Genomic DNA, 139425 nt, shown 5'->3' with positions numbered 1-139425 from the left:
TGGTTGTCATAGCCCCATAACGGTATCCACCATCATGTAGTTGGGTCCACTTGTCTAGATCCTCGTTCATTAGATATGTGTATGGCATGATGGATGAGTCGGGTTCACTTTCCTGCCGCTCGATTCTCCATTTCTTCCTAAGGGCCTCGATCTCAACTTCCTTGATAGGTTGCATGTACAACTCAAATTTAGATTCCTGAGTAGCATACCCCGCTTTCAAGGCTAATGACTTTAAAGTGGCGTCCTGAAAATGCGTGTTGAAATTGCTAGCAACATGTCGAAGGCAATATCTGTGAACTACTCGTTGTCGTCCATCATCATGTCTAGGCCAGTTTGCAATTGCACTTTGAATACCCTTATGTCGGTCAGAAATTATGCAGATGTCCTTATCTGCTATCACATCCCCTAGTGCATTCCTGAGGCGTTCTAAAAACCACCCCCAACTAGACCCTGACTCTTTGTCCACAACGGCAAAGGCAAGAGGCAAAACCTTGTTGTTGGCATCGGTGGCCATTGCAATCAACAACACCCCTCGATATTTACCATACAAATGGGTCCCATCAATACTGATCACTGGCTTACAATGTCTGAATCCTGCAATGCATGGAGCGAAAGTCCAAAATATATAGCGCAATATTGTATCACCGAACTCGTCCCTGGGTATGGTGTGAAACCAGAAACGGGTGCTAGGTTCTTGATCCTAGTATGCCAACAATAACTTTCTCAACCTTTGGTAAGACTCTTCCCAATCCCCAAATATCTTTGCAATAGCTCGTTGTTTCGCATCCCATATCTTATAGTAAGAAAGAATATGCCCATAATACTTCCCTTTAATGGAATGTCTGAGGTGATAAATTGTTGCCGGGTGTTTCTCTTTCAACAATGGAACAAATTCTTCTGCTAGAAAATTACAATCCATCATTCTACCATCAAGGGCCGTGGCAAGGGGCATACAACTATGAGGACCCCTATAAGATGTGACCATCCATAGTCCGAGTTCAGGCTTCACAACTGCCCCAACGTACCACATGAATGATTCATCGCTGCATTTCACAGACAGTCTACTTGTGGTCGACCTACTAGTTACAAAGTTTCTGTTATGTTTTGCGGCGTAAATTGTTAATGCACGTCTCACCGCCTCTTTATTAGCAAAAATCAACCCTTTCGCAAAATTCATGTCTGCATTCCAAGAAGAACCAAATGCTTGCTGAACAACTTCAGGATCAACCATATTTTCCCAAGTATTTTCATAAAATGATGAGGCAGGAGGTTCATAAACGAGGGTCGTATTTGTAACATGCTGAACTCTAGCATTAGAGTCCTCATCATCTTCATCACATTCAGCCATATCATCAACATGAGGAATGGGAGTAATTTCATGGTCATCAAGACCCCTGTCAAAGTCACCATCGTCAATCCTCTCTTCATACTCATCTCTATCCTCACCATCTTCCCTAGAACAGTCTTCGTCTTCATCTTCATCTTCAACTACTGGAACTGTAGAGGATTCACCTCGATGTGTACAAAATTGATCTTCATATCTATTTCCAGGTTCGCTCTCAATTGTTACTGGTGTCTCTTGAAAAGGGGGGTGTATAGCCTTCCAATGTGGTGCATCGATCATCTAGGACTGCAAACTGTAGAGATGTAGTTGTTTGTACAATTTCGTCCTCTACGCCGACTTCTGCACACGGCTCCAAAGTGACATACAACTCAAAATCTGCTGCTTGTTTCCATTTGTCCATCTTACTAAACATGAATTTCACATGTTTGTCCTCTGTTATTGCCATATATCTGTAATTAATGCATTAATTGAGGACTTCATATGGAGAATGGAAAGTAATATGTATGTCATGCAAAGCAGGGTTCACTTGCAACTCTTCCATAATTTTTACTTTCAGCTCATTCAGGGTCTTTAGCTTACGGCGTATCATCATATAGTAGCACTGGATACCCGGACCTTGAAATGAGACTCCATCATAAGGGTTGGCATTGCTAAGGGGTCCACCGTAGTATATATTTATATGGATCATTGTCAACCTATAGATCATTAAGTGCAATTGTGTTAGTGACAAATTTATAACGCTCAATCAACATCAATCACAAAACTTTGCGTATGAAATGCCAACAATACTAACCTCAACCAAATTTGCATATACTCACCTTTAGTAATCTTACAAAAATAGTCATTACCAATTTCATATTCTTTAAAAATTCTAAATCATTCTAGGGGCATGACTTTCAAAACCCATTCAAATAAGTTATGATGAACAAAAATATTATATACCAACCAGTTATCCATTGAAATCTCTGTTACAAATCTTAAACAAATATATCTTGAAATAATTTATGGTAAAAAGACTACTATCTTAGGTATCAAACTCATAATCCATTTCATATCCATGAGAAAGACCTAAAAGTACTAAATATTCCTAACAATTGATCACAATATTTAGTACTAAATATTCCCAATAATTAATCACAATATTAATTTTTTTTTAAACTTAGCATATTATCACAATATTTACACTAACAAACAAAACAAATATTCTCATATGTTGTAATAACATAATAATCACAATATTTGGTACTAAATATTCCCAATAATCACAATATTTGTAGTTATTTTCTAAAAAAATCCCCAATGACTCCATTCTTTTTGCCTTCTTCTAATCCCCTAAAATCCTAAAGGGCTATGGAAATGGACAGCGTTTGCTCTCTTTCTATTTTTAAAGTCTGCTCCTTTTTTCCTAACTTGGAATGTTACAAACGGTAACAACACCAAATATTTGTAAATTTTTCACAAACTATACGTGCTCGTGCTACACCATCCTTACACATTCATTCATGGTCATGGTCATGGTCATGACCATTTCATGTTACAATTTTACTGTTGCAACTTCCTTAAAAAAATAATAATAATTGGATTTATAAGATTTTGAGCTTTGAACCTTTAGCCAAAAAAGTTTTATATATTCTCTTAAATGAAAAAATAAAAATAAAAAGGAAAAAATTGCATATCTAGAGTACTCAAATTTTCACATAATAATCACAACATTTGGTACTAAATATTCCCAATAATCACAATATTAACTTTCTTAAAAAAAAACTTAGCAAATAATTTAATCACAATATTTACACTAACAAAAATAAAATTCCCCAATATGTTGTAATTTAATCACAATATTTACACTAACAAAAAAAAAAAATTCCCCAATATGTTGTAATTTAATCACAATTATTTACTAAATATTCCCAATAATTAATCATAATATTACTAGTCATTATAGATATTTTTTCTTAAGTAGATTCATGATCTTATACAAATGTGTCCTAATATTAATTTAAAAAAAATAAAAAAACTAGCAAATAATCACAATATACTAACAAATAAATTAATCACAATATTTTCACTAACAAATAAGAAAAACAAAACTTTTCCTAATATGTTCTAAATTTTTCTTACAAAAAAAAAAAACCTAGCAAATAATCACAATATACTAACAAATAAACTAATCACAATATTTACACTAACAAATATGAAAAACAAAACTTTTCCTAATATGTTTTAAATTTTTCTTAAAAAAAAAAAAAACCTAGCAAATAAACACAATATACTAACAAATAAATTAATCACAATATTTACACACTAACAAATAAGAAAAACAAAACTTTTCCTAATATGTTCTAAATTTTTCTTAAAAAAAAAACCTAGCAAATTATTCACAATATACTAACAAATAAATTAATCACAATATTGACACTAACAAATAAGAAAAACAAAAATTTTCCTAATGTGTTATAAATTTTTCTTTAAAAAAAAACCTAGCAAATAATCACAATATACTAACAAATAAATTAATCACAATAAGAAAAACAAAACTTTTCCTAATATCTTCTACATTTTTCTTTAAAAAAAAAATTAGCAAATAATCACAATATACTAACTGTAGGGGCACGATTTTGGGGCTCAGGCCCAACAGGCGGGTGATTCTGGCCCAAAAGTCCCTCAACAATGAATTTGTAGAGAGTAGGTTACAGAACTAGGTCTTTGACAGAGGAAACGCAGTTACGACCAAGCCATGCAACCAGTTGGACGTAAGGATATTCCTTCAAACTTTTGGAGTAATGGTCCCTGGGGCTGTTTCTTATACTTCTATCTCTTTTCTCTTTCTCTATCTTTTTCTTCCTTCTCTATCTTTTTCTTCCTTCTGCTTGCGATCCCCTTTCCATGGGGATTTCCTTCTCTTATATAGCATCCTTCCTAAGATCATGTCCCTACACTTGTCAACCACCTGACCCGCCACTTGAGTGCCTGTCCCATAGGTCATCCTTCCTCTTTTCTGTGAGTTGCACTGGCCAAGATGATTCTGCGTTCTTGTCCCTTCCACATTAATGCGGCTGGAAAAGTAGTTCCTTGGCATTTAATGCGGCAGTTGTGGTTGCCCCCCTTCCTAAACGTCACGCACTGTTCCTTCGTATTGGGTGACCTTTCGCCAGGTATGGAGTGCGAATTGGACACTTAATTGGCGAGTCCGAGGAGGTACTCCTCCTCGGACGCCCCTAAGCAGGCCCGGCCCATCATGGTTGGGATGGGATATCCTACGCCCATGCCTTTTCTTCTTATCGTGGCTGGGCTTGGTACATGAACTACGGCCCAACATCAGCTGACAGATTTTACCCCCCACAATAGCCCCTCAAAATGCCGGCCTTTTTCTAGGTCCGAGGAGAAAATGCGGGATTTTGATACTCACTAGACGGCTCGTGGTGAACCACTGCTTCACACGTGGAGGGAGGAAGGCACGCCTTTACATGCCTCATTAATGCTGTGGGCAGTTAATGACCCAGGGGAAAGTAACCGCAGCTTTCGAGATTTTACACTCGCTCAATCCAACGGTTGGAGGCAGGATCTACGGTGGACAACGCTTCACATGCCTTAGACGCGAGTGCGTCTGTTCAACTTCTACCGAGTATAATAGGCTTTGAGGGCGTTCGTCCCTCACTTTTGACGAGCCTTCCAATATTCAGAACTTCTCAGAGCTTATTCCTTCAGTCCGTTCTTACTTCCGCTGCCATTCTCTTGAAGACTCCTTCGAGCCTCTTACCCGTAAGTGCGCGCTTCTTCTCCATTATTCTTCATTAATCATACTGCCTTCAAGTTGTTTCTAGGATTAGAGGGGATGGGTAGGCTTGAGAAAATGGTAGATTCTCCGGCCGGTATGGCGGGCTTCAGGGCGAAGTATCGTATCCCACCGGAGGTAGGTTTAGAGTACTGTCATCTGGAGGACATTTTGCTCAAACGGAGAACAGGAGAAGTCGCAATTCCAATGATAGCCTTCGTGGAAGGAGGAATGACAATTCCAATGGGGAGAATAACTAGGGATTACCTGCGTGGTCATAGGTTGGCCCCCCATCAATGCACCGCTAATCTGTTCCGGATCCTGGGGTGTGTCGAAACCCTGAACGATCAGATGAACCTCGGCCTCTCATGGCACGACGTGGTTCATCTTTATGAATGCCATAAGCTCGGCGATACATACTATCTAAAGTCTAGGATTGACGAAGTGAGGTTGATATCCTGCCTTTCGAAGTCTAGCAAAGGCTTGAAGGACGACCATTTAATCGTCTCCGGGCCATGGTATGACGGCCCTCACTGTCCGACTAGGGCGGGGAAGCCAGGTGGGGTGTCGTAGAACTAGATGCCGTGGGGAGGACTTTGGTTTCAAGCTCCTCCACCTCTTTTCCTCTTTTATTTATTTATTTTAAACTTGTTGGCTTGGTTGCATGTCTCCTCGGACTAACATAAATCTTTTAACGGCCTTTGCAGACAAGGGACTAACAACTCCTCGGCTGAGCCTAGTCAATATCCCGGCCCTAAATTACCTCCTGAGGTCCGAGATTTTTGTTAGCGAGGACGGACAACTACGGTCGGCTCCTTTGATTTTGGATTACACTCCGCTCACTCGAGCCCAGGTAGAAGCTGGACAAGCTATAAGGGCCGAGAGTCCGAGATTAGCACGGATTGACGTGTCCATACCAAGGTTCCTCGCTGATACAGACTTGCCTCCTATTCAGTTACCTCCCCAACGCGTCTTTCCCCTAGTAGTTATCCCAGAGGAGGAGGCCGGCTCTTCACATTCATCCTTAGAGGATCAGATAGACCAGTTCCAATTTACTGAGGAAGGGGAGGCTTCGGTCAGAGTAGTAGAGATCTCTGACTCTGACGCTGATTTAGACCGTGCCTCAGCGGCTCCTGGTACTGGTTTGGTCATCGCACAACCTGATATCAGCGAGGACACAGAGGAAGAAGAAGGAATGGACCTCCAGCCGAGGACTGGCCTTAGGGGTCTTCTATCCAACAGGTCCAAAGGGCAGACCTCTAAGGAAATCTCGAAAGGACAGGTCGTCTCCAAAGCCCCCGCTCCTCCTCCCCCTCCCTCGTCGGGTGCGGCGCTGAAGCCTATGCCTAACCTAAGGCGAAAAAGGCCTGTAGAAGAGGCGGAGGAGGGAGAGGTTGCCCGTGAGCAAGCCGGGCCTAAAAAGAAGGGCAAGGAAACGAAAGAGCCCCGAGAAAAAAGAACCAGGTCCACTGAGAGCCGAGATGAGGCGGCCACTCAGAGGGTACCACGAACATGGTCTCCTCGGATAGAGCTAGATAGCGCTCAATCCTCTGGGATGCGACCCTATGGGAGTCCCAGCGTGAGCAAGCTTCGTTCATGGCTGAAGCGTTGCAGCAGCCTCTTCTCTTGCCCCGTGATATGGAAGGCCTCAGGAAGATTCGTCAGCTAGAGCTTTTCATGTCACTGAAGAGGGACATGGCTGTGGTAAGTGGAATCTTCTATCTTATCTTTGTGTTGAGAACCTTCTTATTGTCTTATCTTGGTATCGTCTTCATTTCCGTCTGAGTGCAGGTCACCCAACAAATTTATGTTGCTGAGGAGTGGGCCAAGAAAGCACGTGAGGATGCGCATAGGGAGGCTCAGTCCCGTGCTACAGCTGAGAGGGCCGCGAGCGATCTCAAACGAGATCTTGATCGTCAGGATTATGAGCTAAAAGAGGTGAAGAAGGCCAATGCGAGTGCAGAGGCTGGCCTGAAGAATGCTGAAAAGCAAGCCGAAGAGCTGCATAAGTAGCTCCGACACTCTAAGGAAAGACTGTCAGCGGAGCAACAGGCGGTTTCGGAGCTTAAGGCTGAGCTTGCAAGGGCCAAGGAGGAAGCTCGCTTGTCCAGGGAGGCTGCCGAGAAGGCTGTGGCGGCTTCGTATGAACGCGGGGTTCACGATACTGAGGATAGACTGTCCGAGGAAGTTGCCACCGTCTGCAGGGAATACGTCACCTCGACCTGGGGATTGGCCATGGATCGGGCAGCCGTCCCCGCAGATTCTGATCTCAGGAAAGCTGAGAACATCTTTTTCCCTGCAGAGATACGTGAGATTCCTGGTGAGGTCGCCTCTACTGAGCCTCTTCCAGCAGATTCCACCATTCCCGAGACTGGGGGCATGGAGCAAGCTACGCAGGGCCAGTCACCTGAGGACAGTCTTCGCATCAGCGAGATCCTTGCCCAGGCCCAGGAGATCGCCACGGAGAACCCAGCAGCGGATGATCAGCCTGCCCCAACTCAGGGCCCTTAGGGACGTAGAATAGGAATTCGTCTGTCCCGCTTTTGTACTTCGTTTTGTTTGATCCTTGCTAATATTTTTGAACCGAATTACTTTGAACATTATATGACAAAAGTTATTTCATTACATATATCGCTGCTTTATTCTATTTTGTTTTCATCATGAATGGATATCGGGTTTGCCCTTTTACTGCTGAAAGACAAACAATAATGAATGAATACGTTAGAATTGCGACATTTTGTAATTGGGCAAAAACGATTACAATGCTGTTTTCTCCCAAGTCTGTGGCTAAGAATCCGCGCGGGACTTGGGCTCCTTTTAACGCTTTTCGAGAATTATAAACGATTAACCCTTGCTGAAAGAATTGTGTGGTTAATTTCCCCCAAGTCTGTGGTCCGAGAAGCCATGCAGGACTTGGGTTCTGTTTAACACTTATTGAAAGTCGTTGCTTGGTTAATTTCCCCCAAGCCTGTGGTCCGAGGAGCCATGCAGGACTTGGGTTCTGTTTAACACTTATTGAGAATTGTTGCGTGGTTAATTTCCCCCAAGTCTGTGGTCCGAGGAGCCATGCAGGACTTGGGTTCTGTTTAACACTTATTGAGAATTGTTGCGTGGTTAATTTCCCCCAAGTCTGTGGTCCGAGGAGCCATGCAGGACTTGGGTTCTGTTTAACACTTACTGAGAATTGTTGCGTGGTTAATTTCCCCCAAGTCTGTGGTCCGAGGAGCCATGCAGGACTTGGGTTCTGTTTAACACTTACTGAGACTTGTTGCGTGGTTAATTTCCCCCAAGTCTGTGGTCCGAGGAGCCATGCAGGACTTGGGTTCTGTTTAACACTTATTGAGAATTGTTGCGTGGTTAATTTCCCCCAAGTCTGTGGTCCGAGGAGCCATGCAGGACTTGGGTTCTGTTTAACACTTACTGAGAATTGTTGCGTGGTTAATTTCCCCCAAGTCTGTGGTCCGAGGAGTCATGCAGGACTTGGGTTCTGTTTAACACTTACTGAGAATTGTTGCGTGGTTAATTTCCCCCAAGTCTGTGGTCCGAGGAGCCATGCAGGACTTGGGTTCTGTTTAACACTTACTGAGAATTGTTGCGTGGTTAATTTCCCCCAAGTCTGTGGTCCGAGGAGCCATGCAGGACTTGGGTTCTGTTTAACACTTACTGAGAATTGTTGCGTGGTTAATTTCCCCCAAGTCTGTGGTCCGAGGAGCCATGCAGGACTTGGGTTCTGCTTAACACTTATTGAGAATTGTTGCGTGGTTAATTTCCCCCAAGTCTGTGGTTCGAGGAGCCATGCAGGACTTGGGTTCTATTTAACACTTACTGAGAATTGTTGCGTGGTTAATTTCCCCCAAGTCTGTGGTCCGAGGAGCCATGCAGGACTTGGGTTCTGTTTAACACTTACTGAGAATTGTTGCGTGGTTAATTTCCCCCAAGTTTGTGGTCCGAGGAGCCATGCAGGACTTGGGTTCTGTTTAACACTTACTGAGAATTGTACAGTAGAACGACATCAAGTAAAATATTTTTCATTAATAAAAGTACCTTTTCAGGTTATTTACATTCCATGGACGTGGCACTACACGTTCGTCCAAGTCTTCCAAATAGTACGCTCCAATGCCAGCCACAGAGGTGATACGGTATTGACCCTCCCAGTTTGGCCCGAGCTTTCCCCATGCAGGGTTCCTCGCATTGCCCAGGACTTTCCTCAGCACCAGGTCCCCAAGCGTCAAGGGTCTCGACTTCACCTTGGCGTCATAGCCCCGCTTGAGCTTTTGTTGATACTGAGCTAGATGCACCATCGCGCAATCCCTTCTCTCTTCAAGGAGGTCCAAGCTTTTCTCTAGAAGCCCGTTGTTAACAATAGGGTCGAATGTAGCAGTCCTCTGGGAGGGAAAGTTTATCTCTAATGGGATGACGGCCTCGGCCCCGTAGGTCAACGAAAAGGGGGTTTCTCCCGTGGATCAGCGGGGCGTGGTGCGATACGTCCACAAAACATGGGCGAGCTCTTCAACCCACCTCCCTTTTGCGTCGTCCAACCACCTCTTCAGCCCATTCACTATGGTTTTGTTAATTGCCTCGGCTTGTCCGTTACTCTGCGGATAGGCTGGTGTAGAGTACCTGTTGACAATCCCCAATTCACTGCAATATTCCCTAAAGGCCTTGCTATCAAATTGCAGGCCATTGTCCGAGATTAGGGTGTGTGGGGTACCGAATCGGGTGACAATGTTTTTCCAGATAAACTTCTTGACATCAACATCCCTAATGTTTGCCAGCGCCTCAGCCTCGACCCATTTCGTAAAGTAATCGGTGCCGACGAGAAGAAACTTCTTGTTCCCGGCAGCTTTGGGGAACGGACCTAATATGTCTAGGCCCCATTGTGCAAATGGCCAAGGGCTGGACAATGGGTTAAGTACCCCACCCGGCTGATGTATATTCGGAGCGAACCGTTGGCATTGGTTACACTTCTTCACATATTCCAGAGCCTCCTTATGCATGCTCGGCCACCAGTAACCCAGCGTCATAGCCCTGTGGGAGAGGGACCGGCCCCCCGTATGGCTTCCACAAATCCCCTCATGCAACTCCTCCAGAATGAGTTCAGTAGCACCTGGGTGCACACACAGCAAGTATGGCCCCGAGAACGAACGTCTGTAGAGCTTGGAGTCCTCGGACAACCAGAATCGAGGAGCTCTCCTCCGGATTTTTTCGGCCTCGACTTTGTCGTCCGGTAAGGAATCGTTCTTCAAGAATCGGACAAGAGGGTCCATCCAGCTTGGTCCCTCACCGACGTTGTGTACCCGAATACCGTTAGCCTCCTCTTCCGTGGGGCGGCAGAGGTCCTCGACCAAAATAACCCGTGGAAGGGGCTGAGCCGAGGATGTGGCCAGTGTTGCCAGAGAATCGGCGTGGGTATTCCCGCTTCTGGGTATATGCGTTAAACTGAGGTCGTCGAAGTGGGCACGAAGGCGTTTAGCTCGGGCAAGATACCGTTGCATTCTTTCATCTTTCGCCTTCAATTCCCCGCTTACTTGCCCCACTATGAGTCTCGAATCCGAGAATATGCTCGCGCATTTCCCACCCAGCTTTCGGATCATGGACATCCCCTCCAGCAGTGCCTCATACTCAGCTTCGTTATTTGTTGCTGGGAATCCCAGTCTCAACGACTTCTCCAAGGTTATACCTTCGGGAGAGATTAGAACGAGTCCCACTTCGGAGCCCTTTTGGTTTGCTGCACCATCAATGTATACTTTCCACTTATCGTGTTCTTGCATAGAAATCGCGTTGACCAATCTCCTATCGTCGTTCGATGATTCCGGCACTTCTACCCCTTCCAAGGTTGGCTCCGCAAATTCAGCTACCAGATCGGCGAGGACTTGACCTTTTATGGCGGTGCGTGGCATATATCTGATGTCAAAGGCGCTCAAGATGGTTCCCCATTTAGCTATTCTCCCAGTGTAGTCGGCGCTACGGAGGACTGATTTCAATGGAAGTTGGGTTAGCACAACCATTGTATGTGCCTGAAAATAGTGGGGAAGCTTCTTTGTAGCTTGCACGACAGCCAATATTGCCTTTTCGAGGGGGAGGTACCGGGTCTCTGCCTCCTGTAGCGACTTGCTTACGTAATACACGGGCTGTTGCGTGCCGTTGTCCTCTCGGATCAGTACTAGGCTAACCGCATGATCGGCGACTGCGATGTATGCATAGAGCACCTCGTCGGCCTCGGGACTGGACATGATCGGAGGTCGGGCGAGGTATTCCTTGAGCTGTTGGAATGCTACGTCACACTCCTCAGTCCACTCGAAACCCTTCCACTTGTGCAATAGGAGGAAAAAAGGTCTGCATCTGTCCGCCGAGCGGGAGATGAAACGGTTCAAAGCTGCTATCATGCCGGTAAGCTTCTGGACTTCTTTGGGATTCCGAGGAGGTTGCATACTATGAATGGCCCTTATTTGGTCAGGGTTAACCTCAATCCCCCGATGGGTTACCATGTAGCCAAGGAATTTCCCCGATCCCACTCTAAATGAGCACTTGGATGCGTTCAGTCGTAGCTTGTACCTTCTCAGAATGTGAAACACCTCGTCAAGGTCCTTGATGTGGTCGGTCACCAATTTACTCTTTACTACCATATCGTCTATATACACCTCGACAGTTTTTCCCATCTGTTGTTCAAACATCCTAGTCATCATCCTTTGATAGGTCGAACCGGCATTCTTCAGGCCAAAAGGCATCACCTTGTAATGATAGTTGCCAATTGGGGTGACAAAGGCAGTTTTTTCCTGGTCTTCCGCGGCCAAGGATATCTGATGGTAGCCCTGGAAAGCGTCCAAGAAACTCATTCGGGGATGCCCGACAGTTGCGTCGACCAGTCGGTCTATCCGCGGCATTGGGAAAGGATCCTTCGGGCAGGCCTTGTTTAAGTCCGTGAAGTCCACACAGACTCGCCATTTCCCGCTCTTCTTCTTCACCACAACTGTGTTCGCCAATCATTCGGGGTAAAACACTTCCTTTATAGCCCCAGCTCTTTTCAATTTTGCCACTTCTTCCCTCACAGCGTCTGCATGCTCCCTTGACGGGCGCCGAGGGGGCTGCTTCTTTGGGGTAATGGCCGGATTTACGTTAAGGTGATGGCGTATTAGGTCTGAGTCAACCCCAGGGGCTTCGTAAGGATCCTAAGCGAATACGTCCTCATTTCGGCGCAGGAAATTAATTAGCGCCGACTTCTCCTGTGCTGGTAGCTCCGAGCCGATCTGGAAAAATCTCTCGGGGTCTGATCCGACGAGCACTTTCTCCAGCTCTTCACAGCTCACCTCCATGGCCGGTCCTTCATTACCTGTAGCTAGGACCGGGGTTCTTGATTGCTATAAGGTATTCCCGGTTGAAGTGGAGGGCCCATTGCTTAATTGTCGAGCAATTGCCGATACCATGCATCGCCTGGCCATTCCTTGATCCCCCACTATCTCTTTGATTCGGCCCTCTGACGGATATTTCACTTTCTGGTGCAGGGTAGACGACACAGCCTCTAGCGTATGAAGCCATGGCCGTGCCACAATAGCTGTGTAGGGTGAGTATGCGTCCACCACGATGAAGTCCACTTCCACTACTTCTATGTCTGTTTGCACAGGCAATCTGATCATGCCCTTCGGGATGACGATTTTTCCCTCAAAGCTAAGCAGGGGAGCATCGTATGGCGACAGGTCCTCCTGCTTTAAATTCAGCCCCTTATACAAGTCTGGGTACATCACCTCCACGGCGCTACCCTGATCAACTAACACCCTCTTCACGTCATAACCTCCTATTCTGAGCGTCACGACTAGGGCATCGTCATGGGGCTAAATAGTTCCCTCCTTGTCCTCCTCCGTGAACCCAATTAATGGCAGGGCCCTCCCTCTAGCACTCTTGGATCCCCTTTCGCCTGGCTCTGTCGGGAACCTACCCACTGACATTACTTTGAACGGGCCGGAACCGGTTCTCCCAGGTGCGGCAAGAATGACATTTATCGTGCCGATGGGTGGCCTCAAGGCGCTTTGCCTGGTATCGACATTTGACTGCTCAGGGCGTTGCAACAGATGCCTTAACTTTCCTTCTCGGACAAGTCGATCCAAATAGTTTTTCAGGTTCCTACATTCGTCAGTGACGTGACCAGGCTCTTGGTGATATGCACAATATAGGTTCTGATTGCGTTTTGAGGGGTCGTCTGCCATCCTATTTGGCCATTGAAAGAAGGGTTTGTGCTTTATTTTCTCCATGATCTCGTGTAATGGCTCTCGGAACACAGCGTGGACTACCTGAGCCCCTGTAGATCCCGATTGTTCCGTATAATCTCTTCTCGGCTTATTACTGCTACTGAAACGGTCCGACCTGAAGTCCCTTCTCTCCTGGGGGACAAACTTCGCCTTTCCCTTCCCGGTTTGCTGGTCCTCTTCGACCCTTTTATATTTGTCTATCCTGTCCATGAGTTGCCGCACGCTGGTGGCTGGCTTCCCTGTAAGAGACTTTCTTAAGCCATGCTCTGTCGGCAAGCCCCTTTTAAAGGCACTGATGGCGACGTCATCGTGATTCCCTTCTACCTCGTTGTGCATCTCCCAATATCTGTCCGAGTAGGCCTTCAGCGTTTCTCCTTCTCGCATGGACAGGGATAAAAGGGAATCGAGGGGCCGAGGGACTCTAGTGCTGGTGATAAAGCGGGAGCCAAAAGCCTGCGTCAACTGTTTAAAGGAGTCTATGGAGTTTGGTGGGAGGGCGTCAAACCATCTCATGGCCAGGGGCCCCAGGCTGGATGGAAACACTTTACACATTAACGCCTCGTCCCTGGAGTGGACGGCCATCCTTTGGTTGAACTGGCTCACGTGCTCTACTGGGTCAGTTCGACCATTGTACAGGGTAAACGTTGGCTGATTAAATCGCCGAGGGAGCACCGCCCGCTCTATTCTACAGGTAAATGGCGACTGGGAGATTCGATCCAGGGCCTTGCTCATGGCGTCATTGACCAAGCCTTGGTAAGGTGGGCTTTTGCGGCCGCGTTTGTGAGGCCTCTCTTCCTCATAGGAGAACGTCTCGCTCGAAGGGGTCCTCGTCCTTCGTCTGTATTCATCATCCTCACCACTGCTAGTATCCGAAATGGGTGAAGGACGTTTTTGCTGGGCTCGACGCAGTCTTTTCTTCAAATCCTCAATCTCTTACTGTAGAGCCTTCCGCTCGTTGTGCTGGTGGGACGCATGATCTTTCCCTTTCGAGCGACTTCTACTCGTGTGAGAGGTGTTCACACTGCCTTCTCGTTGATTATCTTGGTCCTTTGCTCGTTCAAGGTTTACAAAGTTGTCCTGTCGTTGAGATTCTGCACGTTCGGTTTGGCGCGGACCTGATCCTTCCATCCCTTGCTGTTTCACTTGTCGAGACACAAGTTCTTCCCACAGACGGCGCCAATTGTAGGGGCACGATTTTGGGGCTCAGGCCCAACAGGCGGGTGATTCTGACCCAAAAGTCCCTCAACAATGAATTTGTAGAGAGTAGGTTACAGAACTAGGTCTTTGACAGAGGAAACGCAGTTACGACCAAGCCATGCAACCAGTTGGACGTAAGGATATTCCTTCAAACTTTTGGAGTAATGGTCCCTGGGGCTGTTTCTTATACTTCTATCTCTTTTCTCTTTCTCTATCTTTTTCTTCCTTCTCTATCTTTTTCTTCCTTCTGCTTGCGATCCCCTTTCCATGGGGATTTCCTTCTCTTATATAGCATCCTTCCTAAGATCATGTCCCTACACTTGTCAACCACCTGACCCGCCACTTGAGTGCCTGTCCCATAGGTCATCCTTCCTCTTTTCTGTGAGTTGCACTGGCCAAGATGATTCTGCGTTCCTGTCCCTTCCACATTAATGCGGTTGGAAAAGTAGTTCCTTGGCATTTAATGCGGCAGTTGTGGTTGCCCCCCTTCCTGAACGTCACGCACTGTTCCTTCGTATTGGGTGACCTTTCGCCAGGTATGGAGTGCGAATTGGACACTTAATTGGCGAGTCCGAGGAGGTACTCCTCCTCGGACGCCCCTAAGCAGGCCCGACCCATCATGGTTGGGATGGGATATCCTACGCCCATGCCTTTTCTTCTTATCGTGGCTGGGCTTGGTACATGAACTACGGCCCAATATCAGCTGATAGATTTTACCCCCCACACTAACAAATAAATTAATCACAATATTTACACTAACAAATAAGAAAAACAAAACTTTTCCTAATATGTTCTAAATTTTTCTTACAAAAAAAAAACCTAGCAAATAATCACAATATACTAACAAATAAACTAATCACAATATTTACACTAACAAATATGAAAAACAAAACTTTTCCTAATATGTTTTAAATTTTTCTTAAAAAAAAAAAAAAAACCTAGCAAATAATCACAATATACTAACAAATAAATTAATCACAATATTTACACACTAACAAATAAGAAAAACAAAACTTTTCCTAATATGTTCTAAATTTTTCTTTAAAAAAAACCTAGCAAATTATTCACAATATACTAACAAATAAATTAATCACAATATTGACACTAACAAATAAGAAAAACAAAACTTTTCCTAATGTGTTATAAATTTTTCTTTAAAAAAAAACCTAGCAAATAATCACAATATACTAACAAATAAATTAATCACAATATTTACACACTAACAAATAAGAAAAACAAAACTTTTCCTAATATCTTCTACATTTTTCTTTTAAAAAAAATTTAGCAAATAATCACAATATACTAACAAATAAATTAATCACAATATTTACACTAACAAATAAGAAAAACAAAACTTTTCCTAATATGTTCTAAATTTTTCTTAAAAAAATAAACCTAGCAAATAATCACAATATACTAACAAATAGATTAATCTCAATATTTACACTAACAAATAAGAAAAACAAAACTTTTCCTAATATGTTCTAAATTTTTCTTAAAAAAAAAACCTAACAAATAATCACAATATTGTAAAAATATTACCTAAGAGTGTTGTGTGAGATGTCCAAGGTCTATGAGTGCAAGTGAGTTTAGAGAACTTGTTTCATAGAGGTAAGAGCTGAGTGAAGTTTGTGAATATAGAGGCTGTGTATCTGAATATGGAGAACATATTCACAATGCAGAGAAATTATGAGACCCCACGGCAAGGAAGGACAAGTCCAGCTGGGACCCACAGACACATGGAGGGTTGGGGACTGATGCTGCTGTGGGGGGACTGTTGTGCCCACGTGATGCTGCTGCTGTGGGGAGCTGATGCTGTGGGATGGGAGTGGTGACACAGGGAACTGATGGAACTGAAGCTGGCAGTGAGTGACACAAAGAAATCGAGTCCAAAGGACTTGGTTTCTAAGCTTAAAAAACGAGTTTACTGAACTTGTTTTCAAAGCCTTGAAACCAAGTTTATTGTACTCGGTTTCTAGGCTTTGAAACCGAGTTCAGTGAACTCGTTTTTCAAGCTTAATGGACTCGGTTAGGCTAATGCAGTACTGCACGTATCGTACATACATTAGAAAATAATCTGATTTCATTTTTTCTTCCCTGCACCTTCTGATTTCATTTTTTCTTGTTCTTGAGTCTTATGATCAATTGCAATTCATTTTTTCTTGTTCTTATTGAGTGTTGGAACGACTGGTTTTGTCAATTTTTCCCTGCACCTTCTGATTCTTGAGTCAGGAACGAGTGGTTTTGCAGACAAGTTCATTGAACTCGGTTTTCAAGCCTGGAAATCGAGTTCAACGCTGTCGGTTTCCAAGCCTGGAAACCGAGTTCATTAAACTCGTTTTCTAGGCTTGGAAACCGACAACGTTGAACTCGATTTCTACCTACGTGGCCACTCCGCCAACTGAGAGCTGCTGGTAAATGATAAAATAAAAAACCCAGAAATCGACCCTGCTTAACTCGAATTGCTAGAAACCAAAATAGTTTAAAACGTTTCCTAACTAATGATATTGTTTCGGTTTTGTTGTTATTTTCTAAAAAATCCCAAGAACAGAAAACCCAAACCACGAAGACAAAAAAAACAAACTAGAGAGATCAAACCCAGGCAGTGACAGTGAAGGCTCCAAGAGGCGGTGACGATTGAACCCAGGCGGTGAAGGCAGGTGATGGTGACGAGGTTTGATGTTTCCCTTTGGATCTTTGGGTGCGTTTCTTGACGTTTCTCTCTCTGGGTCTTTGGGTTTCTTGATTCTTGATGTTTCATTGGGTTTGTTTTTTTTTTTTTTTTTTTTTGATGGGAAAACATACTTCATTCAAACAGAAGAAAACTGAAATACATCATGGGCACACGCGTGCTCAATAAAGCTAGGACATTCCTCTAGCCATGCGAAATAGTCCACCACATGCAAAGCATGTTGGGCAAGTAAATGGGCAGGGGCATTCCCCTGCCTTTTAACATGTGACACTTTTACAGCTCTAAAAGTCTGAAGTTCCTGTGTAATGCCACAAACAATGTTTTGGATTGAGGAAGGAGCATCACCAACGCCTTGGACTGCTCCAGTCACAATGAGCGAGTCTCCTTCAAAAGTTGCTTCCCTTATCCCCACGTCCTTTGCAAACTGGACAGCCACTTCGATCGCCTTTTCCTCCGCTTCCACCGCTCCGGAAAGACCAATTCCTTTCTTGCTCAAAGCAGCAATGACCAGGCCAGCACAGTCACGGATGATCACGCCAAAACCCACCTCCTTGCTCCTGGTGAAGACCGCCGCATCGCAATTCACCTTGTATTGGCCATGTTTCGGAGCTATCCATCGCACCACCTCCCGAGTTTGAGCTTCCTGCCTACTCCATACCTCATTCGCCGTTTGGAACTCCTCCAGTAGATAATGTGAGCACTTTATCACAGCCTCACCAGTTTTTCGTTTCCCACCGTGCTTCACTTCATTTCTATTCCTCCAAATCCCCCAACATATCATTATGACCGTTTTCATTATATCCGGGTAGACATCCTTCCACTTCAGCAGCTGACCCATGACATCAATAAACTCCCATGACTGTGAAATGGTAAAAGGAAGGACTAGTTTGCTGTGAGACCATACTGCCTGCGCCTGTTTACAAAACCAGAAGAGATGGGTTGCCGATTCAGCCGTATCACCACACTCCTCGCATATTCCTTCTTGAGTGACCTTCCTTCTCCATAAATTTTCCTTTATGGCCAGAATGTTCCTACATGCCTTCCATGTGAAGTGCTTCACCTTGTTTGGTACCTTCATGCTTCATATACCTCTCCAAATTTTCCGAGCTACAGACTGATTCGAGCTTGTTGCTTGGCCACCTCTTTCCTGTATTGTTTGAGCTAGACGGTAAGCACTACGCATCGAGAACTTACCATTTCTTGAATCCGTCCATATGAGTCTATCCCGTGCTCCATGTGCACTCAGAGGTATACTAAGTATGGCTTCTACGTCTTGGGGAATGAAACACTGATTAATGAGGTCGACTTTCCACTCTTTGGTCGCACTATTAATAAGAGCAGACACTCTCGGCCCACATGGAAGATCCCACTTTGGGGAGATGACCATGTATGTGTATGGGCTGGGGATCCACTTGTCTCGCCAGATATTTATTTTCTCTCCATCTCCCACCTGCCACCTCACTCCCTTTTTTATCAAGTTTTGCGTAGCCATTATGCTTCTCCAGCCGTAAGATGCTTGTTTGCCCATTTTTGCATCGATAAAATCACACCCTGGAAAGTACTTTGCCTTATAGACTCTGTAGAAGAGAGAGGAAGAATTGGTCTGTAGTCGCCAACCCTGCTTCGCTAACAAAGCAAGGTTGAATTTCTCCAGGTCCTTAAATCCCAAACCACCTTGATCTTTCGGGAGGCACATCTTCTCCCAACTCATCCACGCCATTCTCCTTTCATCTTTCTTTTGACCCCACCAAAAATGCCTCACCATCCCTGTAAGCTCCTGACACAAAGCTTTAGGTAGCAGGAAGCAGCTCATAGTGTACGATGGCACAGCTTGCGCTACCGCTTTAATTAAAACCTCCTTCCCAGCATTAGAGAGTAACTTCTCCTTCCACCCAGCCAGCTTGTTGGCAACCCGTTCCTTCAGCTGAGCAAAAGAGTTTGTTTTTGATCTACCCACTAAAGAAGGAAGACCTAAATAAGACTCGTGAGGCTTAATAAGCTGGGCTCCAAACATGGTTTTGATTGCCCATTGGGTTTGTTGAGTGATCTGAGTGAGGGAGATTCTTAAAATCGAGTCTGTTACATTCGAAATATTAGTTTCCTAAATAGTTTTGAAAACGTGGTAATTAACAAAATTGATTGAAAATTTAATGTTATTTTGAAAAAAAAAAATCGGAGAAAACGTGGCAAAGATTTGACTTGACAGACGACAAGAAGTATTTGGAATTATGACCCACTTTGAAATTTGCAAGTGCGCGAACACAGCGGTTGGCGAGTTTTGGGTTTCTTTTGCTTGAAGCCGAAATCGAAGTCCGGGGGAATCTGAAAGTTGGAAATGACGGAGCAAACGAAGTTCAGCGTAGTGTGCAGCCTATTCACTTGGATGCAGCGGAGTAAGTCGTTGGCGAAGAAGCGCTCCAAGTTCCGCAAATTCCTGGACACCTTCTGCAATCCCCGCGATTACTTCACAGCAATCCGCCTCGTGCTCCCCAACCTGGACCGCGAGCGCGGTACCTATGGCCTCAAGGAGTCCGTTCTCGCCACCTGTCTCATCGACGCCCTCGGCATGTCTCGCGACTCTCAGGACGCCCTCCGCCTTCTCAATTGGCGCAAAGGAGGCGCCCAAACTGGTGCCAATGCCGGCAATTTTCCGCTCGTTGCTGCGGAGGTTTGCTGCCCTGTCCTAAATTTTATGGTTTGCTCTATTATTATTATTATTTTTTACTGACTGAGGCAGTCTCGTGCGTGCAAACAGGTTTTGCAGAGTAGACAAGGAATGGCGTCTGGTGGACTAACAATTAAGGATGTCAATGACTTGCTTGATCGTTTGTCTTCCAGTGAAAACAGGTACATTACATAAAAAGAACAAAGTTTGTTTAAAGAATTGCAATAAATCAATCAGATAGAATAACTAAGATAGTTTTCAAAATCACTAGTGGAATTACAATGCGTAATATAGTCTAAACATTATGTATTTTTATTATTATTGTTTTTTTCATGATGTCATTATGGACCTTCTTGCTCATTTTGTTTCTTTGTATGATATGCACTCATGGCTACAGGGCCGAGAAGACATCAGTTCTTTCTACTCTGATAAACAAGACAAATGCACAGGAAATGAAGTGGATTATTATGATTATTCTTAAAGGTGTTTGTTCATTGACATCCTCCATAGTTTGTTGAGCTCTTTCCTTCGTTTGTTATCTAACTTTTTATTTTTATGTTTTGAAGATCTAAAGCTGGGGATTAGTGAAAAAAGCGTTTTTCATGAATTCCATCCTGATGCTGAAGACTTGTTTAATGTTACCTGTGACTTAAAATTGGTTTGTGAAAAGCTGAGGGATAGAACTCAACGGCATAATCGACAGGTCTGTTACTAATTTTCAAGCATTTCTTTGATTCTGTTTTTCATAATTTATTTTCTTTTACCACTTTTTTTTTTCTCTTGTACTTTTGTAGGCATGTTATTTTTAAGCACTAGTTTATGACACAATGTTGTAATGAATACGAGTTGTCAAATGGAGCCAGTTATAATAGCATTTAGGGTTTGACTTAAAGTGCGTATAAAGAAACTCACTTGAAAAGCTCTCTTTACAACTGTTAGTGCTATGTTTGGAATCTAGACCATTTATGTCTGCCAAATCAATTCCTCTTGTTAGTACTATCTTTGATTTTCTTTTGTCTCTTAGAATAGTTTTATGATTCCTTTATTTCTCTTTGTTTCGGTTTTTTCCTTTGTTCACTATTGTGAACTCTATGTATTTTTTCTTCTATTCCTTTTTTAATTATATTACTTTCTTACCTATCAAAAAAAAAAAAAAACTCATTGGATGTACCCATTGAACCCAAGAAGACAAAGGTCCAAAATGCATATGCAATGTCACATTGTAACAGCAAATAATCCACAGTTTCGCGGCTTTTGCCATTGGTTTTCAACACTAATCTACTAGAGTGACCCAAGCTGTTGTCTGCACAAAGAATGCAGCCCTTTTGAGAGCCATAGCTTTTTTTATTTAATTTTTAATTATCAAATAGAGCCATATCTTTTCTAAGAGAAATGTGCATCATTGAACCTCTCAACGCCACAAATTTGCCATTCAACCTCCACATCATATGATTAGAGTATTCTCTCCTTGGAATGCTTGAGTACAAAATATCACAAAATGAATTTGCTGACTCTAGTTCTCAATCATTGAAATTTCTAATGAACATGACATTCCATTAGCGTGTACTCCCATCATTTTGATAAAGTAAGATTTAATTAAGGATCTTTATCATTAGCCATTGCATACAACTTGGGGTACATGTACATCTCCTTCAAAGATTGATTACCACATCCTGCAAAATCTTACCTTGTTGCCATTTCCTTCCCAAATTGTGCATGATCCATTGATTGCCCATGAATGCTTATATAGGGTTTGTTTGGGAACAGCTTATCTAAGCTTTTTGCTGAAAACTTTGTGCTGAAGGTGTGCTAAAGAATACTTGTACCTTGAAAAAATTTGAAAAATTGAGAAAAGTCGGGAAAAAGTGAGGTTTTAAAAAGCTATACATAAAAGCTAAAAGCTTAAAGCTAACGCCAAACTCACCCATAGTTGCCTCAGATTCAGCATACCACGTAGAAGTTAGATTTGGAGAAAGCATATGATCACGTGCATTTAAATTTCTTGTTGTATATGCTTAAAAGGTGTGGTTTTGGTCCTAGATGGAGGCAGTATATGCTCATACTCTCGTGTATTTCTGCGGTTCGATTCTCATTGCTTGTGAATGGTAGTCTAGGTGGTTTCTTCCACAGTTTTTTGGGGTTTTTTTTTTTTTTTTTTGGATAAGTAATAAAGATTTATTGATATAAAAAAGAGACACTTAAGTAGACAGGGAGTATACAGGGGTTTATAGATTAAATAAAAAAATTACTTAAATCAAGTCAATTTAAAATTAAAGAAAAGGGTTGGTTTCTCTGCACTGACAACCAGTCCAATAAGATTCTAACAAATAATAACTTGAGATCAGACATAGAATGCTCACTATCGTCAAATCACCTACTATTTCTTTCCTTCCAAATACACCACATCAAACAATAAGAAACAATGATCCATATATATCCGTTATGACGGCGACCAAATCGACCTTGCCAGCAAGCAAGAAGCTCAACAATAGACTTTGGCATAACCCAACAAACTCCAAATAAACCAAAATCCATAGCCCACAGATCCATAGCAACTAGATAATGAAGGAAGAGATGGTCAATAGTTTCACTATCATACTTGCACATATAACACCAATCCAAAATACATACCTTTCTTTTCCTTAAATTGTCAATTGTTAGACATTTCCCCAAGGCAGTAGTCCATACAAAGAAAGCCACTCTAGAAGGAATCCTTTGCTTCCAAATGCTCTTCCAAGGGAAAAATTGATCACCATGGCTAGCTAGAAGATAGTAATATGCACTAACCATAAACCTCTTACTCTTATTAGGTAACCGACACCTCTTATCCTCCCTAATCCCCTTACAGGATTGCTATAGATGGAATCCATGAAGCTCCAGAAAGCTTCCAATTCCCAATCATGCACATACCTAAAATAAATGTATACCCCATTGAAGGACTCCATTGGTGTACCTCATTAGATTAGCCAAACTTGCCTCCTTGGTTCGACAAATCCTAAATAATTCAGGATAGTAGTTAGCAAGAGAAGTCGTTCCACACCACCGGTCTAGCCAGAATTGCACTTTTGATCCATCTCCAACTTCATACGAGATAAACCGAGATGAAGAGGGCCACCCTCGTCTAATATTTTTCCACAAACTGACTCCATATGGACCAGAGATTGAACTAGAACACCAACCACACAATTCACATCCATACTTCACCTCTATCACTTGTTGCCAAAGAGCATCCCTTTCTTGCCCAAATTTCCACAACCACTTCCCTAATAAAATTACATTAAAAATTATCAGATTCCTAATCCCTAAACCACCTGAAGAAAGTGAGGCACAAACAATAGCCCATTTAACAAGATGAAATTTGGGTTCATCCCTTAGGCCAACCTAAAAAAAGTTTTGCTGAAGTCTTGCAATTTGGTTAGCCATTGAAGTAGGAATAGGAAATAAAGAAAGAAAATCAGTAGGAAGATTTGAGAGAGTGCTTTTAATAAAGTGACTTTACCTCCCTTGGATAAATAGAATTTTATCCAACCCGCTAATTTCCTTTCCACCTTCTCCAAAATTGGATTCCAGATTGTCTTGTCCTTGAATTTTTCACCTAAAGGAAGACCCAAATATTTCATTGGAAGAGACCCTTCCTCAAGAGTCTTTTTGAGTGGATAATTGCTTTTGGGCTTGCTTTCTTGTGCTTTTTTGCCTGATTTGCTTGCTCAAGGTACTTTCAGCATGTAATTTTGGTGTCTTTGTTGTACGCTTCCTGTGTACTTGGGTTAGGACTGTCCACCCAACCCGTATACCCGACCAACCCGCCCGAGCTTGAACCGAAAACCGCTCAAACCGACACTCCGACGGTCGGTGGCGGATCGCCGCCCACGAAACCCGACGCCTTCGGGTTGGTTGTCGGTTTTCCTCTCCCAAACCCGAGCAACCCGACCCGATCATAAACCCAGAAACTTCTGGCGATATTCGAAGGTTCTTCGACGAAAACATACAAAATCCGGCAATATTTGAAGCTATCTGGCGAAAATTTACTTGAAACCCATCAAATTGGACAAGATCCGACGAAATCTCGTCGAGATCTAGTCCAGATCCGACGAGATCCGGCGAGATCTTGTCGTGATCTGGCCAGATCTCAACGGATCCGGCCAAATATCGGCCAGATCTCGACGGATCCGGCCAAAATAACGGCATCGGAGATAAAAACCGAAACTGATTGATGAACCCGAAAACCCGACGCGACCTGAACCGGCCGATCTGACTAGCATTCCGGGTCGGTTTCGGGTTCTATTTTGACTCACCCGAAAGTTTCAGGTCAGGTCCGGTTCGGGCACAAACCCGACCCGTGGACACCCCTAACTTGGGTTATGCCCTTTCGGCTTTTTTAATGAAATTTTACTTATTATTATTGTTATATTTATTTATTTATTTTTTTAATAGACGGGCTAACTCCCATAGAATAACATATCATGTTGGTTGTAGAGATGTATGGTACAATATGTGAATAGGTAGTGGATTTGGATATCTGAGAACATATTCGTAGTTTCTACAGAACCCTTTACCAAGAGCCAAAGAGTGGATGCGTCGGAGTTCTCTTTAATTGATGAGCAGGAACAATAGTCACTAGAGTGGGAATTTGATAGGGAGAAGGTAGTTAAGGCATTGAAGGAGATAGATGGTGATAAAGCTGCAGGACCTGGTGGTTTCACTATGGCATTTTTTCAACACTGTTGGTGGGTTCTTGCAGGTGATGTTATGGCTTTTTTGCTTTAAACCTCAAAAGAGTATTGCCCTTAATATTAGGGATTTTTGACCTATTAGCTTGGTCAGAAGCATATATAAATTGGTAGCAAAAGCGTTGGCTAACCAGTTGAAAGTCGTGTTAGAGAAGTTAGTGTCTGATTCATAGAATGCCTTAGTAGGAGGAAGACAGATCTTGGACTTAGTCCTATTGCTAATGAATGTTTGGATGGCTGGATCAAGGGCAGCGTTCCAGGTCTAATTTGCAAATTAGACATTGAAAATGCCTATGATGATGTTAACTGGGGAACTTTGCTGTATCTGTAGGGGATAATGGGGTTTGGTGGAAGATGGAGGGGTTGGCTCTAGATGTGTGTATATTACTGTCCGGTTCTCTGTTATGGCAAAACAGTTCCCCTGTAGGCTTTTTAATAGCTTGAATGGTTGAAGGCAAGGTGACCCTCTCATGATCTCACATCTGCTGTTTATTGATGATTTGATTTTGTTTTGTGATGCAAAAAGGGAACAACTCCTTTTATGTTAAAATGGTGTTGAATTGGTTTAAGGTGGTAACAGGTTTGAAATTTAATTAGAATAAGAGTGAAGTAGTCTTGGTCTGAAATGTTGGGGGACTGGAGGAGTTGGTTTATATATATATATTTTTTGGATAATATGAGATAATATTACAAAAGAACTATCTCATGCATAAGATTTAAAAGTAACACCAGGCGTCCTAATATATATATATTTACATACTATATACATATAATTACAAGAAAAAGAAAGCGATTCAGTAAATTCTGTAATGGTACCACTATCACACCATGACAATTGACCATTCACAAAGAAGTTCAATATAGGAACTCTTCAGTTGAAACTCTAATGTTTCAATGTCTTCAAAAGTGTGGTAGTTTCACTCCCTCCACAATATCCACCTCAGACACAAAGGAGCTAAATTCCACACAACAGAATATTTACCAAACCAATTTTGCCAGCCAGAAAGTCAACCACTATCTACAGCATCTCTCAACGAACTCCAAACAGTCCAAAAAACATAGTTACACATCACATAAGAAAATTTACAATGAAGTAGTAAATGACCCACCATCACTCTACCTACATAAGCACCAAGCTGCCGATATGACGAAAAAAGAAACCTTTCAGAGCTTTGGCACACCAATTTTCTTTCCACGGAAAATAGATCTACCTTGGGGCACATAACACAGTGCTGTAAGATCTAGCATCAAGCACCCCAGTATCACGCAAGTGCCATCTCATCCTATTAGGACCTACACCCTTCATACAGTAAACCAAGTAGGGAAGCAATAGAATTAACTCGCAATCATTAAATGGTCTAATGATTGAACACTTCAATCCTTCTCATTTCCGCTGAAGCTAAATTCCAAATAAGTGGATTCAAATGCATCTGGATTGGCAACTAATGGGAACCAAGCTAGGTGCTGCTTCTTCAAGGGTTGATCCCCTCACCACCTATCATGCTAGAAACCCACCCTATCTCCAATCCCCACATCAAACAGTCCCACCCCACTTGAATATAAGCTACACCATGTGGCTATGCACTGACTTCTTTGTTGTAAAGTTGGGAATCTGCCAATAAACTATTTTGGTATGCTTTTTTTTTTTGATAGGTAAAAAAAAAAAAAATGGAGTGACAGAAGGTGGTATGGAAAAAGTTACATCTATCAAAGGGGGACGGTTAATCCTTCTTAACAGTACACTGTTGAGTCTTCAAGCCTTCTACCTCTCTTTGTTTGCCATCCTTTCTCATGTATCAAGTAGATTGGAGCAGTTGGAGAGAAATTTCTTATGGAGTAGACTAGGGGAGTAGTCCAAGTTTCACTTGGTGCATTGGAATATGGTGTGTTCTCCTATTGCTTGTGGTGGCTTGGGGGTGCGTATATTAGGTACATTTAATCACATCTCTTTTAGAGAAATGGTGACGCAGTTCATTTTTAAAGCTAGCTGTACTAGTGCTTATGTTGTATGATAAATAGCTCCTTGTACTTTTAATAGCCTTTATCACTTGTAATAGAAAGTTAGTTAGTTGATAGGTTGTTAGTGATAAGTACAATAGCCTATTAGTTAGTTAGAGAAGTTTGTTAGGCTTTGACCAATCACATGACAACCTCATGGTGGGTTCTTATAACTAACTCAATAGCTTGCTTATGTAACTATAAATAAGCAAGGTTGTTTGTAACTAGCTGAATTTGAATCCAAGAAATCTCTACCTATTAACCTATAAAAAAAAAAGAAACCTCTACCTATGAGGTATTATTCTTTTTTTGATAAGTAGTGTAAACATATTATTAATAAAAAAAAAAGTGCCAAATTGAGTACATTGGGGATGTACTATAGGGGCACCTATGAGGTATTATTCCAGTAGTGTGTCTCTTGAGGAGCTAGTTCGTTCTTTCTTTTCTCTAAGCAACTTAGCTTTCTAAAGTGGCATTCCTTTTTGCAATTTTGCTCCATCGTAATTTGGTATCAGAGCTTGAGATCCATTTGCGAATTCAAGTTCTTTATTGTCTTTTCTATTCTCTAGCATAGCCTATTCAAGATTCAATAGTGAGCTTAAGGATTTGTGTAGATGGCACTAGTAGTATACAATAGAAGGAACAAGAAAGCTTTTGCAGCTCATGAACCTGAGGTGCAGGTTCATCCCAGGCAGCAGCCGCAACCAAACCAAGAAGAACCCTAGGTGACATTGGAGTAGATTATGGAGCTGCTAAGGGGGCAGCTTGCTGCCTTGACTGAGGAAGTTAGAAGAAACCAGCATCATCATCCTAGAAATGATGATGAACTTGTTGAAGATGCTGAAACTGACAGTCATAGCAACTTCGGTAACCCAATTGGTCAGCTTGGAGGAGGTGTCCCAAGGCAAGTGTCTGGTCCTCCAAGGGGAGAACCAAAATGGGAATCCAAATTCAAGATTGAGTTACCTGAGTTTTATGGTAGCTTGAATCATGAAGAATTCGTGGATTGGCTTTCCATGAGGTACTAGATTCCAAGAGGAACAACTCCAAGTTTAGAGAGGAGGGGGGTAAAAGAAAGATCCAAGATTGGTCCAAGATGAAGCAGAAAATGAGAAATCAGTTTCTGACTTTCAATTATATGCAGTCAACAAACAACTGCATAATTTGAAGCAACATGGCGGAGTGGAAGAGTATACAAAGGCATTTAATCAATTGGTAGCTTGAGTAGACCTGAATGAGAGTGAAGAACAGATGGTTGCAAGTTTCTTGAGTGGTCCTAAACCACCAATTCAAAATGCCTTATCTTTGCACCAACTGTGGTCTGTTTCTGAAGTTGAAGCTTACAATAGAACCTTGATGTTTGAGAAGCAACTTGCAAGAAAAGCTTTTGTAAAGTTCCAAGCTTATGGTGGTAGCAGAAGTACCCAAGTTAGCATTCAAGGAAGGCCAACTACTAACGGTTCATAGTCTTTCAAGATTGACAGTGGAGGTTTGCCTTCAACTTTTGGTGCAGCCAAAGTAGTCCCTAAAGCAACAAAAAGTTTTACATTTAAGTGCTACAAGTGTGGAAAAGTTGGACACAAGGCCAAATATTGTAAGAAAGGGGGAGTTAATGCTCAAGGCAAGGTTAAAGCTTTGATGATTGAAGGTTGTGAAGACCAGGAAGATGAAGAATTTCCAATCTATGAAGAAGAAATTGTTATAAGGGACTCAAATGAGGAAGAAGGCTTGGCTTTGGTCATGAAGAAGACCTTGTTAGCATTAAAACAGGAGTAGGAGGATTGGTTGGGGAGCAACATTTTTCACAACCCTTGCAATATTGGTGGCAATATTTGTAGCTTGCTTATTGATGGGGGAAGCTGTGAAAATGTGGTCTTTGAAGAAGAAGTTGATAAACTTGGTTCAAAGACTGAAGATCATCCTTGCCCCTACAAATTGACATGGCTTAAGACAGGCAATGATATAAGCGTCTCCAAGAGATGCATGGTCTCATTTTCAATTAGAAAGAAGTTCCAAGATTTAGTTTGTTGTGATGTAGTGAAGATGGATGCATGCCATTTGCTGTTGGGAAGACCTTGGCAGTATGATAGGCACGCCAACCATGATGGAAGGAAGAACGCCTACTGCCTATACAAGGATGGACAAGGATGGACAGCAGTACACCTTACTGCCCATGAAAGAAAAGGTGATTCTTAGAACTCCTACTATGCAGCCTAGTTCTTTGCTTGTTGTTAAGAAATTTGGGTAGGCAACTCTAGCAACTGGTGTGGTTTACATGTTATTGATTGCATTAGAGTTAGATGCTATGGTAGTGCCTCGATCTATTAAGGAATTGATCTAGTGATTTGAGGATATCTTCCCTAATGAATTACATACTGAATTGCCTCCCATGAGAGACATTTAGCATACCATTGATTTCATTCCAGGTTCTGCATTACCTAACAGGGCTGCCTATAGCATGACTCCAATGGAAAAGGATTAACTTAATAGGCAAGTGCAAGAACTATTGGACAAGTGATACATTAGGCCAAGTATTAGTCTATGTGTTGTACCAACCTGTTTAACCCCTTAGAAGGATGGTAGTTGGAGGATGTGTGTTGAAAGTAGAGCCATTAACAAGATCACAGTCAAATCTAGGTTTCCTATACCTAGGCTAGACGATATGCTTGATTGTCTAGCTAGTTCTAAAATTTTTTCCAAGATAGATCTTAGAAGTGGCTATTATCAAATTAGGATTAAGCTAAGGGATGAGTGGATGACTGCCTTTAAGACTCATAGTGGGCTATATGAGTGGTTTGTCATGCCCTTTGGTCTTACTAATGCACCACTACTTTCATGAGGGTAATGACTCAAATGTTGCAGCCTTTGCTTGGTGTTTGTGTTGTAATTTACTTTGATGATATCTTGGTATATAGCAGGACTTTGAATCATCATGTAAATCATTTGCAATTTGTGTTTGAGTTACCAAGAAGGGATAAGTTCTATGCAAATAACAAGAAATATACCTTTGCAGTAAGGTAGGTTTTCTTGGGTATGTGGTGACTGATAAGGGAATTGCAATGGATGAGGGGAAGTTTAAGGCCATTCTATATTGGCCTGTTCCAACATCAGTGTATGAGGTAAGAAGCTTCCATGGGTTAGCAACATTTTACAGAAGATTTATTAAAGGTTTCAGCATGATTGCAGCACAACTTACTGATTGTCTCAAGCTGTCTACTATTGCATGGGATGAGGCCAAGCAGCATAGTTTTGAGGCCTTGAAAGCTGCCCTTACTATAACACTAGTATTGCAGGCTCTGGACTTTGAAAAGATATTGAATTGAATTGTGATGCTTCTGGAGTTGGCATTGGGGGTGTTCTCAGTCAAGAGGGCAAACCAGTGGCCTATTTCATTGAAAAACTCAACTCAACCAAGCTCAAATACTGCACCTTTGGTGAGTCAGCCTGGTACAACAGCTGTGAGGGGAGGGGAGGGGAGAGAGAGGAGCATTAATTTCGGTATTAATTCAAGAGAGAAATCACCGGTGCAAAATAAAAAAAGATCTCCATTAAGGTTCAGTTTGAATTCAAATAAAACTGAAATTGGAAAGGGGAGTGATTTGAGGGATTCACGTTGGACTGGGAGAGGATTAATTGTGGAGTTGGCTAAAAATGGGAAGCGATGGGTTTCTTGGGATAAATCCAACGGTGGAAATAGTTATTTTAAATGGGTAATATGGGCTTCCATAGAACATAAGGAGAAGGTGGGTATCGGTTTGGGCCCAAGGCAGTTAGAAGCCCATTCTGTTTATAAGTTAAACCCAATGACCACAAGCCTAGGAAACTCAGAGGCTGGAGAATGCTCCAACACTTATTTAGGCCCATTCTCTTCTACATCTAATCCCAACGGGTTTGGAGAGAATACCATGGTCTTTCCAAATTGTTTTGGGACAATGGTAGTGATGTCAAGGAGTGAGATTGAGGGGAGACTCAGTGTCTTAGAGGCTGTTTGGCCAACCAAATTTGATAACTCAATTCTCAGTTTCCATAACTCATAACTCAAAAATGGTGGGACCCATAGCAAAAAGGTTGTTTGGCCAAACGATAACTCTGTTTTCATAACTCTGTTTCCATCACTCAATTCTCTAATTTTTGAGTTATGAGTTATGGAAACTGAAAAAAGCCATGGAAACTGAAAATAACCAAAGGCTGTTTTCAATTTCTATAACTCATAACTCAATGGTATTTTCGTAAATAAACACACATAGAGGGACCCACAGCCACAACTTTTGACCACCTTTTGACTTTTTATTTTTATTTTTTTCACTTGTTCGGTCTTCAGTTCTGGTTCTTTTTTTTTATTTTTTATTTTTTATTTTTTTTTTTAGCTTCGGTGAGTTTGGGCACTGAAAACAACAAAAAAAAAAAAAAAAAGAGAGAGAAAAAGTTACACCGGCTGACAGGTATGGGCCCACAAATAGTGTGAAAAATATTGAGTGATGGAAATTGGGTGATGATGCCAAACGGGTGTGAAAAATTGAGTGATGAGTGATGAGTTATGAGTGATGAATGATGGAAATTGAGTGATGAAAAATGGTTGGCCAAACAGGCTCTTAGTCGCTAGAGGCTTCACCGGTAGGGGCTCTCCAGAATAGTGTAGATGGAGGTATGGTTTCTCGTCCATGGAGTGCGTCGTCGGTAGGAGTGTCGGGATGCACCGAGTATATTCAGGTGATGGTTTTCAGGTTTAGCTCTGACTGGAATAGTATTTTGGGCACCAATATGTTGTCGGGTGGGTTGGTTTTTGAGGTTACAAGGTCGGTCACTCTCGAATTTGTGCTGAGATTGATTGGACCATCTTTTCTCGATCTTTTTTTGGAGTTTTTACGAGCTGGGTCAGTGGGTTTTGGAGTATCAGGTCAGGAGGTTAATTCCTTTTCTAGTAAGGAGCTCTTGAACTATTTTGGGGAGGACATGCTTGTGGAGGATGTAGCTGATAGTCCTGTGGGCTTTGGTGAAACAGAATTGTCAGACTGTTTACCTTTGCAGATTATTGCTCCAAGTGCGTTGACAACTTTGGCAGAGTTGGAGGAGGTCACTGAGGTATTGAGTACTGAGGCGAAGTTAGATATTTCTAGGTGGGTGAAACACAGAATTCCCGGTTTCAGTAAATTGGTTGGGCTGTCAATGACTCGACATGAGAAGTTGTGCATCTTACAAAGGCTGGAAGTTGAGATGGAGGCAGCCAATGTGTTACACTGGAAAGTAATGGGTAGCCAAAAAGTGGCTAAGTCCAAAAACAAGGGACGTAGAGAGCTGCGAAACTTGATCTCTTCGGTGAATTATGATGGGAGATAAAGGGTTGATCTTGTGCTGGTGTCAGTAGGTGGGGATATTTTTGTGCTTATGAAGATAAGAATGATTTCGTGGAATGTTAGAGGTTTAAATGATCCTCAGAAATGATTTGTGGTGAAGAATTTGTTGCGGGAGTGGAAGTGTGATGTCGTGTGTTTACAAGAGACGAAAATTGCTAGCATGGATAGACAGTTGGTTTGTAGTTTGTGGAGCTATCCATATGTGGATTGGGCTGTTTTGGAGGCTGATCGGATTGTTGGTGGTATTCTGATTATGTGGGATAAGAGGGTTTTGGATAAGGTGGAGGTTATGGTTGGTACTTTCTTAGTTTCGGTAAAGTGGCAAGGGGTGGGGGACGGTTTTATATGGGCTTGTTCAGGGGTTTATGGCCCAAATGAGAATAATGAGAGAGGTCACATGTGGGATGAGTTGGTGGGTATTCGGCAGTATTGGAGGATACCATGGTGCTGCTTTGGGGATTTTAATATTGTTCGCTTTCCTAGTGAGCGTAGGGTTGAGACACGTTTGACCCTAGCTATGGAAAAATTCTTTGAATTTATTGAGGATCTTAACTTGATTGATTTGCCTTTGGAAGGAGGAAACTATACATGGTCAAGTGATACTGATCAACTAGCGATGTCTAGGATTGATAGAGCTTTGGTTACTCTAGATTGGGAGGAACATTTCCCAGATGTTATTCAAAGGATTTTACCCCGTCCTATCTCAGATCGTAGTCCAATTCTCTTGGAGGCAGGGGGAATGGCAAGGGGAAAAGTCCGTTCAGATTTGAAAATATGTGGTTGAAGACGGAGGGGTTTGTGGATAGAGTTCAATCCTGGTGGAATTGGCATTCTTTTGTAGGTACACCTAGTTTTGTGCCTGCCAAAAAAATAAAGGCTTTGAAAGAGGACATTGTGCAATGGAATTGTCGAGAGTTTGGTAATGTATTGCGTCAAAAGAAACAATTATTGGAGGAGTTGAAAAAATTAGATGCTAAGGAAGGGGAGTTTGGTCTCACTGATGGGGAGAAACGTCATAGGGCAGAGTTGAGGTCCCAGGTGGAGCATCTTCTTTCCTTGAAGAAATTTTCTGGAGACAAAAATCTAGGATGTTATGTATCAAGAAAGGGGATAATAACACCAAGTTCTTCCACAAAATGGCTAACTCTCATAGAAGGTATAATCATCTGAGGACCTTGGAGGTGGATAGGGTGGTTTTTGAGGAGGAATTCGAGGTAACTAATTAGGTAGTACATTTTTATAAAAATTTGTACAAGGAGTCTGTGGGGTGGAGGCCTTTTGTGGAGGGTTTGGAATTTGATTGTATTGGGGATATGGAGAGGGTTTGGATTGAAAGGAAGTTTGAGAGGGGGGAGATTCTTCAAGTTGTAAGTGACTTGGAAGGGGATAAAGCTCCAAGTCTGGATGGGTTTACTATGGTGTTTTATCATCATTGTTGGAGAGTAGTGGAGAAAGACGTCTTAGTGGTCTTTGAAGAGTTTTTTCAACATTGTAAGTTTGAAAAATCTCTTAATGCTACCTTCATTGCCTGAATTCCTAAAAAGAATGACGCCTCTAATATTAGAGATTTCTGGCCTATCAGCTTGGTGGGGAGTGTGTATAAAATCTTGGCTAAGGTTTTGACAAATCGTTTGAGAGTGGTTTTAGATCAGTTGATCTCTGAGACTCAGAATAGCTTTGTGGGTAGGAGACAAATCCTTGATTCGGTTCTTATTGCGAATGAGTGTGTGGATAGCCGAGGGAAGAGTAGGGTTCCTGGAGTCATATGTAAACTTGATATTGAGAAAACCTATGATCATGTGAATTGGGAGGCTTTGTTGGATTTGTTGAATAGAATGGGCTTTGGAGTGAAGTGGTGTAAGTGGATCCGTACTTGTATATCCACAGTTCAATTCTCTATTTTGATTAATGGTTCTCCAGCTGATTTTTTTGATAGTTCAAGGGGTTTAAGACAAGGGGTGGTGGGAAATGTGTCTCACATCTATTGTTGAGGGCAGGAGGGGTGGTGGGGAATGTGTCTCACATCTATTGTTTGCAGACGACACTATCCTTTTTTGTGATGCAGATGTAGAGCAAATTCTTCATATTCAGTTGTTGTTACTTAGTTTTCAGGTGGTAAAAGGTTTGAAGGTCAATGTGCACAAGAGTGAAATGGTTCCAATAGGGGAGGTTGATGATGTGCATGCCCTGGCTGAAATTTTTGGCTATAGAGTTGGAACATTGCCTATGTCTTATCTTGGCATGCCATTGGGGGCTTCGCATAACTCTCCTTCAGTTTGGAATCCTATTTTGGAAAAAATTGAGCGGAAATTAGCCGGGTGGAAGAAGTTGTATTTGTCTAAGGGGGGTCGATTGATGTTACTCAAGAGTACGTTATCTAGTCTTCCTACCTATTTTCTGTCGCTATTTGCCATTCCTACTTATGTGGCTAATAAAATTGAAAAGTTGCAAAGGGACTTTCTATGGGTTGATAGCAAGACTCATTTGGTAGGATGGGATAAAGTTTGTGCACCTATAGCCAATGGTGGCTTGGGGATAAGAAAACTTACTACTTTCAATAAGGCCTTATTGGGGAAATGGTTGTGGCAGTTTGGGAAGGAAGAGGATTGGTTAGGTGGTAGCTTCAAAATATGGGGAAGAATGGGGGGGATGGACCTCAAAGCTAGGTAGGGGAGTTCATGGGTGTGGATTGTGGAGAGGTATTCGCATGGGATGGGAGGATTTTAGCAAAAATTGTCAGCTTGATGTTGGGTTGGGTAATAGAGTGAGATTTTGGCAGGATGGGTGGAATGGGGATCAACCTTTCCAATTGGCTTTCCCAAGGCTGTATGGTATTGCCATTGATAAGGAGGTTTCTGTAGAAGCTTCTTTGTCAAGACAGGGGGCGGAGGATAGAAGAAGTTGGGATGTTCGTTTTATTTGAGAATTTAATGATTGGGAGATGGATGATGAGCTGCATTTTTTTCGTATATTGGGAGCTAATACTCCTCCAATGGATGTTGGAGACCAGATGAGATGGAATTTGAAGCCTAATGGGGATTTTGACATCCGGTCGTATTATAACAAATTGCGGGATTCTCCCTCAATTGTCTTTCCTTGGAAAGGTATATGAAGAGTTAAGGCCCCTAGGCGAGTATCTTTTTTTGTTTGGTGTGTAGCTTGCAATAAGATCCTAACTGGTGATAACTTGAGCTTGAGGAGATTGGATTTTGTGGACTGGTGCATTATGTGCTGACATTGTGGAGAGACGGTAGACCACTTATTTCTTCATTGTGAGATGGCTTATCGGTTATGGAGCTTTGTCTTTATAAATTTTGGTTTGTCTTGGGTTATACCTAAATCGGTCCTAGATTTGCTTTTTGGCTGGTGGAATTGGTTAGGGAAGCATTCGTCTTAGATTTGGAACTTAGTTTCGTTGTGCATCCTATGGTGTATTTGGAAGGAGTGGAATCAGCGGACTTTTGAGAATTTGGATAGTTTCGGTAATTAGATGCTTGCTTCTTTTAGTGGGACTCTTTTTGATTGGTCTCGGGCTTGGGGACTCACGACTAGTGATTCTCTCCCTTCTTTTCTTAGCTTTCTTTCTCTTTTGTAATTATTCTGTTGATTGGTTTTCTTTTATGTTTTTTTCTCTGTTTTCTTCTTTTTGTATTTTTGGGTTTGCTCTATGTTATTCGTGCATAGAGTAGCCGTTCGTATATATAACATTCTTACTTATCAAAAAGAATTCTATGCCATGGTACAAGCAATAAAACATTGGGAGTACCATTTGGCTTACAAGGAATTTATACTCCATACTGACCATGAGGCTCTTAAACACCTCAACAGCCAAGCAAACCCCAATAAATGACATGCCAAATGGGTTGTCTACCTACAACAGTTCAACTTTAGTTTAAGGTACAAAGTTGGAGTCCTTAATAGAGTTGTAGATGGTCTTAGTAGGAGGTCTTCCTTACTAGTGCAGATGCACAACACAGTTGAGGGTTTCGAGGCATTTAGGGAGCATTATAAAGAAGATTCCAAGCTGTTTTAGATTATGCAGAATTTGCTACAAGGCAATAGAGCTGCTTGTCCTAAATTCAACCTGCAAGATGGCTATTTGTTTAAAGGCTTGCTCCTTTGTATTCCAAAATGTTCTCTCAGGCACAAGATTCTTCTTGAAATGCATAACCAAGGCCATTTTGGGAGAGAGAAGACATTGCATCTCCTACAACAACAATTCTATTGGCCAGGCATGCTTAAGGATGTAGGAAGATTAGTTCAAAGATGCTGGATTGTATCTGCCCCTTCCAATGCCTAACAAGCCTTGGACCAGCATTAGCATGGACTTTGTGCTTGGATTAACCCCAACTGCTAGAAGATCAGACTCTATTCTAGTGGTAGTGGACAAATTCTCCAAGATGGCCCATTTTGTGGCTTGCAAAAAGACTAATGATGCCTCCAATATTGCTGGTTTATTTTTCAGGGATATTTATAAGTTACATGGAGTTCCAACCAGCATCGTGTCTGATAGGGATGCCAAGTTTCTAGCCCATTTCTGGAGAACTTTGTGGAGGAAATTTGGTACTGACTTGTAGTACAGAACCAGTTTCCATCCTCAAATGGATGGGTAGACTGAGGTGGTCAATAGGAGCTTGGGCAACCTCCTAAGGTGTTTTTTAAGGGACAAGCCTAAGGAATGGGAGAATGTCTTACCTATGGTAGGGTTTGCCTACAACTCATCTACCAATAGAACAACTCAACATTCTCCCTTTGAGATTGTTTATGGGATGCAACCATCTAGTGTTCTTGACTTGTCAAGCTTTCCATTACCCAAGAAGGAGCATCCAAAAGCCATTGAATTAGCTGACTTCATACAATAGCTACATGCAGATATTAAGAAGAAAATAGAGGCCAGTAATGCTGAGTACAAGGCACAAGCTGACAAGAAGAAAAGGCAAGTGATTTCAAGGAAGGTGACATAGTATGGGTGATCTTGACCAAGGAGAGGAACCCTCTGGACCTTATACTAAGTTGCAGCAATAGAAGATTGGTCCTTGTCCTATACTTCATAAGATCAATGACAATGCCTACCAAGTCAAGCTACTTGATCATCTATGCATTTCTAATAGTTTCAATGTACATCACTTGCTACCCTATCATGCACCAGATCAACTTACAACTAGCCACACTTGAGGACAAGTGTGTTCTAAAGAGGGATAGTCTTGATGTAGTTCATTTTTAAAGCTAGCTATAACTAATACTTATGTTTGTATGATAAGTAGTTCCTTTTACTTTTGATAGCCTTTATCACTTGTAACATAAAGTTAATTAACTGATAGGTTGTTAGTGATAAGTGCAATAGCGTGTTAGTTAGTTAGAGAAGTTTGTTAGGGTCTGGCCAATCACATGGCGGCCACATTGTGGGTTCTTGTAGCTAACTCAGCAGCTTGCTTATATAATTATAAATAAGCAAGGCTGCCTTCATTGTAACTAGTTGAATTTGAATCCAAGAAATCTCTACCTATGAGGTATTATTCCAAGAGTGTGTCACCCAAGTATACACTGGGGACAAGAACAATCAAAAACACAAATTTCAAGAATGATTGTCTACTAAAAACAACCAATCCAATAAGGTTTTGAAGAAGAAGAGTTTAAGATCAGGAATTTTCCTTTTAGAAATCTGGTTATTTCTTTCCCGACAAATGCACTGCATCAAGCAATGAGGAACAACCATCCATATAGCACCATTCCGATGTCGCCCAAACTTCCCTTGCCAACAAGCTAAAAGTTCAACCACCTTCTTCGGCATAACCCAATGAATACCAAACAAGGAGAACACCATAGCCCACAAGGGATATCTCTTTCCCTTGGAGAGGAATTTGGTGTGCCAATGCTCGAAAGCGGTACCGGCTTTCTTTGTGTGAACCGCAACATGGGGAAATATTTTGACTAATGATATTGTTAGAAAGAAAGGAATCACATGAGTAGGTTGGTGTGGGGATTTGGATTATTTGTTACTTCATTGGGAGTTTTGTTTTGTTTTGTTTTGTTTTTTTTTTTTTTTTTTTTTTTTTTTTTTTTTTTTTTTGTCTCTTTGGAGTTCGGTGAAGTCGCATAGAGTATTTAATGTACTTGGTGGTTGGTGGAATTGGTTTGGTAAATGTTTGTCCACTGTGTGGAATTTTGCTCCCTTGTTTTATGATTTGGCAGGAGCGGAATTCCTATACTTTTGAGGATGTATAGTTGAGGGCCTTGCAGTTTTTTTTTATTACTCTATGAATGGTCAACTGTCTTGGATCTACGTGATAGTGGTACTATCATTGAGTTCGCTAATTTGATATCCTTTACTTGTAAGATTATTTGGAAACAATTCCTTAGACTATCTTGTGCTTTTTATTGTTCATCAGGCATGGTTTTTTTTTTTTTTTTTGGGGGGGGGGGGGGGGTGGGGGTGGGGTGGTGGGACAAAGTCATTTATTAATCAAAAACAAAAAATCACATATACATTAAATCATTAATGCATACTTATGTCTATCCACAAGCTAATGTAATTGAGTTTTAAGTTTTAGTAGTTTTAGTTTTCTAAATTATGTCGTATGATATTTTAAATCTCTTGGGATTGTAACTTTCACTATTCTGTTGAGATTTTATTCTATTGTGTTGAAAAATCTCTGTGAAATTATATTGAAAATTTCATTATGACAGCTACCTGCAACTGTTTCTTTTAGGCAGAAACAGTTGCAGGTAGATCAGGAGCAGTCACTGACTAACAAGATATATAGTTTGTTGCTTCATAGATTATTTAGAGAAATTCTACTTCAATAGTGCCTTCTATGTTCTTACTATTTGGAGTTGGTAATCATTAGGACATTTTTGTTGACATCTTTTTGCAGGACATTGAAATTGGAAAAGCTGTGCGCCCTCAACTAGCTATGAGAGTTACCGATGCTACGGCTGCATGGAAAAAGGTGTTGTTTCAACAAATATTTAACTATCTTTATCACTTATGTTTAAAGTGTAATTTTCCATATTCATCTAGGAGACCTTGACATTCAAAAATAACTAAGGGCTCTAGTATTGCAAACATTCTTTGTTCCCTCAAACCAAGTTTCATGACTCCCATATTGTTTTCTTCATCAATTCAATATCTTACCCCCTAATTTGATAACTTTTTCCCATTTGTTTAGCTCCATGGGAAAGAAGTGGTTGTTGAGTGCAAATTTGATGGTGATCGCATCCAAATTCATAAGAATGGAACTGAGATACATTTCTTCTCAAGGTAGGTGCACATCCATACCTTATCACCAATTTCTTTGGTTTATTAAATTTAGTGTTTATTTGGGAACAATTTATTTAGCTGAATTTGAAAACTTTTTACTGAAAATACTGTAGATAAAACTAAAAGGTAGCTGAAATAGTACAGTGAGACCTATGAATAGTACCAAAAAGTGCAATGGGACCTATAAATAGTAGCAAAAATAAGCTGAATAGTAAAAAAAGTTGGCTTTTTAAGCCAATGCCAAATGCACGCTTAAGCTTCCAACCTTTATCCTGGTGATGCTTTTGTTTTGTTAATTTCCTTTAAACTTTTAAATGTTTTGTATGTAAGTTTTAAATTTAAATTTTACTATTTAGTGAATTGACCACAAAATTAGGGAATCTTTTTAACATGAAATTAAGCAAGGCCTAGGCCATCTTATCCAAGTGATTTGAAAATTAAGTTTATGAAATTCCTAAAACTTTATGTTCTTTGGTCTTGGTATGTTTCAGAAGGTTGTTTCTTTTCTGCAGGAACTTTCTTGATCACTCTGAATATGGACATGGGATGTCAGACATTATCATACAAAATGTTTTGGTTGATAGGTAAATATTCATGTCAAGTTGTCATTTCAAATTCCGTGTTATGTCAGGCTGGTTTTTCTTATATTTTCCTATATTTGTCTTCTAATTCTTAGATATAACCTACCCAATAAGCTTGTAGCTCAAATGCCATGTCCTTTATCTGAAAGATTAGGGTGGAAGGTGGAGTCTTGAGTTCAAGACTATTGGGATGCTTGTGTAGCTTATCTATAAAAAAAAATCTTGCATTTTACCTACATTGGGAATGAAGCAGTTAAGTTATTTGTTGTTTCTCTAGTTAGAACAAATACTGAGAGATGAACTGAAGGGGACAATCTTCCCAGCAAAATCAACCGGCCTCCTTTAGAAAAGTAAAGCGTCTTCCAACCTACCAATCGCCGTTCAAACTTCTCCAATATAGGATTCCCAATAGTTGTCGATTTGTACTAGGCCCCTAAAGGCATACCAAGGTATGACACAGGCAAACCCCCTACCTTGCAGCCCAAAATATCCGCCAAGGCATTCACGTCCTCCACATCCCCTCTAGGAACTATCTCACTTATACCCATCCACATTGACTCTTAAAACCTGTCGCAGCTTTAAAACAAGTCAACAACATTCAAATATGGAGGATCTGCTCGATATTAGCATGACAAAAGAATATTGTATCATCTGCAAACAACAACTAAGATACATAACCCATCTCCTCCCACATCATCTGCCCTGAATCCTTTTATAATGCCGGCCCCCTCATTATTCTAAGCATCCTACTAAGCACCTCCATCATCAAAAGGAAGAGCAAGGGGGATAAAGGATCCCCTTGCCTTAAACTCCTCGATCTACCAAAAAAGCTAGCTTGAGATCCATTAATTAAACAGCAAATTGTACTGTAGAAATACAAGTATGTATCCAAAGATTGAATGAGGGTGTTTATAACAAAAGGAAAGATAAGAAAGAAGACATTCATGCAAAGGTAGGGTTGGCACTAAAGAATTATCAGCCCACAAATGGAAAGTGGTCCTTGTAGCTCCTTACATATAGGACTTACCCAACATCTGTGATGGCTTCAACTCTAATTTTATCATATTCTGCATGCAAATTACATTTACTAGGACAAACAATTTGGTATATGGAGCTCCATATGTATATCCAAATGGATAGTGGTAGAAGAGTGCATATATTGGCCATTCATGCTGATTGCAAAATATGATTTTTGGCTTAGTAAATGACAAATGAACTGATTTTCCCACCCCTTTGATTTTTTTTTTTTTTAATTGGTAAGTCACACATGTACTTCCCTTGTTAGTTGGCTATATCAGAGTGTAGCTTAAAGGTACATGCCAGATATAAATGGATATGTATTCATTCACTTTCAAAAAGGGCGCGTGGTCAAGAAACCAAGTAATTTTTATTTTTATTTTTTGGGATGAGTAAACCCGGTAGATTTTCTTCTAAAAGAAAGAAGATTTTTATCTGTAGTGATGCAGTGTAATATCTGTCTGGCATTCTAAGTTGAACTTGAACCTTGATTAACATGAAAGAATTAAGCAGTGATAACATTTTAGAGAAGAGTTTTGGTTTCAACCTATAAAAAAAAGGCTTCAGTTCATATCACAATGTCAGTTTTCCATCTTCAATCTGAAGGACAATGAAGTTTTCCATCTTCAGTATGCATGTAATGCTTGTATCAGACAAATCCTTAGATTACACAATGTGCTTGGTGTGAAAAACATTTAGACTTTGTCATGCATAAAACAGTTTTGAATCTCTTACCTTGCTAATTTTCTTCTTGTAATGTTGTTTAGATGTATACTGGATGGTGAAATGTTAGTCTGGGATACATCTTTGAATCGTTTTGCTGAGTTTGGCTCAAATCAGGAAATAGGTTTGTGTGCCACTTTGATTTGATTGCCTCTTTTTGCCTTTTCATGTATAGTATCATCAACATTTGTAAGTAGTTTTACTTTATTTATTTTTATCTTTATTTTCTCTTTTTTACAGCCAAGGCAGTGAAGGATGGACTGGACAGTGATCGACAGGTTTTCTTTTTTGACTTTTCCCGATTTTTATTTTGGAACTTTATAAGCAGAAACTCATTTCGTTTTTTCTTATTTGTTTTGATATTTTCTTTTTCCTGATGCAGTTGTGCTGTATCCTTTCTGTGCCTGACTTCTCAGTTGAGGTCTGGTCTCTAGTTCAGGGACTCTAATAAGATTTTGATGGTGAACATACTTTGTATGTCTCTGTATATTTGTAAATTGAACTTGCAAGTAATTGGTTAAAGTTTCTTTTGTTTGTCTTGACATGAGATTGGCTAGATGTTGCGTTTGATATTCTTTATGTTGGGGATACCAGCGTAATTCACCAAAGCTTGAAAGAACGGCATGAGCTTCTACAGAAAGTTGTGAAGCCTTTGAAGGGTCGTTTGGAGATCTTAGTACCTAATGGTGGTCTTGATCTTAATACTCACTGCCTTTCTGGTAAAAAGTTATACTTGAGATTCGTGTTTTAATAATTATTATCGAACATAGTACAAACCATTTCTCATGCATGAATGCTTATTAATCATTGATTATGATATATTGTTTTACTAGGTAGATTTAGTGGTCTTGTCTTCCTGGTACTATTATATGAGTAAATGTTTTACTCTAAGAGCTGAATAGTTTTTGTTGAGATAATTGTATGCTTGGATGGATACTTTTGGCAGCATTCCTTCTTTTATTTTTATTATTATTATTATTATTATTTATTTATTTTTTAAAATTTTTTTATGATAACAACAACAACAACAACAACAATAAAGCCTTAGTCCCAAATTTTTTGATAAGTAAAAATAATTTTATTCAAAAAGGCGATAGATCAAATTGCACTATGCAACTTGAGCTACTTCCAAAGAATTACAATCTCAAGCTCAAAAGATCTACTAAATTTAGAAAGAAGATGAAGGGATGCTGCCTAGGCCTAGCATTGTCATCCTCTCATATGGAGATTGGAACATTCTTTGCCTAATTACATTTATAGGTAGGCTGTTCAACCCCATCAAAAGTTCTACTGACCATCCGTCTCCAGATGGTCCACCGCATGCACAGTCCCACTCTGCGACAACTGAATAATGGTTTTTGCATGACCTAAGAAACCTCAAAAAGAGTAAACACAAATAATCATTAGTCACTCACCACTAAGCAATGCATTCTCTTACACATGTAGCACCAATTATTATTCATAAGGGATCTTTTTTTGACGATTATCCATTGTTAAAATGTTAACGCTTGTTGCAGTCTAAGCAAGGAAAGTGATGTTGTGAGCTATTTTTACATTCCAAACATTCATCCAAGGGAATGGACTCCTGTAGATTTTATAAGAAGCTCATAAAAAGAGCACATGTCAAACTTACCCCACTTTTAGTTAAACTTTATAAAGCCTGATCTTCAGCTTGGCCTTGAGGAGAATGAGAGTACAATAAATAAACTAAACTATCCACTGCTTCTAACTCCCCATCTTGAAAAGATCGACAAAAAAGTGGATTCCAACTCTGTTCACCATTCAAATAAGAGGCAATGGTAGCATTCATATCCACTTCCAACTGAAACAAATAAGGAAGCCCGTTTGTAGCACAGGAGACACCACACCATGGATTGTGTCAAAAGACACAAAACCTGACCCTAGTGTCATCCCTAAGTGAAAATTTGAGAAATTTGTGAAAACATCCCACCCTCATCAGATGGTTTTTCATTAACTGACCCAACGTATGCCGCTGACAGTCTGACTCCCTGGGCTCTTCCCTTGTCCATTCCCCCATAATTTCACATAGTTCATGCAAATAACAGGTCTCCGTAACTTCTGCCTCTCAGTTGCAAATCTCAATAACCATTTCCCTAGCAATGCTTGGTTAAAAGTACTTTTTTTTGGTTAAGTAACGTAAATTTTATTGAAAACCAAGCAGTCACAAGTACACTGGAAATGTACTATACGTAGAGAACAATCAAGATCCCAAATTATAATGATCCAACATATGTACTATAGGTTAAAAGTACTTGGATTCCAAATTCCTGTCCAACTTCCTTCAAAGGTGAGCAAACTACCATAAGAAAATTCTTCTCATCCCCATTCCGCCCCACAAAAAGTAAAGAGTGACATAAGGTAAGTACAAAGAGATGATAAAGTACTTTTGATAGGAGTGAGCCTACCCCCTTCTGAGAGAGAGGAGTTTTTTCCATCATGCACACCTCCCCTCCATTTCTCAACAGTTGTATTACATATTGCTTGAGCCTAAAGAAGATCCCAAAGGCAATTGAAGTTATTGGAATATGACTGTTGAGAGAATGGTAAAAGAACCGCATATTGGATTAAATGGTAAAAGAACCACTTTTTGGATTCCAAATGGTAAAAGAACCACTTCTGTTTCTTTCATTTGTGCTAGGCTGCTAGCCTTTCTATCTTAGATTTTAGACCCTCCTTCGTTCGATCATCTCTGGATCTGCTTATTGTCCAACTCCTTAGCTCTTCCAACGTATGTTTCTTTTTGGCTCCCTCATTGCCAAAAACGTCTCTATTCCATGCTCACAAGTCATCCTTAGGAGCCCATAGTTTTTTAGTCATCCTCCCACAATGTTTGGACTTGTTCAAGGAAACTTCCAGCTTTCAGCCACATATTTTAACCCACATATTTTAACGTGGAACTTTTTTAGAATTTTTGGATATTTTGAATTAAGATTGTATTCTTTAGGACTAGTTGGAAACACCTTTTTATCTGGACTATCTTCTTCTTTAATAAATTATTTTACTTACAAAGAAAGAAAGAATGAAAGAGCTGAATAATGTACACCCCCAGTGTACCTGAAAATTTTGATTAATACAATTTTGTTATTTAAAAAAAAAAAAAATTTAAGAGCTCATTTTCAGTCCAATTTAAGCTATTATTTTTAAGTATGGGTGCCAATTAAATGGTTCAAATGGCTCTTCTCTCTCCTTGTAAGAACCTAGGTGATTCAAGAGGCAATGGGAAGACAGATTTATTATATTTTATTTGATTTTACGTATCAAGGGAAATTTTGTAATTTCATAATATTCTGGAATGGGCTGTGCTAATAGTCCATTAGATCTTCTTTTGGGTTTATATTTTAAGTTTGGTTATTTAGTTGCGCTTAGTAGTAGAAGCCTAAGGAGTCCAAGTCCAAATCCTTTTAGAGGGCGTTTGGTTCGCTGTGATGTTACATTACACCATAATATTACGTTATTGTATTCTTATATTAATGTAATCTCAATACAAGAATACAATAATACATTATTTAGGAAGGTGATAAGATTGAGATTATGTGATATATTTTGTAATTTTAAATTATGGTAATGTTAGAAAAAATAAAATAAACCAAAAACCTTAATGTCACATTATCGTAATGTGCATCACATCAAGGGTATATCATAGCAAACCAAATGCCTTTTTAGGGTTTTAAGAAATCCTAGTTGGTATTATACTTCTGTCTAAAGAGTTGTAATGCTTTCTATTCAAATGATGAATGTTTTTAGAATTTAAGAGCTAGGAAGATTTCTTTATGGTTTGTGTGTTGCAACCTTATCCGAGGTGTGATACTTAGGGAGTCTAGGTGTGATGTCTAGAATTTACCTATTTTCTTTAATTTTACTATTCATATCACTGTTCACTGCAACTCAAATCTTGATTTTCACCTTTGTTTTTATTCCCAAACCCTACTAATCCTTGTCCCCTTTGGAAACCCTATAATCCCTATTATTTTCTAGCCTATTCCCCACCAAAACCTAACCCTAATTCTTCAAAACCCAAGCTATCCAGATCTGCTCCCAAGAGTTATAAATCAGGTTTTGGTTGTTCCTCCTTGTCCTTCATCAGTTTGGTATCAGAGCAGGGATTTTATATCATGTCTACATGATCAGGGAGATCGTTTAGGGAGAAATTGAGTGATGGTGAGTGCGATGATTTTAATCTTGGTTCAACTCAATGAATATAACCTTCAATTGAATGATTTAGAGTCGAATTTCTAAACCTTATGGTCAAGAAGTTGCTGGTACAGAAGGGGAAACATCCAGACCCAATAAGGGTGAGAACGGTAAGAATGAAGAGGAACAAGCAGCAAATGAGCATGTCAACACCAATCAAGGGTCTAAATTGAATGGGTATTGTACCCAAGGAGTACCACAAGATCAAATTCTTGAGTGGACTAGAGATATTTTAGAAAGAAGGCAATATGAACCTTATGATTACTTATAGTGATTCCCTCCCTTTGTTCCTTTGTTCTCTCCTTTGTATTTAGTTCTTTGTTGCTTTCTGCCTGTTTTCTAGTTCTCTTTTCTTTTTCTGTTTGTTTCTCTCTCTGTATTGTCTGTTCTGCCTCTGCTTTCATGAGGTAGTTTTCTTAATATACTTCATTATTACTTATCAAAAAAAATGAACCTTATGATACAACTAGTGATATCACAAAGAAGAGGATGGAAGTTCCAGATTTTGAAGGAAGGGTTGATCCCACAGTATTCTCAGATTGAATTGCTTCTATTGAGGAGTATTTTGATTGGTATGATATGGTGGACGATAGGGGAGTAAGGTTCGCTAAGATGAAGCTTGTAGGCTTGGCAAAAGTGTGGTGGTCTGATGTCGAAAACGATATAAGGAGAATAGTCCAACCGCCCATAGGCACATGGCAAGAGATGAAGGTTAAACTTTGAGAAAAATATATGCCTTCTAATTATTGAGATAAGTTGTGTGAACAACTTTCTAACTTGAAGCAGGGCAGCATGTCAGTAGCTGAGTATATGCAGAAATTTGATGGACTTAAGACTAGGAGTCAGGTAGCCGAAGAGCCTTGTCAAACTCTAGCTCGATTCAAAACTGGTTTGAGGGTTGATATACAAAGGAAGATGCTTAGACAACTTGTCCATAATGTGGAACATGCATTCGAAGTGGCCCTAGACATGGAGGGATACTTGAGGTATCCAATTACTATGAAAATTGGGTCACAAACTGGGGAGACAGAATTTAAGAAGTTTGTTGAGTTAAGTAGTGGTGCTAAACCATTTAATTGATTGAATGGGTCAAAACCATCAACCAATTTGGCTGAATTTAAAGGCAAAGGAGTCATGTCAAATAATTCCAGTGGAAGAGACTTTAAATGCTTTAAGTGTGGTGAATAGGTCATATAGGTTATCAATATCCAAAGAAGAGAAGCTTACACATTGGAGTTTAAGATGAAGAAGAAGGAATGCAGCAAGATGAAGACCATAAGGATGATGCATTTAATTATGGAGCATTTACTGCAAATGACTTGGAGGAGGACGAGGTGGATACTTCTCTTGTTTATGACTTGAAGGAGGATGAGGTGGATACTTCTCTTGTTTTTGTAGTGAGACGCATTTTAGTAGCCCTAAAGTAGAGAAAGAGGATTGGAGGCGAACTTCAATTTTTCAGACGTTGGTTCGTTGTGGAAACCAAGCTAAAAAGCTTATTATTGATGGGGGAAGTTGTATGAATGTTGTCTCATCTTCCACGATTGAATGCCTTAAGCTTCTGGTAGAATCTCATCCTCAAACATACAAACTAACTTGGATAGACAACCTCTATTCTGGTAACTCATAGATGCCTTGTTTCTTTTTCTTGTGGTATTTATAGTGACTCTATCATGTGTGATAGAATTCCTATGCAAGTCACACATATCCTTTTGGTCGACCTTGGCCCTTTGATCAAAATGTCCAACATGATGGGAAAGAAAACACCTACGCTCTAATGGTTGGTAAAAAGGAGTTTGTTTTGAAACCTTAAGTGAGATGGATAAATTTAAAGGATTGAAGCCAGAAGTCATTGAAGGAAAAGAAACAGAACCTAAAATTTCTGTTGTAGCAACAGAAGCTCCCAAAACAGCAGTTGATCAGCCTATAGAAGTGCCTCAAATTCTAGTGAATTTGTCCAAAGATTGCACTAATTTCTCTGTGAAAAATTTATCAAAGCCCTTATGTCCTATGGATGAGTCCTCCACTAGCTTTGTCAAAGGAACAAAGTTGTCTAGTGAGCAACATAGGAGATGCTGGGTTGAAGATACATGCAACTGAACAAAGGGAGCTTGAAGTAATGCAACAAGACTTGAAAGAGATGGAAATTGTTGATGAAGTAGTTGAAATTGAGAAGGCAACCTATCAAAATTACAAGGTAGAAGTGAAGACTATAACACTTGAAGCATCTTATTCCCAAGTTCATGTTGCGTGCCAAAGTAGGGTTCTATTGCATACACCAACTTTTCAAGATATTGATTTTGTCATTCCTGAAAAGTTTAATGGGTCAATTGAATTGGTGAGTATATCATTATCATTATTGTTGCCACAAATGAAGAAACAAAAGGACATTCAAATTCAATGTATTTATTCAATGTTTCAAGAAACCAAGATTTTTTTTTACTTCGAAACTTGAGGTCTAGTTTTTGCCAACCAAGGGAGAATGATGCAAGAGGCAATGGGAAGATAGATTTATTATATTTTATTTGATTTTATGTATCAAGGGTAATTTTGTAATTTCATAATATTCTGGAATGAGTTGTGCTACTAGTCCATTAGATCTTCTTTTGAGTTTTATTTTAAGTTTGGTTATTTAGTTGGACTTAGTAGTAAAAGCCTAAGGAGTCCAAGTCCAAGTCTTATTAGGGTTTTAAGAAATCCTAGTTCAACTAGGATTAGGTATTAGACTTCTATTTAAAGGATTGTAATGCTTTCTATTGAGATGATGAATGTTTTTAAAATTTAAGAGCTATGAAGCTTTCTTTATGGTTTGTGTGATGCAACTTTCTCTGAGGTGTGATGCAACCTTCTTCGAGGTGTGATACTTAGGAAGTCTAAGTGTGATGCCCAGAATTTATCTATTTTCTTTAATTTTACCATTCACGGTTACTATTCACATCACTGTTCACAGCAACCCAAATCTTGATTTTCACCTTTGTTTTCATTCTCAAACCTATGATACTTAAGAAGTCTAGGTGTGATGCCTAGAATTGATCTATTTTCTTTAATTTTACTATTCACTTTTATTATTCACAACACTGTTCACAGCAGCCCAAATCTTGATTTTTTACCTCTGTTTTCATTCCCAAACCCTACTAATCCTTGTCCCCTTTGGAAACCCTATAATCCTTATTATTTTGTAGTCTATTCCCCACCAAAACTGAACCCTAATTCTTCAAAACACAAGCTATCCAGATTTGCCCCAAGAGTTATAAATCAGGTTTTGTTTTTCCCCCTTGTCCTACATTACTAGGAGGATGGATTATTCATGGGCTGACAAGACATTTTTTAAGTAATAAAATTCATTAAGAGAAGAAGTGCAAAAGGAGTGCAACTGTAGTGCACAAGGAGGATACCAAGGGACCCCCCCCCCCCCCCCCCCCAAAAAAAAAAAAAAAGAGGTAAAAAAGATAAAGGTACAAAAAATAATTGCTCTTGGGTGAATGCCCTTGGATTACCCGGCAACTAGTTTTGGTGGGTGGGATTAGTTGCTTGTAGGTTTTACTGACTAGAGGTGAGTCCAAAGAGCTTTTCTTTAGAAAGGTTCTTTGTGTTATATTAAAAGGTACAATAAAATTAACGGAAGTTTAGGGTGTCTAGGAATCCACTCATATAAAGTCTTCTGGAATACGAACTTCAGCTTTGCCATATTTATCACTTTTCCCCCAAAGCAACATGTATTTCTTTCTCTCAAGATACACCACATTAAATGCATATGAACAATTTTCCATCTCTCTCCATTGCTTCTTTTTCCTAAACGCCCTTCCAATATGACAACATTTCCAAGTTCGAAATGCTATTACCTAAGAGACTCCAAACAAACAGAAAATCAAAGACCACACTTCTGGAGTCACTGCATAATTAAGAAAAAGATGAGCCGCACTCTCTCTTTAGTTCTTGCACATAAATCACCAATCTGTAAGTATCAACTCTCATCTTCTTTGATTATCAATACTTGACGTCTTTTTTAACACCATACAGTGCACACGAAAATAAGCTACCCTTGGAGGTACCCTAACTTTTCAAATGCCCTGCTAAGGAAAAACTTTCCTCGTCTCAATACTTTATAGTATCTCTTAACTTGGATGTGTGTTTAACTTATCATTCTTAAAAAAGAGAAAAATTGCGTTTAATTCTATGCTTAATACCTTGTACAGATTGCATATTTTGACTGTAAAATTCTATATGAACAACAAGATGTTTTGATGAACCCAAATCCCCCTTTTATTATCAACTTGATTTCATCTGTTAGCAATTATTTATATGTCCCATTTGTTAATGTGGAGTGTGATATCCTAAAATATATTTTAGCATGTGTGGACTCTTGTAATTGAGATTTGACTTTATGGAGACATGCTTCTTTAATGTTTTACACTCAGTTTGTTTTAAAGTAAAATATTTTCACAACCAAACCACCAAAACTAATGGTCAGCACCGAAGCTGCTAAAAGAGGTTCGATGACCAGACTGCTAGAATTGGTAGTTTGAATGGTGGCTCCGGCAATTGGACTGCCGGTGATCACTGTCGAAGCGGTATCTTAGGTGATCGGACCATGAATAATGGTTGACAAAATGACGTCTTTAGTTACCGGACCTTTGGCACTGGTTGTGTGTGGCATCTTTGGCCACTGGACAGCTGACACCGGTCGCCGGTGTGCCATCTCCAACCATTGAATTGCCAGCACTGGACAGATGACTTAGCGACCAGATGGGGTAGGGGAAGCCACCGTGTGTTTTTGGAAAATGTTTTACCAAATTTTCAAAAGTAAAACATTTACAACTTTTTATAAAGGATTTTACAGTAAATGGAAAATATTATACAAGTTTGATTATATTTTACTGCAAACAAATACCTGAAAATGGGAAAACTTTTTTCAGAAAATATTTTACTTTGAAACAAAAACAAATGGAGCATTAGAATATAGTCTTATATTGCTGGACCAGTTAAAAAATTAGTCCATAAATGTAACCTTAGGTCGTATTTGGTATTCGTTGCATCTGGATTTTCCTGCATCATCCCCACCCCCCCTTCCCCTCCCAAAAAAAAAAAAAAAAGACCACCCACCCCATTCAATTTTTTAATCTTGAATTTATTAGCTTTTGTATATTTATGGTTAGATATAGTGTCTTATTTGTGCTTATGTAGGGGAGCCTTGTTGGTCACTTATTGCTCATAATGTGGATGATGTTGAGAGGTTCTTCAAAGAAACCATTGAGAACAGGTCAGCTTTATTTACCATGCATTTAGGGGCAAAAGTTTAACTTGTCATTTAGCTACAGGTGCAAATAAGCTCAGTAGCTGAGTTATTATGGGTGGATTTTATTTTATTTTATTTTTATTGCATTATTATGCTTGGGCATTATTGGACTTTAGAATTGGTATAGTGTAATATCTTCTCACCCACCCCACCCCCTTTAAAAAAGAAAAAAACTGCCACCATTTTTTTCATCAGTTTTCTTCAAGGACATTTTTAGCATTATATATTGGGCTTAGAGGACTCCAACCTTTGGATTACTCACTTCAAGTTAGGTTTGTGTATGAAGTCTGATTTACAAGATTGTGTATAAAGCATATGCTAGAGGATAACATGGTGAAACTATGGGCTGTGTTTCTAAGGTTAACTTGAGGTAGTTTCAGTGTGTTTAAATTTTAAAAGCATACCTAGGCAGAAGATTTTTTTGTTTCCTAAGAAAGAGTGAGTTGGTCCAAGTTGAGGGAACAAAAAAAGGTAAAGGAAGACCGAAAATCACATTAGTGGAAGTAATGAAAAAATGACATTTCAATTAAGGGAGTAATAGAGAGTATGAATTTAGACGGAGTAGAATGGAAGAAAAGAATACATATGGCTTAACCTAACTAATTTTTCTAGGATCTAAGTTGACCCCAAAATTTTGGGACTAAGGCTTTGTCTAGGAAGCACCGATGCGGCCCAACGCGGGATGTGGCCACCGACGCGGCTGCCCGCGTGTCGGTGCTGCGTTTGAGTTTTTTTTATTATTTTATTTATTTATTTTTATTTTATATTTTTTATATATATTTTTTATTTTTAGGATTCGTGCCGACTTGGCTCCAATTCGCGCCAAACTAGGTAGATTCGGCTAGAATTGGGTCGTATCAGCCGAATTGGATTGTATTGGCCGGCGGCCAAAATTGACCGAAACGGCCGAAACAGGCTGAAATCAGCCTTGAACATGCCGGAACAGCCAAAATCAGCTTTGAGTGAGGCCCAAACATTCGAAATCTGTCCTTTTTCAATTTTATTCTGAATATTTGTTGCTTCTTTTGTGTTTTCTTTTTTGTTTTGTGTTTCTTGCCTTTGAAAATATATTTGAAATGAAAAGGATAACATATAGAAAATATATAGAAAAGGATGTTGTTTGTATGCTTTCCTAGTAGTGAAATATATTTGTTATCATTTGTTGTTTGCATGCTTTCCCAGAATAAAAATACATTTTTGCCTTTGAAATATATAGAAAATAAAAATAAAAATATTTTTAATAATTTTTTAATCGCCGCACCCCACTGCACCCGCACCTTATTTTTTCAAAAATTGCCGAGTCCCGCACCTACACCTGCACCCAAATCCGGAAACGCACCCGTGCTTCATAGGGCTTTGTTTGTAGTTGTAGGCCTAGGCGTAAATTTGTCCCCTGACATTGGCAGTATGAATGATTTTTCCAGATACAAATATTCGCACCCAATTACCCATGGCAATGAGACCTAAACCAAAAATAAATACCAAAAGGGTCCTGCTACTGTTTTATGTCTGTGTCTGAGTGCATGAAGTCTATGATTGAAATGATAATCTGCAATTCAAAATGATCAAAACCTGAATTAGAACTCATGACTCTGTTCATATGATGTTGTGGCTTCTCTCGCCTTGGATCTTAATTTAAAATTACCCAGCCTAACGCTTAGTTCTGAGCAAGAATAGAATGTAATTTCAGTTTGTAGTTCGAGTTCTGGTACATGATTATTTCTCTTGTTCTAGAAGTATGAAATCTACTGCAAAATAAAATAACAGAAAACCGTAGTATTTGTATTTTATTTTGTATATTATCAAAGTTAAAAGTTTAGTGACCCAAATATATTTGTTTGATTGGTCCTTAAGCATTAATTAGTTTTAGTTCTTTAGAGATGAAGGGATTGTTTTAAAGGACCTTGGTTCCAAATGGGAACCCAGTGATCGGACTGGAAAGTGGTTGAAATTGAAGCCTGAGTACATTCGTGCTGGTTCTGATCTGGATGTTCTAATCATAGGTCTGTAATTTAATTTTTCTCTTTCATTTTTTTTAAAATATATATGATAAGTACATCAAAGCAATATATTAGATGCCTTTGCTTGCATACATTTTCATAGGAGGATACTATGGATCTGGACGCCGTGGTGGGGAGGTCAGTTTTCCATCCTTTGTAATGTATAATTTTCTTTTCTCCGCATAATATATGTTTTATTTGAAAATCTACATATGGATATAAGTACTTACTATTGCAGGTAGCTCAATTCTTGGTGGGCATTGCAGAGCTTCCAGCCCCTAATACCTATCCTAGACGGTAAGAGTTTCTCAACAATAAGCTTGAATTTCTATGGTGACTACTGAGTAGCTTTATACTGGTAAAAATACCACAGAAACACCATGTTTACGGTGGTATCATCTACATATATGTTGTTAGGAGCACAGTTGGGGGTTAGCGTTCCTTGATGATGGAATTCGGTTCTTGAAGGTTGGGTGGCTGGTTTTAGGTGTTTAAGGGCTAGGGGATTTGGGGGTAGCAAGGGGTATGAGAAGGTCTAGATGTGGAGTGATGGTTCTTGAATAGAAATGAGACTAAGATAATAAGAGAATATTGAAGGATTGAGAGAGAGAGAGAGGGAGAGAGAGCTGAAATTTGTAGAGAGAATTCAAGAGAGACATCTAAGCAAATGAATCACAATTCATTAATGAGCTTAGGAGTTACAAGTTGAGTATTTATACAAGTTCATGCTCAATTCTTATTGTATGTTCATCCTCTAGTCCCTATTGGATGATCGATTAGCACATGGAGGTTATTCCCCACACTTGACATGTGTTAGATGAGCTCTAACTAATCCCTTGTATGTGCTACCATAAACTACTCTAACTTACTTCCTAATCGACCCTTTACATGAGAGCTTTTAATTCTGGACCTCGAATTCAGGTTCTCAACTGGCCAACAAGTGTTTTTAGCCTCCAAGGAGCTGATGTAGAAAAATAGAGCAAGAGGAGAAGCATATGAAAATCTGCTCTTGTGTTAGGAAATTAGTGCTGATTGAAGCCATCTAAGAGTGGTTAAATACTCTAGTTTCTACTGCCTCCGTTTCTTGAGTCGGCAAGGTGGCTTCCAGATTGAGTTCCTTTCATACATTTTTTGTATTGTATTCAAACTGGTTTGGGTTCACTTGTGAAAAAGAGCTGATGTTTTGTGTTAACTTTCACTATAAACATGGATTAGAAAGCGGCAAGGAGTGGCCTTCGTACTAGCTGGATATCAAGATCTTTGTGTTAATATTCAAAAGAAGGTGTAAAGGTATTATGGAGCAACCAACTAGTTTTATTGTTTAGGGGGTCACTGGAGGTTCGCAAAATTGAAGAGAGCAATTAATAGCCTCAAAATATCTTGTATTGCATGATTCAATACATTTAATTAGGTAGTAGCAACATATAGATTGAAAAAGAAACAATGTCAGATCAGATTATTCAGTTTTATTAGAATAAGCTCTAGTGGAGTGCTTGTTCTTGCTATGTAGATATCATGGTTGGTTCTGGCATTTATATAAATGGTATCAGGGCATCAAAGGCCATTTAGTAGTCATTCTGATATTAAAGATTTGGGTGAGTTGTACTTTCTTGGCATCAAGGTTGCAAGGTTGAAGCAAGGTGTTTTACTCTTCCCAAGAGGAAGTATGTGTCTCATACCTTGTATATGAAGATCTGACAAAATGTACCCTGATTTGCTAAGGGGAAGTTTTCATATTACTTATGCAGACGGCAAACTGATTGGTGATCAATAGAGGTGTATTTGTATTGACTCTTTCTAATTGCTAATTTTGATTGAATATCAACATTATGTGATAGAGGGTTACTTGGATGTGAGTATGACCATTTAGAACCTTTTTTTTTAATTGGTAATTATACAAGCACCCAGTGGGTCTTGAACCCATGGCCTTGCCCTCTGACCTTATTCTTACAAGGTGATAAAATGCAATTTAAGCTAGAGCTCATTAGCAACAAAACCATGAGGACCTTAACCTTCCTGAGGAAGGAGATAAATTTTGTTTGTTTTTGGCCTCTAGTTTTGGCTGTGCAATTGAATTTAATATGGGTCTCCAACATGGATTCTTGCACTCACGAAGAGTTGTAATCAAACTGATTATATTATGGATACATTTTCTGATTTTAGTTGGATTGTTATTTTATCAAATATTTTAGGAATACAAATGCTTTAATTTTTGGTTTTGGGTTAGCCTTTGGATAATGGGTTTAGGTCATTATTTGGGTAGATTGAATAGTTGACTGGAACGCATGCTAAGCTTGTGGTCTTGAAAATCCTAAAACTCTGAACTAATTTTAGGTTGCAGCTGATTTAATCCACCTGATGCTCAGATTTTAAAATTTTAATTGTTGTTTGTTTGACATGTATGCACAATACTTCCATGAAAGATTCTAAGAAAGTTCGGTCTTGCAGATTTCTTTCTTTCTCCAGAGTGGGCACTGGACTTTCTGATGAAGAGCTAGATGCTGTTGTAACTAAATTGAAGCCTTATTTTAGGTACTTCTTAGATAACTTAAATACTTAAATGTTAGAAAAATGTGTTTCCACTGTTCTGTTGGTTAAAAATGTATGCTGAGCTAGATTATTTAGTTGCAAAGCATCTAAAACTGCTTTGGCTATGAGGCATGCCTGCCTGACCACTCAACTTGGGGGGTATCTGACCTAAACTTGATCTCATTGCTGATTTCCAGTATGGCTTTTGTCAAGTTTAGGCATAATAATTTGATTCAATATTTGGTAAGTGAGAAAAGTGCCAACGAGATGGATTTTATTCTGACATCCAAGGATGTCATATAGGTTAAGCATCAGAAGAGGGCTAGATATGCTTTCTTTTGCAAGCTACTAGGCATGAAGAAGCTTTTAGGTGTTTTAAAATGCTATATGCAGGGTTTATTTATTATTTATTTCACTCTGCTTTCTTAGGAAATATGAGTACCCACGGCAGCAACCACCAAGTTTTTATCAAGTAACGAATAACTCGAAAGAAAGACCGGATGTTTGGATTGACAGCCCGGAGAAGTTAGTAGCTTTTATACTACCTTGTGCAATATTGTTTTTTTTTTTTTTCTTTTTTAACATCAATACTATATGTTACCCCCTTTTATTGCCCTTGTTGCAGATCAATAATTCTTTCAATTACCAGTGATATCCGAACAATAAGGTCTGAGGTGTGTCATTAAAACTACACAATTTCCATTCAGCTAACTGAAAAAAAAAAAAAAAAAAAAAAAAAAAAAAAAAACCATTTTTGTACTTGGAAGTTTGTATTTTGTTACTAAAGTAGTTAATTGCATTATATCAAATTTATGCCATGTCACTATACTGTTGATCTGTTCACTTTGGCAGGTATTTGCCGCTCCTTATAGCCTGAGATTTCCGCGTATTGACCGAGTGAGATATGAAAAGCCTTGGCATGAATGCTTGGATGTGCAATGTAACTAGATTATTTACGTTCCAATGCTTCTCTTTGTTTTCTCACTTAAGATGACTAGTATATTTTTATTTTGCTTTCCTTCCATATTTCTTTGATTTAAGCTTTTAACTGAATTATGTTTTATAAAACTTTTCTTTTGTTGCAGCTTTTGTAGAACTAGTACATTCAAGCAATGGTACTACACAAAGGGGGATGGATTATGGTGGCCTTCAGGAAAGTAAGCCAAAACGAATGAAAACCTCTAAGAAGGGGAATGTCTCCATTGTTCCTTCTCATTTAAGCCAGACTGACGTTTCTGACATTAAGGGAGGCTCGTCAATATTCTTGAATATGATGTTTTGTATCCTATAGAATGTTTTCTCAGTTACCAATTTCATATCCCTCAAGTGATTGACAAAACATCTGATCTTTTGAACTGTATTCTGTGTTGAATACATAACTCTGTGTCTTATGATATATAAATATATGCAGTTCTTTTCTTTTCTTTTTTTTGTTGTGGGGTGGGGGGGGGGGGGGAGGGGGGGGGTGGGGGGGATTTGGGGTTTGAAAAAAGTTATGGAATTTTGAATTTACTTGTCTGCAAGCCCCTGTTGAGATAGGGGCAAGGCTAAAGAAGTCTTAGTGTTTGACATATTCCTCATGGCCTGCCCTGGTGGTATTCCTATATCTCTGCTCACCTTGCATTCCTTAACTCCAGTTGGTGGAGATATATGTATTGCCTTTCATGAAGAGTTTGAGCCTTAGAAACATGTAGGGAAGACACAATTCTTGTCATTGAACCAGTTTCTGCAATCCATTGGACAGTGTCTCAATTCTGACCTCCTCACAGAATCTGCTAACACATAAACCATATTATTTATCTACTTCATACTGTTGATACTGTCATGCTCCATACTTTTAGACAATGCATTCTTTTTTATATCATGTTGCATGTCTTATCTCTTTAATGATGGAGACAATTTGATTGCATTTAAAATGGGATTTCAATCTTAATGGTTCTTTTTATGTTAGAAGTTATTAAATTATTTCAAAGCTGTGCTAATCTTTCCTTGACATGTAGACTTCGTTAATGTCCCACCAACCCATTCTCTTGATTCATTCCACAAAATGGTTGCTGAGAATGGAGGGACTTTCTCAATGAATTTGAACAACTCAGTTACCCATTGTGTTGCAGCTGATAGCAAGGGTATTCTTCTCTTGCTTTGAAGCTCATGCATGCATAACCACTCACTCACACAGGTGCACATATGCATTCACAAATGCACATCTATTACTGGCTGGAATATATGGTGAATAAGAAAATCTGGCAGGGATTAAGTATCAGGCGGCGAAACGTCATGGAGATATTATTAATTACTCTTGGATATTGGATTGTTGCTCACAGAAGAAGCTCCTTCATTTACAGCCAAAGTTAGTCATGCTTTGTAATCTATAAACTTACAGACAACCTTTTATACTAGTAAAGTTCATTTGGCTGTTTTCTGTTGAAGGCACTTCCTCTTCCTTTCCAATTCATCAAAGAAGTTACAAGAAGAAATTGATGAATTTTCTGACTCTTACTACCAGGATCTTGATCTTGCAGACATCAAACAGGTATATTTGCATAGGAGCTTAAGTTTTCTACTTTAAATTTGTTATCGTGATTAGGGTAATTAGTGTGATTTATGTGATTGGGAGAATTAGAGTCTGCAGCCTAAGTGATTGGCTGCACTCTTTATATGTAACTAACATAAAATAAAATAGATTACAAAAAGCCCTTTTACGCTAATTAACAAAATTTAATAATATTTTGTGCTATAGAGCGACTATACCATGTATGGAAACTTTGAAAAAGTAATTATGGAAAAGAGGAGATGAAGTCTTGCTATGAAATTCCAGTACAACCATTTTGGCTTTTGAATACTTAGTGTTGCTATTAATGAAGAAACATAGAGCAAGCACTTGATAAAAATGAGATGATGTTTTTTAAAAAGTGAGAAAATGAGATGATTTATTTAGTTTCTTTCTTTCCAGCTCTTAAGTAATGTGAACAGATATGAAGATACAAAAACTGTCGACTGTTATAAGAAGAAGTACTGTCCAAAGGAGAAATGGTCTCGTTTTCATGGCTGCTGTGTTTACCTTCACCCTCCAGTACCATCTTTGTAAGATTAGTGATCAATTACAAGTTTACATTTATTGGTGATCTATTTTCTTTGAATAAACTGATTTACCTGGTGTTCTGAACAGTTTGTTTTTCCAAACAGCTGTTCAATTATATTTAAGTTTAACTTTTGTGTGAAGGAAACCGGATTGGGAAGTTCTGATGGGGCTTGCATTGAAGAGGTTGAAGCTTGAGGTTTCCATTGCTGGTGGAAAAGTCAGTGACAGTCTTGTCCTTGCTACCCATTTGGTAGTCTTGTCAGTACCAGGTTTCGAAGTGGACTTCGAAACTGTATTAAATAGGTATGTTTGTGGTCTGTGTTGATCATGGATTTTTGGTCTTTGTATTTGAGGATGACTGTTGAATAACTTACAGTCAAAGTGTTTCATTGTCAGATAGTTTCAGATTTCATCAATTCTGGAGACGAAGTTCCTTTTTATTTACTTATTTCTGTTGTAACCAACTTCCATTGTGGTCCTATCATGACACTGCACCACATCATAGTATAGGGCATGGTGTTAGCTACAATTATATATAGTTGATTAGATATCAAATTATTCATCAATTTTACTTTTCCGATAAAATTGACAAAGGGTCTTCCTTTCTAATGTGATGTGGCATGAATTGATCAACAATTTGTTGGTGAATGGAGAGAACTTGATCATTTAGGATAATTCTTTGATTTTCTCATATGAAGAAGTGCCTTTCAGGATGCATTACAGCTTGCTTATTGAGATATGTCTGATAAACCAAATTTTCTAATTTGTTTCTTATCTTGACCATGTTCTAAGCATTAGCAATGGGGCATGTAAAACCCCCCAAATTGCTATCTTACCAACATACACGCCTAAATTGAGCTTTACCTGGGTATGTATTGCTAAATTTGTTTAGCAACTGTGAACAGTAAATTCTCATATATACCAACTACTGTAGGTATATAAAACCAAATATATTATTTTATTAAAAAATATCTCCTCTTTCTCTCTCTTTAAATGCAAATAAAGAATAATAAAATAATATTTAAATGAAATGGTAAAACAATAGAGATTGGGATGTCTGGTGTATTGTAAAGTGGGTTGGTATAATAGATAAAATAATTTTTCAGATGGTAAAATAGCAATTGCTATGCAAACCCGGATGTGAATGCTAATGCATGGCTTTTGTTATGGCCATTATAATGGGGTGATATTTTCAAAAATTCAATGAATTATGGATTTGTTAGTATGAAATATGCAATGGTATGATGGAAAGAAATATGACCACCACAACTATGATTATGCTTGTTATAATGATTCGTTGTGTGTGTGCTTTTTTATTTTATTTACTTTTTTTTTTTAATTACTTTGTGGTTAATGTTAGTGTTATGAATTATATATAATTATTATTGTATTTAAGTTTAATAAACTTTGTTAGAATATTTCCATTATAAAAGTTGTTTTTCCACTTGTTTCTCTGAATTGGTTCCTAGTGTCAGTCAATCAAGATTTGTCATCCAGAGAGGTATGAGCATATTCTTTTGGTTGTTAGGCCAGTCTCATCTTTCATGCAATTCCCGTCCTTAGAACGATCACATGTCTGATCTTATCTATTTTCTTTCCACCAAATTATTATTATTCAATTTGTTCTCTTTTTGATTGCACAATCAATCTAGTTTGTTATTTCTTCTTCACTTGCTAACATTTGTCCTAAGACATACCTTGACCCAATACCACTCATTTTCCATGTAAAACACCTTTATTTCATTGCTACTCTGTTTTCATGTGTGAAGGAGAGCTTATAATGTATTTTTCTTGTATCTCCCCCCACCCCACTCCCTTTGACAGCTTCACTTCATCAGAGAAGAATCTTTTAATGAACAAGAGGTTGCATGTTGTGAAATATCAATGGTTAGAAGACTGCATGGAGAGGGACAAAAGATTGCAAGAAGAAACATATAGCTTGAAGACCATTGAGGTGGAAGATTCAAGCACTGTAGAGTGGTGAGTTCCTATATGCTTTTAGCTTTATAGGATAATGCATATGCTTTGAATATTTTGAGAATTGGCATTCTGGGAATTTCAAATCCTCTGCATTGGAAGGTCTATGTGAGTTCTGATTTGCCATAATATTGATTAACTTTGGAAGACTACAAACTGCTAATAACTTGGAATCTATTAATCTATTTTCTCCAAGAAAGAAATGATTGAATTATAAAAAATGGATGTTATCATGAGACAGAACAGTAACATGAATGGTTAGATCTTGTTCTAGATTAATGAAACCCTTAAATCCATAAGGGGCTCATTGAATACACAAGGAAAACCTAGAATCCACCCAAAAAAAGAAAAAACCCATCTGAAAAACTTATTTTGGGAGTCAAAATATTGCATGCCTATTAAGGCTCCAAAAAATTTATCTTGTAAGTCAAAATATTCCTAAACTAACCTTAATTGATATACTACCATAATAGGACTCTAATTTGACTAAAAAACCCTTAAAAACACATGAAATCAAGGAAATAAAACCCTAAAAGCTAAAATAACATAAAAATTAAAAAATAACAAACCAGAAGAATTAATCCCCATATCTTGTCCTACGTCATACCCGTCTGCTTGAATGAAACTCGACCTCAAGTTTGCATATGGAAGATGAAATCTTCTGGATGCAGGTTCTTTAAGAATTCAGCACTATACTAGGTTGAGATTTAAGAGTTTTAGGTTAGAAAAGAATGAATATTGATGGCTGTTTTGGGGCTGAAACAGGGGATAAACAAAATAAGCTGCTGAATTTTATTAATCAATCGCTAAATGAAATAATATTGAATACAATAAAGCCTTTATAGTCCATTGTTAATCCCTTTCCTAGAAGGACTTGGACTCTAAATAACCTATTCCTAGAATGAATAGGAATACTAATAACTAACAAAAGGACTTAATAACTCCTAAACCAAATAGGACTAAAAACATAAAATAAGACTCTTGGGCCTCTAGGACAGCCCATTCCAGAAAATATGGATATTAACCTATCAAAAGTGCTAAGAAGGTCCGACATCAAAACTAGACCACAATTCTTGAATCTTTGTATATTTAATCTTCTTTTCCATGGAGCTCTTCCTTGTCCACACCACTTCTGCTCCAAATAAACAAATTCTTTGAATACTCCAGTAACTTAACCCTGTTTTGAAACTTGTATCCTTGATATACTATAGCATAAAATTTCTTCTCACTAGCCATCAATTGATTTACAACATTAATTAACGACGGATTGAAAACAAAATCAAAGTTTTCTACTCCCAAAAAATCAATAGCCTTTGATGTGTTGTTAGTGGGGATCCTGAGACTTGAGGGTTATGTTCTCTCCTTTATATCTAACTCCAATTAAAACCTCCATATGATTTCTAACAATTTCCAACTCATGATTTTTTCCAATCTCTTCAATCTTACTCCATATTTTCCTCTTGAGCCTTTTCAACAACTTCTTGCAAAACAATATCTTGGTCTTCAATCTTGACTGTTGGAGGAAATTGGTGAAAAGGAAGGCTGTTTTAGAAAGCTAAGTTGCTTAGAAAAAAGAAAGAATACTAGCTCTTTAAGAGACACGCTCTTGGAATAATACCTCACAGGTATAGATTTCTTGGTTTCAAATTCAACTAGTTATAATGAGGGCAGCCTTGCTCATTTATAGTTACATAAGAAAACTGCTGAGTTAGTTACAAGAACCTACCATGTAGCTGCCATGCATTTCCCTTATCATTCTTGGTCTGCCAAGAATCCTTTTTGTAGATAGCTTGCAAATAGTTGAAAGGCAGAAATTGCTTTTGCAATTTCCGCTTCATTTTGAACCATTCTTGGATCTTTCCTTTACCCCTCCTAAATCTTTGATTTTGGAGTTGTTCCCACTAGGCTGAAACTCTCCCTCTCAAGCTTGATAGATACCAACTTCACCTTCTTGGAATCTTGGACTTTATAGTACTCAATGCTCTTGATTTGATTCATGGTGTCCCCAAATTCTTCAGGATTCAGGCTCCTTGGATTTTTGGAAGGTCAACTTTGATGTTTGGCTCCCATTTTGGCTCTTTTCTTTGAGGAACTTGCAAATGCTCAAGACCTGGCCTTGGTTCTTGCATGGGCACTTGCTGATTTCCTCTCACAGGTTGGCCAAATGGGTTGTTGAAGTTGCTGTTGCTATCTGCATCAGCATCTTCAGATTGTTCACCGTCACTTCTTTGATGATTAAGCTGACTTCTCCTTGCTTCCTTAGTCAAGACTTTTAATTGCCTCCTTAGCAATTCTATAGTCAGCTCCAAAGTCATCTAGTGCACTCCTTGGTTTATTTGCTACTGCTGCTAGGGATGAACCTGCTATTGGAAAATGTAGTTTTGCATCTCATACAAAACAAGCAGCGGAAGCAATACAAGGATCTATTTTATTCAAAAGAGATAGCATACAACTTTGAATTTTAGAACAAAGAATAGAAAACATAACTTGATGTAGTGAAAATCGAAAACAAGAAGTAGATAGTATCCTGAGAAGACCTTCAATGTTCATCCTAATTCCACATGGTACCCAAGATGTGTGGTTTCTCAATAAGTTCTTACGTACTTATTTTTCCTTCTATTGAAAACTGTATTCCACATGGTGCCCAATTATGCCCATACGTGCACATAATTGGAGGCCTGCACTTCGTGTTTGCACCAACTCCCCCTTGGTGGGAAGAACTCGACCCCGTTAAGTGGAAATCTGAAGAGCTCTAGTAGTACTCAAGCAAGTCAAAATCTAGTCGATGTAGCTCATCTCAAGTAATCCATACAATCAAAATCTGGTCCCCCCGCAGCCAACGAACTAGGAAATGGTGAACTCCTCCACTTGTAGAAACAATTTGTTCATCTAAAATAGCATCAATAGACTATTTATGTGCATAGGGCAGATTTATGGGCACAGGGGTTGGGATGGGGGCATCAACAGGATTAGGCAAAAGCTCATCAAAAGGGGTATCAAGAATAACTGTTGGGCCTTTATAAGCAACTAGATCCTCTGTATTAAAGGAAGATCTAATGCCATAATCATGGGGAAGGTCAATGACATGCATTTGGGCCAATTCATTTCAATACCTTGAATGGTCCGACACTATAAGTTTGCAATTTCTTAATGGTCCCAGAGGGAAACCATTTAGGTCGAATCTGAATCATGACATAATCTCCTACATGATGTCGATGAGTGTTAGCATGAATATTATATTGAGAATTACTTACCTGAATTTTTTTGCGAATCTCGTTATGAAAGTCATGAATATGTTGTGCAAGAGCCTTAGTAGACTTAGAAATTCTTACATGTGGGGACATGGGCAAAAGATCTAAGGGAATCCTAGGTTTATAACCATGCAAAACCTCAAAAGCACTAGCACCTATAGACCTATTTACAGAGCTATTGTATGCAAGTTGAGCTATGGGAAAAATTGAATCTCAATTCTGATTGGCTTCACCTACTAGACACCAGAGGAGGTTGCCTAGACTATGGTTAACAACCTCAGTTTGAGGGTGAAATGCAGTGGAAAATTTCAATTTGGTGCCTACTAAATGCCATAAAGTTTTCCTAAAATAACTCATGAAGCGAGCATTCCTATCAGACACTATGGTTTTGGGAAGACCATAAAGTTTAACAATCTCATCAAGGTAGAACTTTGCAATCTTAGAAGCATTAGAGGTCGAACATGGCAGAGAATGAGCCATCTTAGAGAAGCGATCAACTACTACTAGAATGATATCGTGCTTCCTAAAGGTGTAGGGCAATCCTAACGCAAAGTTCATGCTCACATCCTGCCATGGGCGATCTAGCACAGGTAGAGGTGTATACAAGCCAGTGTTTTGCTTGCGATGTTTGGCCAGTTGACATGTATGACATTGACCAACTATCTTTTCAATGCCCCTCTTAAGGCTAGGCCAATAGAATTGGCATTCCACTTCTTTAATTGTTTTGTCTCGACCAAAATGACCTGCAAAACCTCCGGCGTGTGTCTCCTAAACTAGGAAAGCTTTCACTGAAGACCAAGAGATACATAACTTGTTGGTCTTGAACAAGTAACCATCTTGAAGAGTATAATCATCCAGGATTGGTTGCAGTGGCGACGCCACTTAGAGTCCAGGGTGTTCCTGGGAACACCCTGACTTAAAAAAAAAAATTTATATATAATAATTTAAATTTTTTTATTTGTTTACCCTTTAAAAAAAATAGGAACACCCTCAAGCCCTATCAAGGACACCCTCAAAATTTTTATGTCAAACAAATTTTGAACTAAAATCTAAAAAAAAAAAAAAAAAAAAAAATTGTAACAGAACAAGCCCAAAAAAAAACCCAGCTTCGTTGAGTTGCCATAAGGCGTTGGTACTTCGTCAGTAAGCCAATAGAGGTAGAGACATGGTGGAAAGAGAGTGAGGTAGAGACATGGTGATGACAGGAGCAGCTGGAGAAGAGTCTTGAGACCGGAGACTAGAGAGAGCTTGAAAAGTGAGAAGTGAAAAGTGGAAACTAAAGACAAGAAGAGATCTGTGAACTATCTGCATCAACAAGGACTGCTCACTCTCTGCTTTTGGGTTCCTAATCTAGTTTTAGCCCATGTTTTAGACTTAGCCTTTATTTTACTACTTGTTTCCCTGTTCATCGTTGTAGGATTATCCCCAACCCCCTCTGACTTGTGAGATATTTTGGACTGTATTAGGCTGTTTGAACTTTCTTGTAGGCCCCTTTCTTTGTTTAATGCATGTTTATTCGGTATCAAAAAAAAAAAAAAGAAAAAAAAAAAAGACAAGAAGAGAGAGATCTGTATTTTTTTATTTTTAGTTTGAGTTGATGTTTTTATTTTGCGTGCAAGCAAGCTGTATACAACCTGCCTAGGGTCTAATGAGATGAAAAAAAAAAATTTTGAAGATAGGTGGTAGATTTTCTACCAATGAGAGAAAGACATGTTAGGCTAAAAAATTAATGAGAGAGACATGAGAAAAAATTAATGAAGCAACTAAACACCTATAATTAATAATTTAATTAACTAATACATTATAAAAGACAAACAAATTAAATTATGTTAGGCTAAACAATAATTAATAATTTAATAATTAATGAAACAACAATACAAAAATTATAGTTTATAAAAGACAAACAAATTTATGAAACAACTAAACAATAATAATTAATAATTTTATTAATATTTCAAATGAACTTATAGTTTATTGTACAGGTACCTTTGTTCATTTATTTTCTTTTCATTTTTTTTTTCCTTTTGAGGTTTTTCGGTGTACATAATGCAAATTTGTTTTGGTTTTAAGAAATTTTTTTTTTAAGGCCAAATCTTGAATTTCGGCCGGTATTTACCGAAACGTCCTGAAACACCCGAAATAGATCAAAATGACCTGAGATTTTTTCAAAGTGGAATACGAACACCCTTGACAAAATTTCTGGAGTCCCCATTGGTCGTGAGGCATTGCTTAGGCTAGTGTAGAGTCCTCCAAAATCTGGGCATGACTCATAGTCAGGGCCATTCAAATCCAATAACCTTAACACTCATGACTGATAGCAAAGATAACCTTCGACTTAGCATATCAGCAGCCTTATTCTCAACTCCCGCCCTATGTTTCACCACAATGGAGTAGTGTTGTAGAAATTCAACCCATCTACCATGCATAAAATTTAGTTTCTTCTGGGAATGGAGATAGCACAAGGCTTCATGATTAGAGTAGATAACAAATTTCGGAGACAACAGGTATTATGTGGAGTATTTTTGCCTAGCATCATTTAATTTTTCACTAAAATAAGTAATTGGGTGGCGCTCATGACTAAGTACTCCACCTATGCCAAAACTTGAGGCATCACATTCTACTTCAAAAGGCTTGGAAAATCAGGGAGACACATGACAGGTGCCTCAGTCATCTTTTGTTTCACTCCAGCGAAAGCCTTAGTAGCAACTTTCATCCAATTAAACTCCCCTTATTTCATGCAGTTAGCGATGGGGGACATAATGGTACTATACCAACCGACAATAAAAGGATGCTAAACCATGAAAGCTTTGGATGTCATGGATATTTTTGGGCTTAGGCCAATCCACAATTGCTTGAACCTTTTGGGGGTCAGCAGAAACTCCCTTTGAGGATATGATGAAACCTAGGAAAATGACTTGATCGGTAAAGAAAGAGCACTTCTTGAGGTTGCCATATAAACTCTCCTTCTTAAGGGTAGTACAAACTTGAGTGAGGTGGTCTAAGCGTTGCTCCCTAGATTTGCTATAAATGATGATGCCACCAAAGTACACAACCAAGAATTTGCCCATAAAAGGCTTGGACATTTGTGTCATCACTCTCATACTCATATAAACCATCTTTCATCTTGAAGGCAATTTTCCACTCATCACCAGGACGAATCCTAATTTGATGATATCCACTTTTTGAGTCGATCTTCGAGAAGATTTTTGCTCCAGCCATCATATACAACATGTCATCCAATCGAGGGATGGGGAAACAATATTTCACAGTGATCTTGTTGATGACACGACTATCAACACATATCCTCTAAGTTCCATCTTTTTTTGGAGATAAGAGTGTAGGGACTTCACATGGATTCATACTTTCATGAACAAACCCCTTTCGAAGTAGTTCTTCTACTTTCCTTTGCAACTTGGCATGTTTTGTGGGGTTCATCCTATAGTGAGGCAAGTTTGGTAGGCTTACTCCAGACACAAAATCTATGGTGTGCTATATGTCATGCATGGATGGTAAATGATCAGGGAGTTTCTTAAGGAAAACATCTTTAAAATCCTGGAGCATTGACTTCACTTCTTTAGGAGGCTCCTCACGGGCCTCCCCATTGAGTTCCCTGGCAACTAAGCCAAACACAATTGATTCTTGAATCGCCACTCTTTCAAATGCCTTTGAGCTTATGATGTTCAAACCTTTCGCCCTTGGCACTTCTTTCTTCTTGCTCATGTCAATTGGCTTGGGTTTCAAAGGATTGAGCACAATTTTCTTACCTTCAAACACATATGAACAAGAATTGGATCGCCCATGAAGGCTAACATCCAAATCATAAAGCCAAGGTCTACCTAAGATAATATGCCCTACATCCATGGGAATCATGTCACACCATATTTCAGTCTTGTAGGTGAGGAATTGAAGCGGGACAACACATCTTTCTTTTATGGCTATGGAGGATGTATCTACTTGAGGAACTTTATATGGGTTAGGGTGTGTGCTCAATTTCAAGCCTAGGCAGGAAACAACACTAGAGGACACCAGATTAATACAACTCCCATTATCTATAATAACCTTGCAAGTTTTGAAGTGTGAAAGATGGCATTCCTTCGCCAATCATCAGTGTCTTTCTATTGTGCCAATGCACACCTTACCACATTCACTTTGGGCTTTGGAAACCAAAGATGTCCTTGAAATCATCAACTTGGGGCGATATGGCTCAAATGCATGCAAGGTAGCTAGGATCATCTTCCCATTCTACTTCAACATCCTAGATTTCTTCAACATTTGAGTCATACACAAGCTCCTCTACATCTTCTACCTTCTCTTCATATTCTTAATTGACAAGGGTTTTAGAGGGACATTTAGTTGCAATATGTCCAACCCCATTGCATTTGAAACATTGGATGTGAGAACCTAATCTTGAAGGCTCGTTGACCACGCCCTTTCCTTATCCTCTTTTCCTAGTGGGGTGCTATTAGGGTTGACCTTAGGAGGGGGTAAGGCAAGTCTAGATTTGCTACCAAAAGGTTGAGGGGTTGGTAGGGGTACTTCGGAGCTCAAAACGTCGCCAACAGATAGATTTGGATGCTAATTCACAATTCCTAGCAAGCTCAAATGCTTGGTCTAAGGTAGTGCCCCTCAGGTGATAATCTTGCCTAGTAGGTTTTTAAACATTTCTTAAACCTATTGCGTGTGACAACCTCTTCCTTGACTATTCGAATTCGCCTTTTGAGTTCCTTGAATTTCTCTATATATTCAGCCACAAGAGAAGTGCCTTGCTTTAGGGGATCCCATTCCTCAAAGAGGGAGCTCCTATAAGTTGGAGGAAGATAATCCCTCGAGAGTACATCCTTCATCTCAAGCCAATCAGTAATGGGGGGATCCTCCCAGAAAAGGTCGGCTCTTCAAATTAACTTCATCCTGGCATACCTAACTTTCTGATCCTCAACCCAATTGTAATAGTCAAAGATTTTCTCCATCTGACGTAACCAATCAATGAAACCCCACGGGTCTCGAAAACCATTAGTTTGGACCCCTATTAAAGTGACTATGATGATTGTGTCTAAGCATGTTATTTCCTCCTATGTGGGATATCTCACCTTCATGGTTATTGCTCTCTTTTTGAGATGCTTCAACTAGCTCTACCTTCTCTAGTAAGGTTTAGATGGTTTTCGCTAGGCCCTCAATGGTTTGCTCTGAGGAAGACTTAGGTTCAGAAGTGGATTGATGTTCAAGGTTTGACATGATGCAACCACTATGTAGATGCATGCACTAGCACATTTATGAATGCAGTTGAGATTTGGAAAAATTTTCAAGCAATTAATTCTCAATATAAAATTAAGGTCAAGCAAGTGTGCATGTAGAGACTAAGTCAATGAATCAAAGGGATAAATTGCAGTCAAGTAGTGATAGTGTTCACAATATTGAGAGATAGCCCAAATGAAATTCAACTTCCAATAAGCTCCACAATTAAAAATAAGAATCAGTACTTCAAAGAAATTGGTGCAAAGTTTTGTTTTTTGTTTTTTTATGATAGGCACTAAAAGAAGGAACTAATAATAAAAACAACTAACTTAAGCACAAAATGGGTAGGCCAAAGGAGTTATGGTGGAATATATGCACATAAAAATATAAAGATGATATCTTAATGAAACAAAATTGAGTCCACCAAAGGAGAGTAAGAAACCATACCCCAATGTGGGCCAACTTACTGCACAGGGATGACACGGCTTGGCTCCTCAAGTGAGTGGGTCTGTTTGGACAAAGAGGGATTGTGCACGTGCAACTTAAGAGTCCAATACCTGAAATGGGCTGTCACATATGATACCTTCTCACTTTATTTCTTTTGTTTTCTTTTCTTATGATTTTTTTTTAATGAGAGATAGGGCTGTAAACGAGCCAAGCTTTGTCGAGTAGTGCATGTTTGGGCTTGGCTCGTCAATAAAAATCAAATACTCAAGCTTGGCTCGAGCTTGAGACAAATCTAAAAACAATATTTGAACTCGAGCTCGTGAGAATTTCAAAAAGCTTGAGCTCAGCTTGGCCTGACTTGATTAATTAGTCAAGCCAAGCTTGAGCTCAAACTCGAGCTCAAGTCAAGCTTTTTAGCTTGGGATCATAGGTGCCTAGGCAGGCATAGATGATGGTCACATGCTTGGAAGGAGTAGCTGACTTCTCTGTTGGCTTGGGGATGAAAAATATATGAGGATAAAGGGGGTATATAGAGACTGGGAATGGTTTGGGATTATTTAAGATCTCATAGGATAAGAACTTGAAGGGTAACGTCATATTTGGTTGATTTGTTCTTTGATGGTTTTGTTTCTTCAAGTGGTTGTCTACGGTTGTGTTGCATGGAATACAAGTCTGCTCTGATACCAAAATTGACGCAGGACAACCACACTATATCATTGATAAAATTAAACAATGGCAAACAAAAGAAAAAACCCTAGGAGTTAGCACCTAGGGGTTGCTTGGAATTAGTACCCAGCAAATCTGGAGTCGGCACTAGTGTAAAAGAAACACACATTTATTATAATTCTTAAAAATTTCTTACAATAATAAGAAAAAGTGCTTAAATAGCAAACAACAAAATGCATAAAGAAACTCTAATTATTTAATGATTGGGCTTGCTTAATCTTCAAGCCCAATTGTTATTAGGATGCATCCATAAGGCCACCGGTTGGGCCATCTTCTTTTGCTTTTCCGCCCATATGTGCGTATAATTGGAGGCCTGTATCTCATGTCTACACCATTGGACTTCCATAAACTCTTAACATGCCCAAAGTTACCATTAATTATATAACATGTACCACTATGCAAATATAATTGCACTCTAGGCCTTATTATCTAATTTTATCCCAAGGCTCTAATATAATATCATTTAACCCCCCTTCATGAAACATTTGTCGTGAACAAAGTCATAATAAACCGTCACTTTGTAAATCACTATTTTATCCCTTAAGTCCCCGGTTTAATATTTTAGTTATTCATATATTTTATGAAATTTAATTTCATTAAATAAACTTTAGTAACACTTTACTAAAGTGGTTGGGCCCAGCACCTTGAATAAGCAGTTCCTATTAAACTTATCTCAATGGGATATTTCATGTCTTTATAGATAGAGATTATGGATTCCATTTTGAGAATATGTGTTTCCCCAACATTACGTGCGGTTATCCAACATACTGAGGTTTTCACTCATGCTTTTCTATACATATTCCTATATATATATATATATATATATATATATATTCCTGTTTTCTGTACATATTTTTTCTGGCTACTTCATGCTTTTAATGAATTACTCTTCTCTTAATACAGTTTTTCTTACCTATAAAACTTTAAAAAAAAGGTCAATAGCCAAAAAAAAAAAAAAATCAATAACTATTCTCAATAATAATTCAAAATCTAAAGCTCCTAACAGGATATATTAAAATGAAATAAAACCCAATTATGAGTGATCTCATGAGTTAAATAACCTTATATCAGGGTTTCCAAATATTTACTTATTCATTGACCCCAAGCAAATCGCTAATAAAATTTTTGAATCCAATCTAATAAATCTTTTTTTTTTTTTGGGTTCAGATACTACAGGCAATTTGGTACTTGGTAGTTATTTGGCTTTTGATTAATTTGTGCTGAGAAATATATGATATTTCTATAGTTAGTAGAGATAAAGAGTACAAAAGTTGTTTTGTGTCAAATTTCTCTCATTTTCTATAATGATTTTAATCATCTTTGATATATAACATCATCGCTACTTGCAATTTTTCACCTTAATTATTATTATTATTATTTAATATTTATGGAAAGTATAAAAATACGATCTTCGATCCTATCCATGAGACCCTCTCACAAATCCTATGTAGGGTTCCAGATTTTAACAACCGTACTTACAACAAGGTACATGGATGGCTTAATTCTGATATCTTTCTATTGTGAAGGAAATAATAAAAATTAAAAAGGAAAAAAGAGAGAGCTAATGATGTCTTTTCCTTTTTTCTTCATTTTCTTTTTATTATGGGTAAAATTAAATCAATTGAGAATTAATAGAAGATAAAAAAAAAATGCTCCTTTTTTTAAACTGCAAGTATTTGTTCAGTGCTTAATATGCTCCGAGATTGTAGATTCTCACAATAAGTTCCTCTTTAGCCCACCTGCAGTTGACTAGGAGATAGAAAACCCATGATACAAAATGATGATAATGAAAGAATTATAAAATTAGAATCCTTCAATGATTGTCAAATTTAGTGTGTTACATTGAAGTCAAATCGTTTGAATTTGGGCATCACTTTTTGGTGGTACCAGGTGGCTTGTTGACAATGGTAGTTTGATCAATAGCATAACCCAACTTTGAAAACGCTGGTCCAATTGGATTGTGGTCCCATGCTCATATATGTTAGTTCTCCTAAGTTCATTGCAGAATTGATTATTGTCCTGGTTGAAGCAGAAATTTCTTCAAAGTTTCTGTTTGAAACTAACTGCGAAGAAGATTGAAGTTTTGTTAGAATATTAAAAGGTTTTTTTTTTTTTTTTCATAATATGAACGCTTTCTATAATACTTTTTCTGTTGGCTAGATGTTGTAATTGATAGTTTTGCTCTCGCTACCTTTCCAGCAAACATGATGTGGATCTAGGAGCCATTTCTGGATTGGACAATTTAGACAATCAGAATATATCCTCTTCTCTTGATGTAAGGGAACAGAGAAGGGAGAAAACTGCTCCAGAAATTCCTAAAATTTTGGTCTCACATGAGGAGGTTGGGAAAAGGAAAAGAGGAAGACCTGCTGGTGGTACAAGCAATAGAAAAGGAAAAACAACTGTGGCACAAGCTCGAAGAACACGAGCATGTACTGGAAAGAAGCCTGCTAAAATTTGTGATAATGAATCAGATGAAAGCGGGTCTCACAACGAGAAGACTTGCAGGGAAGAAATCAAAAGTAGAGAAGGAAATCACGAAATGTCATGTAAGGAAAGTTCAGAAATCCAAGAGACTAAAATGGTACAAGATTCTGAATCATCATATAGAGGCAAGGCAGCTGAGGAAGAAGTTGAAAAAGATGTTAGATATGAAGAGTACAATATAGTTCCTAATATTGAGCTGATTGAAACACATAGAAGCCAAGACACTGAGAGGCCTGAAAAATTCGAAGTTATGATTGATCCTGTTCAAGCCATGTTGTTGGACATGATTCCGAGCCTTGGAGTGAAGAAAATTGAGACTACAGATACAATTCTTGAAGACGAGAAACCGCTCTTGGATCCCAATGCAGAGCCAACAAAGAAAAAGAAAGTCAGCTACAAGGACGTTGCTGGTGAGCTCCTGAAGGATTGGTAATATCTTACATGTTGGCTGTAAGTTTTGTATCAAGTGTCTGTTGTAGAGTGAGACAGGGTTGGGGAACAAACTAGCTTTTCAGTAAGCTTGTTTCGTGCTTGTGTACTATTTGCAAATTTCTTGTCAGATGCAGGCACCATAATTAGTCATTCAGTGGAGAAGTAGATGATAGTATCTGTTCAAAATAATTGATTTTGTTGTTGTTGTTGTTGTTGTTGTTGGTTTGGTCTGACCACATTTCATTTATGGGTATGCCCCTAACATCGTCCAGCAACGTATTGAAGGACCAATAGTTTATACCACATGATTTGTTCCTCCAGATCTTTTGGTTGATGTGAGCCACAATTCAAAAGGAGCGTATGGAAGTGTTGCTAACTTTCTATTGATTTTTACATAGAAACATATAATTAATGTTGTTATTGTTGCTGTTATGTTGATGATCTTGCAAAGCAAAGTGGATTAAAATGTTGGGCTTTCAAAATACGTACTTCGTTAATGGTGCTTCAACCGTTACCTTTATGTTGTTTTTGTGTCTGGTTGGCCCCCCTCCCCCCAAAAAAAGTCTTGCCTTTCATTTTATATATATATATATATATATATATATATATAATTAAAGGAATTGAAATGTTAAATATATTAACAATGGGATGTGTATACAATGTTGTACATGTTAGAATGGACGTGGAAGGGAAATCATAGAATAAGAACACTGAGAATACAAGGGTTACGTGATTCAGCCTTGTCAGCCTACGTCCACAAAGGAAACCTTTAAAGGCTACATCTTTATTGTATAAGAATGTAGTACAATAACCTGTATTACAATTAACCATAACATGAGTAATATAGACAACTAAACTTTAGATTACTAGAATATAGTTGGGCTTATTACATTGGCTAATATATCTAATATATATTTAACACTCTCACAAACTCAAGGCAGAAACTTGATGAAGGTTTGAGGTTAGATAAGCATGAGAAGATCCCTTGAAGATGCCTTGAATTCACCTTTGAAGAAAGCACGATGAAGAATGTGCCAATTGACTGATTTCGAAGCTTTAAATGAAGAAACAAAGTCCAAAATTGGAATTTACACGAAAAAATGAGCACGGCAAGTCCTTTTAGAAATTTTGATTTTTTGTCAATGGTCAATTCAAAAGGTCAAAGTCAAAGGGTAGCAATCAAAGTCAACGGGGCAGTCACGGGTCAAATTCGGGATATACTAGTTGGGTTGGTCCAAGTCAGCAAGGTTAAAGATGATGCGATGTTGACGTGGCGATGCTTGCATGGCGACTGACGTGTCTAGGGCTAACGTGGCTCTCAATGACGTCATCAAATGATGGAGTTCTTGTGTGTGTGTGTGGCATCTGATGGCAATGGCACATGGTGAGAAATCCAGGTGGCGCATGTGAGCGCATGTCCTAATTTAGAAGTTACGTAAAAAGATTACAAAGCTTTGTCTCCTAGTTACAATCTATTAATAATAAATGCTATTTTATGAACCTAAGACCTAGATTTGGGGGCTAAGTTACAGGATGGGAATGTGTTTAGTTTAGGTGCAAGAGCCTGTGACGCGTTTTTGGTGTTCTCCTCGTGGGAAGTACACCTTGGCATAGGGTGGACCGAGCGGAGGGTGTAAATGGAGTCGACACCTAAATTAGGTCTAAGAACCATATATATAGTGCCCATTTGTGGAATGATTGATCTTTACTAGAACACGTGTCCGGAGTTTAGGTATGGGGATGGGAAGATGTTAAGCACCCAAACCCACCCAACCCGTAAGTTGGCCTCCACTTATTGTGTTTCAAATCCTAATTCCATCAAAGAGTCTTCTAATATGTTATTCTAAACTCATACACACTAACATGCATCTAAAGCAAACAAACATTGACATTCATAATTATCCAAGGGTAGTAAGTATATCACAAAGCAACAACATCAATAAGGGATAACATCAAGCATACTTGAGCATTCAAACATAGCATCATGGTATTCATCAATCAAAGAGGCCAATCATCATGTTCAAAGATGCATGTTCATCTTTATATGTATGACTTACCTTCACTTACCTCACTGCACCATAACATCTCAGCACCTGTGCATCAATGTATGTTCATTTTCATATGTATGTTTATTGCATTCAAGAAAAGCAAGAATCCTAATCATTCATCTATCAATTAAATAAAACAAAGCATGTCATTCTACTGACTATAGGACTTAAACATATGAAACTAGACTAAATAAAAGCTAAACATGTGAGAAAAAGTAAGCAAAAATCAAAGAAACTTGAATCTAGGTTTCTGGGCACGAGTATGTGTACGCATACATAGGGAGTGCGTGCGCATCCGAGTTGTATGCGTACGCATGCATTAAGCATGCGCATGCATACATGCCCATAAAATTAAACCCAGAAATACAGAACAACTAAATCAAAGCAAAAAATCTAGCACCCTATCATGCTTCTAATATGAACGTGAAATAAAACTAGACTAAAAAAAGTATATCAAAGCATTAAAACATGGAAGTAAACAAACAAACAAATAAGAAGTGAAGAGACAAAGTTGAACCTTTATCTCAACACAAGAACTCTCTAGAGCTTTGATTTGACCATTCCCCTCAGTTAATCTAATCAAGAACAAAACCAAGAAGGTTAGTAAACTTTAGAACTTGAAGGCCAAGGCCAAGATAGGTCCCAACCAAGTAAAACTTGACTTAGAGAATGTTTTAGTATAAAAACTCCCTCTTTGATTCACTATTTTCTAGTGAATTCTGTATATTTCATCCTCCTTTGTAAAAGTTCTTTTTTGGGCTTTTTACAGTGATCATAGAAGGGTGTAGGGCGGCTCCCAAACAATATAGGATTCACTTTACATGAATTTATGTCCAAAAACTTTCCTTACAGGTATTCTGGAATTCTAGATGCGTGCGCATGCCCTAAGTATGTGTACACATACTTCAAGCGTGCTTGCGCATACTTGTGTATGCGTAAGCATGCTTAGGGTTTTTCCTGCACTTTTTCTTTTCCAAAAATAATCTCTCAAGTCAAATTTCACAAGATTGGGCCCTAAATCAACCTTGGGCCTCCGAGTGATGTCGTCATTGGGGAACAGAGGCTTGGGTCATAAGGGGGTACCAAATGAGGTGTCTATAGTTGCCCTTCTTTTGATTCGTAAGCTTCGTTAAAGGAATCAATAGGAAAAGAGACAAAACATTTTGTTTCGACATAGGACTCGAGCTCAACCCACGCATATGACAAACAATACACATACATGGGGCGAGGTTCAACTCCAAAGAGTTATGGGGGATTCATACGCCCAAAGTCCCACGGGTGTTACTTGGGAAACGAGCAACAATAGGTTCACTATCCCAAAACTTGGTTTGCCAATTTTCAAGCAAAATGCGAGTAACTCAATATCCTAGAGTCACCAAAAAAGAAAAATAAACTTGGCCAACAACCTCAACCATCAACCAAACAAACAAAGTGTTGTTACGAGCTTAAAGGATACATATCTATGGTGTCCATTTGTGGCTCTTGCTTCAAACTTACTCGGGTGGCTTTCACCAATGGGTGGATTTCGCCTTTGTCTCAATCTCTTCTGTTCTAGGTGGCTCACGCCTCTGTCTCAACCTCTTTTGTTCATGGTGGCTCATGCCTCTATCTAGGTGTACATGTTTAGTTCCAACGAGGATATGTACTAAAGTTCTGTAGTCATTAATTTTGATATCAAACATTCTGAGAACTTGTGCCTGCATGTTCAATTCCCAAAAGATATGTACAAAAAGTTTGATGCTTTCTTATGGTGCTTCCTTATGGTGATGGTAGTGTTCTCATGATCCCGGTGAAAAACTTGCTCAAGGGGTTTTCCAAACATTCTTGGGATTTCTTGTAATTTTGGATTGCTTGACTCATTGAGGAGTTTCTTGGTGATTTTCGACCCACTGGGGAGTTTTTCCAACATTCCTAGACTCGTTGGGCCCTTTCTGTAATTTTGAATTTTCCAAACCCACCAAGTGATATTTTTGTAACTTCTTGATATTTGGGGCAATCTAGTAATTTCTGATTTTCCTTGAACCATTGAGGATGATTTGAGATTTCTAGTTTTCTTGCCTTTTGAAGGTTCACAGGGGTGTCTTTGTGATTTTCTGTCCTTCGAAAAAAAAAATTGTGATTAAACTACACGTAGTTTAGCAATGTGGCCTAAACTACACATAGTTTAGCCATTGGGTGCCTTTCCCGCCTCTTCATTTTTCTAATGGTTACCAACCGTTTCTTTTTCTTCTTATTCTTTTCATCTTTTTCATTTCTTCATTTCTTCTCTAATCTCCAAGTCCTTCTCTTTCTCTACAAAACCTTTGCCTCTCTCTCATTCCCTCATTCTCTCCTTAAATTTGAAATCTCTCTTTCTCCAAGTTCTCTCCAAGACATCAATGGCTCCAAAAGCTTAAAAAGCTTCCTAGACCATTTCTGGCAATATCTTCAATCTCACCAGTTCAATTGGTGCCACAAGGCTGAACGAGTCTCCCTCATTGCTCTATAGGCCAGAGGAACGTCTCTCAGAAAATGCATGGCTCGAATTGGTAAGTTTTCCAAACTTTTCTCATTTTCAAGTTTCACTCTGATCTTCAATTTTAATAAGTTTTTATACTTGTAAATGCTTAGGTTTTTCTGTGGGAAGGGTTTTGATGAAAACCTAATGCCTTTAGAAGGGTAGGAACATCTTTATGATGAGTTTTAATCAAAAGGAAGTCGAAAACAGAACATGTTCTGATTTCATCCATGTGTGTGCATACTTAGTGTGTGCATGTGCATGCTCAGGGTATGTGTGCATGTACACTGTGTATGTGTGTACACTTGTAGTACACATACACATACAGTATGCGTACGCATGCTTGGGCCTACAAACATAATTTTATGCCCAGAACATGTTGTATCGCTTTTCTTTCACTTATTTTTTTTTCCAATATGATCGTTATGCTCTTATCTTTATCTTTTCAGGGTTTGTGAGCATATTCGAGTAGGGGTAAGTCCAAATCCCTATTCGATTGGCATCGGTCTTTGACAGCCAAGACCCCTTGGTAGAGGTGGCTGATTTTGGGCCACTCATGCGCCTTCTTCAAGAGAGCTCGGCCAACAATGTGCTGCTACAGGCACTAGCTAAGAGGTGGTGGGACATTAGCCACACTTTGTACATTACTAAGTGGGAGATGATTGTGACTCCCCACGACTTCCACTAGATGATTGGTTTAAGATCCCATAGGCCCATCATCAACTTAGAAGGCGAGTCAAGTGTGGAGCTTGGCCTAGACCTATTAGGGCGTGCTTACCCTAGTGAGTATGTCCGTTACACCGATTTGGAGGCGAACTTTAAGTGACTCCCGAGGACCAAGCTCAGATGGCTAGGGCATTCTTTCTCTATGTGGTAGGGTCATATCTCTTCACCAATAGGGGTCAGACAGTGTCCGTGAGGTGGTTGGCTTTCTTCCGCAACTTTGAGGATGCTTGAGGGGCAAATTGGGGGCATGCTTTCCTTGCCTACTTTTATTCGGTCATGGACACACTGAGTCGGAGGACTTTGCGCTAACTAGTTGGGCTTTGGAAGCTTCTTGAGGTTAGATTCTCTCTCTTTACTTCTCTTTGTAGTCTTACAAACTGTACTTCATACTCTTGCAAACTGTATTTGTTCCTTATATTTGTACTGCTATTTTGTACTTGCAAACTGTATCTGTGCTCTATTTCTTGCAAACTATTCTTAACTAACAAAATAGTAATTGTGTTCTTTTCTTGCAAATTGTTCTTAACTTGCAACCTGTATCTGTACTCTGTTTCTTGCAAACTATATCAGACTTGGAAAGACGGCTTCAACTACACTGATCGCCTTTTGGAGGACCAAGACTATGATGAGTTTAGCGAGGGTCGCCTTATGACTTCTTTCAGTGCTACAGTATGTAACTTTGTTCATCATCTCTTTCTTTTCTCTTGTCCTATATGTCATGTCCTATATGTGTTAACATCAGTATGTACAGGGTGGTGCCAGTCCAGCTGATGGACGTTCTATTGACCCTCCTCATCTACCTTGGTCAGTCTATGCTTATGGCCCGGACAGGGTTCCTTCGGAGCGTCCTATGGAGCATAACCCTAATGCCATGGGTTATCCATTCCCTAAGGGGACATGAGCTGTGAGTTTCTTTATCCTTATCCTTTGCATTTTTCCTTCCTCATTTTCTTAGCTCATCCTAACATGGCCTCTTTATCCAAAATATTAGCCTACTATAGCTGAGCATGAGGACCTAATCTGGCTGGCTGGAAACCTCAAGCTAGAGGTGACAGAGTATTCTAGGCAGCTCTATGGTCCTGGTGGGTATGCCTAAGGCCCAGATGGTGATGATGATGATGATCTTGAGGTGACTTCGAGGATCTAGCCAAGGAAGAGGCATTATTGACAATGATCCTGCAGATAGATAGACAGATAGAAACATTTCCACTTTTATTTTCTTTTTCTTTTTCTTTTAGCATTTATTTCCCGTACTTTTATTTTATTTGAGACTTGAGGTTGTATTTAAGAACATCTTTATATTTTCTACTTTATTTTAGAACATGTACTTATTTACAACTTATGGGAGTTTTGGAATGTATGCATGCTTTACAGTTTTCCTCCTCTTCTCTCTTCTTTTTCTTTTTCTTTCTTTCTTCTACACTCTTGGATGAAATTCTGAGTCTAAATATGCCTTTGGGAAATCCTATAGGCTATAGGAGACTTAAAAGGGGTCCTTGTTGTAGGAACCACACTCCAAAAAGGAAAAGGAATCCAAAATCCCTAGAAACTATGCGCATGCATACACACATATGTGCACGCATACTTCCACGTGTATACACCCATACTTTGACTATGTGCACTTATAATTGTAGGCAAAAAGCCCTAGCCGACATTTTTCACTATAAAACAGCCATAAAATGTCTCTAAACCCTCACAAAATGTATTTCAAGCATAGGAGACAATCTTTAAGGTTCCTAATGTCAAAATTCTCTCCACATGAGGTCTCTTTATGGGTTAACAAGCTCAATCTCAACTTCAAGGATACCTTCATCCCTCTTGGCCTCTCTTGCATCTCTCACATCCACCAAATCAAGGTTGATGAGCCTCTTTCGCATATTGCCACTGAGTTCTGGATTCCTACCAGCCATGTCTTTCAATTCAATGGCGTAAAGTTATGCCCCACTATTGAAGAATTTGGTGTAATCATGGGTGAGTGTGAATTTGGTGTCATCATTCTCCCTCTTGAGGAGGATCTTTCTGAACTAACTCACCAACTTTTGGGAATTCATTTATCCATGGCTAAAAGGTGGTCCAAGTCCAAGAAGTTGAATGTCTCTATGGTTTTCAAATATGTTCCCTTAACTAGAATGGAGCGTTCTCATCATCTCAACGCTTTCTATCTTTGCATTGTTGCAAGGTTTTTCCTGGTGCATGAAACATCTCGAGTGGATCCTAGAATTCTTCATGTAGACAAGAACTTGGGAAGTGGGAGCCTAGTACCCATCATCTTAGTTGAACCCCTTGATGGTTTGGATGCCGTTCATAGGGAGGAAGAAAATTTCTTTGTGGGGATCCCTAAACCCAATTGTATGATCCCTAAGTTTTCTCTACCTAGTGGGATTCCTCTAATTTTTGCATGGATTGCCTTTTGGTTTTCAACCCATCGAGGCTCCTTATACCGTCTTTGAACATCTCTCTCTTTTTTCTTTTTCTTTTTATCTCTCATTTTTCCACTCAACACTTATGCTCTCTTTTCACTCCCTCAGATATGGTTGTATGAGAAGCTTAAGTTGATTCATCCTCCACTTGTTTCATTCAATTGGTATCAACTGAAACATTATTGAGATCACAAGCTCAAGGTCAAAAAGATGGAACTCGCTGCACTTACGAAACTCTTGAAGCATCTTACCCCAACGGACATCCAATGGGTGGTTGAATGGTGACGCATCAAGGCCATGACTAACTATGATTTCAAGGAAAATTATGTCATCTTGGCTGGGCTTCGCCATTGCTCTTACTATCCCACATGTCATATTGCATGGAAATTTGATGATCGTCAAGGTATGCCTTGTGACGATGGCTTTTACCATACATTAGCACTTATTGCAAGGTTTTTAGGTAGGCTCTCTAAAACTTGGCCTCAAAGGGCAATGAACAAAGAAATCCACTTTCCTTAACTCCTCATTCCTACTTCGGGATACAAAGGCTAGTTATCCACTAATATGAGAGCAGTCAATAGGGAAGAAAATAATCACAAGAAATCCAACAAAAGAAAGAGGACTAAGTGACTACCTTGATATGTCCTAAATTTTACTTTTTTGCACTTTCATGATTCCATGTCTTTTCATTTGAGTTAATAAAGGATTATAATGTTCCAAATCTCTTATGAAAACAATTCATCTTCCTTTAATTTGTGCAATGAGAGAATCAATCATTTACTATCTTTGCATATTGTCTTTATTTTCTTTTCTTTTTCAGTGCCATGTAGTTTTTGCCATGACGTCCTTGTGGGAATTTTCATCATGCCCATGGTATTTTACCCTTAATTTTTTCTAAATCGCCCTTGCGAGTTTTCAACCTAGCAGGTTTTCACTGCCCTAACTTTTACCTAGGCCACCCTTTCGGGTTTTAAACTTAGCGGGCTTTTTCTTTTCTTTTCAAGGGTTGTACTTTTGGAGTCTATCCATGTTGATTAGTTAGAACATCTCTTCTCTATCCAAATCAGTAATTTTCATAGTACCTCTTGACATGATCCTCTCAATGACAAAGGGTCTGAGCCATCTTGGCTTCATCTTGCCCCCTAGGGTTAGAAATTTCTCCTCTAAACTCCTTTAGAACTAGGTTTCTTAGTTTTAGATTTCTTGACTTGACAATCTTGTTAAATTCTCTTTTGATAACCTTGTACATGGTACATGGCTTGCATACTCTTCTCATCTATCAAGGCTAATTGTTCATATCTATTACTCATCCAATCTCAAAGATTGTATCTCCATCTCAATGGGAAGCACCATCTCACTCCCATATACCAAAGAATAGGGGGTTGCTCCAGTTGATGCTTGAATTGAAGTCCTATAGCCCTATAAAGCGAATGGAAGCTTTTCGGTTCAATCCTTGTTTGTTACCACCATCTTGGCAAGGACATTCCTGATATTCTTGTTGGTTGCTTCTACAAACCCATTAGTATTCGGTCTATACGATGAAGACTTGTGATGCTCAATCTTGTACAATTCTAAGATCTTTAAGACTTCTCCTTCAAAGTGGGATCCATTATCGGAGATGATCTCTTATGGTACCCTAAATTGATAGATGATGTTGTTTTCTATAAATGGCCACATGCTTGGCTTTCAAAACAGAAAGCCCAAATCCATATAGGGTCCATTTTGGCTTTCAAAATAGAAAGCTCACTAAGAATTTTTCGACCTTGGAATGACCCTCGTACAAGCATATGAAAACTTAACCTCCAAAGGATTTCTCAAGCCTTTAGACCTTACACCTATGCCTAATTCTGTACCTTCTACTAGGAACTTCAATGATTATTGTCACTCCCATAAGAAATCTGGTTATAAGACTGACAATTACTTCTGCCTTAAGCATGAGATACAAGACTTGATAGATAATGGAACTCTCCCAAATCCAAACATCATCACCAAGCCTAATATTAGAAAGAACCCCCTACTTGATTATTATCGAGCTCCTCCCTCATATCAGAATTGTGTCGAGGTCAAAGGAATTGATTAGGATTGTTCTAAGTTGATAGAGGTTGTAGGGATTGACATGGTCAAAATTCAAGGAATTTGGGACAGAAAATATGAGAATTTGAAAAGTGCCATAGCCGTGTGAGGAATTGTCCCTAAAGGGATGTCCAAATTTAAGAAAAGAATCCAAAAGGATGATGTGGCCGATATCACTATAAGTGGAAAAATATTACAAGCCATCCTTTTTGGAGAAAAATCACCCTAGTAGAAAATTAGGAGAGGGAACCCTGGTATAAACTCAGGAGAGGGATCAAGGCCCATTGGACTCGATGGGAATGAGGATAAAGAGGAGGGCGATGAACATTGACATGACCAGAAACAAGTTCTTGCAGTCTTAAATGGAAGAAACAATCAAGCATTGAGATGCATTAAAATTTTGTCAAAACAAAATCCTATATAACTGTTGGCATCTTATGGCCAGATTTCTGGTGGAAGTGATAATATTCATTGAGGTTCCAACTAGGAGACACAGGGTTAGGCATAGGAGTAGGATCTAGAGGTTTAAGGTCCTTTGGAGGTCAAATTCTCATATGCTTGAGTAAGGGTCATTCCTAGGTCGGAAAATTCTCGATGAGCCTTCTTTGTGAAACTTTGGTAAGCTATAGGTTGTTGAGATATGATGGCACTCATGCTCACAAGGTTGGGTGCTTTAGCATTGAATGATCCTCCCCTATATGTCTTTTTGATAGTAAGCTTGCTTTCCCCTTTCTCCAACTTTTCAGTGTTGATGACATCTTTAATTCTAGTTCCACCATCACATAATTCTTCAAAAGTAATAGGCAATGACGAAAGCATAGTGTTGTATTGATAATCATGTTGATTTGGTCATTTTCATTCAGCATGTTAACCACCTTGGAAGCCTTTCCCTTCTACCTTGTCATGTACTTAGAAAAAGTGTCTCCAACCCCTTGCTTGGTAGTCTCCAAATCCCTCAGAGTTACATCAATCATAGTGTTGAAGATGAATTGATCCACAAACAAATCTATCAACTCATTCCACAATTTGGTCATGCTTGGGTCCAAGTTGTAGTACCGTCTTGAGAAGCCTCCTGTTAGTGACAAAGGGAGAGCATACAATGTTTGCTTATCATCCAAGCCTTTCATCTCAGTTATGCTTATGTATCTTCTAATGTGTTATTTTGGATTTCTAAATCCATTAAACTTTTCAGTATCAGAAAACTTAAACTTAGGAGGCTGTGAGAGACCTGGAAAATTAGGTGCTCTCAAAAAAAGTGATTTGGGTGCTTTAAGGCACCTCTCTTTTTAGGTAAGTGGTGTGGAGTCACCATTTATTTTTATTTTTTTATACAAAAAAATAAGAAAAAAATAAATACAAATTTACATGATTGAAATGCTTCATTGTCATTGATTAAATAAAAATAAATACAAGCTTCATAAATTGAATCTTACAAGTCTTTGAGTCCTAGTTACAATCTATCAAAAGAATACATGGCTTTTTGTCCTAGTTACAATCTACCCAAAAAAAAAAAAAAAAGACAAAGCACAGATTTATCTATCCAAAAGAACTAAGTTCGGGGGCTAGGTTACGGAATGGGAAGGTGTTAAGCACCCATTCCGCCCAGATAGAGTCTGGTCTTCTAGACACTAATGACCAATATACCCTTTTTTATGCATGATGTGAATGATATGTTGCATATATGACAAACACTTGACTAACATTAACTCAAATGAATTTATCTTATGAATGTATCCTCTTCTTTTTAGAAAGTAAATTCAGACCTGTTCTTGTAAATAAATAAATAAATTTGATTTGATTCGTAAAAAGAAACCAGATCTATTTGTGTAGATAAAAAAAAAAAGTTTTGTAAAGAAAATCAATATGTTTTTGTATAAAGAAAGAACAAGGTTTTTGTAAAAAATATCAGATCTATTTTTGGTGTAAAGTTAAAAATGATTTTAGTTTCTATGTAAAAAATCAAATCTGTTTTGTAAATAAGAAATTCTAGATTGGTAAAGAAAAAAAATCAAATCAATTTTGTAAATAAGAAAATCTAGATTGGTAAAGACAAAAAATCAGATATGTTTTTTTTATGAATAAAGTAAGAAAAAGATTTTTTTTAGAAGAGGAACTACACTCATGAAACAAATCTATGTTACATGCATCAAACAAAAAATCATCTCAACTTTTGACTTCTCTTAAATTTCAAAAATTTGCTATTTTGTTGACAAAGAAAATTCTCTTAAAAAAAAATACTTGTATTTAATGAAAATACAGATCAACTTTGTGTGTAAAAAACAATCAGATATGTATTTAATGAAAATACAGATTAGTGTTTTTTTTTTTAAAGCAGATCTATATTTAATGAAAATACAGATCAGTTTTGGTGTGTAAAAAAAATCAAATTTGTATTTAATGAAAATACAGATTTGTTTTGAGTTTTGAAAAAAAATCAGATCTGTTTTTTATGAATAAAATAAGAAAAAGATTCTTTTTTAGAAGAGGAACTACAATCATGAAACAAATCTATGTTACATGCGTCAAACAAAAAACCATCTCAACTTTTGACTGCTTCTCTTAAATTTCAAAAATCTGCTATTTTGTGACAAAGAAAATTATCTTAAAAAAAATCAGATTTGTATTTAAAGAAAATACAGAGCAGTTTTGTGTGTTAAAAACAATCAGATCTGTATTTAATGAAAATACAGATCTGTTTTGAGTTTTGAAAAAAAAAATCGGATTAGTATTTAATGAAAATACAGATCTGTTTTGAGTTTCGAAAAAAAAAATACATCTTTATTTAATGAAAATACGGTTCTGTTTTGAGTTTTTTTTTAAAAATAGATTTGAAAAATTCAAATCAGTTTTAGTTTTTAAAGTAAATCTTTGTTAATTGGCAGATTTTTGAGACTTAAAAAAGAAATCATAAGAACAAAAATATACTAAGAACATGCTTTAAGAGAGATTTAAACAACACATGGCAACGACATCAGAAATTAAAAATAATAAAACATCCTAAAGCTATTCATGCATCATCAAGTAGAATTAATAAAAAGGAACTGGGAAGAAAAGAAAAACTACCTCTTGCATGAGCATGCTCTTCTTAATAGTGAAGGAATATTTTAGGGTTCAAAGATATTTATTCAATTCTCTTTGAAACCTAAAATATTTTGCTTTACAAGAAAGAAATTCTTAAGGCCAGAGCCTCTTGAACGTCTTTAACGTAAGAGGGAAAATAAAAGAAGAGAAGAGTCAGAAAGAGGGGGGAGTAAAAGAGCGTAAAAAAGTGTGTTGAACCCTAAAATAGAGGAGGTCTCTCAAAGGGATAAATGTTCGAAAAATTAGCTAAATGATCATAATACGAACTGGGACACGTCCTTATCTCTAAAAAATTTGAAAAGGATGAGTTTTATCTCGATCCAAGTGCCCTCGGGCCATGGCTAGTGTTTGTGCCAATCGGCACTCCAAAAATGCTAAATGGCTCTTATGGGTGCTGAACTCGTGTTTGAGTTCCAGTACATTTTGGACTCCTTTTTTGAGGTTTTTTGAGTTAGGACTTGCACTTAGACACATTTTTAATCCACATTCTAAAAATTAAACTTTTTTTTTCTTCTGATAATTCAGGTATTTTCAGCAATGATTATCTTTTAGATAAATACTCCAAAAATTCTTGATTATCCACAATTTTGTTGTTATCTGATTATCCTTTTTATTCTCATGCAAGCAAGCCTATTTTTTACACTAATTAACAACCAATCATAAAATTATTTAATTAATTTTAATTGTCTAGCCAATCAGAATTAATTTAAATTAATCATGTTTGGTTGGTTCCACCAAAACAAAATGCATGCAAATCGTGCAAATTTTGATCATGCGGTATCTTTCAATCCAACAGTCCGATTTGGAAATCGGGTACACCATCATGATCGTGAGAATCTCAAGATCATTTTTATGATATGCAATGAATGAATTAATGCATGTAATGAAATCATAAATTTTGGGTATATGAATGGTCATTCTAGCCATCTTCCTTGATTAAATTATGGGTGCAAAATCAAGTATCTATAGAATGTCCCTCATTGACAGAGCTTGCAAAGCGAATATCAATGTAAAACAAAGACACCGATTTTAGCCATGATTTAATTGTGGTTGATTTTTCAAAGATTACCTAACCCTAGAACCTAAAACTTTGGAACATAGAACTAGTTCCTTGGTATTTTGAAAAATGAAAATTACGAATTCTTGACCTACTTGATAATTGATAAACTTGAAGTGAATCTTGAAATTTGAGTGACTGAAAGGCTTTTCTATCCCATCCTGAATGCAGCAGGTTGACAAAGGAAAAGGGACTTCTTTACCTCGATCTTGCTAAAAGGTCGATTCGATCTTGCTGAAACGTTGATCAAAGGGCTTCTCTACCTCGATCTTGCTAAAACGTCGATCAAAGGGCTTCTCTACCTCAATCTTGTTGAAAGGTCGATCAAAGGGCTTCTCTACCTCTATCTTGCTGAAATGTCGATCAAAGGGCTTCTCTACCTCGATCTTGTTGAAAGGTCAACCAAAGGGCTTCTTTACCTCGATCTTGCTGAAATGTCGATTAAAGGGCTTCTTTACCTTGATCTTGCGAAAAGATCGATCAAACAGATTTTCTACCTCGATCTTGTCGAAACGTCGATCAAAGGTCTTTTGTACCTTGATCTTGCAGAAACGTCAATCAAAGGGCTTCTCTACCTCAATCTTGCTGAAACATTGATCAAAGGGCTTCTCTACCTTGATCTTGCTGAAATGTCGATCAAAGGACTTCTCTACCTCGATCTTGAACTGTTGCTTGCAAAAAGTCAAAATTTGGGATTAGACTTTAATTGATGAGTGTTTTGTTGTCCCATTGTTTTTTAGATGTGTCATTTTCGTTTGTTCCTTCTTGATTTGAACTTTTTCATTTTTAGGAAGAAGATTTTGATTGATTTTTGTAGTTCTTTGAAAGATATTTTTATCTTTGAGACTTGAAACTTGGAATTTGGAACTTGAAACTTGGAATTTGTAATTTGGAGTTTGAAACTTGAAATTTGGAGCTTAGATTTTGAAACTTGGAATTGAGAGTTTAAAACTTTTTCTCCTTAAGAAAAATGGCATCTTTGTCCTTGATCATCTCCAAGAAAATTTTTCACACAAGTTTTTTTGTTTTTTGAAATTGATATCATCTTTTTTTTTTTTTTTTTCAAACTTTGAAAAATTTTCATTCATTCTTCTTGATTTTTTTTTTTAAAAAAAGAAAAGAAAAGAAAAGAATTTTTTTCTTTTGGGAGTTTGATTAAGTCAACTCATTCAAGAGTTGACTTAGCAACTCAGGTCACTTAAATAAGGGGGAGGGGGGGGGCGAATTTGGCCCCCATTTCCTTGTCTTTTCTCTTCTTCTTTTTTTGCCTTTCTCTCTTTCTTTCTTCCTTCATTGTCACTATTCACTTCCTTCTTCACTTGGATTTTCTCCTTCCCTACACCATTTCTTCTCTAAAAGAAAACTTTCCTATGCTTCTTAACCTCCCTTCACTCATCTCTCTTAATATTTTTTTAGATCCTTGTGTTCTTGGCCATTTTTGCTACACACCCATTTTGTGAAACCCATTTTCAAACTTCCTTTTTCTTTGCATTCATAATGTCATCATCTTCTAATGGGCATTCTTTTCTCATTTTTCATGGAAAAAATATCATCCATCCCTTGAATGGAATGACAAAGAGGGGCTCCTTCAAGACCCCAAGACCCATGCTCCTCATTCCAACATGGACTTTAAGGTGAGCTTGTTTTTTTTTGTTTTTGTTTTTTTTGTTGTTGGGAAATTTGTCGATTTCATGCTTTATTGCAAGTTTGGTGTTGAGACATTGTCATTTTGTTATGGTTTGATTTTATTGAAATTTTGGACATTGCATGGTTGATCATGTTGTAATCTTGGCTTTGGGAACATTTTGAATTGTTGAGTTTTTTGGCATGGTGTAACTTGAACAATGTTGATGGGTCATGAATTTTAGCAATGTATATCATGTGGTATTGTTGGATGAATTTAGACTTGAATTTTGGAGGCATTGAAGTTATGGAAATTTGTTGTGTAGGCTTGGTTGAACAACTTCATTTTTGATGGATGCAGAAACTTCGTTGGAATATGTAAGCCTTGTTTCATGATCATGGAAGATTTTTCGGATATGGGTTTGTATTTTGTGTGCTAGACATGAAGTTTTGGACATGGAAAATTTTGTTGAGTATGAGATTTTTGATCAAGGAAAATTTTTGTCGGACATGTAATTTTTTGTTGTGGAAAAATTTGTTGGGACATGTAATTTTTGGTTGTAGAAAAATTTTAATTGGGCATGAGATTTTTGGTCATGGAAAATTTTTTTTGGGGCATGCAGTTTTTGAGCATGGAAGATTCTTGTCGCATATGTAATTTTTGAGGAGAAAATTTTTGTTGGACATGTAATTTGTGGACATCCTAATGATGGGTCAAACTTTGTTTTGCAAAACCTCAAAAGCCGAGGCAGCCTTCAAATGTTGAAAGGCATATGGGAGATATTGTCCCCGAATATCAGGAACATTATTAATGATGCAAGCTTTGAGACTTTTTTTGAAACTTTATTGAATCAATAAACTCATGAGTACAAGGATCTCCAGTTGCTCCTTACTTTGTCAGAACAGTTTTGGGATACCATGATCACATTCCATTTTCCGAGCATCGGTGAAGTGATGTTGACACCTTACGATTTTTCTGTCATTACTGGTTTGAGATTGGGCAGTGAAAGAATCAAGGTTAATGATTTCCTTACTCCGAAAGAGATTAAGACACTTTTAGGTGTAGTGCCTTCAAAGTTGAAGAGTAAAAATGTCTCTTTGATGTGGCTATATGAGAATATTGAGAGCTACAAAACTGTGGCAATGGGTACACGCATGTTCATGCTCCTCTTTATTGGGACTTTCTTGTGTCCAGACTTGGGCAGTACTGTGAGCTTGTGCTATCTGTGGAGTCTGAGAGATATTGACCAGACCAAGAATTATGATTGGGGTGGCATGGCTTATGCAACCCTTTTGCATTTTATGACTCAACTTTCCAAGCGTAGTCTCTAAGGCTTAGGAGGTGCACCATTTGTTTGGCAGGTAAGGTTTGGAATTTTTGGGCTATATAGGGGGTTTTGGAAAGTTATTTTGGCTAGGTTGTAATGGTGTGTGAATTTTTTCAAGTTTGGATGTATGAATATTTTGGGGTTGGTCCTCAAGTTTGGGAAGATGTTGATGGCATATATCCTAGATTTCTCCATTGGTTGCCCAAATACCATTTGTCAACGCCTTCCAAGCGTTCTTTGGAAGTTTGGCGTATGGTGATTAAAAATTTAACTGTTGCTGATTTGAGTTTTTTTTTTTTTTTTTTTTTTTGTGGAATTTGTTTTTTAAGGGTTTTTGTGATTTGGTTGTGGCTTGGTCTTCTTTTCATTCTGGGTTCTTTGTGATTTTCAGATGCCTTTGAATCCTTAGCTTGGATGTGAGGAGTATGCTGAGTATGAATGGGCCCTAGAGTTGAACAGTCGCTAGGTATTGTTTGAGTATGGCCATGGAAGATACTGGTATTTTAGTGACCGGGTGTTGGCTCAGGTTCAATACGTATATCCTCCTACAACCATTCTGGTTCCTCCTTGTCCTTCCATTCGTTTGGCTGTCTTCTAGCTAATGAAGAGATTGCTCGTGCTCGAATTGGCCATGTTGTTTTAGGGAAACCAGGGATTTAATTTGATTTCATTCAAACTCAACTACAAGGCTGTTTGGTCGACAATCCTGTTGCCTCGATATCTCTCTTTCTTTCTAAAATCAAGTTGCATTTCATCTTATGTTTCTTTCCCATATTTCCTCTTTGTGACTATGTCTACATGTTGCATTCTCAAGCTTCATCTTCTGAAGAAGAGGAAGAGGAAGAAGAGAATCCCCCTCCTAGACATGCTAGCAGTTCTTCTAGTTCTTTCATGGAGACCTATCCTCATTTTCCTGCATGGCAATATGAAGTGATGAATCCTGATGGATCATACAGCTCCATGACTTTAGACAGGCTAGAACACATTCCCAATGTCCCTTGTGAAGTCTTGAATCTTTAGTTCTTTGTCCTCATTTCTTCTTGGCTCATTGAATTGCTCATAATCTGATAAATTTGTGTTTCAGGTTGATGTGAATCTTGTGGAAGAAAGCATGTAGATGATCGGAGGTTTGCAACTGGTAGCACGCACTCAATATTCTCGATATGTGATCAATGAAGCAAGCTGGGTATAGGATGATGCTTTTCGAGTGTCTTTGCTTGAACTTCCTAATGATTGATCTAACACTTGTCTTTGTTGATTTTTTAGGTGAGTTGAATGGCATTGGTTAATGCCAACAAACGAGCCTTGGAGGAAGGATTAGGAATCTTGAGCTTGAGAACCGGCAACAATAATCTCGATTCTATGCAAGTCAAGAAGGAAACATTGAAGGCAGCTCCTCTAGAGGTTGAGGAGGTCTTTGCGTAGGCGGACCCGGAGTCCCAATGATGCTTGATCGATGTCTTTAATTTTTGCAAAAACAAGAAGAAACGTTTCTTAGACAAATTTGTATTAATATTAGCTTTTGCTCTTACTTGAATGAGGCACAACCAAATGCCCCTAGTTTAAAGACTTGTGCATAATGATCCTTTATTTTGAAAAGCATTATCTTTTTTTTTTCTTTCTCTCTCTGTTTTTTTTTTTTTTTTGGAAAAGAATGAGTGATTTTTACTTGTTCCAGAAAGAGGGGACAAGGCATAGCCGAATGCCCCTAGTTTAATAGATGAATACATGACTTTGAAAAATCTCAATTTGATCAAATTTTTTGGAAAGCAATGATGCAGGTAAATTTTCTTTTGAAAAAAATGTACAAAGTATATCTAAATGCCCCAATTTAACAAGAAAAATCTCTTTTGAGTGTTTAAATAAGGTCAAAAACGGATCTAAAGAGTGCTCGAAAACGCAAAACAGGGAAAATGAGCCTTGGTGGATTTAAGTGTCGTTCGGCACTTAGGGAGTGTCGTTTGGAACTTGGAGAGTGCTAAATGGCACTCTAATGCACCGACTGGCTTACGCCATGGTGGGCCGACTCCTCATGTTTTTTTGATGTGTGTTTTGCGTTTTTTGAAAGATATTTTCTTCGTTTGTGACCATGAAACGCTTTCCTACTCGGCTACAAACTCTTTGAAACTTATTTAAACCTGGTTAAAGACTGAAGTAGCTTATTTTAGCATCTTCCTACAAACGAATCTCTACATCAAGGTTAGTAAAACACAATAATCACAAGCAAAAGTCATCCATGGCTAGCAATTAAAATTTTTGTCATTCAACCATTCATGATATCAACAAATGGGTTCATAGCTTTGATTTTAGTACCAAGACCAATTTTACAGGTTATAAACTAGAGGGAATCAAGGCTTTTAGAAACGTCAAAATCAAGTGGGACTTCCTTCGTGCTGTTGTGAAGTTTTGGGACCCTAAAGATCTTGTGTTTTGGTCTAAAACTGCTAAACTTTGTCCCACAATTGAATAATTTTCAGCTATTTTGGGTTATGATTCAAGCAAGAAATCTGTAGCAATTTCTTATAATCCCAGGCATAGGGAACTTTTGTCTGATGCTCTAGGTCTTCCTACTTCCATCACTAGTAGTATGATTGAAGGACATATGGTGAGTCTTCATGCAATTCTTTCAAGATTGATTAACAAACTCACTTATGGAGTGACTGACAACATGCAGAAAATTTTTGGCTTGGCTCTTTGCTTCGTGGGAAAATTTTTGCTTTACTCTAGAAGGCACGGTTGTGCAGATGCTTGAGCCATAAGTGTTATGAGTCAAATTGAGGATGGTGATAATCTTGTTTCTCTAATCTTGGTAGAAACTCTTCTAGGAATGGACTCTGTATTTCATGGTGGAGAGTCTCAAAACTTTCTTGGGAGTCCCTTGACTTTGTAGATATAGTTGGTGGAAAGACTGGATATGATTGCCAGGCCCACAGCTGGTAATGATGGTCCTAGCAGTTTTCTTAGTAGGACTGTCATCAAAACTAAGTGCCAAATTGAGAGCGACTGGGTGAAATTTTTGAACAAGAAGGCCAGTGCTTCAATTCGATGGAATTGTTATTGGTGGACTTGTCCACCTCCTTTGCTGCGGTCTCTAGGATTAGATCTCATCTTCATATTTGGATTAAGGAGGGTAACTTTCTATAAGGCAAATAAACTCTTGAGGCAATTCCAATATGAGTAAGGAATGCCTGGTAGAAAAGGAAGAAAACCTTTCACTGCGTGGACACAAATCCTACTTCTATAAGGAACATGTTGTTGGGCTTGGAGATGGCTGACCGAGTGGATCAGTCTTTTGTCAAGGTTCACTTTCACAGGATGACTACAGAATACTCTAATTGGTTGGTGGACAAAATTGCTGACAGGGAGGCTGACATGGTTGCTATGAGAAAACAGTTTCTTAGAGACAATCAGGAAAGGCATGATGATGACAACTATGAATTTAAAAGGAGGGAAAAAGATGACAAGGTACCTAGCACAGAAGAAATCAATGATCAACAAAAAGAAAAAAGACTGAAGATAAAATGACCTTATTTTTGGCTTTGAACATGTTTATTTTAAAATTTGATGTGAAACTCTTATGTTTAGGAATTATTTAGGACTTGCAGGTTAAGAATTCTGTTTAAGGTTTAGGTTTTTAGGGTTTATTTGTTTGTTTGTTTGTTTTATTTTTTTTGGCAATGGTATGATTTAATGGTATGGTTGAGTTTTGAGAAAATAAAATTTTTTGCTTAATGGGTAAATGATGGGTTTAGGGATATTGTGACCAGACCAATGCATGGTCGCCAACGTACCCCTTTTGCAGAAGGATCAGGTCATCACGTAGTTCTTTTTTTATTTGCCTTAATTTTTTCCTAGGCCGTCCTTTCGGGTTTTCAACCTAGCAGGCTCTCTCACTCTTTTTTCTTTTTTCTTTTTTTTCTTCAAACCTAGGAAGGGAAATAACATAATTTACAACCATTTCAGACATGGTGCTTTGCGACTACCACCTCAGATGTGGTATTTATTTAATTGATCCATGTTGGTCAGCTCAGTGAAAGGATTTGCATCTAAGCCCATCAACCTCACTGCTTCTCCAGAGTTTATCTGTTTGATAATATATAGGCCTGCCCAATTTTGCTTGAACTTCCTGCTTGCATCGTGAATTGTGGCTTAGATCTCTTTCAGCACTAAATCCCCCAATTTCAAATCTCTAGTTCTTACTTTTTTGTCAAAAGCTTTCCTGAGCCTCCTTTGATAACCCTGAATGTGGTACAACGCCTTTAGTCTTTTCTCATCCATCATGCATAACTGGTTATATCTACTTTGCAACCAATCAACTTCAGGAATTTCACTTTCTAGTACTTTCCTTAGTGAATAGACACCCATTTCAAACGGAAGGACTGCTTCCATCTCATACACCAATGAATAAGGGATGGCTCCTATGGAAGATCGAATTGATGTTCTATACCCCTAAAGTGCATAGGGTAATTATAGGTGCCAGTCCTTGTAGTTCTTCGTGCTTTTCTTCAAGATCCACCCTATATTCTTGTTTGTAGCATCAATTGCCCCATTAGTCTGAGGATGGTAAGGTGAGGATTTGTGGTGCTGAATGTTGAACTGTCGTAACAGCTTCTCTATTTCTCCCTTGAAATGTAGCTCATTGTCAGAGATAATTTCATGTGGTACCCCATATCTGCAAATGAAATTGCTCTGAATGAATTGAGCAACTTTCTTTGAATTCAAAACCTTGTATGAGGCAGCTTCCACCCATTTAGTGAAATAGTCTATAGCAACAAGTATGAATTCTTGGCCATTAGGTCCACCCATTTAGTGAAATAGTCTATAGCAACAAGTATGAATTCATGGCCATTGGATGCTTTTGGGTGAATCTTCCCAATAAAATCTATTCCCCACGTAGAAAACGGCCAGGGTGAAGCCATGGTATGTAATGGCATAGGTTGCATGTGCTTCAAATCTCCATGGACTTGGCACTGATGTCACTTTCGGACATGCGCTGCACAGTCGGCTTCCATAGTAGTCTAGTAATACCCTTGCCTCATTATCTTCTGTGATAGCATGTGTGCATTCATGTGTGGCCTATAGCTTGACTCATGAACCTCTTCAATTATTTGTTGTGCTTCCTTGGTGGTCACACAAAGGAGATGAATTCCATCATATGATCTTCTGTAAAGCCTCGCCCCACAAATAATATAATTAGTGGACAACCCTCTAATGGTCAATTGGTCATTCTTATCTGCAGATGGTGGGTATGTCCCATCTTTGAGGTATTGTAAGATGTCTGAATACCATTCACCTTCCCCATTCTTTCCCTTATCTTCTTCTATTGTCATGCAATAAGCTGGCTCCTCTTTTTGTTCCACCACTATGGGTCTAGCTTCATTTTCCTTAGGTCCATCCATCATGGAGGCCATTGTTGCTAAAGCATCTGCAATCTGATTCTGCATCCTTGGCACATATTGGTACTAGATCTTGCTGAATTTCGAGGCCCACTTCTGAAGGCATTCATAATAAGGCATCAACCTCTCTTCCTTGATCTTCCATCTATTTTGAATCTGAGAAATTATCAAGGCTGAATCACCATATACTTCCAACTCTTTTACTCCAAGACCTAGGGCTGCTCGCAACCCCATAATGCAAGCTTCATATTCAGTGGCATTATTAGTGGCAGGGAAGTTGAGCCTACCCAGTGGCATTTTTTAGAAGAGGAACTACACTCATGAAGCAAATCTATGTTACATGCATCAAACAAAAAATCATCTCAACTTTTGACTTTTTCTCTTAAATTTCAAAATTTTGCTATTTTGTTGACAGAGAAAATTCTCTTAAAAAAATCAAACATGTATTTAATGAAAATACAGATCAGCTTTGTGTGTTAAAAAAATCAGATATGTATTTAATGAAAATACAAATCAGTTTTGGTGTGTAAAAACAATTAGATCTGTATTTAATGAAAATACAAATCTGTTTTGAGTTTTGAAAAAAAAAAAAAACAGATCTATTTTTTATGAATAAAATAAGAAAAAAAATTCTTTTTTAGAAGAGGAACTACAATCATGAAACAAATCTATGTTACATGCATCAAACAAAAAACGGTCTCAACTTTTGACTTCTTCTCTTAAATTTAAAAAATCTACTATTTTGTGACAAAGAAAATTCTCTTTAAAAAAATCAGATCTGTATTTAATGAAAATACACATCAGTTTTGTGTGTTAAAAACAATTAGATCTGTATTTAATGAAAATACAAATTTGTATTGAGTTTTTAAAAAAATCATATTTGTATTTAATGAAAATGCAGATTTGTTTTGAGTTTTGAAAAAAATCAAATCTAAAAAATTCAAATCAGTTTTAGTTTTTAAAATAAATCTTTGTTAATTGGTAGATTTTTGAGACTCAAAAAAGAAATCATAACAACAAAAATATACTAAGAACATGCTTTAAGAAAGATTTAAACAACACATGGCAACAACATCAGAAATTAAAAATAATAAAATCATCCTAAAAGCTATTCATGCATCATTAAGTAGAATTAAAATAAATAAATAAAAGGACAAAAAGAAAAGAAAAAATACCTCTTGCATGAGCGTGCTCTTCTTAATAGTGAAGGAAAATTTTAGGGGTCAAAGAGATTTATTCAATTCTCTTTGAAACCTAAAGTATTTTGCTTACAAGAAATAAATTCCTAAGGTTAAAGCCTCCAGAATGTCTTTAACGTAAGAGGGAAAATAGAAGAAGCGGAGAGTCAAAGAGAGGGGAGTCAGAGAGCGTAAAAAAGTGTGCTAAATGATCAGAATACTAACTGGGACACGTCCTTATCTCTAAAAAATCGAAAAGGATGAGTTTTATCTCAATCCAAGTGCCCTTGGGCTGTGGCCCGTGTTTGTGCCAATTGGCACTTTTGGGTGCCAAACTCGTGTTTGAATTCCAGTCCATTTTGGACTCCTTTTTTGAGGTTTTTTGAGTCGAGACTTGCACTTAAGTGCGTTTTTAATCCACATTCTAAAAATTAAACTCTTTTTTTGATAATTCAGGTCTTTTCAGCAATGATTATCTTGTAGATAAATACTCCAAAAATTCTTGATTATCCACAATTTTGTTGTTATCTGATTATCCTATTTTATTCCCATGAATGCAAGCCTATTTTTGACACTAACTAACAACCAATCATAAAATTATTTAATTAATTTTAATTGTCTAGACAATCAGAATTAATTTAAATTAATCATGTGTGGTTGGTTCCACCAAAACAAAATGCATGCATACTGTGTAAACTTTGATCATGCAATATCTTTCAATCCAACGGTTCGATTTGGAAATCAGGTACACCATCATGATTGTGAGAATCTCAAGATCATTTTTATGATATGCAATGAATGAATTAATGCATGTAATGCAATCATGAATTTTGGGTATATGAATGGTCATTCTAGCCATCTTCCTTGATTAAATTATGGGTGCAAAATTGAGTGTCTACAAAGGCAATGGGATAGGAACTTTGGATCCCAAGCTACCCATATTGTAGAGACAATCGTCCATCCCTTGTGCCTTTTGAAAGGCTAATTGCATCTTCTCCTTTTTTCTTTTTTCTTTTTTCCCTTCTTGGCAAGGGTATCTATGTGAGTTTTTCAAACTTCTTATTCTTCTCATATTTGGCTTTGTCTTTCTAATCCCAATCTTCCATCTCTTCCTCTTCTTCTTCTCTCATAGGGCTCTTAAACCCCTCTATTCGAGTGAGGCAAGTCCCCATTCCCTTGAGCACCTTATTTTTATCATTCATCATTTTAGCTATCTTCTCGGCATGTGTGATGTCAGTTGATGTAGACATTTCTTCTTGAGGTGCAATGTCAATATTTGTCTATCATCTTCCTTCACTACCAACTTGTTACACCTAAATTAAGGTAGGGACGGGCTTACTTTGTCTTGGTGGTGCAATTGTGACTAAAAAGAAATCTTTTTATAAGTACATGTCCCAAAGTAAAAGCTTCTTTTATTTAGATGTCCTTAGAAAATCTTTAAGTTCATTTTAATGTATCCCAATTACAGGATCACTCCCTTTCCTCTCATGGGCCTTGCCCCTAGTTTCATAGGGCTTGGTCCATTTACAACATACTTTCATCTTACACTCATAGGCCTTTATTAGCATGGGCTTATAGATTTTCAACCTTTATTCTCAAATCTGGGCCTATAATATTCATCACTTTTGGGATTTTCACTTCTCATTCATTCATTCATGAGTCTCACATTATCTTATCCTTTACATACAACAAGGAGGCCAAGACTAGAGTGGTTCAGTGACTTTGTAGGATCTTTGGATGCTAGGCTCATAGTGTATTTTTTACCTTAGGCCCAAGACTTTCTTTTTCAAATGGGTTATGGTCCCATGAACCTTTCAAGTTAAGATATACCTTTGGACTTTGGGATAAACCTCTTATATATGAGATACTTATTTTCTTTTCATCCCAAAATCTTAGGGTATGCCATAACTTTTAGTTCATATTTCCAATTTTAATCTTTATTTGTCCTTTAGAATTAGGTGATCACAAGATATATGGTCGAACAAACAAGAGATATAAAATTGATACCCTCTTTTGATAGGATTTAGGATCTCTTTATGTGTGGGTAAGCTCTTTAAAGCTAAAAGGACAGATCAATAGGTCACTCACAACTAGGTGGGTCATGCTCCAACCTAGGGCCTAAATGGACCCCATATGGATTGGTGGGCAAACCTTTAATGTACTCAAAGCCCATCATAGGCAATGACATAAATTGTGAGTTGGTGGGATGAACTTCGGAAAGTCTTGGCCCAAATGAAGTCTCCAAATTCCCATTCATCTCCAAGCATGGCAAAGTCCCTTGTTAGATTTAGGAGATGGAACACATTGGTGTGGGCACAAGTGCCCGTGACAATGTTTCTCATAGGAAGTATGCCTTGGCTGAGTGGACCGGACAGAGGGTCAAAATGGAGTCGCCACCTAGATTAGGTTTAGGAACCATATGTATAGCATCCTTATGTGAAAGACTGATCTTACCAGAGCATGTGTCCAGAGTTTAGGTATGGGAATGGGAAGGTGTTAGGCACCTAACACCACCCGACCCATGGATTAGCCTTCACTCATTGTGTTCCAAATCCTAATTCCATCCAAGGGCCCTTTAATAGGTTCATTCTACACACACACACACACACACACATATTGAACTCATCCTAACACGCATCTAACACACAAAATGGCACATCATTCATATTATACTCAAGGCGCACATCATAACATTCATCTAACAAACCATGCTTCATACATACCAAAGGGCAGAAAACATCATATGACAACAAAATCAATAAGGCAGTAAATCATGAACAATAAGAATCAAGCACATTCACACATTCTAGCATAACATCATGGCATTTATTCAAAGAAAAACAATCACCATTTTTGGAGATGCATGCTCATGCCCATATGCATGGCTTACTATTATTTACCTTACTGCACCACAACATCTATGCATTAATGCATGCTCATGTTCCTATGCATGTTCGTGTTACTCATCCAAGACATAAACCCTAATTATATATCCAAAAATCAAAACATATGAAACATGTTATTCTACTAACCTTAAGGCTAAATAGGTGAAAACTAACTAAACAGAACCTAAACATGTAATTAAAACTAAACAAAATAGATAAAATAATGAAAAATCCAAAATCTAGGTTTTTGGGCATAAGCATGCATGCGCATATATTAAGTATGCATATGCATGCATGAGGCATGCACACACATACTTGCCCAGAAGCGTAGTTCTAAAGCAAGCAGTAAAACAAAAATCAAACAAAGCCTAGCATGCTTCTAATACGAAATCTATAAAACCCTAACTAACATAGAGATATCAAATCCATAAATAAAGCATTAAACAAGCACTAAAAAACAAAATTAAAGAGACAAGGTTAGACCCTTACCTTAAACACAAGAACTCCTTTGAGCTTTAATTTGACCATTCCCCTCAATCAATCTAATCAAGACAAAACCAGAAGGTTAGTAAGCTTAAAACTCGAAGGTCAAGAACATAATAGGTCCCAACCAAGTAAACTTTAACTTGAGGATGATTTAGAGTAAAAAAACTTCATCTTTGATTCACTATTTTCTAATGAATTTGGCTTTTTTGGAAAAAGAGCCTTTAGAGTCTTTTATAGTGATCATAGAAGGGTGTAGGCCGGCTCCCAGCCGATGTGGGATTCACTCTATACGATTTTATATCAAAAACTTTCCATATAGGTGTTCTAAAATCCTACATACATGCGCATACTCGAAGTATGCATACGCATGATTGAAGTATGCATACGCATGCTTACAACATGCGCGAGCATACTTAAGGTTCTTGCAGGTTTTTCTTTCACCAAAACATCCTTTGAGCTAAAAATTTACTAGATTGGGCCCTGAACCAACCATGGGTCTTCAAGTGATGTAGTCATTGGGGAACGCGGGCTCGAGTTATAAGGGGTATAAAATGAGGTGTCTACAATTAGCCCAAGAAGAGGTTGGGTTTGGCTTGTATTGGGCTTATGGGATTTTCTTGAAAATGGGCATAAATAACATTTAAGGTGGGTTTTGAACCAAGACTGCCATTTGCTAATTTTGTTTACATGGGGAATGACACTAACAATTATTTTAGTTACATGAGTAAACTTACCATCATCTTATCAAACTTGGAAAACTTAATATACTTATAAATTTATTATTTAAGCATTACATTAGTTGTAATTGAGGAGCCTGGTAAGCTAATGGTATATGAAATTTTTTACCATGCGTCACATTACATGTTCGGGATTAATTAATAGGGTAAATTTCACTAACTATCCCTAAGGTTTGGGCTAATGCCAATGAGGTCTAGAACATTTCAAAAATGACCATTTAAATCCCTAAGTCTAAACATATTGTAACACTGTCATTTATTTTTAGTTTTTCGCTCTCTTACTCTTAGACCTTTCTTCTCTCTTTCTCTAACTCCCCCATTTCTCTTCCACTCTTTGACCTCTCTTCTCACTTTGACTCTCTCATCCCTCTCTTCTCTCTCTTGTGGTCTTTGCGGTGGCACCATGGTATGGTTAACCAGTGGTTCATGGGTTTCGATGTGGATTAGCATTGGAGTCCCTCCCTTCTCTCTCTCTCTCTCTCGTGGTCTTTCCGACGACATCGTGGTGTGGGTTAGTAGTGGTTCATGGGTTTTAGTGTGGATTAGTGTTGGAGTCCCTCCCTTCTCTCTCTTGTTGTCTTTGTGACGGTGTCGTGCTGTGGGTTAGCAATGGTTTGTGGGTTTTGGTGTGGATCGGTGTTGTAGGGTTTGGGTTTTTTTGGGTCGGAGGTGGAGGTTTGTGGATTTTGTTTTGGATCAATGGTGATAGGCTTGTTCTAGTTTGAGCAAAGGTTTCCTCTTGCTAATGTAGATGTTGTGCTTGAGAGCCATTGGTGAGAGAGAGGGTTTTGGTAATGAAGTTGTTTGGTGCTACGGTTAGACATGTTTGTGAATTTGAGAAGATCTATTGGGATTTGGGCTAAGAGAGGTTTTGATTGGTTGTGTTTGGTTTTGGATTAGGATTTTGAGTTGAAAGGCTAGTTTTTTTTTTTTTGGTCACAGTTATTGATTACAGGTTTTATGATTTGGGTTTAAATCTTGTAATGAACTTGATTTGTGGTTTTTTCCTCATCATTAAATGAAGATGAGTTTTGATTGTTGATTAGCATTTTTTCCTTGTTTGCTTTCTGAGAAAGTTTGTATTCTTCATATTTTATTTTGTTTTGTTTTTAATCTGAGTCAAAGAAAGAGAAGAGAAAGATAGTCAAAGAATGAGACGAGAGGTTTGAGTTAACAGCATTATAGTCCGTTTGGACTTTAGGACTGAAATGGTCAGTTTTGAAATATTTTTGGATCTCCATGGTGATGCGAACCTCAACCGACATGCTTTAAGACCCAATAAATAATATTGTAATACTTACCCAAGAAAGCTAAAATTCAGATTTTGATAGAAACTCTGACCCAACGTTTATAAATGAAATGTGAACCAAAGGTATAAGTAACAGACCTCGACCCAATGATTATAACTGAATCATGAACCGAAGGTATAAAATTTGAACGCCACAAGGAAGAATCCCTGATAAGTTTACAGTTCTTGAAGACCCAAGAGAACAAGCAAAAACTCACGTTTTTCAGATTTTTATTCCATCATCCTCTATTACAATGAGTGCTTGCTATTTATAAGACATGACTGAAAATAGGGAAATAAAAATAAATAAATAAAAAACGTACTAAATAATATAAGCCTAAATTAAAGTTGATTTGGTTTGAAATTAGTAGCTCCAAGATAGAAAAATAGCTAAAAAAACGTTCTAAATAGTAGAAGCCTAAAATTAAGGTAGATTTGGTCTAAAATTAGAAACTTTAGAATAGAAAAAAATCTATTAATTGGTATAGAGCTAGAAAATCGATCAGCCATTAATCTGCTCCATAAATCAAATCCAATTAAGCCAGATCAGCCCTCAATAGCTTGGATTAAATTTATTATGCCTTCATCTTCCTTTGGGCCAAGCTTGGAATGTTCTGCGTTAGAATCAACCCATTAAGTGCTTCTTTGATCTTTTTGGATCTTACTCTAGTAATAGGCCCAATTGGAACATGTAATGGATCCTAATTAATAATTTATGGTAATGTGATTTTAATCTTACATTATTAGAGAGTTTGCATTAGCTTGTGTAAAAATTCATGTCTATTTTAGTATAAGAACCTATTTTTTCTATTTTACATACCCACTTTTTAAAATACCTCACATCAGAATATTTATTTTACACTACATTTTATTAAAATTTTAATTTTTTCTTTCTTTCTCTATACACATGTCAATAACCACCATCTACTCTCTTCTTCCATCTTCAGAATACGTTAAGAATAAATAAAAACAAAATAAAAGGTTAGTGAAATTTATACAGTTACAATAGTAAACTTGAAAATTCAAACAATTATACACACTAATGTGGGTCATTTTTAAGCAAAAATGTATAAATTTTACACCAATTATACACCCAATCATGTGAGTGCTTTTACATATAATAGAAATGCAGAGATGATTAAAATCTTTAATCTTCATTCCATCAAATGAGCCAAACTTGCTGTCAAAGTTTTGTACACCCAACAATATATAAAACTAATCTTATCCCTCAATGGTTGGCACATCTTGATATTTTTAATAAAGACAACTAGAGTTCAAATCTCTCTCTCTTTCCTTTTAATTATAATTATTGAATTGTCAGGAAAAACTAACCAAAATGAGCAGAGAGATGTAAATCTCAGCACCCGGCTCTCTGTGTAACACCATCATTAAGTAAATAAATATTCGGGAAATTAGTGTCCAGCAAAAAATATGCCCAACCGAGTGACACCCTAATGCACACCTTGTCACACATGTAGCACTCTCCCCATGTGTTGCATTAACAGTGTTTATTATAAAAGACAACCTTGGCTAAATTGACTTAATTACTCAGTTTAACAGGGTGATTCCAAATAGCTTCCTTTTTTGAGTTACGCCATAAGTACCAGGATTTCCCCCTATCTGGACACTATTTTCTCAAATTAGCATGGGGAAGATTATATGGATATACATTCTCAAGAAATAAATTATTAAAAAGGAACAATAGCTACAAGATGAGAGGAATCCTTTGTATCATCCTGCTCTACTGAAGTACAGTGATAAAATACAACAAGACACTCATCCCAAAATCACCACCCATACTTGGCCTGCGTTTCAGCTTTCGTGAGGAAGCCTTTTGCACGCCGCTCTGTAAGTTCCATCTCCTTCTGCTTCATATCATAAAATAAAGAACCAATTTGATGCTTCCTCTTGTGCAGCTTCGTAGGCTTCCCCTTGGTCGAAACAGGCTACAGGAGAAACATAATATGAGGTAAGTATATAAAATGAGAGAGTATAAATTTAAGAGCCTGTGAAAAGATAATCACATATGAATTCAGAAACTGTCAATTTAACAATCCTATAGGGAAAAGGATTAAGAGTCTACCACAAAAATAAATCCTATAACCAAATGAACTTGAATCAATTTTCAACAAATGAACTTGACGCCATGCTTCACGACAAAATTCTAGCTCGCTAACCAGAGTTTTAATTTTATTTATTTATTTTGTAAAATCCATACTTTGAAGCTCAGTTTTGCTACTACTAAATACAAGTGAAAGCTTTTCACTATACAGTTCCCAATAATGCTGCTAATATTGCCATTTTGACAACTTCAACCCATTGATAAAGCTAGAGGAACAACTTAACTACAGCTTCTAGTTATGCTTTGGACAGTCACTGAAAATGAACAACTTGCCACAATTATTTCTCAGAGAAAGCATCACTAAACATTTTGCACCCATGTTGGAAAGTAGAACAAGATCACAGAAAATTAAAAAAGAAAACATAAAACAGGCTATCAAACCCAGCAGAATGACCAGGGACCAACTCACCTATACAAGGAAATAATCCTCCTCCCCTCCAAAATTCTCCTAACCTTTTCATAGTTTACCTCAAAATGCAAAAGAAAACAGTTTCCAAAAACTATTCATCTAGATGATTCCATATTCTGATAACATGATAATGAAAGCTGATTAAAGGAAGCATAACCAAGGAAACTCCAAAGTTTGACAAAATTGCCAGTCAAGAAATAGATAATCCAAAACTCCTAGTATCTTTTATAAATAGCTCATTGCTTGGAGATGAGGTATTCATTGTCAAGATCTTATCCAACACTATTGACCAAAATGAGAGTGATGTAGGACAAATCAGGGATTTGTCTACGTATAGTTGTGGTTTGGTGGGTTTAGGGTTAGGAAAGAAGAATTAGAGAGAAATAAGGGCTGTTCAGGGGCTGTGTGAACACCTGTGAACAGAAACTCTAGAAAAAGAAGATGAAGAAAGAAAGAGAATAGAGAAGGAGAAAGAACCAACAAAGACCAAAGTGCCTATTGCTCAAAACAGTCAATTTCATTAATTAACTCTATACATTGAACACAATATATATTAAGACTCTTGCTTGTATTAGTAGTAATAGGACTCTTAGTAGTAATAAGACTCCTAGTAGTATTGGACTACTAGTTTGACTAGTAAAAAAAAACCTAATAAATACTAACTTGCACCCAAAGAAAATAGACCTAAGATACTTAGAATACCCTACAAGATCCTAGACTCAACTAAATTACCAAAATACCCTTAATTCGCAGGAGTTGCGGAAATTACAGATTTGCCCCTGAATGTAAAATTGACCATAACTAATAAAATAAAAACCCAAATCATATCATATCATATACTATATAATAAAAGTTGGGCTTAAAAGCTGTGATTGCGCCAAGTGGCTTCACCATATTGCAGAATTTTTTTTTTTTTTTAAAGATTTTTAAAAAATATGTAATTTTTCTTCTCCTATAATTTCTAAGTTGATAAAAGTCTAAATTTGATTACAATCCAAATTCTTTATCTAATCCATCTCATCCTTATTTTTTAAGTGTAGTGTATTATAACAAAAAGCAGCAACTTTAAGATTTGATTACAATCCAAATTGCAAGAAATTTATAGATAAAAATAACAAAAAAATTTAAATATTAAGCCCTATGTACTATATCCTACTTGAATCTGATCATAATTGAAATACTAATTCACATCAAATACCACTTCCAAAACTAATTAGATTGTGACTACAAAAACTTCTAATTAAAATGAATTCTAATTAAAATGAACAAAAAAAAAATATATATATTAAGCCCTATGTATATCACTATATCCTACTTGAATCTGATCATAATTGAAATACTAATCTGCATCAAATACCACTTCCAAAACTAATTAGATAAAGCGTGACTACAAAAACTTCTAATTAAAAATGAATTCTAATTAAAATGAATTACAAGGACCAACAAAACTAATTTGATAAAGACCAAGACACCTAAACAAAAAGGATAATATGCATACAAAACAAAAGACAAAAAAGGAGAAGATAATTTGATTACAATTGAAACACTATCCGCATCAAATACGTCTTCTAAATATTAATGTTTTAGCTATTATATATATATATATATATATATATATATTTTCAAACGAAGTCTCTCTCTTGGTTTAAAAAAAAAAAAAAAAATCTTTCTCACTCCCTCTCCAAGAAGTGGTTTGACATGGAAGACATCACCACCACCACAGGCAAATATTTTTTTACACTCTACATGCACTTGATTTTTCTTTCAAATATGCATACTGTTAATTTGGTTGTGTTAATCGTTTGCAAGATTAAATTGAAAATCCATTATGAATTTATGACTATCATGATATGTAGATTCAGCCAAACAAAGAAACACTATTTTTGCGAACAGATCATATAAGCAATGAACAATTGAAGGTAACCGATATGGTCATACATTTATTTTACATAATAAATTTGTAACAATATGCTTCAATTGTGTACATTTATTTTACAATAAATTTGTTTCCAAGTAAAATTAATCTTCTTGATGAATACTTCAATAAACCAGGATGCTAATGCTGTTGCAAATTTGCAAAGATGTGAAATACCTAGAAAAAACCCTGAAGACATACCTAATATCAAGACTAGTCTTCAAAATAAAATTGGATCAATTGTTAAAAAGACATTGTACAGGGTCAGTAGTTTGGGAGAGTTATTGCAACCTTGCAGGTACGATGAAAAACTAAATATAATCAAATAAAAAGCCTTCGAATTTCAAAATGACAATTTTTGCACAATTACATGTTAATTATAGTAATTATATAAAAAAATATTATCACAATTAATATTTTTATTTACAAATAATTAATAATTAAAAAAACATTGTTTGTTCTATATAGTTTTGTACACTATTGAATTCCTAGAAAGATGATTGCCCCATGCACATATTTTGATTTGGCTTCACCATCAGTAGAAATTCCAAACAAAGATACAGATCTAGATACATATGAAGCAGTAGCTCAATTCATGATGCATGCATGGACCATGTGGCGTAGCAATTAAAAACTCATTATTCCTTTCTTTATAATAATTATTTATTTTATTATTGTTTTTCAAATAAAAAAAAATATATATATATATATATATATTATAATATTATGATAAAACCGTGTAACATACGGGCCTTTATCTAGTTAAAAGTTGTTTTAACCCTAAAAGACTCATACTTAGACCATTAAAATGACACAACTTTCACTTCAATCGGACTTCACATGAGGACCCAATAAAATAATTCTTGAATAGGCAAATTTGCAAAGTTTCCATGACTTCATCAGAGTGACACTTTGGAACCAAGGCTCCAAAGTAATGTAACTGGGAAAGATGCCACACCCATTACTCACCAATGCAGTTAAAAAGCAACTCAACAGTGAAAACTCCAGAGTTGTCTATTCAAAAATAATAATAATAATAATAATAATAATAATTAAAAAAACTCCAGAGTTGTCTCAACTCTCAACTCATCTTCTCTGATCCCCACCCAAATACTCCAAACCTTGTTTACCACAAGGTAGCATTCATTTCTATGTTAAATCTGCCTCCCAAACTTTAAGATATCTGTAAAAGCAATGTAACCATGCTGCTCCATTTATTACTCTACAGACATAATTTTCTCATCTAAGGTTCAATATTAATGACTACACCAAAGTAAAACCATCAAACGAGTACCAGAGTAAAACCATCAAGTAATTTTTGAGAACATGATGAATTCATTCTGCACACCACCAGAATACCTTACATGAATGAACATACTTCAACATTTGTTTTCCAAAGTCATAACCATAAGGGTGGTCCCCAATACAGGCATCCTAATCATTCCTATACATACCTTATTTCCCATCCTATCAAGTCTCTAGAAGTATATGCCTACTTTCATTATATACATACCAGGAGACTATTCCAAGGACTTAAATTTACTTTTCTTCAGTGTGATATTACTCAAGAAAGGAGTTGTTGAATCTCAGAAACTAGAATATCATTTTGAAAATTTTTTATTGATCTACCATTTTTATACTTTCTGAAAATGATCCTGACCAAGGTATAAGGAAGATGCCAAGGCAACAACTCCCAGGTGGTAATGCATCTTCCATACCCCATTTAGAGAAAGCAATTTAATAGAATGGCAACATGGGTGGTTGTGTCATGTCTAGCATTAATTGAAGTATCATCTTTTGAGGGGTGGAACTCCAACTACTCACTCAAACTTTTAGTACTGAGATTACACTTTGGATTGATGCCTGATTTGTCTCCAAAGCATGACTTTTTCTATCGTTATCTACATGTTTGTTGGGGCATGTGTATACAAGATGGAAAAACAAGATTGTATTTCACCTATTAACAACATTCTTAGAAATTATATCTTATTCAGCCCATTAGTGGGTTACTTTAACTCCTTGCACGCATTATGTATCAAAGATTTCACAATGATAGGATATCAACTAACTATTTGGTTTATGTATCAAAGATTTCACCATGATAGGACATCTACTAACTATTTGGTTTTAAACCTAACTTTTCTATGCCTAAAAGATCATCTAAAACCTTTTTTCCAGAAAAGATAATGATATCTGTAATGCAAATCTTTGATTTTGAGCACTATATCACCGAAATATTCAATATTAAATGAGCATGAGAAGTGAATGCAATCCAATGTTGGGGCAAGGTTTTTTTTATTGGTTAGTTAGGCACCCCAATGGTTCTTAAGCCCATGAAGTCATCCTCCACTTTACAAGGGATGGAGGGGCCATTTGAGCTAGAGCGTGTTGGCATGAAAATAAATCTTACATAAATTTATAAGGGGGAGAGAGAGAGTACAAGAATTTTTATGGTTTACGTCTACTAAGTCTCAAATTCTTCTAATAAAAAATGTATACCATATAGAGGTTACAAAATAAAAGTATACCATATTGGGGTTTATAGTAGAAATAAAGCCATATTATGGGCTGATACAATCTTATTATGGGGTGATACAATCTTATCATGAATATTATCCTCAATTCAGAAGCTTCGTAATTGGAGTAAATGCATCACCAATAGCACTATAAGAAAGTTTAATTCAAAGTTGGAATTAAAAGAGAAATAAGTTATCAAACTTTAATGCAATCCAGCTCTGAATGGATAAATAATATGATTATAAACCAACATACGGGAAGTAAAAGAAGATGCATTGAGCTTAAGTGACCCCTACCAAGAAAAGAAGATGTAGATATATAAAGAGGACAATGATGTGAGTTTTAGTTTCAAGATTTTCTTCCTCCAGTTTTCTTTCCCTTCTACTTCTCCCTCTCCCTCTCCTTCCTCCTCTAACTTCCACCCATTACCTCGCTGTCTATAATTAGTTGTTTCCCAAGAAAGAGGAAAGCATATGGTAGCACACATTGCAGGCACTTAAGAAAAAGTAGTTTTATAGGAAGAGCACATTAAATCTGTCATCAATCCTGTGTCTACTACTGGTTTCCAAGACTTGTCCAAGAAATTTTAATAGTTTCCACCTTGTAAGCGGGTGTCAACTGTGAACCTTTCTTTCATGAACTTCTTTCCTCGAAATATTACCACTAATGGTTTGCTCCATGATCAACCATGCAACTTTCAATAGCCTATATGATCCACATCTACCAAACATTAAAACCTGCATTTGAATCTTAAATCTCCTCACTCCCCCCTCCTTCCCCCCACACCAACCCCCCTAGCCCCCACCCCCAACCCCACCCCACCAAAAAAAAAATCCTCTTTTACAAGTGGATCATAAACAAGTCTCCTCATACAGCTGGAGCTCCTCCAAAACTAAATCCTTGAATCTAACTCATGTTTAATGCCATTTGGTTGCCCAATATTAGAAAATACAAAGAGGAAAGGGCTGTGCCAATAGTCCAATGGGCCTTTTTTGGTTTTACTTGAGTTTACTTATTTAATTTGGGCTTAATAGTAAAGCCCAAGGAGTCCAAGTCCAAGTCCTTATTAGTATTTTATTTTTAAATAAAGTCCTATTTCAACTAGGAATATGTATAAGTCTTCTATTTAAAGAGTTGTAATGCTTTCTAATGGAATTAATAATATATTTTCAGAATTTAAGAGCTATGAAGCTTTCGTTTATATTTTGCGTGATGCAACCCTCTCCAAGGTGATGCCAAGGAACCCTAGGGAGATGTTTGGTTCGCCATGATGTTACATTACACTATAATATTACATTATTGTAATCTCATTAATGTAATCTCAATACAAGAATAGAACATTACATTGTTTAGGAAGATGATGTGATATGTTTTGTAATTTTAGATTATGGTAATGTTAGAAAAAAATAAAATAAATCATAAACTTTAATGTCACATCATCGTAATGTCCATCAAGGGCACATCACAGCAAACTAAATGCCCCCTAGGTGTGATGCTTAGGAAGTCTAGGTGTGATACCTAGAATGTTATTTCTTCTTTAATTTACTGTTCACGGATTATTGTTCACAGCACTGGAACAGTGGCCCAAATTCTGATTTTTCTCCTTTGTTTCATCCCCAAACCCTACTAATCCTTGTCCCCTTTGGAAACCCTATAATCCCTACTATTTTCCAGCGTTTTCCTTCACCAAAACCTAAACCATTTAGCCCAATTGGGTCTTTACCCATTTAACCTAAATTTTTAATTGAGTTGGATCAAGACTTACCCAAATTAAGTGGATCATGGGTGAGTTAATGGATATGGGTAAAATTGTCATCCCTAGTTGTGCCATGAGCCTTGTAGCTCAACCAACACCTCTTGGTCTTTCCAATAAAGACATCCAGAGTTCAAATCCCCCCACCCCCAACTATCAACGTATAAAAAAATAAATTATGCTAGGTTTCTCTTTTTTTTTAATGAAGCTTGCATGACCACTAATAAAAGGATTTCATATAAAATTAACATAAATGATATAACACACCACTAAGCAACTAAATTATATACAATGCTAGCAACAAATATTTGAAGAATTAAGTTTAAAATTCAAAGATTTTTATTTATTTATTTAATATAAAACCACTAAAAAAAACCATCACGGCATCACCATTATATACCAATACCATACATAGATACTTCCTTCAAACTAATTACCAATCTCTCTTCTTTTTTTTTTTGTTAATCAATATAAAATTAAACTGTCAGAATTTTCTTTCTCCGAACATTAATAAGAGTGGCATGCCTATACAACTCAATTGTTCCAGCAAAATTAAAATAAATTAATAAAGTTGCAATTGAGTTATAATCTCAAATGCATAAAAATTCCTTCCACAAGGAATAATGATTAATTAAGCAGAAAATTTAAAGAGCGGTATGAAATTAAAAATGAAGAATGCAGCAGTTGGGAATTATAACCTGGTAAGAAGGCCCAAAAGCAATTCCAGTTAGCTTGACCTGATCCTCTCTCGGCCGATTCTTCATCAACTCATCCTGCTTGATCTCAACTATTTCTTCTGTAGGAATCTCTTTTCTCCCTCTCTTCCCCAGCACAGTAACCGCACTTTGTGAGGTCGAGCTCCCCGACACAGTATCACCCCAATTACTCCCATAAATAGCATCATAACTTAAATTCTCACCACCACTACTAACATATTGTGATTGATCATCCATATTGACATTCAGATTGTGATTGTGATTGTGATGACTACCCAATTCGTAATTTGTTGCATAACAGGATTCGGCAGGGGGTTGGGGGACCTCAATGGTGGCTCGACGGCTCGAAAGAACGCCCAAAGTGATGGAGTTCTTGGGTGCCGGAATGCTCGACAAGAACGACTTCACAGACGGGGCTTCAGCGGCAGCCAAAGACTCGGATTCCTTTCGCCGATTTCTTTCCTTTTCTTCGTCTTCGTCTTCGTCTTCCTCATCCTCGTGGTGGGTTGATTTTATGGGAGGGCGGAATTGGACAACCCTTTTGGGTTGATGTTGGTGTTGGTTGGGATTTGGATTTGGGTTTGGGTTTGGGTTTGGGTTTAGGGATTTGGATTTGGGTTGGGGGAGGGATAGAAAGAGAGAGGAAGATTTAGGTTTAGGGAGAGAAAGGAAAGGAGATGATTTTGATTCTTCTTCTTCTTCTGAAGAGCCGTAGCTAGCTAGCAAAGAGTCCATAGCGAAAGGGAGATCTTCTGTTTAAGAAACTAATAATCTTCTGTTTGTTATATTTCTGGTTTTCGGGGGAGAAGTGAGGTGTTGGTGGTTGTGGTTGTGGTTGTTTTGGGTCAACACTCAACACTCATCACCAGATCTCTCTAATTACGAACACTTCCGTTTTTGCTTCTTTTCTTTTCTGTTCTTTTTTTTCTTTTTTTTTTTCTTTTTCTTTTTTTAATTTCTTCCATTTTGGCCGTAAAAAACTTATTTATGTTTTTTTTTTTTATAAATAAACCAAGTTTAAGCCTTAGTTTTAGGGTTGTTTAATAAACAAACCGAGCCCAAGCAAAAAAATTTATTCACAAACAAGCTTATGAGTAGGGGTGTCAATGTTCGACCCAACCCGCGAACACGACACGAACCCAACACGGATTTTTTCGGGTTAGGGTTGGACCTTAATGAGTTTGGGTCATAAACGGGTCGACTCGAAAGCAACACGATAAGAAACGTGTCATAAGCGGGTCAACTCGCATAACCCGCAATAGACACGTTTGACACGTCAATTTATTTGTGTCAACCCGAAATGACCCACTTAACACAACCCGTTTAACTCATTTAACAAATAAATATTTATTTTATTTTAGATTTTTTAAATACCTTTTATATCCAACATATATTTTAAATTTAAAAAGAAAAGTGAGTAATTACAAAAATTTACAAGGGATATAATTGGAAATTGAAACTTTACATACCCTAGAACTACTAATACTTTTTTTTTTTTTTGGCATAGAACTTGCACAAATAAAATTGAATGAGCTTGTGGAAGATGTTATGAATTTGGACATCAACAAAGAATCTATAGATGATAATAGTGGTCATAGTCAGGATTAGTCTACTGTTTACTCAAATTTTTTCAATATTGATACTTAGTATTTAACGAGTTCCAAGGATATTATATTTTTTTTTGAACTATGTTATTTTATTTTTGTTAAACTTAGTTATTTTGAATTTGGTTGAAGTGTATGCACTTCTTTTGGAGTGTAAAGAACTTATTTTCTAGATAAATGTTATATTTTTGCTAAACTATATTCTTTTGAATGTGAGTTGAAGATTTGAAGTGTATGCATTGCTTTTTGGGATGTAAAAAAAAATTATTTCTAGATGGATGTTATATTTGATATTATGCAGGTTGAAATGGGTTGTGTTACATTCGTGTCAACCCAACACGACTCGTTTATTAAGCATGTCAAATGGGTTGAGTCAGGTCAACCCGCCTTATTAACAGGTCGGGTTAGGGTTGAAGGATCATGACACGATTATTAAATGGGTCGGGTTAGGGTTGAGCCATTTAGTCGAATACCCCTACCTTGACACGACACGAACCCGACACGCTAACCCGAATTGACACCCCTACTTATGAGCTATTAGGCTTGATACATAACAATTCAAGCATAAACTCATTTATAGATTTATATGTGTTAGTTAAATATACTCATTACACATATCTTAATAATGACATGGCCAACATGAGAACACTACCTATATTACTTTAATTTTTTTCCTTCCCTTTAAATTGATAAAGAATCACTTTAGACTATAGTTACATTTAAAAATAAATAAATAATTAAGTAGGTCACATATGATCCTCTCTTATCAATCATGTAAAGTAAAGTTATGAAACATGTTAATATATTCTCATTCATAATAGTTACAAACATGTATTTTTTTTTCTAGTTCTTCACCATCTAACGTGAATGTAAAAGTTGTATTTTGAACAATTACTGAAATTGTAGATAAAAAATGATGGATGAATGAATGAATAAATTTAATTATGTAAATTATTAATTTGAATAATAGCTAATCATAAGTAAGACTAGATGCATGATAAAATGAGTATAATATTTTCTTTTTCTTTTTTCTTAGTTTTAGAGATTTCAGCATTTAATAATGTAATTTTTTTAGATTTCAAGTTCAAAAACTTGACCTAAGCTCGAGTTTGAGCTTGATATTAAGCTTGAGTTTGGCTTGACTAATTAATCAAGCTAAGCCAAGGCAAGGTCAAGCTTTTTGGCTTTCCCACAAGCTCAAGCTTAAACACTATTTTTAGGCTTGTCACAAGCTCAAGCAAGCTCAAGCTTTTGATTTTTCCTGTCAAGCCAAGCTTGAACATGCATTACTCAGCAAAACTTGGCTCGTTTACAACCCTACGTCTATTAAATCCCTAGATCAAACCTAACCAGACAAGTCCAGTTTGGGCCTAATCAGTCTTGGTCAATCCAATCTGAATTAAGGTTTTAGGGTCTTTTTGCTCATTCTAGGGGAATTAAGGGCATTTTGGTCATTTTTGTGATTTTGGGGGTATCGTTTTAATCAATTTACAGGTTTTGAGATATTTTTGTCTTTTAGAGTTTTCGGGGTATTTTTGGTCATTTTTACTATTTTTGAGAATTTTTGGCCATTTGAAAGGTTTTGGGATAATTTGGTTATTCAAGTGTTTTCGATGTATTCTTTGTTGTTTTGAAGTTTTAAGGCATTTTGTTCATTTTAATGGTTTCAGGTTGGGGGGAGGGGCGTAATTTTGGTTATTCTAGTGATTTCAGGGGTATTTTTGTTATTATAGTGGTTTTAGGATTATTTTCTTCATTTTAGAGGTTTTAGAGGTGATGGGGACTAAGTTAAGGATGTTCGTCCATGATGATCGTCCACAGTCACCGCGTCCATAACTTGACCACGTCCAGGAAACCTTAAGAAGAGGAGAACAAGAACATTATACTTAGGAAACAATACAAGTCCCTTTGTAACAAGACTAGGTAGGTCATCCATAATACAAACATAAGGATGACCAAATAACACTTGGTGAATTCTACAAAAGGACTTCTCATAAACTTCCTTATGATCTGACCATAGTGTACTACTCTCAAAACGTGGAAGGAATTCCTTGTAATTTGCTCCACGTACTCCATTTACCCATTTTCTCCATTAACTACTCACATCACCCACGATGGTGGTGGATCCGAACAAGTAGACCCACTTCTAACTCTCTATAAAAGGAACAAGTCCTATTCGCCCAAGTACCACCATTCACTATTTTCCCCTTCAAATGTGTTCTAGAGAGAAAACTAACTTAACTGTTGGAGAGTCCTTGACTGGGTTACACCGGTCACCCTTGACAATTCTTTCTTTTCTTTTCAGGACCAAAAGCCATTAACATAATCTGAAGCATTCCAGCCTATTGATTTTCGTGCATCATCAGTTGGCGGTGTTTGTAGGGATAATAAGAAAAAAAGTTTCTAAGTGTTAACTTCTTTGCTCTTTCCAAGACAAAAAAGTTGCATGGTTCGGACTAGGTCAATGGCCACTAGTCCAGGACACCAAGAGAGTGGAAATGCCTCCAGTCACCCAAATTGTGCACCAGTACCCCCGATGACCGTCCAACAACAGTTGTAGTCCATGGCTGCTACAATGGCGGACTTGACGCAACAAAGCCAAGAGTTAACTAGAGAAGTTAATAAACGACGTCAACAACAACATGGTGGAGAACGAGGCCAAAATTCAGAGAAAAATAAAACTAGATCTATATTTAATGAAAATATAGATAAGTTTTGTTGTGTTAAGAAAATTAGATCTGTATTTAATGAAAATACAGATCAGTTTTTTGTGTTAGAAAAATCACATCTATATCTAATGAAAATACAAATCAGTTTTTAGTTTAAAGAGATCTTTGACAATTAGTAGATTTTGAGATTCAAGAAAAAAAAAATCATCTAAGAGCAAATTTAAAGAATCAAGAATAAAAAATAATCAAACATGCATCATCAACAAAATTAATAGAGAAGACTAGAAGAAGAAAAGAAATAGACTACCTCTTGCATGAGTGTGCTCTTCTTAGTGAATGAATATTTTAGGATTCAAAGAAATTTATTCAACTCTTTGAAGCCTAAAATACTTCGCTTTCAAAAAAGAAATTCCTAAAGAAAGAACCTCCAAAACATCTTTAACATAAGGGGGAAAGGAAAAGAAGAGAAGAGCCAGAAAGAGAGGGGTCAGAAAGCATGAAAAAGTGTGTTGAATTTTAAGAGGCATCCTCTATTTATAGAGGTGAGAATGCTTCGAAATATTAGTTGAATGATCAGAATACAAACTGGGACGCGTCCTTATCTCACAAAAATCGAAAAAGGTAAGGTTCATCTCAATCCACAAGTCCTTAGGCCAGGCCTCGCATTTGTGCCAATCGGCACTTGGAAAGTGCCGAATGGCCCCTTGGGTGCCGGACCCACGTTTGAGTTTTGGTCCACTTTGGACTCATTTTTGAGTTTTTTTTAGCCAGGACTTGCACTTAGACGTACTTTTAATCCGTATTTTAAAAATTAAACCCCTTTTCTTGATGATTCAAGTCTTTACAGTAATAATTATCTTGTAGATAAATATGCCAAAAAGTCTTAATTATCTACAATTTCATTGTTATCTGATTATCCTTTTTATTCCCATGCAAGCAAGTCTATTTTTGACACTAACTAACAACCAATCACAAAATTATTTAATTAATTTTAATTGTTTAATCAATTAGAATTAATTTAAATTAATCATACGTTGTTGATTCCACCCAAACAAAATGCATGTTGACCATGCAAACTTGATCATGTGATATCTTTCAATCTGACGGTCCAATTTGGAAATCAGGCATACCATCACAACCATTAGAATCTCAAGATCATTTTTATGATATGCAATGAATGAATTAATGCATGTAATGCAAACATGAATTTTGGGTATATGAATGGTGATTCCAGTCATCTTCCTTGATTAAATTATGGGTGCAAAATCGAGTGTCTACGGGTGCCAAGGTTCCAATGGGTCCGCCTTGAATGTTTGTCCCTTTAGGACCGCCCTCACTGTTGGCCTAGATATGGAGACCATAATTCCTTCTCCCTTGACTGTAAGGGCATATGACAACACCTCAAGAAAGGTCATGGGTACTTTCAAGGCTCCTTGCAAGATTGGGCCAATGGAAACCATTGTGGAATTTCATGTCATGGACATCACCCCAAATTACAACCTTTTCTTGGGGAGGGCTTGGCTTCACCTCAATGGGGCAATCCCCTCCTCGCTACACCAAAAGATGAAGATCCCATGGAAAGGAGGGATTGCCATAGTGCTTAGAGATGGTGAGATTCTAGCACCAATTTCTGGGCTTGAGGAAGAAGGAGGCGAGCTTTAAATGAGTGGCTTTGAGTTCGTGAATATGACTGACTATGGGTTGAAGGATGAAAGGTATGCTACCGACTTGTTCCCCTTTTGTAGCCATGAGGTGATTGCAATGATGAACAACATGGGATTCATGCCTGGTATAGGCCTTGGAAAAGAAGGAAAAGTGGTAGTTGAGTTCCCCAACGTCAAGACTCAAGTGACTAGGGAAGGGTGGGGCCCATTAATAATTGGACTTAGGTTAGGTTTTTTGAAAACATGGGGAAAAAGTTTTGTATTGCAAGTTCTAATGTACTTTTCAATATTTTCAATAAGATGAATTTTGATTTGGCTTACTTTAATGTGCCCCATAACTTTGCAATTCTGCACTTAAATGATTCAGATGAATTTGAAAATGAAATTAATAAGCAATTGGAAAAGAAAATTGAATCTATGGAACCAATTCTTGAAACTATTAATTTGGGCAATGATGAGAATTCACGCTAAATTAAAATTGGCTTAACTCTAAATGAAAAAGAAAGAAAAGATCTTCAAGAACTCCTCATGGAATTTCAAGAGGTATTTGCATGGTCATATGAGGATTTGCCTGGAATTGACCCCGAGATAACTCAACATCATATTGATACTCATGATCACATGGTGCCCGTCTAGCAAAAGTTAAAAAGAATGAGGACCAAATGGCTTTTAAAAATCTAGGAGGAAGTCACTAAAAAATTAAAAGTAGGGTTCATCAAACTCGTACACCAAGCTGAATGGATAGCCAATGTCGTGCTCATACCTAATAAATATGGGAAGGTGAGGATGTGTGTGGATTTTAAGGACTTGAATAAGGAAAGCTCCAAGGATGACTTTTCTCTCCCTCACATTGATGTCTTAGTGGATAACACGGCAAGAAGTGCCTTGATGTCTTTCATGGATGTCTTTTCAGGATACAACCAAATCAAGATAGCTTCTAAAGATATGACTAAAACCACTTTCACTACCAAATGGTGAATCTATTGTTACACGGTGATGCCGTTTGGCCTTAAGAATGCTGGGGCAACCCACCAAAGGATGGCTATAGCCTTGCTACATGATATGATGCATAATGAGGTAGAGGTGTATGTTGATGATATGATAGTGAAATACAAGGATAGAGGTAGCCACACCATAAATTTGAGGAAGTTCTTCGAGAGGATTAAAGAGCATAGGCTCAGATTGAACCAACAAAAGTTTACCTTCAGAGTAACCGCCAAAAAATTGCTAGGCTACCTAGTGAGTGATAAAGGGATAGAAGTTGACCTATCCAAGATTAAAGCCATATTAGAGATGCCTCCACCCAAAATTGAGAAAGAAATAAGAGGTTTCTTGGGTCAATTACAATACATTAGTCGATTCATTGCCAAGCTCACCTTTACTTGTGAGCCCATCTTCAAACTCCTAAGGAAGAATGAACCACATACATGGACGATGAGTGCTAAAAAGCCTTTGAACTTATCAAGGAATATCTCCTCCACCCACCTATTCTAGTGCCTCCACAACATGGGAAACCCTTACTCCTGTACCTTTCTATCATAGGGGATGCAGTTGGAAGTATGCTTGCACAAGAAGACGGTGACAAGAATGAAAGGGTCATATACTACTTGTGCAAGAGGTTCCACGATTATGAGACTAGGTACACTCCCATAGAAAAGTCATGCTTTGCACTTGTTTGGGCCGTACAGAAATTGAGCCATATCATTTCACCTTTCCAAATATGGGTGGTGGCAAGAATGGACCCATTGAAGTATCTTTTTGAGAAACCCGCTTTGAGTGGAAGATTGTCAAGATGGCTAATTTTATTGGTAGAATTTAATTTGAAGTATGTGGTTAGGAAAACTATCAAAGGGGGCGTTGTGTCAGATTTTTGTGCTGAGAATCCTATAGATAGGGAAGATGGTAAAGAAGACTTTCCAAATGAAAACATTTTGGATGTTAAGTTAGGGACATGGAAGATGTACATTAACGAAGCAGTAAACCAATATGGGAATGGGATAAGAATACTTTTGATCACTCTCGAGGGATCTCACATACCTTTGGCAATCAAGTTGAACTTTGAAGCAACTAATAACATGGCTGAATATGAGGCTTATATTGCTAGGATGGAAGCTCTTTGAGAGCTGAGGGTAAAGGAGGCCAAAGTCTTTGGAGATTCAACTTTAGTTATAGCCCAAGCATAAAAGTTGTGAAAGGTGAAGGAGGAACACTTGAAGCCTTATCAGCAATACTTGGAGGACTTGACCAAGACCTTTGACAGAATGGAATACACAATCATCCCTAGAACTCAAAATGAATTTGCGGATGCATTAGCTACCTTAGCCTCCATGGTTGAGATACCCGAGGGAGTGTGGACACAACCCTTGGAGATTAAGAAAAGTTATGAGGAAGTGCACAAAAGGAAGACCAAAGCTTCAGTAATAACTATAGAGGAAGAGGAAGTTCCGTGGTACTACAAAATCATGAAGTTCTTGGAACTAGGGGCATATCCAGATGGTGCAAACAAGAGAGAACGTCGTTCCATTAGGATAATGGCAACACAATATATCCTATGTGGAGGGCAACTCTATAGAAGATTATATGATGGCATACACCTTTGTTGCTTGAAGAAGGGAGAAGCCAAGAGAGTAATGGAAGTTCATCAAGGGATTTGTGGTCCTCATATGAATGGAAGAATGTTAGCCAAGAAAATCCTAAGGATAGGGGTACTTCTAGAATACAATGGAGATTGACTGTGTGGACTATGTCAAAAGTTGCCACAATTGTCAGACACATGCCAAGTTGAACCATGTACTGCCTAGTGAGTTGTATAGCATGACTTCTGCATGGCCATTCTTGGTTTGGGGCACAGATGTGATTGGAAGGATAGCTCCTAAGGCTTCAAATAGGCATGAATACATTTTGGTAGCAATTGACTATTTCACCAAATGGGTGGAGGCAGCCTCCTACTCCATATTGAAGGCTAAGCATGTGGCTTTGTTCTTAGAAAACAACATATCATATGCTGGTTTGGGGTGCCCTAAGAGATCATTTCTGATAACGATTCCCACTTTGAGAGGGAGGTTAGAAGGATCATGGAGTTGTACAACATTAAGCATCACAAGTCTTTACCATATCGACCACAAGCTAATGAGGCCGTAGAAGCAGCTGATAAGAATATGAAGAACATCCTAGCCAAGATGGTAGTGGCATACAAAGATTGGGCTAAGAAGCTTCTGTTTGCCTTATGGGGTTATTTATCTGTGCGTTGACTAGAGCAACACCTTACTCTTTGGTTTATGGTATTGAGGTGGTGCTTTCTATTGAGGTGGAGATACAATCTTTGAGGGTATTGGTGGAAGCCAATGTCCTAGAAGAGGATTGGGCTAAGGCGAGATATGAACAATTGGCCTTGATAGATGAGAAGAGGGCGAGGGCACAATATCATGCACAATGGTACCAAAAAAGGATTGCTAGGGCATTCAACAAGAAGGTGAAACCGAGAAACTTTAAAGAATGGGACTTGGTCCTAAAGGTGCTTAGAGAGAGAATTTTGAACCAAGAGGAAAGATGAAGCCAAGGTGGTTTGGGCCTTTTATCATTAAGAAGATCATGTTTGGAGCTGCTACATGGATCAAATTTTGGATGGGGAAGAGATGCTTCGCCCAATTAACAAGGATAGACTTCGGAAGTACAACATCTAAAAAAAGAAGAAAAGGAAAAAAGCCTACTAGGTTGAAAACCCGAAAAGGCGGCCTAGGCAAAAGAATCCCGCTAGATTGAAAACCCGAAAGGGTGGTCTAGGTAAAAACTAGGGGAAAAGACCATGGGCATGGAAAAAATTCCCGAAGGGACGTCATCGGCAAAAATTACATGGCAAAGGAAAAAGAAAAGAAAAAAAAAATGACAATAAGCAAAGATAATAAAAAGGGATTCTCTTATTGCTCAAATTAAAAGATGATAAGATTGTTTTCATAGGGAATTTGGAACATTCCAATCATTTATTAAATTCAAAAGCAAAAACATGAGAATCATAAAAGTGCAGAAAAGTGAAACATACGGCATATCAAGGTGGTCACTCAGTCCTCCTTACTTTCTTGCTAGTCTTCATGTAAGCTTTCTCATCCCTCATAATCCACTTCCACTTCATGTCATCCTCCAACCATTGCTTATACCTCGTAGTGGGATAGATGTATTGAGGAGGAACAATACCTTTCGTCACCCTGTGGCGTGGCTAAGCCTCACTAATCTTGCCCAAGATCCTATTGGTAAATGCCATAATGTGGAAGGCGCCTTCATCATGAAGAGCTCCTTGACGCTCTCCAAATTGCCTTAAGATATGATAAGTGGAGTAGTATGAGTAGCAACAAAGTCCAACCTAAAGTCACACAACAGTCCTTGTAGTAACTATGGACCATGCTTAAGATATGCCACCACTCCACGATCCACTGAATATCGATCTCCTTGAGGTGACCTATAAGCTCCTTGTACACCTCAAAGATCATGTCATTTTGATGAAGCCAGTAGTCCTTAAGGTGCCTAGGGAGGTAGATGTTGAGAGGAACGGTGGGAGGTTGAAGCAATCGAAACCTCTCTTGTAGCCATATCTGAGAGAGAGAGAGAGAGAGAGAGAGAGAGAGAGAGAGAGGAGTAAAAAGAAGAGAAAGAACACAAAAGAAAAAAGAGAAAGAGCATGAATGAGAAAAAATAAAATAATGATGAAAGACGATATAAAGTGCCTCGATGGGTTGAAAACCGGAATGCAACCCATGCAAAAATTAGAGGAGTCCTACTAAGTTGAGAACCTAGGCAAAAGTTAGGGATTATACCTGAAGGAGAAAAGGACTTCTCGCAAAGAAGCTTGCTTCCTTCCTATGAAAGACATTTAAACCATTGAGGATCTCCACCAAGATCAAGCCCATTAGGTTACCACTCTTTAGCTCATAAGCTACCATACACATCTGAAGGTCCACATAATATGAGTTTTGAACCAGGAAATAACTTGCAAGACAAGCAAAAGGTACGAAGAAAGTACGAGTGTAGTCTTTCACCTTCGGGAAGGGCTGAACCAGAAAAATACTCAAAGACTACCCTAATGTTGAGCTTGCCCAAAACACACCACCTATTTGCCATGACAGCAGGGGCACCCAACATAATTTGCAACAAAGAAGGAAGATCCTCACCCATAGTTGGGAAAATGAGATCATCGATCTCCGGTTCACCCATGATGGTGCCAAACTCTTCAATAGTGGGGCATAGTATACATTGAAGCAAAAAACATGCTGAAAAGGAACCCAATAGTTGGCAATAGCATGAAGAAAAGGCTCATCCACCCTAATTTGATGGTATGGGAAGATACAAGAAAGACCATAGGGGGCAATAGAATCTTTAAAATCGAGACCAAGCCTTCTGATCCAAGCGGAGACATCAAGAGGAGAGTTTTCTGCCATTGGGAAACCTCAAAAAGGGTTCTCTAGGATGAAAATACGTTGGTGAGGGTTTTAAATTCAAATGGCTGCTTTTATACTTAAGTAAGTCGGTTAGGGTTTTTCTAAATTGCGGTCCATGTACGCAAAGTCAAAGCTACATACGCAGGCTCATCTCCACATACGCATGGTGCTTGGCAGAGGCCCATTCTCCCCTATTTTGAGCAGAGTTTTTCACTTCAAAGCATGCCTAGGGTTCCTACAGCTTAAGGGATCATCCAAGACACATTCCAAGCACAAGATTTCAGGCATCAAAGAAGCAAAGTTGTATAGAAACATATAATTCATCACATAACTTGTAAATTAAGTGCTAAGTTCCAATCAAAAGCATAAATGTAAAAAGATGTTCTTAAATACAATCCTTTGTCTCAAACTAAATCCAAATGTTTGCTAAGGGGAATAAGAAAGAAAAAAAACCATAAAAGCAAAAAAGAAAAAAAGCTATGTGTTGTATGCATATATGTCCTGAATTGCAGGTAATCAATGGTGCCGCCTCTTCCTTGGTTGATTGCTAGGAGTCGCCTTTGAATCCTCTTCATCACCTCCATCATCATCATCATCACCACCACCTGGGTGGGCCATTCCTCTAGGACCATATAGCTCCCTCAAATAGTTGGTCACCTCCAGCTTGAGATTCCCAGCCAACCATACCAACTCCTCATACACTTGGATAGTGGGTTGCAATTCAAAGAAAGAAAGGTTAGTGACTGAAACAAAAAGAGGGGGATGGCAAAAAAAGGGGGACAAAAGGAAAAAGAACTTACCGCCCGAGTGTTGGGAAGGAAAAGATAGCCCATGACATTAGGATTACGGGGCATGGTACACTCCCGAGCAAAGCCATCAGGACCATAAGCATAGACAGTCCAAGGGAGAGGTAGAGGGTCAATGGGCTCATCGGTAGTAGGTCCTCCCTGTTACAATTTCCCACATTAGAAGTCATGACAAACAAGGAAGAGGGAAAAAAGGAGAAGAAAAAGAGATTGAGCATATACCTGAACAATAAGGGAAGGCAAGAGGCGAGTGTTGTTGAACTCCTTATAGTCCAACCCCTCAAGAAGCGCCCGGCATAGGGAACGCCACTCCCCCACAAGTTGTACTCGGCATCAGTCATGTAATGTGGGGCAAGCATGAACTTAGGAAGGTCCATCGGAATCTGTGGGTCGTCCCTACCCAACAATTGGCACCTCACCCTCTCCACCAGGTATAACGCCCTCAAGCCCGCTTCTTGAAGGGGTTGGGTGATCTTTGAAACGATGACAGCGGCAAGCTCCAAGTCTCTAGTAGCAGGAAGGGGTTGGCTGGCCCATAGGCACTACAACAAAATGTATTTTCAGTGACGAAAAAATTCGTCACTAAAAGTCTAGTTTTTCGTCACTAAGAACCTTTAGTGACGAAATTGGACTTTTACTAACGAAACTCATTTCGTTACTAAAACCCCGTCACTAAAAGTCTTGGAGACGAAAAATTTCGTCACTAAAAGTCCGATTTGATTTATAAAAAAATAAAATAAAAAAATAAAATAAAATAAAACTTTTAGCGACGAAAACGTTTTGTCACTAAATGTTTTCCTCGCTAAAAACACTATTTAGTGACGAAAATATTTCGTCACTAAAAACACTTTATTTTATTAAATCATATTTAGTGACGAATAATTCCATCACTAAAACTATGTTTGGGTACATATAGTGATGAAAAAGTTCGTCACTAAAACTATTTTTAAGAAAATCCAGGCACATATAATGACGAAATTTTTGTCACTAAAACCATTTCTTACAAAATTTTGATACATTTAGCGACGAAATATTTCGTCACTAAAACAATTTTTTGTTGCTATATTTGTGACGAAAAAATTCGTCGCTAAAACTTATTTTATGTTTTTATTTTTTTCATGGCTTTGATATTAACTTGTAACCTGTTATTAAATTATTAAAACCTCACATTTGAATAACACATTTATTTCAATAACACATTTATAAAAAAAGATCCATACATTCCACAAGTAAAAAATAAAACAAGTATCCAATTTAAACTTCTTCCATACAATGATTGTTTGCAATACATACAATAACTAAAGATGTTTTATAACAATACAAAAAGGGTAGTATAATATAATTAGAACCAATGTTATTAAATCCGTTCCGTTCCGGCCGAAATGGCCGGAATATTTCATACTGGGATGTAATCCGGAATGGTAATACCACCCATTCCACCTCGGGTCCAATTCTGGTCAGTTTTGGGTCATTCTGGCCATTCCGGCCGATTCCGATAAATTTCGGCCGCAATGTAAATTTCGGCCGATTCCAGTTTTTAGCCAAAAAAAGAAAAATTAAACTAACAAACCCATTAGCACAGCATGTTTCCACCTAGCACTGATCGCCTGAAGAAGTTCAAATCAGATCTACTATGAAGCTACCAAATGATTTGAAAAAAAAAAAAAACAAAGGGAGAAGAAGAGAACAGAAATTTAGAGCAGTTGTGGAGGAAGCTCAAATTTTAGCTGAGTTTGAAACTTTCTTCTTCAGTCCTGCACTTAAACTTCTGGTTTGGGTTTCTAAAACTTTCCAAGAAGTAATTCTGTAAGTGTAAGTAACTAATGCGAATATAAAATGAAGAAGAAAGAGAGGAGGAGAAGGTGTAAGGAATGCACGTGGGTGATGGAATGGGATTAGGTGAAAAGGTGAAAAGGGGGCTTCTTAGAAGCGTCCTATTTTATAAATATTAACATATTTATTTACAAAAATACCTAAATTTAAATTTTTAAATAATCAATCTAATCACTTTATTATTATAGTAATATTTATTTTAAAACACTAAATTACATTCATTAAATGATGATATTACATTTATAAAATTTGGCTTAAGAATAACAATGAGTAATAACATTTTTTTTATTAATTACTAATATAAGTGGTAATTCCGAAACGGTCTAAAATGGTACGCCGAAATAGGCCAGTACTGAAATATTTCGTTCCAATAGACAAACCGAAACGGGCACCGAAACAGTATTCATAACAATGATTAGAACTAACCGAAGATGTCCTCGTATGTCTTCAAGTAATGCCAAAAGTAAATCCCCTAAAAGCAACCAATAAGAAATCTGCACAAATATAAAAACAATACTACATTAAAATCGTAAAGTAAAAACATTAAATGGAATTTCATGAATTCTAACATCTAAATGAGAAGACAATGGGATATAGCGTGAATTGATCCCATTATTAGGAGGAGGAAGTGTAATTTGAGATAGAACTCATTATTACTATAAAATTTCTCTAATTAATTTGTACATAGCATCTACTGCATAACAGTTACTACTTCAAACATAATCGTGTATATCAACATAATTGGTGAAAAGAATTCATCCAAGAAGATTATCAAAATCAATAAAATGTTCTACGCTACTAATATGGTATCTATCTTTGCACATTAACACAAACAACAACATTACTGAGACTAGCCAGTAGACACATATAGCTAATGTTGAGTGGTAACAAATGGGAGATAATTCAGATAACAAAGTCACAGTCACAACTGACCTGGTATATGACCATTTACAAAAGTGGGACTTTTTGCAAGAGTTTTCATAGCCTAAGAATATCCATTTGCAAAAGAGAAAAATGGTCATACAAAAACACTAGAAAAGAAGAAAACAAAGGCAAAATGAAAGAAAGTTTTGATCTTTATGATTAATATTGATCTGGGATTGCAAAATACAAAAAAACAAAACAAAACCCAACTCAGATTAGTCCAATAACATTCATCAATTGTGTTCCCCATTTTTACCATTAAGGAATGGCGAACAGTCATTTCAGTAAAAATGTAAAACTAAAACCAGAGAGAGATTGTGACTATGTGAGAGAGAGCTCTTGGAAAATGTGGAACAGAAATGCCATTAGGGAGAGCAACAAGAAGATGAGTTTCATCAACATAATGTATTCTAACATCTAAATCTATAAGCTACTTAGATAAAGATCTATCTCATTCATGAATGCACAAGTCTATATTAATACTTAAACAAATATACATTGCACACACAAATATACACTCCCAATATGAATTTAAACCACCTTATAATACCATACAAGCCACCCGCTTGCTCCAACACAACAACCCACCACAAAACCAATCACAAGCATCATAGTATAGAGTGTTTACAAGTATTGAAATCGAATAAAGTAATATTCATCACATCTAATTAACAAGTTCCATTCACATTTGCAAGAAACTAAAAATACTCCCACTAAGTATTTAAACCACCTTATAATACCATGCAAGCCATCCGCTTGCTCCAACACAACAACCCACCACAAAACCAATTTCCAACATCACAAATATAGAGTTTTACAAGTATTTAAATCAAATGGAATACTATTCATCACATCTAATAAACAATACTCATTCACATTTGCAAGAATTGAAAAAACACTCCCAATATGTATTTAAACCACCTTATAACACCATGCAAGCTATCCGCTTGCTCCAACACAACACATCACCACAAATCTAATTTCCAACATCACAAGTATAGAGTTTTATAAGGTTTTCAACTAAAATTTACTTACTTTGCTCAAGCTGAGCTTACAACTTTCAGAAAAAACCCAAAGTTATTGCAAACAATGTGTATTTAACCTGCAAAAGAAAAGTTAAATTTATAAGTACTTCAGTCTTAAAAATGATCCTCTCATAAGTTACTACTCAAACTCATAGCTTACACATGTAATACAGGTAGTGCTTACACCAATCAGAAAAGTGATAAGGGTAGCACTCTAACCTACATTAGAAGCAATGCCCAAAGAAAATCCTTTGAGTGCTTACCATATTCAAAGAACACAACTGCGGATTGGGCCTACCCAAGTAATTTATCACATTGGGCATAACAAACAGAGTTTATATTCCATAACCAAGATAGATGGGACAGCTGTTATCATGTACTAAACTCTTTAAACTACTTAATAATAGACCAATAAGCAAACAATGAGAAAACCACAGAGTTTATTAAAACTGTGAAATATCTCAACTCTTAAACAATGTGCAAATCCATAAACCGCTTTATAAATCACAATAATCTACAGCTATAAATTCTCACATTAACATCCAATCTTCAAGTCAACTATAAATATTCATTTAATTAATGCATAACCCTACAACTACAAACAAAAAAACAAACAAAAATTGTTTTATCCTGTAAACCAAAATAGAACACAACAACAGTACTCATAGGAAAACATACCGTTGATTCCAATCCTTGTCTTCCCACCAGTCCTTGACCATTTTTAAAGAGCTACCAAGTAGGACCGAAAAATGGAAGTTGCATTCTTCTGCCTTGAAAGCTGTGATAAAACTTTTAATTAGAGATACCAAGAACTACCTAATCGAATTCGAAAGTATTCATACCACTTAACAACACTATAAAATTTTCACCTTTTTTTTTCTTTTACCAAATTATAGAAATGTTAGCTCCAAATCCTCCATTACTATTAAACCAAGTATTTAGATGAACTAAACAAACAAAACAACAAGGCAGCAGACGAACTCAACAAACAAAAAAATAGTAACCCAACAACTATAATACGTGATCTATTATATAAAAATTTTGTAGTTTGGCACCAATAAAAATTTCAATCTTTCACTTCAGAGAGAAAAAAAAAAAAAAAAACTATGTACATCACCCACCAACTATTAATTGACTTATGAAGAACAACTCTACTTATTCTTCACTCGGACAAAACAACAAACACATAACATGTGTAATAGAAAAATCATTGAATATACAGCCAAACCCCTGTTTTGTCTCTTTAGATAGAACAACGAGGTATTTCATATACCGAGTAACATTTCAGACAAGTAGGAGAACAACAATTGAAACGTATACTGTTCAAGGCCTTTAAAACAAGAAAACTTATCATTTGTAGAAAAATAAACATAAAAGTGAAAAGGGAAGGTGAAAAAAATAAAAAAATAAAAAAAAATAAAAAATAAAAACTTACCGATTCCGAACAAAGGCCACGGCGAAGGGAGGATCGTCGCGAATGGGAATCGGAATCATCGAGGATCGTCACCAATGGGAATCAGAACCATCGAGATCGTCGCCAATGGGAATCTGAATCGTCAAGATCGTCGTGAATGGGAATCGTCGAAATCGTCGCGAATAGGAATCGTCGAGAATGGGATCGACGCGAATGGGATCGTTGCGAATGGGTTCGGTGAAAGGGATCGTCGTGAATGGTGTCGCTAATGGGTTTGGTGTTGGGATCATTGCGAATGGCATCGCGAATGGGTTCGTCATTGGGATCGTTGCGAATGTTGTCGCAAATGGCGTCACGATCATCGAATGGGTATTTGGCTTTTGGGAGGCACTGGTTCGTCACTCTTTTGCTGAAATAACACAGAAGTTATAAAATGAAAAAGGTACCTGAAGTAATATATTCAGGTCTTTAGCGACGAAACTTTTCCGTCGCCAATGCCTAGTTTGTCGTCGCAAAAGGTATCACCTTTTTAAGTTTTTAGCAACGAATTTCGGTTTCGTCACTAAAGACCTAAGCTTGTTAAGATTTTTAGAGACGAAATTCATATTTCGTCGCTAAATCATACTTTTAGTGACAAATTGTGATTTCGTCACTAAAAGCATATTGCAAAACTATTATTATTTTTAGTGATGAATATTTTTTGTCGCTAATTCTTCCTTTTAGTGACGAAATGATTTTTGTCACTAATACTATCCACAGCAATACCTACAGTGACGAAATATTTTGTCACTAAAAATTTCAACTTTTAGTGACGAAATATTTCGTCATTGTAGATTAATTAAACTTGCGCCAAAGTTTTCCTCCACTGGCACCCATTTTTTAGATCACAATAGCGACAAAAACTATATTTTTAGCGACGAAAAATATTTCCCCACTAATTTTTGTCGCTATAAATACATTTTGTTGTAGTGAGGGTCCAATTAACTTATAATGGCACAAGGTTAGAGGAAAGGTATTCTAAAGGAAATGCATAAAGAAGCATGAACAACTAGAACTCTTGAACTTACCTCATTCGAAGTTAACCTAGCAAGGTGGGCCCTCACTCGAGGGAAATCCTTTAGAACTAGATCGGTGCCTAGAGTTATAAGGCCATACCTAACCACCCACCACTGCAAAAAGAAGCACAAGCCACAGGTTAGATGCAAGATGACAATTTGAAAGATGACAGTTTGCAAGGTGACAGTTTGCAAGGTGACAGCTTGCAAGATAATACAGTTTTCAAGACTACAAGCTACAAATGAAAATGCAAGAAATGGAAAGAGAACTAACCTCAAGGAGCTTCCAAGGCCCTATAAGCTGCCGCAAAGTACCTCGGCTGAGATTGTCGAGGGTGGAGTAAAAATAAGCAAGACATGCCTATCCCTAGTTGGCCCTCCGTGCCTCTCCAAAGTCCTAAAAGAGGGTCAATCACCTCAAAGACACCATTTGCCCACCATTGGTAAAGAGGTAGGCCCTCAACAAGTGAAGAAGGAAAGCCTTAGCCATACAAACACACTCCTCCATAGTCCTCTGTGGGAGAAGCATGTAATCCGACACCAAGTCGAAGAAGCGGATGATCTTAGTGGAGTACTTCCTCCCAACATGTCAAGACCTAGTTGGATGCCCAACACATCGTCCAAACTGATGATGGCCCCTTCGAAGTTAAGGTCGGTCATGTGGTAGAAGTCGTAGGGAGTCACCGCCATCTCTCGCTCAGCAATATGAAAGGTATGGGTAGTATCCCACCACCTCTCAATGAGACACTGCACCAAGGTAGCACTCACAGACTTCTTCAAAAGAAGACCAATGATAGGCTTGAAGCCCGCCTCCTGGATGTAGGCCCTGGTTTTAAGGACAAGAAGGTTGTACCACTCCACCACCATGTTAGTGCTCCCCTTACTAGCATAAGGGGATGGTGACTGCAAAAAAAGAAGAAGATGACATTAGATTCCTAATTCGAGTAGAATTGATGAAAAATGAAATTTTCAATGCAAGAATGAAGATAAAAAAGAAGGATATGGTGATGTTCAAAAGCAAAAATGACAAAAACAAGTGCCAGGATTACATATAGAAGTGAACAGGTGAAGAACAAGTGAAAATAGGCAGAGTGGGGCTTTTGCCAAGTGTCTCACATACACAAGTCAAAGCCCAAAGCCCATGTACGCAAACAAGACCCCGCGTACATAGGCCCACTCCCACGTATGCGAAGCCGCAAGAACAGACTTGCGTACACAAGAACAAACCTGCATACGCATAATTCCAAGTTACGTACACAAGCCTGAGCCTATGCACGCAAGAACACAGACAGAAGCAGTTCTTCAACATTTTCAAGTATACATCATCCTAAATCAATCCTAAACATGTTCCTACCCCTCCTAAGATGTCAGGTTTTCATCTAAACTCATCCCATAACAAAACCCAAGCATTAACATGGCCGAAAACACATTAAACGGAAGCTCAGAGAGAAACTTGAAAATGAGAAAAAGTTTAAAAAACTTATAGGTTCAGCCATGGGAATGTGATTCCCTAGCCGATATATCAATGGTGGAGACCCCATTAACCTCATTTCCCCACTCCAACGGGTGAGATGGAATGCATCAGAAGAGAGGACGTAGGAGGACTTCGTGGCCTTTGGTGCCATTGGAAAGGATGATGAGAGAATGAGAGAAAATGGGAGAATGAGTGATTCAGGAAGTGAGGAAAAGAAAGAGGAAAGGGATGATTTTGTAAAGAGAAAAAAAAAAAAAAGAGTTATAGAGAATATGAAGAGATGAGGGAGATGAAAAGAATGAAGAAGTAAAAGAAATAGTTGGTAACCGTTGGGAAAAATGAAAAGGAAGGAACACACCTGATGGCTAAACTAGATGTAGTTTAGGCCTCACCACTAAACTACGTGTAGTTTAGTCATGAACAGAAAAAAAAAAAAAATATATATATATATATATATATCTCTTTCTTCTTTCAAAAAAGGGAGGGACATCTCAAGATTGCCCTAATTAGGTACAAAATTATCAAAGGACTCCCTAGTGAGCGGTAAAGGAAGTAGAAGACTCTTCCCCCAATGAAGCATGTACATCCCAAAACCATCCCCAGTGGATCAACCCAATCAAGAACCCTATCCTCAGTAAGGAAGCAAAAGACTCTTTCTTAACGGTTCAAGCACATTAAGAACACTATCCTCAGTAAGGAAGTAGAAGATTCTTCCTTAATGGATCAAAACACATCAAGCATCATCCCTAGTAAGGAAGTAGAAGATTTTTCCCTAATGAATAAACAATCTCCATGGAGGAGGCAGAAGATTCTTCCCCGATGGACCCAAGCACATTTAAACAATCCTTAGTAAGGAAGCAGAAGATTCTTCCCTAAAGTATCTATAGTGAGGAAGTAGAAGATTCTTCTTCAAAGTCCTCAACAAACCATGAAGGAAGTAGAAGATTCATCCCCAATGGATCACACATCTACACTACTCCTCAGTGATTCCATCCATACTACTCCTCACCGAGTTTCTCATCCCCAAGCAAGTCATGAGAGGCTGAAGATTCCTCCCTATGCACATCTACTCCTCAGTGAGTTTTCACCATCTCTAGTGGGCCCAACAATCAAGACTACTCATGCACATATCCTTCGGGAATTGAACAAGCAGGCATGGTAGAAAAAGGTAGAGATAGCAATAGAGAAAGAGACCAAGGTCAACCTGAGGCAAGAACCTCACCAAAAAAGGTAGAGAAAGAATGAAGAATACAAGAGGAATAAGTCACTCGGAGAAGTTTAAGGCAAGAGCCCTAGATGGACACCATAGAAACTATATCCTTTTGTTGTTTCTCGGGTTAGCTCGTAAGAGCACCCTTGTTTGTTTTCTTTTTTTCTTTTTAACTGACTCTAGGATAGTGAGTCACTCGTCATTTGCTTGCAAGTAGCAAAACAGGTTCTGGGATAGTGAACTTGTCATTGCTCGTTTCCCAAGCAACAAAGTTGGGACTTCAGACATACGAATCCCACGTAACTCTTCGAAGTTGAACCCGGCCCCATGTATGCGTGATGTGTTTCATGTGCGTGGGTTGGGCCCGACGATATGTCAAAACAAAATGTATTGTCTCTTATTTTTTTAATTCCATTACCAAAGCTCACAAATCAAAAGAAGGACATCTATAGACACCACATTTTGTACCCCTTTTGACTCGGGCCCCCGTTCCTTAATGATGCTCGAACTCTAAGGCCCAAGGCCAATTTAGAGCCCAATCAAATTTCAAATTAACTTGAGGAGTGTTAAAATGGGAAATATCACTTTTTAAATGCACAAAGATCTATTTTTGGAAATAAATGACCAAAATGGCCCTTGGCCCACGTACGTGGGCAGTGGCATGCGCATGTGGGCCAAAGCACACGTACGTAAGCACATTCCTACGTACGCAACTAGGGTTTCAGAAGTATGGAAAAGGCAAGTTTTTTGCAATAATGGCTGAGGTTTGGAATGAATCCCATATCGTCTAGGAGCTATTCCAAACTCCATTTTTTCCACTATAAAAAGCCTTACATAGTACATTTTCAAAATGCACAAAAATTTCACAAGAAAAACCTAAGATTCACTATAAAATAGTGAATCAAAAGGGAGTTTTTTCACAAAATACCCTCAAGTCTATTTTATTTGATTGGGACCTTTTATGGCCCCAATCTTTTGAGTTTAAGATTACTAATCACGTGTTTATTGACTGTGATAGATTTGACTGAGGGGAACGGTCAAAAATCAAGCCTAGGAGCTTTTTGCTTTAAGGTATTCATTCTTGCTTCCTTTTTCTTTTCTGTCTTTCTTTTTAGTTTCAATCCTGTTTTTTTGTGTAGTTTAGGTTTATGCATGTTTTCTTAGGTTAGTTTTATAGTTCTTTTTATGTTCTGAGCATGTTTGGTTGTTAGAATTAGGTTTTTTTTTTTGTTCATGCTCTATTTACTGCTTTGTGCTTCTAGGTTAGGGTTCTTGAACAAGTCCCACTCACGCATGTCATGAGCATGCATACGCAGGTTAAGTCCTGCATATGCAAGCCTCAGGCCGCATACGCAGGTACTTACCCAGAAACTTTAATCTAGATTTCTCATGTTGTTTGGTTTGTTTGTTTCACATGTTTTACCTCCATTTAAGCCTTCTTCACATGTTTATGTTGGAAAGCTTGTTTTGCATCTCATAGAAAACCCACAATGGAAGCAACACAAGGATCTACTTTATTCATGAGAAATAATCCTTGAATTCTAGAACAAAGAAAAGAAAGAGTACCTTGATGCAGTGAGATTCAAAAACAAAACTTGAGAATACCTTCAATCTTCATCCCAATTCCACATGATGCCCAAGATGAGTTGTCTCTCAATCAATACTTGTGTACATTGATTTTCCTTTGGAAAAGTGTACTTCTAAGATTCTATAGAGAAAACTATTTTCTCTTCTTTTTATTATACATACATAGTAATTGCCTTGGCAATTACTTTATTTAATAACTCTTATTAATTAAAAACTGATGATTTAATTGGGTTAGCCTTTTGGGCAAGCCCAATTGGGTTTTAGTGTGTGGCTTGGGATGGGACCAAAGGGACTAATAAGGTTCTAGCTCCAATGGGTTTTAAACTTATTTGTCAACTCTTGACAAGCCCAAAGTTACCATTAATTATATAATAAGTACCACCATAGAAATATAATTGCACTCTAGGCCTTATTAATAAATTATATCCCAAGACTCTAATATATCATTTGACATCTCCATGAAATATCCATAGTGAACAAAGTCATAATTAAATTGTTACTTTGTAAACAATTATTCTATTCCTTGAGTCCCCAGTTTAATCTTTTAGTTATTCATATTTATGAAATCTAATTTCATAAAATATGAACTTTAGTAACTCTTTACTAAAGTGGTCAACCCTGAATAACCAGTTCCCATTAAACTTATCTCAAGAGGATATTTTGTGTCTTTACAAAAAGAGATTATGAATTCCATCTTAAGAATATGTGTTCTCTCAACACTATGTGTGGTTACCTAACATACTGAGATTTTGACCGTTAAACTAGATCTCACTCTTGATATATCAAACTAACCTACATTTTATGATCAGGTTCATTATCCTCTCAGGATTAAGAGTCTATGAAATTAGAAGTTGTGAGATTAATTATTCATGTGACAGTTGTTAATTGAATAATTAATCTCATAGTGGTCCAGTTTAATATATCTTATACACTTAAGACATATTAACACATTAACTAGAAGTCTCCATTTCCATAATCAAGATAAACCATCTAAATTGATGTGCTATAGTCTTCACAGATGAAACGCTCAATTTCATCATCGACTATGAACTACATTTTGAGTTTACAAGGAAATATCTTCTGTAACTAAATCACATACAATGCATCTCAAGAACTATGATAGTGTCTAATTAGTTCATATACAAATAGTCTCATATAATTAAACAATTTAATCATTTATAAAATGCCAATAAATTGGTTTTTAGGGCATAAACCCTAACAGTTTATACGTACCTGAGTCTCTGATTTGCATGCTTGTCTTTAACATGCTTAGACTAGGGCTTTTACGTTTGATGCCATGAACATGCATTCATATGCCCATTCATTATGCCATAGGTGCTGTGTTGCTAAAAGGGAAGTGAAGGTAAGCAATGCATAGGTATGAACATGCATTTGATGGTGTATTGTTGAATGTCTTGCTTTATGTCTTTCAATTCCAATTACATGCTTTACATGATCTTGTGATTGATGATATGTTTGTTGCCATATTTGGAGTTGTTGCCTTGTTTAGATGTATGATAGGGTTTTCACATGTTAGATGAATGTTAGGGTTTCTTATGTGTGTCTGGCTCTCTTTTTCTTTGTGGATAGATATATTATTTAGTATAAAAGATGTCATGTTGTATGTTTGATGCATGTTAATGTGTGTGTGAGTTTAGAATGCAAGTGTTGAAGTCATTTTTTAATAAGGTTAAGATTAAGACATAATGATGGGAGGCCAACCTTAAGGTTGGGTGATCTTGGGTGCCTAACACCTTCCCAAGAATGTACCTAAGCTCTGAATTCATACTCTGGTAGTAAGATCAAAGGTCATTCCTCGAGAGGATGCTATATATATGGTTCCTAGACCATTGTGAAAACTAGGTGGCAACTCCCCCCCCCCCTTGTGTCCATAATACCCATTCTGAAATCAAACCTCAAAGCCCAATTCATTTAAAACCTCATAAGCTAATGCCAATAGCTTGTTTTCAATTGCCAATGTCTAAAAATTATGATTTTACCAAAACAAAGAACTGTCCTTGGACAACTGATGTAGGGTGCCAAACACCTTCCCCACACATAACCAGACTTCCAAACTCAAGCATCAAGATTTTTTATCATTCCATATTAGATTAGGAAAAACGACATATTTCTTAGCCTAGGATCAGGAATAAAATTAAATAGAGTTAGGTGACTAGTCACACCTTAAAAAAAACCCAATGATTGGTGGCGACTTCACTTACCTATAGTAATTTCCTTTAAATTGACTAATATTCCAGTCACACACCTGGGGTACGACATACCTCCACAGCACCTGAGCTCTGAGGTTCGTATGCACATGCATGCCTACACCCCTTCTCTTCCCGAAAATAGGGAGAAGCATGCGAGTGTCGCCGCGATGGGTGGTTAAGCAACCGCGAGGCGTCAACACGTATTATTCAGGAAAATTCTTGCATCTCTCTTTATTTTCTTTCCTATGAATATGTGTGTGCAAATTATCTTATGTTTCTCTATATATGTTCTGCTCTATAGGATCTATTCTGATTCCCAAATGGGTACTTTGTCCCTTTGCCATAACGAGGGTGTGGATGACGTGAATGAGACAATAAAGTTAGATCATGATGTTGAAGGAATGGAAGAGGTCCCGAACTTACCTTAAGACATCCTAGAAGCTCTAAATAGAAAGAGTGAAGGCTCCAAGCCCAATATAGAAGAAACAGAAGAGATAAACCTAGCCGCCAAATGCGAAAATGAAAAACCCGTCAAGATTGGGGTAAATTTTCCCAAGGACATGAAAGATGATCTCATAGCTCTGTTAAAAGGATTTAAGGGAATATTTTCTTGGTCTTATCAAGATATGCTAGGACTGGACACTGAGATCGTCATCCACAGTATTCTAGTTAAATCTGAATGCCCCCCAGTGTGGCAAGCCCTTCAAAGGATGAAATCCAAGACTATCCTGAAAATCAAAGAATAAGTGGAAAAGCAGTTAAAAATCGGTTTTCTTACTGCCATAGCCTACTCAGATTGGGTTACCAACATTATTCTTGTGCTAAAGAAAGATGGGAACCTACGCATGTGCATTAATTATAGAGATTTGAATCAGGCTAGCCCAAAGGATAATTTTCCCCTGCCACATATCGATACCCTGATTGATAACACCGTGACTAACATGTTATTCTCCTTTATGGACGGGTTCTTGGGTTATAATCAGATCAAGATGGTTAAAGAGGACAAAGCCAAGATAGTGTTCACCACCCATTGGGAACTTACACCTATGATGTCATGCCATTCAGCTTGAAGAATGCTAAGACGGCCTACCAGCGAGCCATGGTAACCTTGTTCCATGATATGATGCATAAGGAGATTGAAGTCTATGTAGATGATATGATCGCCATGTCACGTACTCCTAGAGATCATTTGACAGATTTAATAAAGTTATTCAAACACCTTGTCAAGTACAGTTTGAGGCTTAACCCTAACAAGTGGGTCTTCAAAGCCAGTTCAGGGAAATTGCTTGGCTTCATAGTCAACCAAAGAGGAATTGAAATGGACCCAGCAAAAGTCCAAGCCATCAAGGACATGCTCGCACCAAAAACTAAGAAATAAGTTCGAAACTTCTTAAGCAGGATCAATTACATAGCCCGCTTCATAGCAGAGTTGATCGCCATGTGCAATCCCTTATTTAAGCTTTTGAAGAAATCTGCAAAGATAGAATGGACAAATGAATGCCAATCGGCCTTCAAGAAACAAGTTCGAAACTTCTTAGGCAGGATCAATTACATAGCCCGCTTCATAGCAGAGTTGATCGCCACGTGCAATCCCTTGTTCAAGCTTTTAAAGAAGGAAACGAAGATAGAGGACAAATGAATGACAAACGGTCTTTGACAGAGACAAGTTTGAAACTTCTTAGGCAGGATCAATTACATAGCCCGCTTCATAGCAGAGTTAATCACCACGTGCTATCCCTTGTTCAAGCTTTTGAAGAAGGATACAAAGATAGAATGGACAAACGAATGCCAAGTGGCCTTTGACAGGATTAAGCGGTATCTTTTGAACCCTCCTATTCAGGTTACCTCGACACTGGGACATCCACTGATTCTCTATCTAGCAGTGTAAGAAGCATCCATAGGTTGCATGTTAGGCCAGCTAAATGAACCTGATCGAAAGGAGAAGGCGATTTACTACCTAAGTAAGAAGTTCACCAGTTTTGAGATCAATTACATCACCATCGAAAAGACATGTTGTGCCCTAGCATGGGCAGTGCAAGAAGCATCCATGGGTTACATGTTAGGCCAGCTAAATGAACCCGATCGAAAGGAGAAGGTGATTTACTACCTGAGTAAGAAGTTCACTAGTTTTGAGATCAATTACATCACCATCAAAAAGAAATGTTGTGCCCTAGCATAGGCCTCACATAAGTTATGGCACTAATGCTCTACTTCACCACACGATTGATTTATCGCATGGACCCCATCAAGTACATCTTTGAAAAGCCTGCCCTTATAGGGAAGATCTCTCGTTTGCAAATTTTGCTATATGAGTTTGATATTGTTTTTGTAATGCGAAAGGCCACCAAGGGCCAAGCCATAGCTGATTACCTGGTGGACCAGTAGTTGAATGATTTAGATTTTTCAGAATCCCTTTTCCCAGATGAGGATGTTTTGGCAATAGCGCCAGAACCTAGCAATGTAAAGCCATGGCGTTGGAAGCTTTATTTCGATAGCGTTGCCATTGGCATCGGAAATGGAGTGCGATCAGTTCTAGTATCCTCGAAGGGCCAGCAAATCCTTTTTTCATTCAAGCTAAATTTTGATTGTAGGAACAATGTCACAGAGTACGAGGCGTGCATAATAGGCCTACTAGTTTCCTTAGAGTTTGGTGTATACGATCTAAGCTTCTTTGGACATTACCTTTTAATCATCTCCTAAATAGAGGGAAAGTGGCAAGCTCAAGACACCAAGTTGATTCTGTATCAAAAGTGTGTTAGCCACCTAATCCCAAAGTTTCGGAACATTACCTTTGTCTATTTGCCCTGAGCACACAACTAGTTCGTAGATGCTTTAGCCACCTTGGCTAGCATGGTTAAGTTTGCAGAAGGAGATGAGATGAGACAATTGTGCATAGAGGTCCACAGTGTGCTGGCCTACTACATGAATATCGAAGAATGCATGAACATCAAAGCTAAAATCGATGGAAAGCCTTGGTACCATGATATCAAGTGATGAGGTGCGAATTCGTCAGT

General features: G+C 37.9%; 2 protein-coding genes across 2 annotated transcripts; one reads left to right on the top strand and one right to left on the bottom strand.

Moving 5' to 3' along the window:
• Nucleotides 1–19304: 19304 nt before the first annotated feature.
• LOC126713781 (DNA ligase 4) lies at nucleotides 19305–73684 on the top strand. The gene is made up of 27 exons (XM_050413644.1): nucleotides 19305–19920; nucleotides 20008–20099; nucleotides 20315–20400; nucleotides 20484–20620; nucleotides 38875–38949; nucleotides 39169–39260; nucleotides 39773–39844; nucleotides 41626–41705; nucleotides 41822–41859; nucleotides 41964–41970; nucleotides 42139–42300; nucleotides 50978–51053; nucleotides 52968–53092; nucleotides 53193–53227; nucleotides 53328–53386; nucleotides 55538–55621; nucleotides 56048–56143; nucleotides 56244–56292; nucleotides 56471–56558; nucleotides 56704–56898; nucleotides 57619–57744; nucleotides 57869–57968; nucleotides 58049–58151; nucleotides 58572–58702; nucleotides 58842–59003; nucleotides 60525–60680; nucleotides 72533–73684. Exons 1-27 carry the CDS (start codon nucleotides 19588–19590, stop codon nucleotides 73251–73253), a joined length of 3480 nt encoding a protein of 1159 aa, XP_050269601.1. The 5' UTR covers nucleotides 19305–19587; the 3' UTR covers nucleotides 73254–73684.
• Nucleotides 73685–103741: 30057 nt separating this feature from the next.
• Nucleotides 103742–112410, bottom strand: LOC126713779 (uncharacterized). Its single transcript, XM_050413643.1, has 2 exons — nucleotides 111490–112410; nucleotides 103742–104021 (listed from the first exon to the last, which is right to left on the bottom strand). Exons 1-2 carry the CDS (start codon nucleotides 112240–112242, stop codon nucleotides 103863–103865), a joined length of 912 nt encoding a protein of 303 aa, XP_050269600.1. The 5' UTR covers nucleotides 112243–112410; the 3' UTR covers nucleotides 103742–103862.
• Nucleotides 112411–139425: the final 27015 nt, after the last annotated feature.

Source organism: Quercus robur, chromosome 2 (assembly GCF_932294415.1).
Source record: "Quercus robur chromosome 2, dhQueRobu3.1, whole genome shotgun sequence".
Lineage (NCBI taxonomy): Eukaryota > Viridiplantae > Streptophyta > Magnoliopsida > Fagales > Fagaceae > Quercus > Quercus robur.
Note: the sequence above shows the minus strand (reverse complement) of the source record. Positions and strands in the feature narration are given on the sequence as shown.

Bases quoted from the DNA above. Each gene is read 5' to 3' on its own strand.
- LOC126713779 (XM_050413643.1), bottom strand. From the start codon at position 112,242: ATGGACTCTTTGCTAGCTAGCTACGGCTCTTCAGAAGAAGAAGAAGAA. The intron at 104,022-111,489 runs GTTATAATTCCC...TTTCTCCTGTAG, and splicing joins CTTTTGGGCCTTCTTACCAG to CCTGTTTCGACCAAGGGGAA.
- LOC126713781 (XM_050413644.1), top strand. From the start codon at position 19,588: ATGACGGAGCAAACGAAGTTCAGCGTAGTGTGCAGCCTATTCACTTGG. The intron at 57,745-57,868 runs GTATTCTTCTCT...AAAATCTGGCAG, and splicing joins TGTTGCAGCTGATAGCAAGG to GGATTAAGTATCAGGCGGCG. The intron at 58,703-58,841 runs GTAAGATTAGTG...TTTTGTGTGAAG, and splicing joins CACCCTCCAGTACCATCTTT to GAAACCGGATTGGGAAGTTC.